Source organism: Oncorhynchus clarkii, chromosome 7, assembly GCF_045791955.1.
Source record: "Oncorhynchus clarkii lewisi isolate Uvic-CL-2024 chromosome 7, UVic_Ocla_1.0, whole genome shotgun sequence".
Lineage (NCBI taxonomy): Eukaryota > Metazoa > Chordata > Actinopteri > Salmoniformes > Salmonidae > Oncorhynchus > Oncorhynchus clarkii.
In genome coordinates this window covers 16195803-16321157 of record NC_092153.1, presented here as the reverse complement: position 1 = coordinate 16321157, position 125355 = coordinate 16195803, and the positions used below count along the sequence as shown (strand labels likewise).

General features: G+C 44.1%; 5 protein-coding genes across 8 annotated transcripts in view; 3 read left to right on the top strand and 2 right to left on the bottom strand.

Annotated features, from left to right (window-relative positions):
• Positions 1-26804, top strand: part of LOC139412958 (zinc finger protein 271-like) — a 35452-nt gene extending 8648 nt beyond the window's left edge. Inside the window, exons 2-3 of one of the 3 annotated variants that reach the window (XM_071159873.1) lie at positions 21471-22533; positions 25993-26804. In XM_071159873.1, coding sequence (XP_071015974.1) covers positions 21471-22533; positions 25993-26051 — 1122 coding nt within the window. In that variant the 3' untranslated portion in view covers positions 26052-26804. Of the gene's footprint in view, positions 1-7442; positions 9795-21470; positions 25816-25992 lie in introns of those variants that run through there. The other 2 variants (XM_071159872.1, XM_071159871.1) reach the window with 2 other exon arrangements.
• Positions 26805-36344: 9540 nt separating this feature from the next.
• On the top strand, positions 36345-41120 carry LOC139412960 (zinc finger protein 271-like). The gene is made up of 2 exons (XM_071159874.1): positions 36345-37131; positions 37438-41120. The coding sequence occupies exons 1-2, from the start codon at positions 36724-36726 to the stop codon at positions 38980-38982; spliced, it is 1953 nt and encodes a 650-aa protein (XP_071015975.1). The 5' UTR covers positions 36345-36723; the 3' UTR covers positions 38983-41120.
• Positions 41121-42093: 973 nt separating this feature from the next.
• LOC139412956 (zinc finger protein 420-like) lies at positions 42094-61457 on the top strand. Its single transcript, XM_071159869.1, has 2 exons — positions 42094-42931; positions 56309-61457. Exons 1-2 carry the CDS (start codon positions 42512-42514, stop codon positions 58919-58921), a joined length of 3033 nt encoding a protein of 1010 aa, XP_071015970.1. The 5' UTR covers positions 42094-42511; the 3' UTR covers positions 58922-61457.
• Positions 61458-62387: 930 nt separating this feature from the next.
• Positions 62388-76001, bottom strand: LOC139412955 (UDP-glucose:glycoprotein glucosyltransferase 1-like). 2 transcript variants are annotated; one of them, XM_071159867.1, is made up of 39 exons: positions 75928-76001; positions 74288-74426; positions 74084-74163; positions 73868-73998; positions 73673-73785; positions 73380-73554; positions 73117-73292; positions 72893-72993; positions 72674-72773; positions 72529-72589; positions 72343-72434; positions 72093-72243; positions 71027-71146; positions 70797-70882; positions 69526-69661; positions 69272-69403; positions 69019-69183; positions 68818-68938; positions 68649-68747; positions 68483-68506; positions 67866-67960; positions 67482-67688; positions 67240-67371; positions 66918-67144; positions 66722-66824; positions 66545-66624; positions 66222-66411; positions 65894-66052; positions 65702-65787; positions 65468-65552; positions 65235-65323; positions 65020-65124; positions 64854-64938; positions 64546-64728; positions 64295-64455; positions 64109-64223; positions 63861-63977; positions 63614-63764; positions 62388-63543 (listed from the first exon to the last, which is right to left on the bottom strand). In XM_071159867.1, exons 1-39 carry the CDS (start codon positions 75959-75961, stop codon positions 63521-63523), a joined length of 4629 nt encoding a protein of 1542 aa, XP_071015968.1. In that variant the 5' UTR covers positions 75962-76001; the 3' UTR covers positions 62388-63520. The 2 variants fall into 2 exon arrangements, with proteins under 2 accessions (XP_071015968.1, XP_071015969.1); XM_071159868.1 differs by lacking the exon at positions 68483-68506.
• Positions 76002-82658: 6657 nt separating this feature from the next.
• Positions 82659-111634, bottom strand: LOC139412957 (heparan-sulfate 6-O-sulfotransferase 1-A-like). Its single transcript, XM_071159870.1, has 4 exons — positions 110744-111634; positions 85444-85666; positions 85088-85336; positions 82659-84801 (listed from the first exon to the last, which is right to left on the bottom strand). The coding sequence occupies exons 1-4, from the start codon at positions 111244-111246 to the stop codon at positions 84490-84492; spliced, it is 1287 nt and encodes a 428-aa protein (XP_071015971.1). The 5' UTR covers positions 111247-111634; the 3' UTR covers positions 82659-84489.
• Positions 111635-125355: the final 13721 nt, after the last annotated feature.

Genomic DNA, 125355 nt, shown 5'->3' with positions numbered 1-125355 from the left:
ATACGGCTGTGATTATGATCGAAGAGAATTCTCTTGGTAGATAATGCGGTCTACATTTGATTGTGAGGAATTCTAAATCAGGTGAACAGAAGGATTTGAGTTCCTGTATGTTTCTTTCATCGCACCATGTCACGTTAGTCATAAGGCATACGCCCCCGCCCCTCTTTTTACCAGAAAGATGTTTTTTCCTGTCTGCGCGATGCGTGGAGAAACCTGTTGGCTGCACCGCTTCGGATTGCGTCTCTCCAGTAAGCCACGTTTCCGTGAAGCAAAGAACGTTACAGTCTCTGATGTCCCTCTGGAATGCTACCCTTGCTCGGATTTCATCAACCTTGTTGTCAAGAGACTGGACATTGGCAAGAAGAATGCTAGGGAGTGGTGCGCGCTGTGCCCGTCTCCGGAGTCTGACCAGTAGACCGCCTCGTTTCCCTCTCTTTCGGAGTCGTTTTTTTGGGTCGCTGCATAGGATCCACTCCTTTGTCCTGTTTGTAAGGCAGAACACAGGATCCGCGTCGCGAAAAACATATTCTTGGTCGTACTGATGGTGAGTTGATGCTGATCTTATATTCAGTAGTTCTTCTCGACTGTATGTAATGAAACCTAAGATGACCTGGGGTACTAATGTAAGAAATAACACGTAAAAAAACAAAAAACTGCATAGTTTCCTAGGAACGCGAAGCGAGGCGGCCATCTCTGTCGGCGCCGGAGTCATTCTTCCCCTCTTGCTCTTCCCGCTCATGTACAAAAATGTTAAGGTCATTTTAAGTTTGGTAACCCCAATGCTGGCGCTTGACACAATTGCTGCTTTAACTCAAACTGTGAGAGAGAAATGACATATTTACCTGATTTGTTTGATATTAATAGTTAGATATTTCTGTCCTGTCAATGCTACACCTGTTGTATTCGATCAGAGTGAAGGCCGTGAGGCCGATACGTAAAGCTTATTAAAGAGCAATGATGCTATCAAGAGCAGTGTGTGGGTTTCTTCTTTTTTCTCATTTTATTCTACTGTTACCATGCACCTGCAAAAAGGAGGGCTCAGATGTGTGAGTGCCTTTTGAATTTAGAATATGACGGAATAAAATGTCTAACTAAATTGAAAAGGCCTAGGGTTTTCCTGAGTGTGCGATGAGTGTTTGGTCGTGCCAGAGAACTCATTGTCTCTACTGGATTGTGTGTAATGTGCTTTGTGCCTTTTGAAATCGAAACCCCCAGATATGTTAACTCCTGTTTTGCCAATTGGGCTTTCTTATGTGATGCTTTGTGACCCTGCTCTGCCAAATAGTTTACTATTGTTGTAAGGTCTCGCATATGAGTTTGTCTTTTGACACCAACAACAAATCATCTATGTACTGTACCAGATGGAACCATCAAATGTAACGTCCATTTTTATAGTTTACTCTGCTACTTGAGTCATCCCTCTCCGCTCTCACTCTCCACACCACTTTCCACACAGACTTAGTCCCACCCACTGTCACTCAAGGAGTACATTTGTCGTTGCTAGACCACGAGCCACTTTTCATTCAGTCTGCATGGCCAATGCAGCACATGCAACAATGTTCATGACAAAAATGTTTCAAATCAAATGTTATTAGTCACATGCACCGAATACAACAGTGAAATGCTTACTTACCAGCCCCTAACAGACAGTGCAGTTAAAAAAAATATGGATACAAATAAGAGGAGGGCAATGCGCATAGTCTGGGTAGCCATTTGACTAGATGCTCAGGAGTCTTATGGCTTGGGGGTAGAAGCCGTTTAGAAGCCTCTTGGACCTAGACTTTGTGCTCCGGTACCGCTTACCGTGTGGTAGCAGAGAGAACAGTCAGAAGCACTTCATGGCTACAGACGTGAGTGCTACAGGTTGGTAGTTAGTTAGGCAGGGTTACCTTAGTGTTCATGGGCACAGCCATTATGATGGTCTGCTTGAAACATTCAATGCTATCTTGGTGCCAGCCTCTGACTGTGGGGGTATGTAAACAGCTACAAAGAATATAGACAAACTCTCTCAGTAGGTAATATGGTCTGCAGCTTATCATGAGAAACTCTACCTCAGGCGAGCAATGGCTCGAGACTTCCTTAGATATCGTGCACCAGCTGTTGTTTACAAAAATACGTTGACTGCCGCCCCTTGTCTTTACCAGACGCCACTGTTCTATCCTGCCGGGAAACATCATATAACCAGCCAGCTGTATGTTGATGTTGTTCAGCCACGACTCCGTGAAGCACAAGATGCTCGTTTTTAATGTCCCTTGGTAGTTTAATCTTCCCAATATCTCGTCCATTTTATTGTCCAAAGATTGCATGTTTGCGAGCAGAATTGAGGGGAGTGAGGGTTTATTCGATCGCCTCCTCCTCAGAAGGCAGCCCGACTTCGGGCCTCCCTCTCCGCCTCCTCTTCACGCAGATCACTGGGGTCGTGGTCTGTTCCCAAGGGAGCCGTATATCCTCCGTCTCGGGCTCGTCCGAGTCTTGAAAGAAGAAAAAGGATCCTGATAGTCCGTGGTGAGTTCTGATGTCTAGAAGTTTTTTTCGGTCATAAGAGACGGTAGCGGCAAAATCATGTGCAAAAATAGTTAATTAAGTTACAAACAACGCAGATAAACAAACAGAAAAACAATAGGTTGGGGACACGAAAAACATCTGCCTTCTGTTCCGGCACCATTTGACACAATTTGATCTTAATATAAATCCACAATTGTTCTATAATTACAATATTAGTTTGTTTCTTACTTTCTTAAGCTAAATCGTGTTAGCCAATAATGCTAATCTCTAGTTGGCTAACTATCTGGCTAACTGCTAGTTAGCTGGCTAACTAGCTAATAAAAGTACTGAGTCAGATTAAACGTAGCTAGCTAATACAGCCTGATACCAGTGCTAGTGGAGGCCTACATCAGCATGTTGTTTGTGCAACAGTATCTTATAAATCAAAGGGGAATAGGGGAATCATGAATATGTTGGCTATATGAATAAAGATTTAATGTAGCCAAAGATAATAGGCTCCCCTAGGAAACACGGAACATCACTTTTGTTCCTACACTGTCACAGTAACTCGTCCATGAAATTTTCAAAGTGCCCACTATTAGTTATATTCTAACTATAGAATTATAATAAACATTCTATTTCCATGATTCCAAAAGTTCACCCAAGTGTTTTAATCTAATCGCAATTGCAACATTTGGTTAAAAATGAGGCCTAGTATTTTTGCCCATATCGTGGCAGTGTGTAAATTATCTCAAATGAGTGCAGGAAATGCAGAAATTGATGGAAATGCGGGAAATGATTTTAGGTTGAAGTTGAATTGAACGGTGTAAGCCAATCAGAATGGAGAAAGACCCCTTGAAATCATTTAGAATATATGTGTTGCCATCCTAGGATCAGTCACTACTCATAAAGCAAATGTGGAACTTTTATTCATCAAAAACATAAAATACCGTAAAACCGTGAAAAATACCATGATATGATATTTTGGCCATATCGCCTAGCACTACGCTGTACCAGTCTGAGGGAATAGATGCCAATAGGTCTGCCAAATCCGCTACTACTGCTGTGATTTTCACTGCATGTTTGTTTATGCCGTGAACATTCACTTTAAAATGCCATTTTAGTCCTTCCTTTACTGGAAATAAAGGGCTGTTGCATCGGACTGGTCCTCGTACCGCAATTGTTTTTATCTAACTAGGCAAGTCAGTTAAGAACAAATTCTTATTTACTATGACGGCCTACCTATTTACAATGACGGCTATGCCTCCCTCTAGTAATATTGCCACTGATTTCTCAGCCTCCGGTTTAATAGGATATTGCTTTACCGTTTGCAGTGGGTGTACCTCCACCACAACAGGGTTGCAGCCTTCAATCAGACTGCAATCTAATGAGTCTTTTGCCTATAGGGTATGACCCTGAAACAACTATTGCTCGGCTTTCACCGTCTGTACTGCCCATGTTAATTTGTTACCTTTTGAGAATCCACTCCCCTGGCTTTTCGCAGAGATGATCCAACCCCACCATTGGTTCCACAACCGTCGCTATGTAAAATTAGCATGGTATTGTTACTGGTCCTATGATATAGGACAGGGATAATGGTTATTTGGCTTTCGATTCCCACCTGTTACTCCGCTGAATGTGTTACTTTTTTGTCCTGTCGCAAATGTAGCTAATTTCTCATCATAAGCAATTAGTGATATTTGAGTGCCGGTATCTACTCGGAAGCTGTGTTTGACGTAGCCTCCTACATCTCCTTCCACATGGAAACCATTATCTTGCTGAACCACAATCGACTGCACAGAGGCTAGATATACAGCACCAGTCAAAAGTTTGGACACACCTACTCATTTCAGGGTTTTTCTTACATTTTTACTATTTTCTACATTCTAGAATAATAGTGGTGAACTTTTGACTGGTACTTTATATAACAAAATATTCAACTGCTGTCAAGAATCCCTCAGTTTTGTCATTTGTTTGCTGGATCACTCATTCTACCCTGTTTCCTCCAGAAACTGATAGATTTGTGTCCCTCTTTTACTGGGTCTGGTGGTGCTTTCATAAAAATACGCATTTCGCTCACACTCAGTGGCTGATGGTGATGCTGAATTTGGGGCTGCTGGGATAGGCTCATCCTCCACTGGGACTTGTCTCGTATAATACATAACCGGTGTCTCATGCGTTCGTACTGGACGCACATCTCTGATAACCTGGATCATGCTGATCCACTATCCAGGACTACTATGTGCGGGCTCAATGTGCCCATCCGCCGCGTCTCGTAACCCATGTTACTATTTTTCCTCTTCAGAGAGGGGTATAACGGTGATACACTAGATGTACCTGTTTCACTTTGTAGCCTGGGGGGCGAACAGCGGAGGAGTGGCAATGGCATATACAAGTATTTTGATACTGTTGAAGCCAAACCATGACTTGTTTTATTTGCTTTTGTCTGTCCTCAAGGGCTCCCTCTAATTCCTGGTTTCCTTTTGACTCTTTTCTAACGCATTAGCCAATTCCTGCTTCTGTTCATCTCATCTGTGCGCCCGCCCTTCGGATACGCCTAGTTCTTTTTGTTTTTATTAGTCATTTTATTGCTCCATTTTACCTGGCAGGTTTTTATTTTTTCAACCTTTTTTCCATTTTGATCCTTTGCTGATAAAGTGGTTAGGATGCCGGTGTATTGTGGTCTGGGCCGTTCTTTGATTTCAGTGTTCCACAATACGATGGCATCCATACACTCTTGGCTGGATTTAAACTGTCCATCGGCGGGATGTGTACCAATTTTCACCACTTGTTTGATTCTTGGAGCTGTTCGTATGCCTTTTTTTCAGCGCTTCGAATGCTTTGGTAACATTCTACCTTTCCACCCCTCCCGGACGCCATATCAGGCATTATTGGCTTCGCTCCACCCCCAACGGTTATGTTTCTGTACCCACGGTTATAAAACTCACCTTCTATTAATGACTTTCCCATGGTACTGATACTACTCTCCGGGGGAGTGGGTAACAGTGTAGGCGCTTAATTATTTTGTCACTCATCCTAACAGTTTTGGTGCTTGACGACACTGTGTTGTATGCACAGACTATTGTGGATGACTCACCATGGAGGGGCCGCCCTCCAGAACTTACAGGCAACCTATCACCATCCACATTCCCACTCACTGACAATGTTTCATCTTTAAGCACAGATATCTGCTATTCTCCACCGTGTGCCTTTCTCCTTCTACATGGACTACTCCTCTACAACTGTAGTATACAAGAATGACAATTCATCCATACACACACCACGGTTTATGGCCACCACGGTTGGGGCTTTCACCCCCCTGGGACCTTCGTCCCACTTACGGATCTCTCAGGGAACCAACCCCACCGCCCGACACTTGTTCTGTTTTTATTCCTTTAATGTCCTTGTTTTTTGAGGTGGGAGTTGAGCAGGGTCTGTGTTTTGTTTACCTCTGAATCAGAAGACTGACTATACCGGCACACTTTACAGTGACAAAACAAGGGTTATGACACATTTTTTCACGGAATCTACACTTCACCGTGGGGCCACCCACGGATCTCGCAGGGACCCAACTCCACTCTGGACCTATCCTTGCAGAACCTACCCTACACCATATATCTACTGTTCGTAACACAAGGGGACTACTGAAGAAACTCAGGTTTCCTAGGTCCATATCCTATAATTTGTGTTCAGCCTATGACTCTTCTCCCAGAGATGTCAGAATGAGTGGTGACACTCATAGGAACTGTGCCTACCTTGTTTTTGGTGCCGGCTCCAGCTCAACTGATTTGGACTCTCCAGATCGACTGTAAATCGTGGTGAATCACTAGCAACACCAACTGTTAGGTTCTGAACAAACAGAGTAGAAACTCAAACGGACGACTAGAAAAGCTCAAACCAAGTTTATTCAACCCACTTGGGTGCTGTAGCTGCACACACAACATACAAGTCACACAAGCATATACTTATACCTTCTGACTAGGCAAGTCATCTCCTTGCATGTCCAAGATAAACAATCCTTCTCTGTTAGCCAGAAACACAGTAGGTTCCTCTTACTGGTATTGTCATGGCTTGCCTCAGTCTATGATCCTCATGGGTGTGGAAGTGTGTGTATGTGAGATAGGACTGTAATCAAATGGTATGGGTGAGCAGTGTCTTCTCTCTTCAACTGTTGACCTTACTGTTCCACATCCCTCATGGTCCTAGTTCCAAAGCAACTGGCCTGCCTTATCAGGAAATGAAACTAGACCGTTGCTCTTTGCCTCCTTGCTCAAGAATATTAATATTCAACAACAACATGTTTGAACAGAATATGAACTTTCTGCGCTGCCCCTTGTCACCTCTTGTAACTTTCTATACACAGCGTTCTTATTCACCATTCATTGACTCCCAACATATACATTTCTAATACATGCAAAGTAATAAATACATTCTAGTATGGTAATAAGGATATTTTAAGCTAGAATCCAACACCAAAAATGAAAACCTTATTCCTAATTTTTTTAGGATGGAAAATGGTTGAACATTTGATATGCCTTAATTTCTCAAAAATATAGGCTCTTAACTTTCATTTGACACTTCACATGCTAGTGCTCATGGGGCTTTTTACATGGAAATGCCCACAACTAATACTGTCAATGAACCTTCTCTAGCCTAGATCACAAGCCAATGCAATCAATATGCTATATCATGGTGATCTCTAAGCCTAATGACAAACAACAAATCAGCATTATCATGTTGATACTGCTAGGTATTTCAAATGATTAGAACTAGCTACTACTGTAAAGATGTATCGACCTAAGTAATTTGTTTAGCTATTTATTGTATATGCTATCTATTCTAATTTGCACTTGAACCATAATGAAAGTAGACTATATTTTATGTATTACAAAATGTTGTTTTAGAGAACAGAGACGATAGACCTATTAGTAATTATGTAATTTTAAATTTATTTCCAGGCAGAGGAGATGGACACCTCAGAAGACCTGCAAGATGACAACCTGATCGAGCGGGAACACTTCCACAGTTCTAATAATGAGCAGCAAGATGGACATTTGGTAGTTAGGAGGAATGTAATATTAGAACGAACAAAATTCAACCAAAGACAACAGGAAGCAGGAGAGACAGCTGATGATTTTATCACTGCACTTCATTGTTTGTCAGAACATTGTGGTTATGGAGCTCTGCTCAGTGAGATGATAAGAGACAGACTAGTCATGGGCTTACATGACAGAACACTGTCCGAGCAATTACAAATGGACCCAGAAATAACACTGGATAAAGCTGTCACACGCATTCGTCAAAATGAACTTGTGAAAAAGCAACAGGACCTGCCAGAGAATAACTTCAAAGCTGTCAGCAGTGCAGCAAATTTAGAGAGTGAGCTTTCACATAGCACACCGCAATGCCCAGCCAACACCCAGTGCCAATCTGAGAAAAATAATAAAAACTCAGACAGAACACAACAAACCCAAACAACACAGGAGAATGGAGAGGAGCCCCAACATACAGGTGGCACTGATGATTGGATTGAGGGTTTCAGTCCTGGAGGAGAGAAGCCTCACTACTGCTTTGATTGCGGTAAGAGCTTTAGAAAAGTGAGGGATCTTATAAGACACCAGCGAACGCATACTGGAGAGAAGCCTCACCACTGCCCTGATTGTGAACAAAGTTTTGCTCGGTTAGATCGTCTTAAGTCACACCAACTAACACATACAGGAATGAAGGCTCACCAATGCCCTGATTGTGACAAAAGTTATTCTCAATCGTATCATTTGAAAAGACATCACCTGCGAAAGCATATGAAAGATAAATACTTCCACTGCAATCATTGTGAGGAACTTTTCTCCAGAGCGAAAGATCTAAAAACACACATGCATGTACATGCTGGAGAAATGGCATACCTTCAGCAAGAAACTCATACAGGTAAGAAGCCTTACCACTGCTCCGAAATGAATCAGTGCTCCGACTGTGGGAAGAGCTTTCGACAAGTGGGGGATCTTAAAAGACACCAACGAACACATACTGGAGAGAAGCCTTACCACTGCCCTGATTGCGACAGAGCTTTCGGTCGATTAGATCGCCTTAAGTCACACCAGCTAACACATACAGGAGTGAAGGCTCACCAATGCCCTGATTGTGACAAAAGTTATTCTCAATCGTATCATTTGAAAAGACACCACCAGCGAAAGCATATGAAAGGGAAATACTTCCGCTGCAATCATTGTGAGGAACTTTTCTCCAAACCAGAAGATCTAAAAACACACATGCATGTACATACTGGAGAAAATGCATACCTTCCACAAGACACTCATACAGGAAAGAAACCTTACCACTGTTCAAGGTGTGATAAAAGATTTCCTGACATGGCAAAACTAAGATCACACCTTCCAGTACACACTGGAGACCTGGCACTCCACTGTTCTGACTGTGGAAAGTGTTTCTTAAACAAGTCAAAGTTTGAAAGACATCAAAGAACACACACTGAAAGTGTACTATACCTTTGCACTGACTGTGGGGAGGGTTTTTCAAATATGCAACGGTTGGAAAGGCACCAGCGAATGCACACTGGAGAGAAACCATACCACTGCACCGATTGTGGGAAGAGTTTTGCACTTGAAAAAACATTTAAGTGTCACAAGCAAGCACATAAGTTCAAACTTTCTGGAGAAAGAGCAGCCTATCCTTGCTCGGAATGTGGAAATACTTTTTCTCGTTCATGTGACGTGATGACTCATGTGAGAAGGGTGCATAATAAAGAGAGACCTTTCCAGTGCTCCTGCTGTGGAAAAAGGTTTTTCCAAAAGAACTCACTCACAATACACATGAGAATTCACACTGGAGAGAAACCATACCACTGCTCAGAATGTGGACAAAGCTTCTCCCAAATTAACGACAGAAAACGGCACCAGAAGAGGCAACACACTGGAGAGAAGACGACCTCTATTCTGCAGTCTGAAAGGCAAAGTCACAGAGACAGTCAATAAGAAAGGACTAACAGACACAAAAATGCATTATAGTAACAGTATCACTGTCTTAATGCATAATTTTTTACATTTTTACTAATAGTAAACTTTATTTTATAAACCACATTTTTTAAATATCTTATCACTCTTTTAGTTTCCACCCTGCATAAATGAATTCATCAATTCTCGCCTGCACCTAAATCATTGCGTAAGGCCAAACAACCAAATGAGTAATTATTTGCCCAGTTAAACTACCCAAAATACTATTTCAAAGATTACAGCAACTGTAGTAAACATGGGCTATTAGAACCAAGGTGTGAATATCCGTGATGTGATCATCAGAGTATAAATCATGTATGGATGTATGGAATAATTTGGGAAATCTCAGTATTCAAACTGGTGAACAGTTATTAGATGTCCATGTTATTTAGGTTGGCATGTACTCTCCTCACCTCTGAAAGAGCGGTCAGAAGATAACCGTAGCTACTGACAGTGTATTTTTAAAAATTTGAAGCGTCTTGAATTTTAAAAGCCCTTTTCCACATTTCTTGCATGAGTGTGGTCTGACTCCTGTGTGCACTTGCATGTTGGCTGCGACATGAATGACTTGGCTGAATCTTCTCCCACAGACGTCACAGCTGAAAGGCTTCTCCCATGGACTTGCCTTTTGAGATAACTGATTAGTAGAACGTCTCTCACAATCACTGCACTTGTGGAGTTTTCTCACCTGTATTGATCAGCACATGTATTTTAAGAGATTGTTTTGTAATAAATATCTTTCCACAACAGCCTTAAGCTTTGGTCTTCGCTCCAGTGTGAAATTTCTGGTTATATTCAAAGTAGCTTTATGGAGAAATTTTTACGCATGTGAAACAAATGTATACTGTGAAGTTTTCCATCTATTTACAGAGAACTGATGGGGCTGAAGCCCTTCAAACATATCTCACTGCTGAGAGGGGTTTGGTTGGTCAGTTTTGGTTGTCTTGCTCCTTGAGTGTTTTAACCATTACCCGTGTGTGATAGCTTGTGTATTCTCAGTTGGTTATTGTAATAAATTCTTTACACATACAGTGGAGTCTATAAATAACTATATCAAATAAATAACTCATACTGCGCAATATTTCAGGGGTGGCAGGTAGCCTAGTGGTTAGAGCGTTCGACTAGTAACTGAAAGGTTGCAAGATCGAATCCCCGAGCTGACAAGGTTAAAATCTGTCGCTCTGCCCCTGAACAAGGCAGTTCCGTCATTGAAAATAAGAATGTGTTCTTAACTGACTTGCCTAGTTAAATAAAGGTCAAATAAATAAGAATGTGTTCTTAACTGACTTGCCTAGTTAAATAAAGGTCAAATAAATAAAAATGTGTTCTTAACTGACTTGCCTAGTTAAATAAAGGTCAAATAAATAAAAATGTGTTCTTAACTGACTTGCCTGGTTAAATAAAGGTCAAATAAATAAAAATGTAATGCAAAAAAAATGGGTGAAATTATTTTATACTAATACAATTGCTCAGAGATGTTGTTTAACAAGAAATATTTTTTCTCAAAGGTAGCTGTCCACATTTTTTACATCCCTAAACATACTTATAAATAAAGTATTGAAAAGTTTTGTAATTTGGCCCCATATTCCTAGCACGCAATGACTACATCAAAGCTTGTGACTAAAACTTGTAGGATAGATTTGCAGTTCGTTTTATTTTTATTTAACTAGGCAAGTCAGTTAACAAATTATTATTTACAATGATGGCCTACCAAAAGGCCTCTTGCGGGGACGGGGCCTGGGATAAAATAACAAATATAGGACAAAACACACATCACGACAAGAGGCAACACTACATAAAGAGACCTAAGACGACAACTTGGCAAGGCAACAGCAATGTTTTAATTGTTTCAGATGATTTTGTGTCCACTAGAATTGAATTGTCATTACATTATTTACTATCATGGATGACAAAGGGAAAACCGGCCATGTTGCGGACACGATCTTGCTTCCGGAGAAGCAAAACACCCCCTTGACCGCTTTGAGGATAACACAGTGCCACCGATGCAGCCCGCTACCAAGGACTATGGGCACTCCTTCTCCGTGGCCAACATGAGTAAGACATTTAAGTGTGTTAACCCTCGCAAGGCTGCCGGCCCAGACGGCATCCCTAGCCGCGTCCTCGGAGCATGCGCAAACCAGCTGGCTGGAGTGTTTGCGGACGTATTCAATCTTCCTATCCCAGTCTGCTGTCCCCCATTGTTCCTGTACCCAAGAAAGCAAAGGTAACTGAACTAAATGACTATCGCCCCGTAGCACTCACTTCTGTCATCATGAAGTGCTTTGAGAGGCTAGTTAAGGATCATATCACCAGTGCAACTGGGTCCTGGACTTCCTGATGGGCCGCCCCCAGGTGGTGAAGGTAGGAAACAACACCAACTTTGCTGATCCTCAACACATGGGCCACACAAGGGTGTGTGCTCCGCCCCTTCCTGTACTCCCTGTTCACCCATAACTGCGTGACCATGCACGCTTCCAACTCAATCATCAAGTTTGCAGACAACACAACAATAGTAGACCTGATTACCAATATTGACGAGACAGCCTACAGGGAGGAGGTGAGGGCCCTGGCGGAGTGGTGCCTCTCACTCAACGTCAACAAAACAAAGGAGCTGATCGTGGACTTCAGGAAACAACAGATGGAGCACGCCCCTATCCACATCGATGGGACCGCAGTGGAGAAGGTGGAAAGCTTGACGTTCCTCGGTGTACACATCACTGACGATCTGAAATTATCCACACAGACAGTGTGGTGAAGAAGGCGCAGCAGTACCTCTTCAACCTCAGGAGGCTGAAGAAAGTTGGCTTGGCCGCTAAAACCCTCAAACATTTACAGATGCACAATCGAGAGCATCCTGTCGGGCTGTATCACCGCATGGTACGGCAACTGCACCGACCTCAACCACAGGGCTCTCCAGAGTGTGGTGTGGTCTGCCTAATGCATCACCGTGGGCAAACTGCGTACCCTCCAGGACACCTACAGCACCCGCTGTCACAGGAAGGCCAAAAAGATCATCAACCACCCGAGCCTTGGCCTGTTCACTCCGCTAACATCCAGAAAGGGAGGTCAGTAAAGGTGCATCAAAGCTGAGACTAAAAAACACCTATCTCAAGGCCGTCAGACTGTTAAATAACCATCACTAGTCAGCTTTGACCTGGTTACGCAACCCTGCACCTTAGAGGCTGCTGCCCCATATACATAGACTTGGAATCACTGGCCACTTTAATAATGGAACACTAGTCACTTTAATGTTTAAAATACTGCTTTACTCATATGTACACTACCATTCAAAAGCTTGGGGTCACTTAGAAATGTCCTTGTTTTTGAAAGAATAGCACATTTTTGTCCATTAAAATAACATAAAATTGATCAGAAATACAGTGTAGACATAGTTAATGTTGTAAATGACTATTGTAGCTGGAAACGGCTGATTTTAAATTTGTAAAAATTAATGGAATATCTACATAGACATAGAGGCCCATTATCAGCAACCATCACTCCTGTGTTCCAATGGCACGTTGTGTTAGCTAATCCAAGTTGATCATTTTAAAGGGCTAATTGATCATTATAAAACCCCTTTGCAATTATGTTAGCACAGCTGAAAATTGTTGTGCTGATTTTAAAGAAGCAATAAAACTGGCCTTCTTTAGACTAGTCGAGTATCTGGAGCATCATCATTTGTGGGTTCGATTACAGGCTCAAAATGGCTAGAAACAAAACTTTCATCTGAAACTCGTCAGTCTATTCTTGTTCTGAGAAATTAAGGCTATTCCATGTGAGAAATTGAAGATCTCGTACAACCCTGTGTACTCCTCCCTTCACATAACAGCGCAAACTGTCTCTAACCAGAATAGAAATAGGAGTGGGAGGCCCTGGTGCACAACTGAGCAAGAGGACAAGTACATGAGTGTCTAGTTTGAGAAACAAACGCCTCACAAGTCCTCAACTGGCAGCTTCATTAAATAGTACCCGCAAAACACCTGTCTCAACGTCAACAGTGGAGGCGACTCCGGGATGCTGGCCTTCTAGGCAGAGTTGCAAATAAAAAGCTGTATCTCAGACTGGCCAATACAAAGAAAAGATTTAAGATGGGCAAAAGAACACAGAAACTAGACAGGAATTCTGCCTAGAAGGCCAGCATCCCGGAGTCGCCTCTTCACTGTCGCAACCTCATGATGGGTACAGGGAATTTTTCGAGTATCATGTAGTAGCCTAAACCTATCGACCTTACATTGAAATATGAATGACTGTCATCCAATATGCTGTAATAGAAATGAGGCCATGCTCCTCCATTTTATCATCATCTTAAACGGCACTGACCGCCACTGGCACAGACTTCAGTTCAATGTCTAGTCGTGATTTACATTTGATTGAGTTGTCAACGAATGTGAATTCTATGTGAAATCAACAAAACATTTCACCATGTCATTGATTTAGGTTAAAAGTTGGATGAAAAATGACACTGCCCTTACGTTGATTTACTTTTTTCAGATGTAGTTTGACTCACCGTGGAAATCTGTCATCACATTTTTGGGGTTGAAATGATGTGGAAACAAAGTTGATTCAATCAGTTTGTGCCCAGTGGGATAGTATAGCAGGTACCTTGATAAGAAACCCTGTCCACAAGTGAGGCAGTTTCAGGGTTAATGGTTGACCCATTCTATTTTTATGGGTGGCTGACCCAGGTAAAAACCAAGGAGCAGCCTGGTGTAGGTTCCTTGGGAAAGTCAGACCCACACAGGCGTTAAACAGGTGTCCCATGGCGCTTTTCATAACAGTAGGTGTGTTAACCCCGATGTCCTGGCTAAATTCCTAATCTGGCCCTCATACCATCATGGCCACCTACTCATCCCCAGCTTCTAATTCCCCCTTTCTCTCCCCTGTAACTATTCCCTGTTTTTTTTATTTAACTTTTATTTAGACAGGTGGGTTCACCATTGAGACCAGGATCTCATTCTCAAGGGAGCCATGTGAACCTGAACACACAACTCAGTACAACATAAAGCAAAATATCAACATCAACACAATAAGATTAATCAAAACAAACACAATGAGCACATTACCTCACTCAAAATGGATCTAAACTCTCCAATGGTGACAAGCGAGTCCAGCTTCAAGGTGGCCTGGAGGCTATTCCACGAGCTGGGGGCATAAAACCTAAAAGTATTTACCCCAGCTCAGTGGAGACCCGCGGAACCTCCAGAACCAGCCAGTCCAGAGAACTGGTCTGAACATTTCCGGATCTCCAATTAATACGTGAGCTGAGGTGGTGGGGGAGTCTCTGAAGAACAGCTTTATGTACAAAAATGTAACCAATGCTGGGCCCTTCTGGTAGTCAGAGACTTCCAGCCAACAGAACTATACAAAATGCAGTGATGTGTATGAAAATCATCCCCAGTGATAAAACCCAGTGTTGAGTCATAGACTAAAGGTTTTAAAACAGAGGCTGCCACATGCATGTAGAATATATCACCATCATAAAGTACTGGGAGAAGTGTTGCTTGAACAATCTTCCTTCTTTCCAAAGAGAGGTGGGATGTATTACTATAAAATAAACCAATATTAATTATCTGCTTTTTTTCAATGTGTGTTTTTGAAAGAGAGCTTATCGTCAATCAAAATCCCATGTCCTTATAATGGGGAACTTGCTCAATTTGGACTCCCTTTAAATGAACCAGATTTGACCTTTCAGACACGTCACATGATTTGTATCTGATTTCAAACCACCTACAAAGGTGGCTTGAAATAGCCGATTCGAATTGGATATGCGAAAAAATAGGATTTGTGTCACTTCAAACTGCCAGTGTGAACAAGGCTTGAGTCGTTTGCGGAATGCTACCTGCATCCACATACATTAATTTGTAAAAGCCTAACGAATGATCAAATAAGCCTCACGTAATTCAACACTCTCTTAGTCCACCATACAAAAAAAGGCTTATTTCGCGGACATATTTTGGAAGGAGTAAATCCTCTCGCTTTGCCTCTTCCTCTCTGTCCATGCTCTGCATTTAGACGTAAAGTATGTATGATACTTCGATGTGCATGTGATTTGCATCCGGTCATGTAAAATTGTAATTATAGTGGCAATGACTGCAGAAAATAGTCATTAGCATTAGCAACAATGATCGTGTGAGATGGGCTTTAAAGAACATTATTTCACTTTGAATCAAATCTAAATGAAAGACAAGCAGACAAAACGGATGTGTATACAATAGCACAGCAGACTTCGGTTGGTTTTCGGCTTCTGGTTTTACCCGCACCCCTTTCGTTTGGTATACAAAACACAGAGAAAATGGCGGAATTTGAGGACTAAGCACTGCCAAAACAATGCAGGAGAATCGAGATGAAGAGGAGCCCCAAAATACTGATGACTAAGCCAATCAAGATGCAAGACAACGCAAGTTTTGAGGAAAAGCTAATTGAAGAGGTAAGAAGGTACAAAACAAGACGACTACTAGGAACGTCGAATGTTCAGGCTGCTGCACACTGGTAGTAGTGGGGAGCCGACTCAAATACTCGATTATTCGGCTCCAATGTCTGCGTGTCGAGCATCGATTCCGCTAGGTATCACTCCTAAGATTCAGTATTTTTGCAACCAGGAAACGATTTTACTTATTCTACTATGAGAACAAACTCTCGCATCTTTCACAGCAAATACATAAAGAGAGGGGCATAGGTCGGCATGTTGGCCAGTCAACTGTGTGTCCGCAATCAACAGATGTAGGCTATAGGTTATCGCAATACTGTATTTCACAATTTCTTCGCTTGCAATGTCTTGCGCAAGTTCACCAACGTAGAGGCTATTCATGAGTATGCTGAGCTATTCTACACGCTACAGACCGAAGACACAAACACACACTAGAGAGAGGATCCGGGCAGGCAGTTAGTCAGAACCGTGCATATAGGCTATATCTTGGTAATATGTATCTAGCAATGCCTCGTAAATTCACCAAAAGTATATTAAAGTATACATTAGGCTATCAATGAGTACGGCTAAGCTATTCTTCATAGTGCGAGTTAATTGAAGTTGAACATTGCCAAATGCATCAGTTTAATTTGGTCTAAATGTGCAATAAAAAGTATTGTATAAAGCTTATGTAATGAAACCCTGGCTGGTGGTTGATGCCCTAGGTCAACCCTGGAGAATCTATAAGTCTTTGCTAGGTAAAGCTCCGCCTTATCTCAGCTCACTGGTCACCATAGCAACACCCACCCGTAGCACGTGTTCCAGCAGGTATATCTCACTGTTCACCCCCAAAGCCAATTCTTCCTTTGGTCGCCTTTCCTTCCAATTCTCTGCTGCCAATGACTGGAATGAACTGCAAAAATGGCTGAAATTGGAGACTTATATTTCCCTCACAAACTTTAAGCATCAGCTATCTGAGCAGCTTATTGATAGCTGCAGCTGTACACAGCCCATCTGTAAATAGCCCATCCAATCTACCTACCTCATCCCCATATTGTTTTTATTTACTTTTTTGCTCATTTGCACACCGGTATTTCTACTTGCACATCATCGTCTGCACATCTATCACTCCAGTGTTAATTTGCTAAATTGTAATTACTTTGCTACTATGGCCTATTTACTGCCTTACCTCCTTACTTAATTTGCACACACTGTATATTGACTTTCTATTGTGTTATTGACTGTACGTTTGTTTATTCCATGTGTAACTGTTGTTGTTTGTGTCGCACTGCTTTGCTTCATCTTGGCCAGGTCGCAGTTGTAAATGAGAACTTGTTCTCAACTGGCCTACCTGGTTAAATAAAGGTAAAATAAAAGGTGAAGAAGCCGGATGTGGAGGTCCTGGGCTGGCGTGGTTCCACATGGTCTGCGGTTGTTAGATTACTTGTTAGATATTACTGCACTGTCGGAACTAGAAGCACAAGCATTTTGCGACACTCGCAATAACATCTGCTAACCATGTGTATGTGACCATTAACATCTGCTAACCATGTGTATGTGACCAATAACATTGGCTAACCATGTGTATGTGACCATTAACATCTGCTAACCATGTGTATGTGACCAATAAAATGTGATTTGATGCCGGTTGGACGGACTGCTACATTTTCTAAAATGACGTTGGAGGTGGCTTATGGTCGAGAAATGAACATTAAATTCTCTAAACGGCTCTGGTGGACATTCCTGCAGTCATTTTCTCTCTCTGTGGGTCTAACCTTAAGAAGTTCTGGAAACTGGTTAAAGACCTGAAGAATAAACCCTCCTCCTCACATCTGCCCATGTCCCTTAATGTTGATGATGTGGTTGTTACTGACAAGAAGCACATGGCTGAGCTCTTTAATCACCACTTCATTAAGTCAGGATTCCTGTTTGACTCAAAGTTTCTCCCTGCAGTCAGTCACTGAGTCTGAGGTGCTAAAAGAGCTCCTTAAACTTGACCACAGAAAAACATCTGGGTCAGACGCTTCTTTAAGGTTGCTGCCCCTATCATCGCCAAGCCTATCTCCGACCTTTTTAACCTGTCTCTCCTTTCTGGGGAGGTTCCCATTGCTTGGAATACAGCCACGGTTTGTCCTTTATTTAAAGGGGAGATCAAGCTGATCCTAACTGTTATAAGTCTATTTATATTTTGCCCTATTTATCAAAAGTGTTGGAAAAACTTCAATAATCAACTGACTGGTTTTCTTGATGTCTATAGTATTCTCTTTGGTATGCAATCTGGTTTCCACTCAGGTTATGAATGTGTCACTGCAACCTTAAAGGTCCTCAATGATGTCACCATTGCCCTTGATTCTAAGCAATGTTGTGCTGCTATTTTTATTGACTTGGCCAAAGCTTTTGACACGGTAAACCATTCCATTCTTGTGGGCCGGCTAAGTAGTATTGGTGTCTCTGAGTGGTCTTTGGCCCTTTTTGTTAACTACTTATCTCAGAGTACAGTGTATAAAGTCAGAACATCTGTCTCAACCACTGTTAGTCACCAAGGGAGTACCCCAAAGCTCGATCCTAGGCCCCATGATATTCTCAATTTACATCAACAACATCGCTCAGGCAGTAGGAAGCTCTCCCATAAATTTATATGCAGATGATAGTCTTATACTCAGCTGGCCCCTCCCCAGATGTTGTGTTAAATGCTCTACAACAAAGCTTTTTTAGTGTCCAACAAGCTTTCTCTACCCTTAACCTTGTTCTGAACACCTCCAAAACAAAGGTAATGTGGTTTGGTAAGAAGAATGCCCCTCTCCCCACAGGTGTGGTTACTACCTCTGAGGGTTTAGAGCTTGAGATAGTCACTGGAATGAGCTGAAACAAACACTCAAACTGGACAGTTTTCTCTCTTCATTCAAAGACTCAGTCATGGACACTCTTACTGACTGTTGTGGCTGCTTTGCGTGATGTATTGTTGTCTCTACCTTGTTGCCCTTTGTGCTGTTGTCTGTGCCCAATAATGTTTATACCATGTTTTGTGCTGCTACCATGTTGTTGCTACCATGCTGTGTTGTCATGTGTAGCTGCCTTGCTATGTTTTCTTATGTGTCTCTTTATGTAATGTTGTGTTGTCTCTTTTTTTCATGATGTGTGTTTTGTCCTAATATATATATTTAAAACATATTTGTATTTTTAATCCCAGCCCCAGGAGGCCTTTTGTTAGGTCATCATTGTAAATAATAATTTGTTCTTAGCTGACTTGCCTAGTTAAATAAAAAATGTAAATCATGACAATTGCACGCTCCCTCAATTTGAGACATCTGTGGAATTGTGTTGTGCTACAAAACTGCACATTTTAGTGGCCTTTTATTGTCCCCAGCACAAGGTAGTCAGACCTGTGTAATAATCATGCTGTTTAATCAGCTTCTTGATATGCCACACCTGTCAGGTTCTCCACCTGACAGGTTCTGCCCCGTCCTAGGCAACAGATCGCAAAGCTGCATCCCCGCTCAACTTTCTGGAAATGGCAAGTTCACTTTCTCATCCATAAACACAGTCAAGTGTGAATACGGTTCACCAGCTCAAATCAGCAGAATGTATGGCATTGTTATTGGGAAGGACGACATCTACCATGGATGGATCACTAAAAATATATTTATGATCACACTTCATCAATAAAAAATTGTATAGGGAGACCTATCGATCTGGCAGCCAAGCACGAGTTATCAGTGAGACATGACATTGAAATATTTTCACCCCTACGATGAAAACCTCCAGGCTTCCGTCATAAGTCAATTAAATTTGAAAAAAATAAGAATTAGAAGGGGCAGTTTGGAAAAACGAATCCTTTGTGATTCATCCTCTGGAATACTACACATGCTTGGATAATAATTACAAAACCAACATCTCTAATAATAACCGTCCAAATAGGGCTATAACACGGCGCACCGGTTTGAGTGTGTCAAGAACCGCAACACTGCTGGGTTTTTCACGCGCAACAGTTTCCTGTGTTTATAAAGAATGACTCCCCATCCAAAGGACATCCAGCCAATGACAGGCCAGTGGTCGAAAACGGGTAATTGATGTGAGGACAAAGGAGGCTAACACGGATTATGCAGAGCAACCGACAGGCTACAGTTAGTCAACTGGCAATCCAGTACAACATTGCCCAAAGACCCATCAAAGAATGCACAACTCGTTGTACTTTGACACGAATGGGGTATGGTAGCCGACAACCTTAGTTCCACTTCTTTCAGTAAAAAACATTGGGACCCTTGATAAAAAATAGGGCTATGTTTGAATGCCACAGGATATCTGAGCATCATTGCCAAATTAAGGTTCATGGCAGCATTGTATCCATCTGCGAATATATATATTTTTTGGTGAACAATGCCCCATGCCACAAGGCTAGGATTGTCCACGAATGGTTCCACCAACATGAGTGAATTCAGCTTACTGCAGTGGCCTGCCCAGTCATCAGATCTCAATCCAATTGAGCATCTGTGGGATGAGATGGAACGAGCTATTCAGAGTAGAGATCCACTACCAGCCAACTTGGCACAACTGCCGGAAGCATTGGAGTCAACACAGGCCAGCATACCTGTAGAAAGCTTTCGACAACTTGTAGAGTCCATGCCCCAATGAATTGAGGCTGTTCTGAGGGCAAAAGGGGGTGCAACTCAATATTAGGAAGGTGTTCCTAATGTTTTGTACCCTCAGTGTGTCTGTATACGATGGTGTAAAGACATAATGGAAAGTATATGAATAGATAAGGTGTTTACAGCAGTAGTTATAGAAGATGAGCCTTGGCTAGAATACGCATGCTATTGATTACAGTAGAACAAGCTAATCAATTCCAGTTTAGTTTGTTGTGTGCCGTTTTATAACGTATTCATTTATCAAAATATTAGCAACCAAGAGGGTGCACAATGTCAAAACTCTTGGTTGCATCGAAGCTAGCAAAATAAGTAATCTGAACACAAGTGTGACACGTATGTGGAGGGAGTAATTTTTATGTTTGGTCTTTCAAAATATCACAACTTATTTCTGCATGTATTGATGATGATTTTGGATGTTTATAACCGGTGTTTTGACACTGGGCTATAAATCTAAAACCGATGACAACCGGAAGCGGCAACCGTATCAATTTCAACTTATGTTTTAGGAATATAAATGATAATTTTAACATTATTTTCAATATGATTCTACTTAATGATGTAAAAACTACTGAATGAGCCCTACAACTTGCTTTGATTTATAGATTTCTATGATTTTTTTGTTGTGAAAATACATTTGTCAACTTATACTGTCAATGAACTTTCTCTAACCTAGATCACTAGCCTATGGTGATCTCTAGGCCTAATGACAAACAAATCATCATTATCATGTTGACACTGCTAGGTATTTCAAATGATTAGACCTAGCTACTACTGTAAAATAGCATAAGTTATTTGTTTAGCTATTTATTGTATATGCTATCTATTGGACTTTAACTGTATCAAAGTAGGCTATGTATTACAAAATGAATGTTTTAGAGAACAGAGACGATAGGCCTATTAGTAATTATGCAATTTTAAATGTATTTCCAGGCAGAGGAGATGGACACCTCAGAAGACCTGCAAGATGACAACCTGATCGAGCGGGACCACTTCCACAGTTCTAATAATGAGCAGCAAGATGGACATTTGGCAGTTAGGAGGAATGTTATATTAGAACGAACAAAATTCAGCCAAAGACAACAGGAAGCAGGAGAGACAGCTGATGATTTTATCTCTGCACTTCATTGTTTGTCAGAACATTGTGGTTATGGAGCTCTGCTCAGTGAGATGATAAGAGACAGACTAGTCATGGGCTTACATGACAGAAGATTGTCCGAGCAATTACAAATGGACCCAGAAATAACACTGGATAAAGCTGTCACACGCATTCGTCAAAATGAACTTGTGAAAAAGCCACAGGACCTGCCGGAGTATACCTTCAAAGTTGCCAGCAATGCAGCAAATGTAGAGAGTGTGCTTTCACATAGCAAACAGCAATTCCCAGCCATTACCCAGTGCCAATCAGAGAAGAATCAAAACTCAGAAGGACCACAGCAACCCCAAACAACACAGGAGAAAGAAGAGGAGCCCGTAGATACTGATGACTCTGATGATTGGATTGAGGGTTTCAGTCCTGGAGGAGAGAAGCCACACTACTGCTTTGACTGCAGTAAGAGCTTTAGAAAAGTGAGGGCTCTTATAAGACACCAGAGATCACATACTGGAGAGAAGCCTCACCACTGCCCTGTTTGCGACAGACGTTTTGCTCAATTAGATAAGCTTAAATTACACCAAAAAATGCATATGAAAGAGAAACATGTCACACAGACGGAAGAAACTAAACTGAAGGTAGACCGTGTGCACACACAGCAAAGAACCACCAGCAGAGGCAGGCAGAAGACTAAAATGCATGCAGAAACACCAAGAAAAATAGTCCAGTCACAGCCAGGAAAAGAATTGTCTTGCAAAAGTTCAATTAGAAAGAATCAACACTCAGAAAAACTGCGACAAACCCAAACAATGCAGGAGAATGAAGAGGATCCTGAAGATACTTCTGATGACTGGACCGAGAGTTTCAGTACTGTAGAGAAGCCATACATCTGCTCCGACTGTGGTAAGAGCTTCAAACAAGCGAATCGTCTTATAAGACATCAGCGAACACATACAGGAGAGAAGCCTTACAACTGCCCTGACTGTGACAAAAGTTTTGCTCGATTAGATAATCTTAAATTACACCAAAAAACACATATGAAGGAGGAATGTAATTTCCGCTGCTCTGACTGTGTGAAAAGCTTTGTCCGACGGAAGCAGCTTGAAAAACATCAGCTAACACACAAGAAAAGTTTTGAAAGACACAGGATACATTTAAGCAAAAGAAAACAATTTCTCTGCACAATTTGCGGGAAGGAGTGTCGCAGCATGAAAATACACATGCGAATACACACTGGAGAGACACCGTATCACTGCACTGAGTGTGGGAAGAGTTTTCCATATACAAAATCATACCAAAGACACATACTAACACACAATACCTCTGGAGTAAGAGCAACCTATCCTTGTTTGGAATGTGGAAAGTGTTTTACTCGCAGAGATGGCATGTTGAGACACGTGAGGAGGATTCATACTGGAGAGAGAAATCATCAGTGCAAAGACTGTGGAAAGCGATTCTTTCGAAAAGAGACACTGAAGAGACACATGCTAGTTCACACCGGAGAGAAACCATACCAATGCTCTGTCTGTGGACAACGCTTCTCCCAAGATGGAGACAGAAAACGCCATGAGAAGAGGCACTACTCTGGTGTCTCAAATTTCCTCGATTTATAATGCAGAAGTGGTGGAGGTACAGTAGCCTAGTGGTTAAGAGCATTGGGCCAGTAACCGAAAGGTTGCTGGTTCAAATCCCCAAACTTACTAGGTGAAGAATCTGTCGGTGCCCTTGAGTAAGGCACTTAATCCTAATGGTTCCTGTAAGTCGCCTTGAATAAGATGTCATGTAAATTGTGTTTGGCATTGCAGGAAGTGGGAACCTACCTAATCACTGTGACTTGATAATCTAATAATCTGTTAACTACAATGTTGGTGGCCTGGAATTGGCACCACAGACTGTTGAAGACACTCACAGACGGACTGTGTATTACTGTCTTCATAGCAGTATTTATTTTTTTCAAAAGTTGTTTATTTTAAATCAAGGGTTGTAACCAGTTCAGGGAACCGGACTTAAAACATGGAAAATAACTACATTATTTGAGTAACACTAACCGAAAACAAAAGTTCCGGAACATAACCATTATTTTAAAAGCATGGGAACCAGTTAATAACATTATTTTAAGTTTTCCAGTCCCACAAAAATCATAAACAAAGCCCATATGCAAAGCCCTCTGTCACTCAAACTTATTCCAGCGTCTGCCTTCCAGTTGGAAGTCTTTGCCAGTGAGTGTGTGTGTGTTTTGGAGACCTGCCCCTCCCCTCTGAAGCATAGGTTACTGTAGACTACTGATGACGTAACAAGTGTAATTAAAAAAAAATAGGCAGAGCTGTTTAATAAAATTATGGATTGACTTCTTCAATTGGTCCGAACAGTGGAGAGAAAAAAGTAATGTTCAGAACGAAATGATTGGAAAATAATTTCAGTTTCGACCCATGTTTTTAAATATATATATATATTAGTGTGTGTTCAAATACCAATTAAAACAATCTGTTCAAGGACATAACGTTAAGTCTGATATAATATAAGCAATTTTGGTGCCACGATTACCATTTTCCCATTCACTATAATGACTGATCCTGTTTTCTGGAAACAGCCTGCAGTAATGCTGTTGGCCTTGAACTTCGTGAGCAGGGTGCAATTGCGGCCTGCAATTCGGGGCGTTCGAACCCCTCTTTATACTTCTATTTGTACATTTTTAAGTTACGGGAGGCAGGGGCGCTCCAGTACATTAGATGGCATTAATGCACAAAAGCGTTGGATGCCAGCCGCCGATAAACCCCACAGAAGAAGGGAGGGGGCGACAAAGATAGCCAGCTAACAATACACCGGTAGTCAGTGTCCTTCGCCCTTCGCCAGTCGGGCACCTTTTTCTTCTAGTTCTGTTAACGACAGCGAGGGCAGATGTTCGGCAGGCTGGAGCAAAGGACACTGTGCTAGCATAGCCAGCTAGTCATAAGGGGGACTTCAGTATACAGCAGGTGGGAGGCAGGGGCGATGCCGTGTGCTAGCTAACTATCAAGCTAGTTAGTACACGTGTCGTCCCAGCCACCCACTTGTTGTGCTAGCGGGAGACGGGGACGACCGGTGGACAGTGTCCTTCGCCTCCACCTGTTCTGTTAACGATGGTACCAATCACATTTCTGTTGAGTTCTGTTAACGACGGCGAGGGCAGACGGGAGCGAAGGACACCGTCTACCGGTGTCGCTAGCTAGTAAGCAGGACTCCGGTATACAGCAGGCCGATAGCAAGCTAGCTGAGATGCATGGGCGACCGGGGCACTGTACTTCACCCCAGCCTGTTGGGCACAGTTTTCCGGCAATTCTGTTAACGGCAGTGAAGGCAGGCGGGAGCCAAGGACACTTTTGGACTTTCTATACTCGGCATTCAGACAAAGTGAAAATGTCTGCAAGCTCTTTACGACATTTAAACATGCATGTGATTCGCATATCCAATGTTTATTTTACCTTGGTCACCACCATATAGTTGCGCATACACACCATATCCAGTGGGGCAACAAAAATATTTAGTCAGCCACTTAAAAAGATGAGAGGCCTGTAATTTTCATCATAGGTACACTTCAACTATGACAGACAAAATGAGAAACAAAATTCCAGAAAATCACATTGTAGGATTTTTTATGAATTTATTTGCAAATTGGGTCGCTCCTCTTTTCAGTTCTCTGCAGCTAGCGACTGGAACGAGCTGCAACAAACACTCAAACTGGACACTTTCATCTCAATCTCTTCATTCAAAGACTCAATCATGGACACTTACTGATAATTGTGGCTGCTTTGAGTGATGTGTTGTTGTCTCTGCCTTGCCCTTTGTTGGGCACAGACAACAGCACAATGTTTGTACCCTGTTTTGTGCTGCTACCATGTTGTGTTGTTGTCATGTTGTGTTCCTACCGTCATGTGTTGCTGCATTGCTATGTTGTCATCTTAGGTCTCTTGTAGTGTTGTGTTGTCTCTTCTAGGGTTGCACATTTTGGGGAGTATTCAGAGGTGGAAACTTTCTGTGGGAATTAAGGGGAATGTATGCAAATTAATATCATTTAAATGTAGATGTTTTTTTGCATTGGATATATTTACCATATCATATGGAGACAAACATAAACCTTTTACCTTATCATAAGTAGACATAATCACAAATGATTAAATCCTTCCAATAGAAATAAAAACAACTATTTAGTTATGAATTTAACTTTAATTAAATGAGTTGAATCTTCACATGGGATGATTTCACTGAAGAACAAAAGGGAATATTGAATGATCCCCAATGATCCATCGCATCTCCCAAAAATGTTTTCAACATACGTCTGTAAAATGAAACTAGAAACTAAAGCTTTGGTTGTCTTCCTCTCAGGCTTCCATGTCTACTCCCTCGACCTCCTCAATGTCCACCTATTGAACATCAGACTCTGAAGCCTCATCTTCACTGTCACTTTCCAACCTTTTTGAGGATGTCAGGGTCAAAAAGCCTCAAATTTGCCCGGATGGCTACCAATTTTTCAACCCTTGTATTGGTCAGCCTGTTGGGTGCTTTGATGTGTGTGTTGTGTCTCATTAGTGTGCAAGATCTTGAGAATCAGCTCTACATGTGATGGAGGAATGCACTGTACCTGCAGAGGGTTGCAATTCCATTGAATTGGGGATAGTTTAAACAAAATATGCCACAATACCTAGAATTACCTTATGTATATCCCACAAAAAAAAGGTTCACTGTTGTAAGCATTTTTTTTGGATGAATTTATGCAAAATTCCCCAAATTCCCGGACTTAACTTCCCATTGGAAAATTACCGGAAAGTTTCCGACTCTACTCTCTTCTCATGATTAACAAACTATAGTTTTGTCCTAATATTTTAATTTATTTATACTTTTAATCCCAACCCCCGTCCCCACAGGAGGCCTTTTGCCTTTTTGGTAAGCCGTCATTGTAAATAAGAATTTGTTCTTAACTGACTTGCCTAGTTAAATGAAATAAAAATAGCCACTCCATAGACCGATATTTCACTGGATGTATAAATGTGAAGCATCTGCTTGGGTTTCCACTCCCTACCAAATATGGTAGTGAGAGGAAGCCCAGTAGCCGGCAGTGGGAGAAGATGGATTTTGGCCGACATAATGCAAATTTTCTAATCGATTAAACATTTGATCTCAATACAATTTTATGTTCCCAAAACTAAAATGTTACGTTTTGTAGACTTTACCCATTGCCAAAGTATTTTTTTAAATAGCTTTGCTTATGGGGGGCAAAGGCAAATTGAGTTATTGCATATGCACACTTTAGAGTAGACGTTCCCTAACAGAAATATGCACATGAATGCTAGAACGAATAGGATTGTGCTTGGTTTTGCCCATCTCCATGCCTGTTCTGCCCAATATGACTAATTTGTTCTGTTTGAAATGACGGACTGTCATCTATCTTGGTTTAGTTATAAACATCTTTGGCCACTCTGTTCTGGAGTGGGAGGGGTCAGAGTCCAAATGTGCATTTGGGCACTCTGATTGGTGGAAACCAGGAAGCCAAGAGAAATAATCCTAACCGGACTGTGGGGAAAGTCACAGGCATGGGCTTTTAAAAAATGTTCTTTCACTTCCATCAAATCTAACAAAAAGCTTTTAATTGCTACCAGCAAAAGCTGACAAACTGTTGTGTATAGAAGAGCACTGCAGACTTCTTTGGTTTGCAGCCTCTGGTTTTACCCGCACTCCTTCTGTTGGGATACAAAACACACAGAGAAAATGACAGAATTTGAGGGGGAAGGACTGCCCCCAAAATGCAGGAGAACCAAGGTGAAGAGGAGCTCAAAGAAGATATTGATGAATCCTAAGCCGAGCAGGATGCAAGATGTTGCAAGTTTAGGAGAAAAGCTAAATGAAGGTTCACAAATGTGTACAACACCTCATTGAAAGACTATAAAGACTTCACCATGACCAACAATAGATGAAAGGAGATTCTACTCTTAGAGTTTGGGCTAACACATTTGCTGGATGAAATAGAAGAATTTGAGAGATACGTTAGACTGAGAAAGAAAATGAAGGGGAAGAGTGGGGATGCATTAGGAATACAAACACAAATACTCACCACACTGTCCTGGCTGTCTGGCTTCATAAAATACAAGAGTCTGACTGTCCAAAGGTAAAGACCACTTCTACTGTAAATAAACCTTCTCTAGCCTAGATCACTACCCAGTGGGCAAAACCTGGTTGAAAATACTTATACAGTGCCTTGCGAAAGTATTCGGCCCCCTTGAACTTTGCGACCTTTTGCCACATTATTTGTGCTGGTCGAGGGCAGTCAGATCTGGAGTGAACCAGTTCTGTTCATTCTGACGGGATGAGGTCAATATCCTTCCAGGTAACCCGGGCCAGGTCGATTAGAAAGGCCTGCTCGCAGAAGTGTTTTAGGGAGCGTTTGACAGTGATGAGGGGTGGTCGTTTGACTGCGGACCCATAGCGGATACAGGCAGTGATCGCTGAGATCCTGATTGAAGACAGCGGAGGTATATTTGGAGGGCCAGTTGGTCAGGATAACGTCTATGAGGGTGCCCTTGTTTACAGATTTAGGGTTGTACCTGGTGGGTTCCTTGATGATTTGTGTGAGATTGAGGGCTAGCTTAGATTGTAGGATGGCCGGGGTGTTAAGCATGTCCCAGTAAGGGTCACCTAACAGTACAAGCTCTGAAGATAGATGGGGGGCAATCAATTCACTTACGGTGTCCAGGGCACAGCTGGGGGCAGAAGGTGGTCTATAACATGCGGCAACGGTGAGAGACTTGTTTCTGGAAAGGTGGATTTTTAGAAAAAGAAGCTCGAATTGTTTGGGCATAGACCTGGATAGTAAGACAGAACTCTGCAGGCTATTTTTGAAGTAGATTGCAACTCCGCCCCCTTTGGCAGTTCTATCTTGTCGGAAAATGTTATAGTTAGGGATGGAAATGCCAGGATTTTTGGTGGCCTTCCTAAGCCAGGATTCAGACACGGCTAGGACATCTGGGTTGGCAGAGTGTGCTAAAGCAGTGAGTAAAACAAACTTAGGGAGGAGGCTTCTAATGTTAACATGCATGAAACCAAGGCTTTTACGGTTACAGAAGTCAACAAATGAGAACGCCTGGGGAATGGGAGTGGAGCTATGTGCTGCAGGGCCTGGATTAACCTCTACATCACCAGAGGAACAGAGGAGGAGTAGGATAAGGGTACTGCTAAAGGCTATAAGAACTGGTCGCCTAGTGCGTTCGGAACAGAGAGTAAAAGGAGCAGGTTTCTGGGCGAGGAAGAATAGATTAGAGGTGAAACAAAATGACTAGCTGAGGCATATTGAGCAGGGCTGGAGGCTGGAGGAGTGAAATAAGACTATCACTAACCAAAACAGCAGTGGACAAGACATATTGACTTTAGGGAGAGGCATGCGTAGCCGAGTGATCATAGGGACCCGTGGGTAGCTAGGCGAGCTGGAGACATGGCGATTCAGACGGGCCGGGGTTAGCAGGCTAGCAGAAGGGTCTTAGGGGGACGTTGCGACGGAAGAAGTCTGTTGCAGCCCCCTCGGACGGTTACGTCGGCAGACCAGTCGTGTTGGATCGGCAGGGCTCAGTGTAGGCAGTAAAAGGGTCCAGGCCAATTGGCAAAATAGGTATTGTAGCCCAAGAAATTGGCTGATGGTCCTCCTCAGCTAACAGTCCGATATGCTCTAGACAGCTAGCGGGCCACGGCTAGCAGGCTAGGTGATGGGCCTTCAGGGGAAGTCGTGACGGTGAAGCCTATTGAAACCCCTCGGGCGGATTACGTCGGTAGACCAGTAATGATGGAATCGGCGGGGCTCCGAGTCGGCAGTAAAAGGGGTCCAGGCCAATTGGCAAAATATGTATTGTAGCCCAAGGAGTGGCTGATGGACCTCTTCAGCTAGCTGGGAGATGGGCCTAGCGCGAGGCTAGTTCCAGGCTCACTGGTGCTTGCTTTGGGACAGCGACGGTTGCCACTCGGATAGCAGCTAGCTAGCTGCGATGATCCAGGTGAAAAGGTTCAGAGCTTGCGGTAGGAAACCGGAGATGTGGAGAAAAAGCAGTCCGGATGCGCTGGGTTGAATCGTGCTGTGCAGACTGACAGGAGTTGAACGGGCTACGGTTAGCTAATGACCGCTAGCAGTGGCTAACTGACTACTAGCTAGTAGCTAGTTAGCTGGCTAGCTTCTGTTGGGGGTTCTGTTTCTAAAGTATAGAAAATAGCAGATCCATACCACATTGGGTGAGGCGGGTTGCAGGAGAGTATTTTGAAATTGAGGTTAAAAATATACAAAAATATATACGGAATATATACGAAAGAAAAAAAGATACGGGACACAACAAGACAAAGACATCTGAAATGCTACGCCATCTTGGATGAACTGCAGTTCAGTCACAGTGGGTACAACATCTCCAATGCACTTCTTTATAAATTCACTCACCGAGTCAGATTATAGGGCGATGTTGTTCTCTGATGCTGACCGGAACATATTCTAGGCCGCGTGATCAAAACAATCTTGAAACGTGGATTCCGATTGGTCAGACCAGATTTGAATGGTTCTAGTCACTGGTACATCCTGTTTGAGTTTCTGCCTATAAGATGGTAGGAGCAAGATGGCATCGTGGTTGGATTTGCTGAAGAGAGGGCGGAGGAGGGCTTTGTATGCATCGTGGAAGTTAGAGTAGCAGTGATAGAGTATATTACCCCTGCACGTAGTGCAATCAATATGCTGATATAATTTAGGTAGCCTTGTTCTCAAATTTGCTTTGTTTAAATTCCCAGCTAGAATAAATGCAGCCTCAGTTTACATAGAGTTCAGTGAAGTTCCTTGAGCACCGTCTTGGTGTCTGCTTGAGGGGGAATGTACACAGCTGTGACTATAACTGACGAGAATTCTCTTGGGATGTAAAATGGCCAGCATTTGATTGTAAGGAATTCTAGGTTGGGTGACCCGAAGGACTTGAGTCCCTGTATGTTGTTATGATTACACCACGAGTCGTTAATCATGAAGCATACACCCCCGCCCTTCCTCTTCCCAGAGGGGTGTTTATCTCTGTCGGCGCGATGCATGGAGAAGCCTGGTGGCTGAACAGATTCCGACAACATATCCCGAGAGAGACATGTTTCTGTGAAACAGAGAATGTTACAATCTCTGATGTCTCTCTGGAATGCGACCCTTGCTCAAATTTCTTATACCTTGTTGTCAAGAGACTGGACATTGACGAGTAGTATACCCGGGAGCGGTGGGCGAGATGTGCATGTCTATGGAGCCTGAACAAGAGGCCGCTCCGTCTGCCTCTTTTCAGCGGCGCCATTGTTTTAGGTCGGCTTCTGGGGTTAGATCCATTGTCCTGGGTGGTGGTTCGAACAGAGGATCCGCTTCGGGAAAGTCGTATTCCTGGTAGTAATGATGATAAGTTGACGTCACTTTTATATCCAATAGTTCTTCCCGGCTGTATGTAATAAGACTTCCTGGGGTAACAATGTAAGAAATAATACATTAAAAAAAATATATACAGCATAGTTTCCTAAGAACGCGAAGCAAGGCGACCATCTCTGTCGGCACCATCATACTGTGGTAATATGGTCATAACACAGTCATGGCACATTTAGACCTGTTGTGACATATATTGCGTTATTTTATGACACCTACATCAGAGTGCCAAAACCCACAAACCTACCAACAAGGAAAAACATTCCATTCCACCACAGCCTACGTGTCAACAGTTTGTTTATTATATACATTAAAAAAAAGTAAAATAGCATGTTAAATTATCATTCTAATTGTGCATACATTGATGTCAGACATGCACCTACCCCAATTCTCTGTTGCTGATGACTGGGATGAATGCTGGAGCAGTGTATTTTCTTAGTCCAAGTAAAGTGAGATAGGATGGTCATAATGCTTCATGACAGTGTCATAAAGTGTATTTTCTACAAGTTATTTAAAAAATGATGAAAAAACATGACTGTAAAGAATTCTTAACCACAAAAACAAAGGGTTTAAGAGACAAACTTTCAAATGAAAGGAAACGTCTTGGTAGGGAAAAAACTCATTTGAATAAATGTGGGTTTTGACACTCTTATGTAGGTGTCATAACCTGCCATAAAATAATGCAATATACTGTATGTCACAACAGGTTTAAATATACGGGTCATGACAGTGTTATGACCAAATTATGATGGATAATGTTCTATACACAGATCTTTACCAGATTTCCATTGTTCATAACAGTTTGTGGAGGGCTGAGAAACTGTTTGCCCCGACAGCCAATTCTGTCCAATCAAAAGAATTTGCAAAATAAATCTAATTTAGTCAGAAACATGGCTGAGATGCAAAGAAATTTCAAGGAAAGGGGGTACAAAAATGGTCAAATCAATACTGCAGTTGATAAAATCCAAAACAAATCGAGACGTGCTCTTTCAAGGACAATCTCGCCTAAATAATAATTATTGCGTTCTCACTACGCGCTATTCAAAGTGCTCTGAACAATGTTGGATTCTAGTTTGAAATATACGTATTCGGGTTACTGCGTTAGAACTTATTGATTATTGTACTGTATTATTGTTTAATGAATGTTTATGTTGGGGTCAATGGAGGGATAACAACTAGGTGTATGGGATGTTACTGAGTGAGGAAGGGACCTTACATTCTGTTAGAACATGTTATTGTTGAATCTCATGGATCCTTGAGAGAGAGGAAAGGGGTAACCGCCTGGTTTCAGTCACTGTTAAGGCAGCAGTGAATTAGGGAGGAGTGAGGAATTCAGGCCGAGGTCAGGTCAGATGAAATGAGAAGGAACAGTCACCACTTAAGTTCCTGCCTAGCAACAGAGATGTATTGGCTGTCTAGAGAAGCAAGGAGTGGACACCTTCTAAAAGGAGGGTATAAATATATGACCTGACTGCAGTTTGGGGTTGTAATCGACTTCAGTGGGAAAATGATCACCTTCGACGACCACTGGCACGCTGGAGAAGTGTGTTCTTTACGGATAAATCTCAGTTTCAACTTTACCGGGCAGATGGCGTCATGTGGGCGGGCGATTTGCTGAGGTCAACTTTGTGAACAGAGTGCCCCATGGTGGCGGTGGGGTTATGGTATGAGCAGGCATAAGCCTCGAACAACAAACACAATTACATTTTATCGATGGCAATTTGAATGCACAGAGATACCGTGCCAAGATCCTGAGGCCCATTGACGTGCGATTCATCCGCCACCATCACCTCATGTTTCAGCATGATAATGCACGGCCCCATGGGATGCTCTGGATCGACCTGTATGACAGCATGTTCCAGTTCCCGACCACATCCAGCAACTTCGCACAGCCATTGAAGAGGAGTGGGACAACATTCCACAATCAACAGCCTGATCAACTTTATGTGAAGGAGATGCGTCACACCCAGTGACGATTTTAGCATGTAAATCTTGGTGGGGAAACAAAACAAAAAATGTGGGATGCATACCAGCAAAGCCACTACACTACACAACACTAAACAATACATTAATTGCACTATAACGGTGACAAACGGTGCCCACAAACTGTTAGAGCCTACATAAAGCTGTCCCAACAGCAGAGTCCCAACACCTTACCACTGCTGCACCTGGCTATCAGCAAAGCCTTGTCTGGCAGCGAAACAGTTCATTCAGCCTAATTTACTGCCTTTATAAAAACATAGGTGATATGGCTGACTTGCTTGAACAAATGTGGTTTCTACTGACAATTGAGATGTACAAACTATGGCATAAGGGGATGACAAGTGGATAAGAGGTCCTTAATTTCGACTAAGACATTAATGAGCGAGCTAGGATGGACGTGGTCAATATAACTATTTGTTCAGCACTTTTGAAATGTACAGCAACAGAATTCCGAACATGGGCCATTCTTACAGTGTATACCAAGTCAGAACTGTTGGATAAATAAAGGGGCTATATAAGCAGACAATGAAAGCTCTTACAATATTCAATGATTACATTTCTCAAAAACAGGTTATAGGCTACATGTGCACCACCAAGTCAGAACAGTAGGTGAATTTAAGAGGTGAAAATAGACCAAATTATTAGAGTGAGGCACATGGGCTACTAACAGCTTACTACACAACATAAATGTAGTATTACTTTCTAATCTACAGTACACATATCTCCCTGGCATATTACATAATTTATGCAGCAGCATACAATACATTTTTGGACTCACCTTGTTGTGCTGTGCTCACTTGAACAGGAAGGTGGTGCAGCTGTCCATCGTGGGAAAATGTTGTCATCAAACTTTGTCATCAAAGTCTGCTATTCTCTGGATTCATTGTGCTTTCAAGACAACTGTAAACTCAAAAGAAAGAAAAAAGATTGAATCATAATGACGTCAGTGATCTTCAGGTTGTAGCTCTAGAAAGAGGTCCGAATTCCAGATTTACAATTCCAAGTTGGATGAAAGTTTTTTCCCAGTCGTAGCTCGTTTTCTCTGATTTCCCAGTTGCCTCCTTGGATGGGCACTTCTAATGTAACTCTATGACAGCACCCAAGGGGCTTGCATTTTTGAGCTCTACCCTTAGACTTGGCGGTGACGCAGTGTACCCATGAGTGACAGAACACTAAGCCAATCACAGCACAACGCTCCGTATTTTCTGCTAGCTTGCCCCACCACCACAGAAAGCACTGAGCTAGGCTGAAACACCTGCATCTTGGAGCTGCCTTACTCAAGAAAACAAAAAAGAGACCATGTTTGTACACGGCTTTATTAACTCAATTATTAATTTTTTCACATTGTTTGCAAACTGATATGTGACACGTATTAATGTCAAAATAAAATGCAAAAACAGGCAACCCCCCCACTCCCCCCAAAATAAATGATTTTATTTTTTGCAAAAATGTGGTGCACAAAACAGGGTCGCCACTGGTCACACCAGATACTGACTAGTTTTCTTGATCCATGCCGCTACCTTTTTTTTAAAGGTATCTGTGACCAACAGTCATGTGAAATCCATAAATTAGGGCCTAATCAATTGACTGATTTCCTTATATAACTGTAACTCAGAAAAATCTTTGAAATTGTTGCATGTTGCGTTTCTATTTTTGTTCAGTATACAATCAAGCCGTTAAAACCGGTATATAACCCAACTCTTGTTTTGCATTGTTAATGTTGATGATAATCTAATTTCTATTCTCGGTGGATTAATAATCTGGAGACAGTCGGCAGGTACGGCTCATGGTTTTACAACGTCCAGGAGCTAAATGCATTATTACCTCCAACTTCGCCCAATATACATTTCTAATTGACCACCCTGACATACCAAGCTTGAACGGGCCCTGCGTTTCAACCGATAGCCAATGTAGGCTATAATACCCTAGCAGGGCTATCTGAATTTTTCGAGTGGGTCGAACTCCTTTTAGCCTTGCTGTGGCCACTCTGGTTTGGCTGTCCTCGGCATAACCAAGTGTTCACATATCGTTCTGGGTTCCACTGCGGAAGAGTAGAGAGTGGGTCCATGGAGTTTTATAAGCATCAAGGCAGACACACGTTGAATAGATTTTTTTCAACATTCTGATTGGCGAAAGTGGTCAAGCCTCAGGCAGGCCTCCGCCGCGCATACACGTAGCCTATAGTTCTTCATAATTTTTGACACAGGCAGAAAGACACGGAAGAAACAACCATTTCCTTCCTCCCGGCTGCTATACATATTTATTTTGTTTGTCATTTTATCGTTTTTCATGGAATTTTAGATGTAATTAAATATTATTTGGAATTTATCAGAATACATTTTCCAGAAATAGTTTTACCAGCTTCTTGTATCCTCAGATTGGAAAAAAGTGAGTGAGCCCCTCTCCTCCGCGCTCAGGCACCACGACACCCCTGCACTATGTTTCCTTACCTTAAGTGTCCACAGCAGCACAGGCAATAATATAAATACATCATTTGAAGAACATACTCGGTTGGGGTAGATGTTCACATTGAAATTAGACTAACTAATTATGGTATTGGGTATGCGATGAAGTTTCGAAATTTAACATACTATAAAACTTAATCTTTTCGCATACTCAAAATGCTTACTATTTAAAACGCAAGTACGGTATTCGGACGCAACCAGTATTTCAAGATGATGGCCGACGGGATACTGCAAGCTGGTGGAGCAACTAAATTATCTTTAGAATTTATTCTGTGTGCGATATTAAATCAATCGGTTCAATGACATAACGTTGCATTTTGTGTAATAAAAGCAATTGTTGGTACCATGTTAATCTTTTTTTTATTTTTAATTGCGCGAATATTGACCATTTCCCCATTCACTATAATGGGGATCCTGAGAGGATTCCTGTGAGTGGGCAGAGACTAATAGAGAGTGACGGAAATAATATGTGCTTCAGTAAGGTAGGTTTATTGGCATTCATGCAGTAGCTATGGTTGTCAATTGTACTGCAAAAATTGATCTTAAGTCCCAGAAAAGAGAGGTTGTGGTGGCAGCAGCAGATAAATACTTGGGATTGCGAGGTTTTACTGTGGAACAGTTGCAGGGGGTGTTGAGTGGTAGTGTTCTGTCCTCTCAGGCCGTTGGTAGGGCAATACAACAACAACAACAATATTTTTTACTCTCCCCAAATTGTATAGGACCATATCACAAATAATTTAATGTAGGTAGGCCGTGAATGGCCTCAAACTCCAGTACAGTAGGTGGCGGTGTATGCATCTTAAATTGGATGCGATTCACCAACACAATCCCGAAGAAGTGGCATTTTGACGTTTCAACATGCATGTGATTTGTATATCCGATCTAGTCGTCTAGATTCGTTTTCAATCGGTAGTTTAGCTTTCTGTGTGTGTCTTGTTCTTTCTAAACCTCATCACGCTGCGTCTGGTGTGGAGAGAGGACTACCTAACCAGCCAGTGGGATAGATAAGCAGTAGCAACATCAAGGATCGTGTGAAATGATGGGCTTTTTATTTTTGTTTCACTACGAATCAAATCTAACCAAAAGCTTAAATTGTTACAAGAAAAAATAGACAGCTGTTGTGTATAGAATAGCACAGCAGACTTCGTTTGCAGCTTGTGGTTTTACCCACACCCCCTCTGATCAGATACAAAACGCACATCAGGGAAAATGGCGGACTTTGAGAAGGACGAAGGACTGCCCCAAACAATGCAGGAAAACCAAGATGACGAGGAGCCTCAATATACTGATGACGCTAAGCCAAGCAAGACGCAAGACGACGCAAGTTTGGAGGAAAGGGTAATTGAAGAGGTCAGAAGGTACAACAATTTGTACAACACCTCATTGAAAGACTATAAAGACTTCACCATGACCAACAACAGCTGGAAGGAGATAGCCAAAACTCTGAGAGTAGAAGAACAGATTTGCAGGACGAAATGGAAGAACTTGAGAGACCGATATGTTCGACTGAGGAGGAAAATGAAGGGGAAGAGTGGGGATGCAGCGTCAGAAATACAACCACAAATACTCACCACGCTGTCCTGGCTGTCTGGCTTCATTAAACACAAGGAGACGAAGGTAAAGACTACTACTTTCAATTAACCTTCTCTTGCCTAGAACACTAGCCTATGGTGATCTCTAGGCCTAATGACAAACAAATCATCATTATCATGTTGATACTGTTAGGTATTTCAAAAGATTAGACCTAGCTACTACTGTACAAATGTAAGTTATTTGTTCAGGTATTTATTGTATGCTATCTATTCTAATTTGGACTTTAAATGTATCGAAAAGTAGACTATATTATGTATTACAAAACAAATGTTTTAGAGAACAGAGACGGTAGGCCCACTAGTAATTATGCTATTTTAAATGTATTTCCAGGTAGAGGAGATGGACACCCCAGAAGACCTGCAAGATGACAACCTGATCGAGCGGGAACACTTCCACAGTTCTAATAATGAGCAGCAAGATGGACATTTTGTAGTTCGGAGTAAAATACGAGCTAGAGCTCCCGGAAAGAGAACACCATCACATAGCAAAACAATACAGGAGAAGGAAGAGGAGCCCTTAGATACTGATGACTCTGATGATTGGATTGAGGGTTTCAGTCCTGGAGGAGAGAAGCCACACTACTGCTTTGACTGCAGTAAGAGCTATAGAAAAGTGAGGGATCTTATAAGACACCAGAGATCACATACTGGAGAGAAGCATCACCACTGCCCTGTTTGTGACAAAAGTTTTGCTCAATTAGATAAGCTTAAATTACACGCAAAAAGACATATGAAAGAGGAACATGTCACACGGCTCGAACAGGCTGGACTGAATGTAGACCGTGTGAACACACCGCAGAGAACAGCCAGCAGAGGCAGGCAGAAGAGTCAAATTCGAGCTAGTGCACCAGGGGGGGAAATGGTCCAGTCACAGCTAGGCAAAGGCTCGCCTTGCAAAAGTTCTGTTAGAAAGAATCAACACGTAGAAAAAGGACAACAACCCCAAACATCACAGGAGAATGAAGAGGATCCTGAAGATACTCCTGAAGACTGGACCGAGAGTTTCAGAACTGTAGAGAAGCCCTACGTCTGCTCCGACTGTGGTAAGAGCTTCAAACAAGAGAATCGTCTTATAAGACATCAGAGAACACATACAGGAGAGAAGCCTTACGACTGCCCTGACTGTGACAAAAGTTTTGCTCGATTAGATAATCTTAAATTACACCAAAAAACACACATGAAGGAGGAACGTAATTTCCACTGCTCTGACTGTGTGAAAAGCTTTGTCCTATTGGAACAGCTTGAAAAACATCAGCTAACACACAAGAAAAGTTACAGCTGTTCAAAGTGTGAGGAAAGGTTTTCAGACCTGGTTGACTGGAAAGCACACTTTTTAGTACACAGAGAGATCCTCCACTGTCCTGACTGTGACAAGCAGTTCTTGTACAAGGGCCTTTTTGAAAGACACAGGAGAACACATTTGAGAAAAATAGAAACATTTCTCTGCACAATATGTGGGAAGGAGTATCGCAACATCAAAATACACATGCGAGTACACACTGGAGAGACACCGTATCACTGCACTGAGTGCGGGAAGAGTTTTCCATACATAAAATCGTACCAAAGACACATACTAACACATACCTCTGGAGAAAGAGCAACCTATCCTTGTTTGGAATGCGGAAAGACATTTACTCGCAAAGATGGCATGGTCATGCATGTGAGGAGGGTTCATACTGGAGAGAGAAATCATCAGTGCAGATACTGTGGAAAACGATTCTTTCGAAAAGAGAAACTTAAGGTACACATGCTAGTTCACACCGGAGAGAAACCATACCAATGCGCTGTCTGTGGGCAACGCTTCTCCCAAGATGGTGACAGAAAACACCACGAGAAGAGGCACTACTCTGGTGTCTCAGATTTCCTCGATCTATAATGCAGAAGTGGGGTTGCAGGAAGTGGGAACCAACCTAATCACTGACAATCTAATAATCTGTTAGCTAAAATGTTAACAGATTATTAGGATTTACAAATCCCTATTGTTTTTCCTTCCGACCTATTCAATGACCTTTTCCTCCAAACTTGCGTCATCGTGTGTAAGATTTACAAAACCCTATTGTAATGGGAATTTTAATGTTTGTGCTTTTCTTATAACTAATTTCTGTGTTCTATTCATGTGCTGTTCTATAAACCAATTTCTGTGTTCAACAGATTTCAAGTGGTATTTGGCAGTATACCCAGACCTTGTTTTGAGAACAAACAAAAGATATCTCAGTTTTAAGGTCTCAGTTTAGAGAGAAGCCTTGTGAGGTGTTAGTCTGTCACATGTTATGAACCAGTATTGGTCGGTCACATGAATGAAACAAAACAGTAATGATGAATTAATTATGCTAAATCATGCAAATATAACTTGTCTGTGTAGAGCCATGTGTAAGACAACTGCTGGGACTGCCCAAAAATAGCTCCTGATTAACATGTGTACTATGGTGCATTGAGTTAGTTGGAACCTCTCCAGTGCGCTGACAAATGAACAATGATTAATTTAAGATTGACTGAGTGTTCTTGTGTAAGAATTTCCACAAATAATTAGTTCCACCTGAAATTGACCCTGAAAATATTACTATTATATATTTTCCCATTAAGCTTTTCAGCAATTAACAATGTGTGCAGTAATTTAGATTGGAGTCTGTGCCTCGCTAGTAGTAATAAATATGTGCATGCAGGCAGCCTGCTTGCTGGAGTGCATCGGTCAACTTTCCATACAGCAGTTGGGACAGCACAGGTAGTCTGCACAACAACACTGCTGGAAAACAGACAGTTTCTCAAAATGTACACAAAAAACTACGAAAAGATTTGACTGCTGTGGTAGTCCATGTTCTCCTGCAATCTTGTTTTATTTACATTTGTAAGTAAAGCAGTGGCATGTTGGGGAGAAGAACATCAAGGAAAGATGTTCTAAACAGATATCAAAATGGATTATGGTCATTGTAGTTATTTACCACGTTTGAGTTAAACTAGGTTGAATATTTTTTAAATAAAAACTCTGCGTCCCAACTCTGTGGCAGGGTAGCCTAGTGGTTAGAGTATTGGACTAGTACCTGAAAGGTTGAAAGTTCAAATCCCCGAGCTGAACAAGGCAGTTAACCCACTGTTCCTAGGCGTCATTGAAAATAAGAATTTGTTCTTAACTGACTTGCCTAGTTAAATAAAGGTAATAAAAATGGATCCTGACTTGATTTCTGACTTGAATGATTAGAGAAACAGTGCGTTAGGCTCACATACACAAAACAAACGAAATGCAAATTAGTTGTTTAATAACAAAACGAAATGTGGTTAATCGCTCAGCACTAGTAGATTCTGACTTAAATATTTTACCGTGAGTTATTGTTCTGTTGTGTCCGGCATGCCCACATTATGCCAATCGTTAATTTATTTTATATGCTGACAGTAATTGTCATGAAAACTCAGGAGGTTGGTGTGTTGCGGGCCCTCTGGAAAGTCCTAAAATATGCCCCTGCCGTAGTGGTGGAAAAGGATGCAAAGTATGAGCAAGTTGCTCTTTTTTGAAGACATCTCTATAGGTGGTTACACGGTTTACGTGCGTGCATGTTCGTGTGCGTGCATGTTCGTGGGTGGAGTCATTTTTGGGGGCAGCGGACTCTTGCGTTACGCCCACAGAGGAAGTCCGCCTTGTGTAGTGTATATCCATTAGGTGGCTTGAGGAGCCAGATTAGTTTACCAAGCAAAATGGGACGAAGCACTATTTTCTTTACTCTAGCTAGCGACGAAATTTGAACTTCCGGATCCGGTGTTAGATGCCCTTTTTTTTAATACAACGGGTGGTTCTAATCCAACATGCTGATTGGTTAAAACCGCATTCCAGCCAGTGTCTATTCCACAAAATGATTATCTTCACTGCAGATCTGACCCATCACATGATTCTTCAAGAGGGCCACTACACTCCAGATCGCATTCTGTGCTCAGAGGTCCTTGATGACGATCTACCCCATCACACCACTCATATGTGATGTGTCATTATGTGATATGTCATTAATCAAATAAAACAAATAAAAATATATTGTGTTCCAGTATTTCTATGCATGTAATGTCTGTGGGTGAATTATGAAACAATTACTGTATGCAGATGTGCAAAAAACTGAAGTAGATTTGTTTTTGCCATTGCTTTATCTATTTTAAATGTAAGAATATGTTTCAGATTATGGTGTCTATGGAAACAAATAGAAATTTAATTAACAATGTTTTCAATATCCAACTTTATCCTCTGCAGTACTTTTTACAGTACACTCTTAGAAAAAAAAGGTGTCCTCTAGAACCTAAAGGGGTTATTCGACTGTCCCCATAGGATAAACCTTTGAAGAACACTTTTTGGTTCCAGGTAGATCCCGTTCCACAGAAGGTTCTATATGTAACACAAAAGGGTTGTATGGGGAACCAAAAAGGCTTCACCCTGGAACCAAAAAGGGGTCTCTAAATGGGGACAGCCAAAGAACCCTTTTGGAACCCTTTTTTCTAAGAATGCTGATAATCAGCTGTAGTCAGGTGGTCATTACCAGGTTATGATGAGGTCTTAACTATGACCAGTAGGCTGCACAATATAGCACATAATATAGTGGTCAGAAATATGACCAGCTGGTAAGATAGGTCACTATTATCACCAACTGGTGGTCGTAAAAAAAACGTACTTTTCAACCAGTTTGCGACCAGAATAAAACTTCATAAAAATACGTCTTTTCAATCAGGTTTACCCACTGGGGTCGTTCTCCCCAGTTGTCTTTTCTCCACACCTTTTGGGGTTGCCACTAATTACCACAGCCACAAAGTCAGAAGTGTCGAGTAAAAAAATTATATCAAATTTTTTAAAACATTTTTTAAGGTTAGGTTTAAAATCAGATTTAAAAAATATAAACGTTTTAAATAGGCAGGGTTTAGACATTTCTACTTTGTGGCTGTGGTAACTAGTGATGACCCACTTATTGGCCCTTTGGACTTTCCATACTCGGCATTGAGAAGTAAAGTGAAACGTCTGCCTGCATTTTACGACATTTCGCCGTGCATGTGATTTGCATATCGGATAAGTAAAATGCCAACTCTAAAGTGCCAATGATTGCAGAAAATAGTCAGCTAGAGTCGTTATCAATCGGTAGTTTATGTTGCTGTGTTTGTCTTGTTCTTTCTAAACCTGACCACACTGCGCCTGGTGTGGAGAGAGGAATAGCATACCGTAGAAAGTAGAATAGATATGCAGTAGCAACAACAAGCCTTGGCTCGTGTGAGATGATGGGATTTTTATTTTCTTTGAATCAAATCTAACCAAAAGCTTCAATTGCTACCTGCAGAAGCAGACAAAAATGTTGTTTATAGAATAGCACACCAGACTTCGTTGGTTTGCAGCCTCTGGTTTTACCCACACCCCTTCTGTTCGGATATATAACACATCAGAGAAAATGGCGGAACTTGAGAAGGAAGGACTGAACCAAACAATGCAGGAGAACCAAGATGAAGATGAGCCCCATTATACTGATGACGCTAAGACAAGCAAGATGCAAGACGACGCAAGTTTCGAGGAAAAGCTCATTGAAGAGGTCAGAAGGTACAACAATTTGTACAACACCTCATTGAAAGACTATAAAGACTTCACAATAACCAGCAACAGCTGGAAGGAGATAGCCCAAACTCTGAGAGTAGAAGAACAGATTTGCAGGACGAAATGGAAGAAATTGAGAGACCGATATGTCAGACTGAGGAGGAAAATTAAGGGGAAGAGTGGGGATGCAGCATCAGGAATACAAACACAAATACTCACCACGCTGTCCTGGCTGTCTGGCTTCATTAAACACAAGGAGACGAAGTCAGACTATCCACAGGTAAAGATACTACTTCTACTGTCAATTAACCTTCTCTAACCCAGATCACTACCCAGTGGGCAAAACCTGGTTTTGACAAACAGATGTGTTTTGTTTTTGTTACGCCTTTTTACTGACCACCATATGACCAGTTGGTCATAATTCTGGCCACTATATTATGTACTGGTCATAGACCATCAACCTGGTAATGACCACTTGACTACAGTTTATTACATACTGTAAAAAGTATTTCAGTGGAGTAAGTTGGATAGTGAAAGTTGGATTGTTCATTATATTTATATTTGTTTCCATAGGCACCAATGAAAGTTTAATTCTGCAACATATTCTTACATTTAAAATAGATCAATAAATTGTTTTTTTTTTTTTTTTTTTTTTTTGCATATCTGCATACAGTAATTGTTTCATAATTCTGCTACAGACTAATATATATCCTACCCTGCCTTCCAAGGTCTTAGAAAGCCAAGTTAACAAACAGATTACCAACCATTTCGAATCCCACCGTACCTTCTCCGCTATGCAATCTGGTTCCAGAGCTGGTCATGGGTGCACCTCAGCCACGCTCAAGGTCCTAAACGATATCATAACCGCCATTGATAAGAGACATTACTGTGCAGCCGTATTCATTGACCTGGCCAAGGCTTTCGACTCTGTCAATCACCACATTCTTATTGGTAGATTCAACAGCCTTGGTTTCTCAAATGATTGCCTCACCTGGTTCACCAACTACTTCTCTGATAGAGTTCAGTGTGTCAAATCAAGCCTGTTGTCCGGATCTCTGGCAGTCTCTATGGGGGTGCCACAGGGTTCAATTCTCGGGCCGACTCTCTTTTCTGTATTCATCAATGATGTCCCTCTCGCTGCTGGTGCGTCTCTGATTTACCTCTACGCAGACTAGAGGTCGACCGATTAATCGGAATGGCCGATTAATTAGGGCCGATTTCAAGTTTTCATAACAATCGGAAATCTGTATTTTTGGACGCCGATTTATGATAAAAAAAAATAAGTTTTTTTGATTTTCTTACACCTTTATTTAACTAGGCAAGTCAGACACATTCTTATTTTCAATGACGGCCTAGGGACGGTGGGTTAACTGCCTTGTTCAGGGGCAGAACTACAGATTTTTACCTTGTCAGCTCAGGGATTCAATCTTGCAACCTTACGGTTAACTAGTCCAACGCTCTAACCACCTGCCACTCATTGCACTCCACGAGGAGCCTGCCTGTTACGCGAATGCAGTAGAAGCCAAGGTAAGTTGCTAGCTAGCATTAAACTTATCTTATAAAAACAATCAATCAATCATAATCACTAGTTAACTGCACATGGTTGATGATATTGCTAGTTTATCTAGCGTGTCCTGCATATAATCGATACAACGCTGGGGGATGATTTAGCAAAAGCGCATTTGCGAAAAAAGCACAATCGTTGCACTACTGTACCTAACCATAAACATCAATGCCTTTCTTAAAATCAATACACAGAAGTATATATTTTTAAACCTGCACATTTAGCTAAAAGAAATCCAGGTTAGCAAGCAATATTAACCAGGTGAAATTGTGTCACTTCTCTTGCGTTCATTGCATGCAGAGTCAGGGTATATGCAACAGTTTGGGCAGCCTGGCTCATTGCGAACTAATTTGCAAGAATCTTATGTAATTATGACATAACATTGAAGATTGTACAATGTAACAAGAAACAAGTATTTGCTAGGTTAAGCCCCGCCTTATTTCAGCTCACTGGTCACCATAACAGCACCCACCCGTAGCACGCGCTCCAGCAGGTATACAGTGGGGCAAAAAAGTATTTAGTCAGCCACCAATTGTGCAAGTTCTCCCACTTAAAAAGATGAGAGGCCTGTAATTTTCACCATAGGTACACTTCTACTATGACAGACAAAATGAGAAAAAAAAATCCAGAAAATCACATTGTAGGATTTTTAATGAATTTATTTGCTAATTATGGTGGAAAATAAGTATTTGGTCACCTACAAACAAGCTAAATGTCTGGCTCTCACAGACCTGTAACTTCTTCTTTAAGAGGCTCCTCTGTCCTTCACTCGTTACCTGTATTAATGGCACCTGTTTGAACTTGTTATCAGTATAAAAGACACCTGTCCACAACCTCAGTCACATTCCAAACTCCACTATGGCCAAGACCAAAGAGCTGTCAAAGGACACCAGAAACAAAATTGTAGACCTGCACCAGGCTGGGAACATTTATTTACAGGTGAAAGCGCCATATCATACAAAATATACAAGTAGATTTATCAAATATACACAGGCAATTTCCCAAAAGAAATAGCCTCAGGCAGGTTAAGATTGATACAATCTGAACGGACACAGGTAGAGAGCAAGACTGCACAGCTTCCCCTTGAGAAACCAAATGGAATCTTTCTAACAAGCTCAGAGGTACATACAGTGCATTCGGAAAGTATTCATACCCCTTACCTTTCTCCACATTTTCTTACGTCACAGCCTTATTCTAAAATGGATTAAATCATTTTTTCCCCTCATCAATCTACACACAATACCCCATAATGACAAAGCAAAAACAGTTCATTTTTATTAACTGATATCACATTTACATAAATATTCAGACCCTTTACTCAGTACTTTGTTGCGCCTTTGGGAGCGATTTACAGCCTCGAGTCTTCTTGGGTATGACGCTAAAAGCTTGGCATACTTGGCTTGTCCATCTGGAAGGTTCTCTCATCTCCACAGAGGAACTCTGAAGCTCCGTCAGAGTGACAATCGGGTTCTTGGCCACCTCCCTGACCAAGGCCCTTCTACCCCACGATTGCCCAGCCAGCTCTAGGAAGAGTCTTGGTGGTTCCGAACATCTTCCATTTAAGAGTGATGGAGGCCACTGTGTTCTTGGGGACCTTCAATCCTGCATACATTTTTTTGGTACCCTTCTCCCGATCTGTGCCTCAGCAAAATCCTGTCTCGGAGCTCAACGTACAATTCCTTCAACCTCATGGTTTGGTTTTTGCCCTGACATGCACTGTCAACTGTGGGACCTTATATAGACAGGTGTGTGTCTTTCCAATTCATGTCCAATCAATTGAATTTACCCCAGGTGGTCTCCAAGTTGTAGAAACACCTCAAGGGGGACCATTGGAAACAAGATGCACCTGAGCTCAATTTTGAGTCTCATAGCAAAGGGTCTGAATACTGTTTTATTTAATACATTTGCAAACATTTCTAAAAATCTGTTTTTCGCTTTGTGTGGGCTATTGTGTGTAGATTGAATAAGGCTGTAATGTGGGAAAAGTCTAAGGGTCTGAATACTTTCTGAATGCACTGTATATGCACTTCCCAGCAAACATGACCCCATTCGGTGGGCACTGGCTAGCCCACACAAAGCCCACACGACACAGGCTAGCCCACAACAAGCCCAACTCTGACTAGCCCACACTAATCCCACAACAGCCCGACGTGGGCCGAGTTGGGCTTGGTGCGGGCCGTCCCGCTCCACTGCCAAAAGGGGCTGGCCCACACCAAACCCAGCATGGGCTAAAGGCGTCCGCATGCTTCCTGGACGATACAGATCGGTGGAGTCTGTATTATTTTGTGATGTTTTTGTTAGTTTTGGACTTCAGTGAGGTTTTTTTTGTCTGGGCCACACAAATGTTTTTCTAGAGGCAAGCTGAAGTTCGGAGCCGACGTCGACGCCCTTTTGTCTGGGATTGATCAACTGTAGTGATTCATAAATAAAGTCTTTGTCATTCAACGAGAGACAGTGAAAACAAATATTAAATTTTAACTTTTAAACTTGAACTGAGTAAAAACTCTAAATATGTGATTGCACAGTAATGTTCACTTGTTTGAGGTTGAGGGTGATACTTGGTGGTGTCCCATCTTTTCCACAAGTTCATCAATGTTCGGGGTAAGGCTCTGAGCTGAAGAAATCCTCAGAATTGAGTGGAGGTGTTCAGCAGTAAGTCGACTTCTGTGTGATGTTTTGTTCAGGTTCATCAAAGAAAAAAGTTGTTCACACAGGTATGTGCTGCCAAACATAGACAACGTTTGAGCAGCCTGGATGCGCAGCTGGGGCATTGTGCCGGGGAGGAAACGGGCGAACTCCGCAGCACCCACTGCCGCATATTTTGCCCTCAGTGCATCATTGCATTGGAGGTCAATCAACTCCATTTGGAGGTTTGGTGGTGAGCTTTCCACGTCAACAGCAAATGGGTTACCGAGCAGTTCCAACCTGCTTTTTTGTGCTTCAAAGTCAGCAAATCGGCGTCGAAAGTCAGCGGCAAGCATACCTATTTTATCAGCCAACTGTGTGCTCGGGAACGCACTGGTAGAGAGCTTCTCTTTCATGGTCTGGCAGCTGGGAAAGTGGCTCAAATTTTCTTTCCGCATCTGCGTCTCCCACAGAGTCAGTTTGGTTTTAAATGCCTTCACTGTACTGTACATATCAGAGATGACACGATCCCGACCCTGCAGCTGCAAGTTTATTGCATTCAGATGACTCGTAATGTCACACAGAAAAGCCATTTCACACAGAAACATTTCGTCTCGGAGTTGTGTTGTGTCTTTCCCTTTGCTGTCCAAGAACAGACAAATCTCCTCACGAAGCTCGAAACATCTTTGAAGCACCTTTCCCTGGCTTAGCCATCGCACCTCTGTGTGATAAGGCAAATCACCATGCTCCGTTTCTAACTCCGTCAGAAATGCCTTGAACTGGCGGTTGCTCCATTTTCAAGGCTTTACCGCACAACGCTTCCTGGTGTATGATACAATGATAAGCTGTCAGCTCACCTGTCGCGTTTTCCTCTTGCATCTTTTCCCGTATCTTCGCCACCAGTCCGCTCCTGTGTCCACACATCGCAGGTGCTCCGTCGGTTGTCAAACCCACGAGTTTTTCCCAAGGCAGCTCCATCTCATTTACACATCTTGACACCTCTTCATACAAATCATGCCCCGTAGTTGTGCCATGCATAGGACGTAAAGCCAAAAACTCCTCTGTCACGCTTAGGTTGGAGTCCACTCCGCGGATGAAAATTGACAACTGGGCAATGTCAGAAATGTCGGTGCTCTCATCCACAGCCAAGGAATATGCAATAAAATCTTTTCCCTTTTTCACAAGCTGCTCTTTTAGATTGATGGACAACTGGTCTACTCTCTCGGCAATGGTGTTTCTGCTCAGACTCACATTTAAAAAGAGTTGCCTTTTTTCTGGGCAAACTTCGTCACACTTTAATCATGCAGTTTTTGATGAAATCCCCCTGTAAATGGCCGGGCTGAATACTGCAAAATAAAACTGGCCAAACATCTTAAGTGTAAAATTGCGCAACTAAGGTCTCTTTGGCAAAAATGTCAAAATTAGTGACAGATTTTTTTGAGTTATCTTAGATTAATTTGGACTATTTTGAGGTCTCTCAAAATGGACAAACAGTACTATTGCTGCTTTTTTCTTGTTTTTCAAGCAAAGGTATTTTATGGGAGTATGCAAGCACACTGGTTCAGTTCGACTAACCGAGTCCGGCTAGGTGCCAGTCGAACTGAAGCATGCTGACGCCTTGGCCCACACCAAGCCCAGCTAGAGGCGGGGGCTCATTATAATATTTGGGGGCATGGTTTGCACAACTGTTACTGAGGGTCAGTCCAGTTTAAATATTATGTTGTGTGATACCCAATTTTTGGATCTTGTACACTGCAAATTATGAAGTTTTAAAAAATACTTAAATAAGTGCATGTGACACCTGAAACCTAACAGTTTCTCACTTTAAAAATATATGTAAGATAGTAACAACATGGTTGTCTTTCTGATGCAATGTATCATGTTCCCTAAATACCTATAAGGCTTTTATGCATTTAATTCAATTGTAATAAATACATTCCTATAAAGAAAAACCCCTGAATGAGTAGGTGTGTCCAAACTTTCTACTGGTACTGTGTGTGTGTGTGTGTGTGTGTATGTATATATATTATAACAAAACAGGTGGGGTTCACAACGGAAGCATGGAAATGGTGCACATAGAACATATCTACCTCTTCTGAGACTTGCTTTGAATGAGAGTGACGGGTCTATAACTCACATTTCTATGTGAATTTGGTTGGGTCGACCAAAAAGTTACATATTGCAGCTTTAACAAAAAATATAAATGCAAGCTTCATAAGTAAATAATACATTTCAAGGAATTTTGATATACCATGCTAGTAGGCCTAACTGTTGCCCCATTGCTTGCAAAGTAAACGGTTAATATTCTTGATCACCGAACCATTTTTGGAGCTGCATATTTATTTGTTATGGCAATTCTCTCTTCCTACAAATTGACGTTTGCACTGCACCCAATCCAATAGCTGTACAGCAAGTCAGCAATCTGTTCGCTAGCTCACCGGACCTGTGCTGGGTTTGCTGGTCCAATCAGAGGACCGAGTGTGTTTCAATAGCCAATCTGTTGCACATTTTGTTGCTAGGGTAATCCACTGAGACTCTGCCACAAAATTTGTTACAAAACCTGGCCAGATAATTTCAAGTCAAAGTCCCAGGTCTTGAGGCTCCAAGTCAAGTCTGGAGTGATTTTATATCAAGTCGAGTCTCAAGTCATGTCACTAGAGTCCACAACTCTGGCTAGTACAAACCTAGCTCTTACCAAGCTGGTTAGTAGGAATCATTCGTAATTGAAGGTCTGAGTATCAAATAGAGGGGTGGTTCTGTTCTCTCCTCTTGCTGGGATGTGGCTGAAAAGTCACTGGTAACCGAGTGGGTGGCCAAGCACTGTTGGAGAGGCCATGCATCAGGTCATTGACATGTTTCAGGAATTGTAAAGACTGAGATGAATCATGATGAACTATTACCTAAGGTATTCACTAAGTTAGACTTAGCCTAGCATGTACATGGATTATGTTGCCCCTCAGCAATCTGGCAGTCAGGCAGACCGAGAGTGAGAGCAAAACATATCTACATTTCTTAGTCAGCAGGCTTGATAAATTCTCTTCTCCTTCCCATGGTTCTTTCCTCCATTCTTTTATCCAAGTTAGCAGACTCCTGCAAAAACAGAGAATCAAGAATTGCTAAGGGCATTTGAGGTAACATAAGAATGAGTGTTGAGGGGGAGCAGGGATAGGCTTATTGTATTGTCAAATACAAAATACACAAGGATCTCTGATGAATGAAGAAACACTTAACATCCATATTGGGGGGTACACATTTCAAGAACTAGGCGAGCTCACTGTCACACAATCAATGTTTCTTATGTATATTAATCAACCATCTCTCTCTCTCACACACACACACACACACACACACACACACACACACAGCTAGCATGACACAATGTTGACATGATGACAATATTTTCTATAAGTTATTGTGATCATCTCTAGACCAGACCTGACTGCTCTTAACCAGCACAAAAACATCCTGCGGCATTCTGCATTCGCATCGAACAGCCTCCGTGATATGCAACTTTTCAGGGAAGTTAGAAACCAATATACACATGCAGTTAGAAAAGCCAAGGCTAGCTTCTTCAAGCAGAAATTTGCTTCCTGCAACAAAACCTCAAAGTTCTGGGACACTGTAAAGTCCATGGAGAATAAGAGCACCTCCTCCCAGCTGCCCACTGCACTGAGGATAGGAAACTCTGTCACCGCTGATAAATTCACTATAATTGAGAATTTCAATAAGCGTTTTTCTACGGCTGGCCATGCTTTCCACCTGGCTACCCCTACCCCGGTCAACAGCACTGCACCCCCCCTGCACCTTCCAGACTCACATCAAACATCTCCAATCCAAAGTTAAATCTAGAATTGGCTTCCTATTTCGCAACAAAGCATCCTTCACTCACGCTACCAAGCATACCCTCGTAAAACTGACCATCATATCGATCCTCGACTTCGGCGATGTCATTTACAAAATAGCCTCCTATACCCTACTCAATAAATTGGATGCAGTCTATCACAGTGCCATCCGTTTTGTCACCAAAGCCCCATATACTACCCACCATTGCGACCTGTACGCTCTCGTTGGCTGGCCCTTGCTTCATACTCGTCGCCAAACCCACTGGCTCCAGGTCATCTACACGATCCTGCTAGGTAAAGTCCCCCCTTATCTCAGCTCGCTGGTCACCATAGCAGCACCCACCTGTAGTACGCGTTCCAGCAGGTATATCTCTCTGGTCACCCCTAAAGCCAATTCTGCCTTTGGCCGCCTCTCCTTCCAGTTCTCTGCTGCCAATGACTGGAACAAACTACACAATCTCTGAAACTGGAAACACTTATCTCCCTCACTAGCTTTAAGCACCAGCTGTCAGAGCAGCTCACAGATTACTGCACCTGTACATAGCCCATCTATAATTTAGCCCAAACAACTACCCCTTCCCCTAGTGTATTTATTTATTTTGCTCCTTTGCACCCCATTATTTATATCTCTACTTTGCACAGTCTTCCACTGCAAATCTACCATTCCAGTGTTTTACTTGCTATATTGTATTTACTTCGCCACCATGGCCTTTTTTTGCCTTTACCTCCCTTATCTCCCCTCATTTGCTCATATTGTATATATACTTATTTTTCGACTGTATTATTGACTGTATGTTTGTTTTACTCCATGTGAAACTCTGTATGTGTCGAACTGCTTTGCTTCATCTTGGCCGATGTCGCAATTGTAAATGAGCACTTGTTCTCAACTTGCCTACCTGGTTAAATAAAGGTGAAAGAATTTTTATCTCTCTCACACAGAAAACACACATGCATACACACAGCTAGCATGACAACTTTGACAATGTTTTCTAAAGTTATTGTGATCCTCTCTCTCACACACACACAGAGAACATACACATTTACTGTCATTAACTAAACATGTGTCAATGTTAACAAGCTACAAGCAATGGCAACAACAGGTAAAAATGTCATTAGCCAGTTAAGTTAGCTAACTCTAGCTAGCCAATATTTTATTGATGTTCTTCTCCCCAACAAACCGCCACTTTACTTACAAAAGTAAAACAAGAATGCAGGAGAGCACGGGCTACCACTTATTAGCAGTCAAGTCTTTTTGAAGATGTTTGTGTGTAAATTTCTAAAACTGTTGTTTTCTAGCTCTGTTGTGTAGCCTACCAGGCGCTCTGTCCCAACAGCCATATGGAATGTTGACACTTGAACAATGCAGGCTACCTGCGTGCAGTGATTCCAATCCAAGTTTTAGCTGGTACTGATATGCCTATCTCCTTACTTGTCTACTAAAATACAATTACTGCATGTGTTATTTGCTTAAAAGCTTTACGGGAAAGTATAAAAGTCATATTTTCAGGGTAAAATTCCGGTGCAATTTATTTATTAATGGAAATAAATGCGCTAAAAATAGGGTTTTGTAAATCCTGGTGGATTGAAGTAGGATATTGAAATAAAAGACCTAGGCCTATTAATCGGGCCGGATTTGTTGAAGTGGACTCTCCCCGAGTACCATTAGACGGAGCACTGAGTAATATGATTCTGCCGGACTCGGGAAGAGTGAGTCCATGCAGAGTCCCCTGAGTCTCAAACGAAATATGCCTGAGCCCAGAGTGTTGACTGGGTACAGAATGCCATGAGACCCTAATCCGCTTTGGTGCGCTCTGCCAGCTGTGGTTTGCCAACTGGGCTAAGCTGAATCATGTAAACCCTGCTGAAAAAGAACATTACTCCAATTTTTATAATTGTAATGGTTCTAGTGTCTTATATCCAATGGGTGGGCCCAGAAACACTATGCACTTGTTTATATATACTGAACAAAAATATATAAACGCAACATGCACCAATTTCAAATATTTTACTGAGTTAGTCAGTCAATTGAAATAAATTAATTGGGCCCTAATCTATGGATTTGGCATGACTGGTAATATAGGTATGCATCTGTTAGTCACAGATACCAGGGGAAAAAAATTAGGGGCGTGGATCAGAAGACCAGTCAGTTTCTGGGGTGACCACCATTTGCCCAGCAACTCCAATCCCACTCGTCTCCAATTCCACAACCCAACCTTCAGCTTCCCTCAGCCCATCCCACCTATCTCTACTCACCATACAGTGGGGCAATGAAAGTATTTAGTCAGCCACCAATTGTGCAAGTTCTCCCACTTAAAAAGATGAGAGAGCTGTAATTTTCATCATAGGTACACTTCAACTATGACAGAAAAAATGAAAAGAAAAATCCAGAAAATCACATTGTAGGACTTTTTAATGAATTTATTTGCAAATTATGGTGGAAAATAAGTATTTGGTCACCTACAAACAAGCAAGATTTCTGGCTCTCACAGACCTGTAACTTCTTCTTTAAGAGGCTCCTCTGTCCTCCACTCGTTACCTGTATTAATGTCACCTGTTTGAACTTGTTATCAGTATAAAATACACCTGTCCACAATCTCAAACAGTCACACTCCAAACTCCACTATGGCCAAGACCAAAGAGCTGTCAAAGGACACCAGAAACAAAATTGTAGACCTGCACCAGGCTGGGAAGACTGAATCTGCAATAGGTAAGCAGCTTGGTTTGAAGAAATCAACTGTGGGAGCAATTATTAGAAAATGGAAGACATACAAGACCACTGATAATCTCCCTCTCCCTCCCTGGATCTGGGGCTCCACGCAAGATCTCACCCTGTGGGGTCAAAATGATCACAAGAACGGTGAGCAAAAATCCCAGAACCACACGGTGGGACCTAGTGAATGACCTGCAGAGAGCTGGGACCAAAGTAACAAAGCCTACCATCAGCAAGGGCATTGAAGATGAAATGTGGCTGGTTCTTTCAGCATGACAACAATCCCAAACACACCGCCCGGGCAACGAAGGAGTGGCTTCGTAAGAAGCATTTCAAGGTCCTGGAGTGGCCTAGCCAGGCTCCAGATCTCAACCCCATAGAAAATCTTTGGAGGGAGTTGAAAGTCCGTGTTGCCCAGCAACAGCCCCAAAACATCACTGGAGATCTGCATGGAGAAATGGGCAAAAATACCAGCAACAGTGTGTGAAAACCTTGTGAAGACTTACAGAAAACATTTGACCTCTGTCATTGCCTACAAAGGGTATATTACAAAGTATTGAGATAAACTTTTGTTATTTACCAAATACTTATTTTCCACCATAATTTGCAAATGAATTCATAAAAAATCCTACAATGTGATTTTCTGGATTTTTTTTCTCATTTTGTCTGTCATAGTTGAAGTGTACCTGTGATACATTCCAGGCATCTCTTTTTTAAGTGGGAGAACTTGCACAATTTGTGGCTGACTAAATACTTTTTTGCCCCACTGTCTAGCTAATTTTTCCAAAAACAAGCCTGAAACTCTTTCTAAAGACTGTTGACATCTAGTGGAAGCCCTGGGAACTGCAATATGGGAGGATTTCGCCTCATAATTAACATGACAGCCATTAGAAACAGTGGTAGGCTGACATTTTTGGGGGGGGGGGTGGTTTGTCCTCTGGGTTTTGCCTGCCTGTTGGGAAAATTATGATTAAATGACTGAACAAATCATTTTAAATGGAACTGTAACTAAGTAAACTTATACTCTTTTATTATGTCTGATTAACAATATGAGTTCATAAGAAGGGATTGTGTGACACAGACAAGGAGTAATTACATTTTAATAGCTAGCATTTCGATGGCCATAGCGAATAGATATGATGACAGCGGACACCCTTATTTAACTCCTCTTGACAATTCAAAACTCTCTGAGAAGTAGCCGTTATTTACTATTTTACACCTGGGGTTGCTATACGTTACTTTTACCCATTTTATAAGAAAATTACCGAAATTGAAAAAATCCAGGAATTTATAAATAAAATGCAGTCTTACTTTGTCAAATACAGTGTAGACATAGTTAATGTTGTAAATGACTATTTTAGCTGGAAACTGCAGATTTCTTAAATGGAATATTGACATAGGTGTACAGAGGCCCATTATCAGCAACCATCACTCCTGTGTTCCAATGGCATGTTTTGTTAGCTAATCCAAGTTTAGAATTTTAAAAGGCTAATTGATAATTCGAAAATCCTTTTGCAATAATATTAGCACAGCTGAAAACTGTTGTTCTGATTAAAGAAGCAATACAGCTGGCCTTCTTTAGACTAGTTGAGTATCTGGAGCATCAGCATTTCTGGGTTCGATTACAGGCTCAAAATGGCTAGAAACAAAACTTTCTTCTGAAACTCGTCAGTCTTGTTCTGAGAAATGAAGGTTATTCCATGTGAGAAATTCCCAAGGAACTGAAGATCTCATACAACGCTGTGTACTACTCCCTTCGCAGAACAGCGCAAACTGGCTCTAACCAGAATAGAAAAAGGAGTGGGAGGCCATGGTGCACAACTGAGCAAGAGGACAAGTACATTAGTGTCTAGTTTGAGACAGACGCCTCACAAGTCCTCAACTGGCAGCTTCATTAAGTAGTACCCGCAAAACACCCATCTCAACGTCAACAGTGAAGAGGCAACTCCAGGATGCTGACCTTCTGGGCAGAGTTTGTGAGGTAGCTGGATCTTTCTACGATGGAGTATGTTGTTCCTCCATAGCATAAAGCTGTTGATACTTGTAGATTTCCTTCAGGATCTCCTTTAGTATCCAGGTTGGCTCTGAATTGCAACCAGTTGTTTACCAATGTTTTTAATGATGCGCCTTTCCCACGAAGACCGGGCTTTCGCTGTTTTGTTTGTAATAAACAGGCTGCTCTGTGAACTCTCGTGTCAACAAAGGCTTTGGTTTTCTATAGTATGTAAAGTTGGCTAGCTAGTTGATAAGCAGCTCATTCTACTCAGCACCTACTGGACTGCTGCATCAGAGAGTCAGATGATGATGACTCTATTTCAAACACACTGTTCTTTCTAAACAAGTCTGCTCTGGGCTTCAGATACTGACCACGAATAGGAGATTTGATGTGTAATGTAATAACCAGTAAGTATTCAGTGGTGTCTGTGCACTTAGCTAGCTACCATCCCATAGCATACATTGCACTTGAAGTGTGACTGGCTCATCCGTGGATGTACGGAGACAATTTCCTATTTTCCTTCCCCTCCTGTTGGTCCCCCAAGTGGGGGTTCATGCTGTCTGATTGGGTTAAAGTCAAGTTGTTGGCCACTGACAAGTATTGCGATTCTACGAGTAGAAACGATAGGTTTGTCACTACCGGGTTGGCACGCAGCAGGTACTGCTTTTGTTCTTGCAAGAGAAGGCCTCCCTCAGTGATAAATATATATGGCAGTGAGTATTTCAAATGATTAGAACTAGCTACTACTGTAAAAATGTATAGACCCAAGTTATTTGTTTAGCTAATTATTGAATGCTCTCTATTCTAATTTGGACTTTAACTGTATCGAAAAGTAGACCATTATCTATTACAAAATGAAGTTTTAGAGAACAGAGACGATAGGCCTATTAGTAATTATGCTATTTTAAATGTATTTCCAGGCAGAGGAGATGGACACCTCAGAAGAGCTGCAAGATGACAACCTGATCGAGCGGGAACACTTCCACAGTTCTAATAATGAGCAGCAAGATGGACATTTGGCAGTTAGGAGGAATGTAATATTAGAACGAACAAAATTCAACCAAAGACAACAGGAAGCAGGAGAGACAGCTGATGATTTTATCTCTGCACTTCATTGTTTGTCAGAACATTGCGGTTATGGAGCTCTGCTCAGTGAGATAAGAGACCGACTAGTCGCAGGCTTACATGACAGAAGATTGTCCAATCAATTACAAATGGACCCAGAACTCACACTGGATAAAGCTGTCACACGCATTCATCAAACTGAAATTGTGGAAAAGCAACAGTACCTGCCGGAGAATAACTTCAAAGCTGCCAGCAGAAGAGAAAATGAAGGCTGTGTGCTTTCATATAGAAAGCATCAATTCCCATCCAATGTCCAGTGCCAATCAGAGAAGAAGAATCAAAACTCAGAAAGGCTACAACAACCCCAAACAACACAGGAGAAGGAAGAGGAGCCCCTAGATACTGATGACACGGATGGCTTCAGTCCTGGAGGAGAAAAGCCACACTACTGCGCCTACTGCAGTAGGAGCTTTCAAAAAGTGAGGGATCTTATAAGACACCGACGAACACATACTGGAGAGAAGCCTCACCACTGCCCTGATTGCGGCAGAAGTTTTGCTCGATTAGATAAGCTTAAATTACACCAGCAAACACATACTGGAGAGAAGCCTCACCACTGCCCTGATTGCGGCAGAAGTTTTGCTCGATTAGATAAGCTAAAGATCCACAAAGAAATACACATAGGAGTGAAGTCTCACCACTGCCCTGATTGCAACAGAGGTTTTGCTCGTTTAGATAAGCTTAAGTCACACCAAAAAAAACATGTAAAAGACAAACATATTTGTCACTCTTTTGACTGTGTGAAAAGTTTTGTCCTATTGGAGAAGCTTGAAAAACACCAGCTGGAGAATACCTTCAAAGCTACCAGCAGTGCATCCAATGTAGACTGGGTGCTCACACGGCAGAGAACATTCAGCAAAGTCAGAGAGAGTAAAATGCAGCAGAGTAAAGTACGAGCTAGAGCTCCAGGAAAGAGAACACCAACACATAGCAAAACAGTACAGGAGAAGGAAGAGGAGCCTGTAGATACTGATGACTCTGATGATTGGATCGAGGGTTTCAGTCCTGGAGGAGAGAAGCCACACTACTGCTTTGACTGCGGTAAGAACTTTAGAAAAGTGAGGGATCTTATAAGACACCAGCGAACACATACGGGAGAGAAACCTCACCACTGCCCTGTTTGTGACAGAACTTTCGCTAGATTAGATAAACTTAAATTACACCAAGAAATACATACAGGAGTGAAGCCTCACCACTGCCCTGATTGTGAGAAAAGTTTTGCTCGATTAGATAATCTTAAATTACACCAAAAAATACATATTAAAGAGGAACATAATGTCACACTGAACCATCAAACTGAAATGAATGTAGACTGTGTGCACACACAGCAGAGAACAGCCAGCAGAGGCAGGCAGAAGAGTAAAATGCGAGCTAGTGCACCAGGGAAAAGAATGGTCCAGTCACAGCCAGGCAAAGACTCCCCTTACAAAAGTTCAGTTCGAAAGAATCAACACTCAGAAAAATTGCAACAACCCCAAACAACGCAGGAGAATGAAGAGGATCCTGAAGGTACTTCTGATAACTGGACCGATAGTTTCAGTACTGTAGAGAAGCCATACATCTGCTCCGACTGTGGTAAGAGCTTCAGACTAGAGAATTGTCTTATAAGACATCAGCGAACACATACAGGAGAGAAGCCTTACGACTGCCCTGACTGTGACAAAAGTTTTGCGCGATTAGATCATGTTAAGTCACACCAAAAAACACACATGAAGGAGGAACGTAATTTCCGCTGCTCTGACTGTGTGAAAAGCTTTGTCCGATTGGAACAGCTTGAAAAACATCAGCTAACACACAAGAAAAGTTATAGCTGTTCAAAGTGTGAGGAAAGGTTTTCAGACCTGGTTGACTGGAAAGCACACTTTTTAGTACACAGAGAGATCCTCCACTGTCCTGACTGTAACAAGCAGTTCTTGTACAAGGGACTTTTTGAAAGACACAGGAGAACACATTTGAGAAAAAGAGAGAAATTTCTCTGCACAATATGTGGGAAGGAGATTCACAACTTTAAAATACACATGCGAGTACACACTGGAGAGAAACCATATCACTGCACTGAGTGTGGGAAGAGTTTTGCATATACAAAATCGTACAAAACACATTTATTAACTCATACCTCTGGAGAAAGAGCAACCTATCCTTGTTTGGAATGTGGAAAGACATTTACTCGCATAGATGGCATGGTGAGACACGTGAGGAGGGTTCATACTGGAGAGAGAAATCATCAGTGCGGAGACTGTGGAAAACGATTCTTTCGAAAAGAGTCACTGAAGAGACACAGTCTTGTTCACACTGGAGAGAAACCATACCAATGCTCTATCTGTGGGCAACGCTTCTCCCAAGATGGCGACAGAAAACGCCACGAGAAGAGGCACTACTCTGGTGTCTCAGATTTCCTCGATCTATAATGCAGAAGTGGTGTTTGGCATTGCAGGAACCCACCCAATGTGATTTCTAACCAGTTGTTATTTTGCCTCCAGGTGGCCTGGAATTGCCACCACAGACTGTAAAAAAGACACAGACAGACTGTTGCTGATACACAACAAGTCTGAGTATTACTGTTTTCATAGCAGTATATTTTTTACAATTATTTAAAATGTGTTTTAATATTTTGTTTCAAAAAGGCATAGTATACTATCAAAAGCAGTCATTGTTAAATGATGGGCCTTCCCCATAAGTGGTTTGCAGTCAGCTATATTGTATTAAAGATGAGAATTACAGATCTATAACACACATTTATGTGAATTTGGTCAGGTCGCCTAAGAAGTTACATACTGCAGCTTTAATGTTGATATTTTGATTATCAGGTGGGCCACAGGCTACTTTAAAATAGTGCCTATGAAAGGTTCCCAACTACAACCTTCAGCGAGTGTATACGTTTGTCTGAAATGTGCTCTTAAGCTGCCGAGGTCAAACAAATTCTCGAGCTGGCTGCCACCTGTGAGGTATCAGCGACCCAGAGTTAGGGCAGGGTGGGCATCTACAGATCAGATGCAGCACTGAACGCTACAGACAAAACCCAATACCTTGCCTGACTACCCATTTACATCGATCCAGCCAACTGACGTTTCTTCTCCACTATGAGTCTGCATTTGCCTTAGATTTCTAGAATACAAACACCATTCTGACCGTTCTGATTGGTCCCAGAAATCGATGGGTTGGCCCAGCGCCAGCCTCCATGATGATGTTATCACTTTTGATACTTTGCATGGATAAGATTTGTTAGACTATCTAATCGCTGATTAATTTGTTTTGTAGAATGCTCCTCATTTTGAAGTCGCACAAACGACTTCTAGGATGGCAACGCCTTCAGAAAGTATTCATACCCCTTGACTTATGCCACAGTCTGTTGTGTTACAGCCTGAATTCTAAATATATTTTTTTCCTCACCCATCTACACACATTACCCCATAATGAGTGTGAAAACATGTTTTTTGAAATGTTAGCAAATGTATAGAAAATGAAATACAGAATTTACACCCCTTTCATATGACACTCCAAATTGAGTTCATGTGGATCCAATTCCCTTCGATCATCCTTGAGATGTCACTACAACTTAATTGGAGTCCACCTGTGGCTTTATATAGACAGGTGTGTTTCTTTCTAAAGGTCCCACAGTTGTCAGAGCAGAAACTATACCCTGAAGTCCAAGGAACCGTCCATAGATCTCAGAGAGAATTGTGATGATGCATATATCCAGGAAAGGATATCGTATAAAACCATTTCTAGAGTGTTGAAAGTTTCCAAGAGCACAGTGGTCTCCATCATTGGAAAAGTGAAAAAATGCGGAACTACCCAGACTGCCTAGAGCTGGCCGTCCGACTAAACTGAGCAACCGGGTAAAAAGGACCTTGGTCAGGGAGGTGACCAAGAATCCAATGACCATTCTGAAAGAACTAGAGTTCCTTGACTGAGATGAAAAACCTGTCAGAAGGACGACAGTCTCTACAGCACTTCACCAATCTGGGATTTACGGGAGAGGGACCAGACAGAAGCCACTCCTTGAGAAAAAGGCACATGACAGCACCCATGGAGTTGCAGAAAAGTATGAAGGACTGAAAGAATAAGGCAAATGATTCTGTGGTATAAGATCACTTTTACTCTTTGGCCTGAATGCAAAGCGCTATGTCTGGAGAAAACCAGGCACAAATCATCACCCGTCTTTTCAGTGGCATGGACTGGGAGACTGGTAAGGATGGCGGGAACAATGAATGGAGCCAGATACAGGCAGATCCTTGATGAGTTCCTGCTTCAGAGTGTAAACGACCTTAGACTGGGGCGAAGATTTACATTTCAACAGGACAATGACCCCAAGCATACAGCCAAAGCAACGCTGGAATGGCTTCAGAACAAGACTGTGAAAGTCCTTGAGTGGCCCAGACTTGAATCCCATTGAAAATCTGTGGAAAGACTAAGATTGCTATTCACCACCGCTCCCCATCTAATTTAAGAGGTTGAGAAAATCTGCAAGGAAGAATGGGAGAAAACCCAGATGTGCCACGCTGATACAGACATACACGACTAAAAGATGGAATCGCTGCCAAAGGTGCTTCTACAAAGCATTGCCTCAGGGGTGTGAATTATGTAAATTAGAGATTTAATTTTCAATACATTTTTAAAAACATGTTATCACTTTTGTCATTTTGGGTAGATGGGTGTGATTTTTTTAAATTGTTGAATTCAGGCTGTAATACAACGTGGTCAAGTGGTATCAATACTTTCTGAAGCCAATGTATGTAGTGATGAATAGAGCAGCAGGATTAGGTTCAGGGTGTCGTCAGGCAACCCAATACCTTCATTAGTTAGGCTTTTAAACGTCACTCGATGGGGAAGAGGTTCACATTTAAGAGGTTTCTGCTTTTAATCATGTTCTTATTTGTATATTGTTATTCCCACTATGTAATACAATCTGCATTGCAAACTAGAATTTTGAATAAAAGATAAGTAGGGGAGACTCTTTGGATGTGTTTACACAGGCTTCCCAATTCTGGGGTGCATTCAGTTATTTCAAAGGTTGCTACGTTGTGTGACGGTTTGTTCTAAATGACACGTTTTCCCCAAACTGTACACACCGTTCTTCAGCCATTCATTACAGTACTGTTTGTTTAATTAAACCACAGATTATCAGTTATATTGTCAAGATACTCAAGTGGCCACTCTAACAATGAAAATAAATGTCTTCAAAAGTAGAAGGTATTCCGGAGGAGGCAAGATCAGGTGGGGGACCATTCTAGCCAATGAGAGGACAGATGGGGTGGCAGCGTAGCCTAGTGATTAGAGCATTGGACTAGTAACCAAAAGGTTGCAAGATTGAATCCCTGTGCTGACAAGGTAAAAATCTGTCATTCTGCCCCTGAACAAGGCAGTTAACCCACTGTTCCTAGGCAGTCATTGTAAATAAGAATTTGTTCTTAATGGACTTGCCTAGTTAAAGGTAAAAAAATGTAAACAAAAATAAGCATGTGAACAACAGGCACAGCCGATCGTTTAAAAAAAAAAATTGCCTGGATGTCACGTGTCCTACTTATAACAGTACACTCGTAACAACCAAGGACCTAAGCATTTCAACTGTTATTAGATCAAATAAGCCATTACATTTTGTGTTAACAAAATTCGACACTCATTGCTGGAGAACACAAATTTTGGGCCCAGTTATCCCTCTCGCTTTGCCTCTTCCTCTCTATATTGAGCGCACCCCAGAATTGGGCTGCCTGTGTAAGCCCAGCTTTTTAGTAGTACATCTGTAGTCATTCTTACTCCAGCCATTACTGTATTTTTATAGATGGCACGGTATATAAGAGTATAATCAAAATGTCTTACCAGTCGAGAAAGGAAACACCAACACACGTAAGAGGGATCACTAAACGACCAGTGTTGGGCTCCTTGATTTTTATTACAAAATATTGATTTCCCACAATTAACCGTACATATTTAGCCAAAACAAAGGACGGAAACAGCCAGCGGTTGGTAATGGATGACCAAGTGTTTACTCCAGAACAGACCACAGCGGAGAAAACAGGAGTTAACTACAGCAGGGGTGGCCAATCTAACCCTAGGCTTTGTTCCAGTCAAGCAGTCTGATTCAACAAGCCCATTAATCATCATCTTCATTAGACCGACTAGATGAAATTGGTGTGTTGCTAGAACAAAACCCTGCACCCACAGACCTTTTGTGGATAAGATTGGCCACCCTGAACTACAACATTCTAGTCATATGCCTGCTGCCTTAAAAGGCACTGTTACAATCAATTTGAGTGATCATGGAACTCCCAGTGCCGTCTGTCGCTGATACGTCCCCACCAGTCCTCACCCACACATCCCTTAACTCCACATCACGCTCACAAGGATGCAACGTTCTGAATGTTGCAGGTAAATTGTAGAGATATGAATCCCTATTTTACTACATGACAGAACTAATGTCTGTTTCACATTAAAGAAAATGTCACTCCAGTCCTCTTTGTATTGTCATTAGGAGATTGAATCGGGTCGATTGGCCAAAACCATCTTTCCCTGAGTTTGACACAGGCCATGGACAACTGAAGTCTAAAGCACAGAAACAGAAGGCATAGAACAGGACAAAAACTAATCTCATAATGAGATGAGCTGCTATTTATCAGTGTGGTTTAACTAAGCCCAAACCTCTAACCACAGACCCACAGACAGTTGTTTAAGAAGGTGTCCTAATCAGTGCAAACACAGATGGATAAAACATATTAGGGGGGGGGGGGACTGTTGGAAATGTCAGATTTTTTACAGACCCACACACAAACACACACCCCTATCATCCACTAACAGTCACCCCATATCATCCCCACCCAGCACCCCTTCCCTATCCCGTATCCTCGCCACTCTCAACAGAGAAAATACAAATAAATGGAAAATGAATGATTGAATGGTTATTGGTTTGCAGTCCGTCTATCATTGCTGTTCCAAAGGAGAACAGCATTGTCTATTAACATGGTTCCATCTTTTGTTGCTGCTCCAGCCACATCTTCCATCCACTGGTCTCACAACTCTATACGTGTATCATCTGGGAGAGACAGAGAGCGGGATTAGTCAACTGTATAGGTTTGCCAATCAGTGTTATGTTATGTATGTACCTGGCTTGTCCTTCTGTGTGGTATGGTTCTCTGCTCCTCTCTCCTGGACTCTGTTCTGCAGGCGTTTGATCTCCTGGTCGTAGTCGCTCCACTCTGCTACGATACGAACAGCTGCCTGCAACTTGGGCTCCTTGGTCTGGGGGTTGTTACACTGGAGGAAGGGTGAAACATTTTAGTTTCACCGTTTAAATAAACACAGTGGAGTGTAACAACACAGAAGTGACTAGAATCTGCACACACTTCGTACCAGATCGATAGTCTTGGCCTTTTTCTTCGAGTTGTCGTCACACCAAGTCTCACACCAGAGCCACTCCTGAGGCAGAGACTTGATAGGCACCTGGTGGATCATATTATTAGGCAGATCCTGGAGACAGAGAATAGGACAATATTAGAAATATAAATACAGAGTTGGAGGATATTTAACTTCACAAAGGTTGTTTGGGAATATCAAAAATCTGAATGTTATACACCCATATTCACTTTTAATACACACACCTGGTCGAGGTTGGACAGGCTGTTGGGGTCTTGACTCAGGCCTTGGTATTGTCCTCTCAGTCTGTCTCCTGCTGCTATCTTACGGAACTTCTTCAGATCGACCACATACAGAGCACTGGAGAGACAGAGGGTTACACACACATATCCCTCTACCACACCCCCCCCCCCACACACACACTCAGTTACCTGATGTGATATTTGCGTCCAGCAAGGTGACTCGCCCAGTAGCCGGACTTCCAGAAGCGGAAGCCGTCCATCTCTCTCCGGCTCTCACAGAACGGTGTGTAGCCATACGGCGCTCCTTCAAGGTCAAAGTCACGGAGCTCCTTCAGGTCGGTACGCACTATCTGTAAGAGGAGAGAGGAAAGACAGTTCTCAGCTTTACGCAAATCAGAGACAAGGACATTCAGAGTGTGTGTGTGTGTGTGTGTGTGTACCTGATCTGCGTCCACAAATAAGAACTTGTCGACAGACAGAGGGAACAGGACATCCAGGAAGAGGATCTTGTAACCCCAGATAATCCTCTGTTTCTCGGTCTGCTGGTGTAACCACCGCGGCCACTTATACTGGACGAGTTCATACTGGAAACCATACTGCTCTGCCATGTACGGGATAAACTCCTGTGGGAATAACATTTATTCTGGAGTAAACTCAATGAAAACTCAATATTGGAAACCCTATTCATACCGCCACACTCAAAGTAAACTCCTAGAGTAGTATATATTTATATTTTATACTTAACTACCTTAAATGCCGGGGACAAGTAGTTTTTGAGGAACCAGAACTTGACTGGTGTTTTGGTGTTCTTTAGAACAGACAACATCATGATCCTAAAAGAGAGAACAAATTGTGGGATTACAACAGACAAACACTTGGAAAAACCACACACACACACACACACAGGTGTGTACCTGAGGAAACGTTCGTAGAGGTGTCCAGAAGCCACAGAGAAGATGTTGATGACATCATCCTTCTCCTGTTTACTCTCCTCTGTCTTCACACCTCCTGTAAACCCTCTGGGGAGAGAAAGACAGGGAGAGAATGAACACCATCAGATTCAGCAGAGATCAAATAGGTATGAAACAGTAGATGTAAAGGGTGGAGCTTGATGCTTAGTGAGAGATACCTGGTGAGTGACTCCCAGAAGCCCGAGTCGTTCTCCTGGGTTCCATCACTCAACAGCTCCTCACTGAACTTCTCTGGCCTCTTCTGGACCTGATCCACAACAACAACACACGACCAATACATTACTTAGCAATGGACTTATTGATCAATTCGAATACAACCTAAGCTTTATTGGGACCTGACAGCAGCCAACAATATGAAAGCTGTACTCTACAGCTGGGGTCAGAGCAGCACCTTGACTTTGATGATCCGGCTCTTGAAATTGTTCAGCACCACGATGAGGTCATCAGCGTCTGCTGGAGAGTCTGTTCCATCATGACTGGAAGAGAGAATGTGACGTCAGAGAGAGGAACAAGAGGGTGTGCATTGTGCAGGCTTTCGTTCCAGCCCAGCGCTAACACGCCTGGTTCCACTAGTCATGTGCTAAACTGAAGACGGCGTGATATGTCGAGATGTGATCTTCCGTACCTGTAGATCTTGTAGATTTCGTCAGACCGTCCTTTCCTCAGCTTCAGGATCCAGGCTCCTGGGTTAGCCTTCAACTGGAAATAACCCTGAGGACGACGACAACACAACGCCCTCGTTCAACCACAACAACGGAGAATAGAAAGGTGTCTGCCTATCAACAGAGGTTAGGGTTAGAGGTCAGGGGTGACTCACCAGGTTGGCCATGACGATGGTGTCGACGATGACAGGGTCGGAGGGGGTTCCCAGGGTGAACTGGAGTCCTCTGGGGGGCTGACCTGTACTCACGTCAAAACAGTGACCCTCCAGCAGCAGATGTTCCAACTCGTATTCTGCTGCTACTATACTGTCCACCTAGAGAACCATTATTAAACCTTTAAAAAAAAGAAACTTAGACAAATACCAGAATACTCCGTCCACAGTCACTACACTCTCCAGGGGAAGAGGTGCAGGACAACATTAGCCAAGGCAACCGTGCTATAAATAACACAATCCTAAAAACAAAACAGCACAGAAAACACACCTCTTCCAGGTAGATATTGTCCAGGTCATATCTAGTGCGTATAGACTCCACCATCCAGCTCTCAGGGGTGTTGAGGTTGAGTGTGAAGAGGGGAGTTTGAGGCATGTCCAGGAACTTAGCCAGGGGACCAGGGGAGAAACTACCGTCAGTCTGGAACAACACCTCAGGCTCCAACACATACCGGTAGAAACTGGGAGAAGAGAGGAAGGTTTAGAGAAACACAGGAAAAACCCTCAGGTACTACCAGGGACCTCTAAGGGTAAGGAAAGGTAGGTCCCAGCAGTTAAAACAGGATGACCTGCATGTAGCTGGGGTCTGCTCACCTTTTGAGAGGCAGGTCTGAGAGTTTGGACTGGCAGTTCATATACACGCGCAGGTTCACATTGACCAGCTTCTTCAACACCTGGTAGAGAGAGAAACATGGAGAGACAGATGGCCGTGAGACAGGAGTTCTGTCACTCCAAATACTCTAAGTGACAATTATTTGAAGCAGTACGAACCAATAGGAGCGGAGCTAGTTTCTGGGCGTCCCTGGTTACTGGGTCTATCACGGCAACCATGTCAAAGTAGACATCTCCCTCTGTGGGCCGGATCTTTACAGCACTGTGGACCAATCATAGACCAGACAGAGGTAAGCAGAAAGTATATAGGCGATGAATAAAAACATGAAGTAAAACGTTTGATTAGTTCCAGTACCTGTATCGGTCATCAGCAAAGGCATGTTCTATCCTGGCCTCTCCTTTGGGCTGAGAGGAGAGCAGAGAGTCAATCTTCATCACCAGGTCACTGGCCCGGTCCTCCTCCACCCCTAACTGCTGGACCTTGCTTTTGATTCGCTCTCCCGAGGTCTTCAAAATGATACTTTCCAATAGGAGGAAGTCATCTTGGTTAAAGACCTCCCCATCCTCTAGCGGACCGATGATCTGTCGGCAGAGAGACAAACCCCATTGTGACACTTTGATCACAGTAGGAAGCGTGCTAGTGTGTGTGTGTGTGTGTGTGTGTGTAGCCCACTCACCCGTCCGTTGCTGATGACTGCTCTCTGTCCTTTCCCCAGCTTGAGAACGTCTCGGCAGTAGACAGTGTGAGACAGCAGGAAGTCAAACTTAGGACCTTCAAACGCACTCTTAAACAAGGCAACGTCCATACCCTGGAGAGATGGAGAAAGAAATGATTGTTTTTAGTGTAGGACAGTATAGGAAAGGGTGAGACAGAACGGTGTATAACGTGTGTGTATGCGAGTGTGTGTAAACTCTTTACCCCGACAGTGAACTGTGTGACGTCGGCCCCAGTCTCCAGTGCCTTAGCGGTCTCTTCTTTAGCCAGCTTGGTGATGTAGTTTTTAGCGTTGTTAGCTGTCTGGGTCTGCATGGCGGCCCATATCGCCCTAGCAACACGACTGTTCTCCTCGGATGGGCTGTCGCTAGGGTTGTTGATCAGGCCCAATCGCACGTTGTTACTGGTTTTCTGTTGAAGGCAGATTTAGGAGAATCTGTCAGATGGTAGGTTTTTTGTGTTACTGGTTTTCTGTTGAAGGCAGATTTAGGAGAATCTGTCAGATGGTAGGTTTTTTTTGTGTGTGGATTTTTTGGATCGTGTTACAGTGACATCATGTGTGCTCGTATCAGTGTGACATCATCATACCATGTGTCTGATGGCATCGTATAGTAGCTGGCGCCCGGAAGGTTGGTCAAAATCTCCCACAACCCAGAACGTGACTGGACGGATGTAGCCATCATCTAGAGGAGAGAGAGGGAGTTGAAGAGGAGGAGATGAGAGTAAAAGGGTCACAGAACTTAATCCTGAAATGTACGAGGTTTGATGTTGCAGTGCCATCTCAATTCTTAGTCTATGAGCAAGACTCTCTCTCTCTCTCTCAGTCTATGAGCAAGACTCTCTCTCTCTCTCTCTCTTAGTCTATGAGCAAGACTCTCTCTCTCAGTCTATGAGCAAGACTCTCTCTCTCTCTTAGTCTATGAGCAAGACTCTCTCTCTCTCTCTCTTAGTCTATGAGCAAGACTCTCTCTCTCTCTCTCTTAGTCTATGAGCAAGACTCTCTCTCTCTCTCTCTCTCTCTCTCTCTCTCTCTCAAAGGCAGTTGGCAGAAACAAACACATCCAAGCATGTCATCTCACAGAGATGCAAGATGGTGAGATAATGTTGATGAGAAGTGAGATATGGTGAATTCACAGAACTATGAATCGTAATACTGTCTGTTGAGAGAGAAAGAGAGGAAGTGCAGGAAACGAAATAAGGGTTACCATGGTGGTCTTTGGGGGCCATCCCTGACGAACAAAAACACAGAGGAGAAAGAACAGAATAGATAGACAAGAGATTTAGGGCTGAAATGTTTAGCTCAATAAGATGAAGCTCTGCATGTGTGTGTGTGTGTGTGTGTGTGTGTGTGTATATATATATATATCTTACCCTTCTTGGTCATGTAGTTCATGCTGTTAGCCACAGCAGTGCTCTTCTCTCTGCTGTCCAGGAACAGAAAGCGAGCATACTGGTCTATGAAATGGTTATCTGTCAGGAAAGAGAGAGGTGGTTAAGATGGTTCCGTATGTGTGTATGTGTGTGTGTGTGTAAAACTCACTAGTATTAGATAGGTCCAGGTACGTCCTGGCAGTCGACAGGATTCGAGGGTTGATACGAGGGACAACGTTGGGTTGGGTCATGATGAAATCCACCACATCTTGATCAGTGGCCAGCTCACCCTAGGAAGACACAACAAGAGAAGGTAGGTAGGTAGGTCGGTAGGTCTCTGTCTGTCTGTCTGTCTGTCTGTCTGACTCACCATGTAGACAGCCCGTTGGTAGAAGCTGGTAGTCTCCAGTATTTTGTTCATGGTGACAGTTTCTAGCTCCTCTGGGTCTAGCTGTTCTCGCTGGTACGGCATTCCGTTGTACATCACCACTGGCAACGGACCTACACCCGTCTGCAAGTAGTAACCACGCCCTTCCTGGAGGTGAAGATAGATAGGAAGACGGTACATGAAAAACATACCGTTCTGTCAAGAAACATCACGGCACATAAAAGCAGAACCATACCTTCCGGTTGTCGTCGTAAGTGGAGTCTGGTCCAAGAATGCTGCCGACCTCCACATAGGGAAACTTCTTCTCCAACACCTTGACGACGTCACCTACACTTAGCTTACCACCGCTAGGCACACGGTTAAACATCTAGAGAGGGCGAGAGGAGATTCAAATATAGCATTTCCATCTGATTGGTCAGGCTGATGTTCCAGATTGCTGGGATTGGTCAAAAGACTCATCAATGATTCTCGTTGGTCAGACCGACTCACTGAGATGATGGTGTCGAAGGCGGCGGGAGCGTCCAGCTCTTCTGTGATGTAGTTAAAGGCCCGGAGCAGAGCCACACCTGCATCCTCCATACCATCGATCTCATCAACATCAGACACCACAAACACCAGCCCAATCCTACAACACACACAGCAGGGTTATTAGGGATGGACCTCACAATACTCTCACGACAGCTAGGTGCCGATACGCTATGTATTGTGATTCTCACGATTCTACATGTATTGTGATTCTCACGATTCTACATGTATTGTGATTCTCACGATTCTACATGTATTGTGATTCTCACGATTCTACATGTATTGTGATTCTCACGATTCTACATGTATTGTGATTCTCACGATTCTACATGTATTGTGATTCTCACGATTCTACATGTATTGTGATTCTCAAGATTCTACATGTATTGTGATTCTCACGATTCTACATGTATTGTGATTCTCAAGATTCTACATGTATTGTGATTCTCACGATTCTACATGTATTGTGATTCTCAAGATTCTACATGTATTGTGATTCTCAAGATTCTACATGTATTGTGATTCTCAAGATTCTACATGTATTGTGATTCTCAAGATTCTACATGTATTGTGATTCTCACGATTCTACATGTATTGTGATTCTCAAGATTCTACATGTATTGCGATTCTCACGATTCTACATGTATTGTGATTTGATACTGTGATTTTATTGCGATTCGATGTTCCAGACATATTGCTCACCATGTCTGCTGCAGGGAGACGAGAGACAAGAGCCATGAGAACACCAAATAAAAGTCATGGAAATAAAAGAGCCGAAAACAAATGGGCCCCCAATGTAAAAAGATTGAGAACGAGCTATGAAGGAAAAACACAGGAGTTATAATATTGTGATATTGTCAAAAAGATGTAATACGTCAAAGATTATATCCCGATATTTAACTGTATCGACCCCCCCCCCCCCCCAGTAAGGGTTATACACAGGTACTCACATCCACATAGACTATACAGTATAATTGGAACCAACATGGCCTACGGTGGCAGCAGGTAGCCTAGTGTTGGGCCAGTAACTGAAAGGTTGCTAGATCGAATCACTGAGCTGACAAGGTAAAAATCTGTCATCCTGTCCCTGAACAAGGCGGTTAGCCCACTGTTCCTAGGCCGTCATTGTAAATAAGAATTTGTTCTTAATTGACTTGCCTTGTTAAATAAAAGGTTAATTAATTATTATTATTATTATTATTTTTTTTTATCCACCAGAAACACACACCCCCTACCTGAGTGGGATGTTATTGCTGTAGAACATCTCAGCAACATTCAACAGCTCAGCAGAACTCTCATGGGTCGGGTCCAGAATCACCACCTAAAACACAAGACATCATTGGTTTTTGCTGTCCAAAAATGTACGCGATACACTTCGTGTAGCTGCACGACACTGCAGACTCGTCACACGAGTTCATGCCAATACGTTTGGTGTCGCGGTCTGACACACGTATCATTTACTCACGAGGTTGTGAAAGTTTTTCCGGATCTGTCGTACGACTCCGGGGAAGGTTGGTCTGAGGAGCTCCTGGACGCTGTAGGGCCATGAGCCGTACCTGCTGTCTGTCTCCAGGTTATTAATCCACTGAGAAGAGAGAGATTAGATTATCATCAAAATTATCAATGCAAAAAAAGAGTTGGATTATATACGTTTTTTAACAGCTTGACTGTTTTATACTGAACAAAAATATAAAAAGCAACATGCAACAATTTCAACAATTTTACTGAGTTACAGTTCATATGAGGAAATCAGTCAATTGAAATTAATGAATTAGGCCCTAATTTATGGATTTCACATGAGTGGGCAGGAGACCAGCTATGGGTGAGCCTGGGAGGGCATAGGGGGAGCCTGGCCCAGCCAATCAGAATGAGTTTTTCCACACAAAAGGGCTTTTTTTACAGACAGAAATACTTGTCAGTTTCACCAGCTGTCTGGGTGGCTGGTCTCAGACGATCCCGCAGGTGAAGGCGGCGGATGTGGAGGTCCTGGGCTGGCGTGGTTACACGTGGTCTGCGGTTGTGAGGCAGGTTGGACGTACTGCCAAATTCTCTAAAACAATGTTGGAGGCGGCGTATGGTAGAGAAACTAACATTCAATTTTCTGGCAACAGCTCTGGTGGAAATTCCTGCAGTCAGCGTGCCAGTTGCCTGCTCCCTCAAAACTTGAGACATCTGTGGCATTGTGTTGTAGGACAAAACTGCACATTTTAGTGGCCTATTGTCTCCAGCACAAGGTGCACCTGTGTAATGATCATGATGTTTAATCCGCTTCTTGACATGTCACACCTGTCAAGGTGGATGGATTATCTTGGCAAAGGAAAAATGCTCACTAACAGGGATGTAAACAGATTTGTGCACAACATTTGAGAGAAATAAACTTTGTGGGTATGGAACATTTCTGGGATCTTTTATTTCAGCTCATGAAACAGGACACCAACACTTTACATGTGGCGTTTATATTTTTGTTCAGTATATATACGGATGACATAGTTGGATGGTCAGGGTTAAATAAAGGGGTAGGTGTGTCTTACGTTGACAGCAGGATTGCGGATGTCCACAGCGTAGTCCGAGTCAGAAGGCTGTACGTTGAGTTTGAGGATGTCGTGGATGAAGGGAGTCTCGATAAGGAGAGAACGCAGACCTTCCATCACCCTGGCCTCACTACGGAGAACCTCAAACACACTGGAAACACACACACACACACACACACAGTCAATGTGTGTCCCTGAAGATGTATGTATGTATGTATGTGTGTGTGTGTGTGTGTGTGTGTGTGTGTACCTGAAGATGTCCTGTGTGTCCAGGTCTATGTGTAGTCCGTTGATGAAGAGAGCAGAGTCTCCAGGCTGCAATCCCAGAGTTCCCTTAAAGAACTGGAGAGAGAGAAGAAGAGCGGTACGGTCATTACATGTTAATGGGTAGTAGAGTGAGACAGGGACGGAGAGCTATGGATGACTGAGCTCTTACCTTCTGGTTCTCTTCCATCTCTTTACGTATCTCAGAGCTGACCACTGTTTGAGTGATCGACCTGAGAAGGGGAGAGAAACCACCAGAATCACACACTACACAGAGATATCAAAAAATATGTTTGTGTTCGTGTGTGTGTGTGTACCTAGCCTTGGTAGGGAAGTTCTGACTGAGGTCTCTCATAACGTTCAGGGCATCTGAAGATGGAGCAGCCAGGATCCGAGCTGCAGTCTGGAAACTCAGATCTGACACACGAAGAGATAAAAAATGAAATATAGTGGGGGAAAAAAGGAGATGATTACTGTAGTTACAGTTGTCTTGATACAGGAGAAGAGAGGCAAAGAAAAAATAAAGTCCCGCCCACCTTGCATCTGCCAGACTTTAAGGGGAGCCATCTCATTGGTGCTCTCCACCAGGTGTTTCCTTAGCTCCTTCAGCTGCTCCTTCAACTCAGGGTACAGAGTCCTGGAGAGAGGAAAGGAAAATGAGAGGGAAGAAGAGAGGGAAAGATGACACGTTTCTCCACCCATAACGCTCCAAAGCAGAGTGGGTTTGTGGAATAGCATTTCATTTTGGTAGGTTGGTTACTTCAGTTTTCCAAAGAGGAATCCCTGGACCTCATCCACTGGGTCATTCTCCCCCATCAGTGTAGCATTCACTTCCGCTCCCTGGACCTGTGTATCGTCCTTAGCCTTGTATTCCTGGTTCTTGATGGCCAGCTCCACTCCATAACCAGACAAATACACTCTACGACTGCTGGGAGACTGGCAACGAGAGAAAGAGGAAAAGATGAACACGACATGCTGTCGGAATTATGTTTCCCATCATGTGTATTCCTGTGTTTTTCTTACAGCCAGGTAGTGACGAAGCACATAGGTGGCCAATCCCTTGTTGGCTTTGGACAGCATCAGCTGATGGAACATTGTGAATTCCGAACTTCCAATCTCGGCATACAGGATAACAACCGGAATGTCGGGATTTGATCCTGGGAACCTGTGATCGCTTTTGAATAGGTAGGGCTTAGGCCTGGGACAAATAGGGATGAGATAAGGACTATTTAATAAATTATTATCACTTCAACAGGTCTTTATCAATCAAAGTGGATATTCACAGTTTGTGTGTGTGTCTCCCAGTGTGTTTGTACCGTTCTGCTGCGGTCTCCATCAGTGCAGTCAGTTTCTCCGTGTCACATGACTTCTCCCCGTGGACATTGAAGAAGGCTGAGCAGCCGGATGGAGGGGGCTCGTTGGACGCTATCTACAGGAGAGAGAGGCGAGAAACAGTGATGACACACACAGAGGGAGAGGGTAGTCATCTAGTAGTATTGTAGTAATATTACTTGTTGGAAGGATTGTACAGTAGCGGAGTAGGCCCTGAGAGAGAGGGCGAACTTGAGCATGTTGAGTTGGACTGTGCTGAGCAGAGCACTGGCTCTCTTCACGATCAGGTCGTAGTACGCCTGGTCTGTATCTGTAACAGAACAACACCTAAATAGATCTTCCAGAGACCAAGTGCTACATGAATCTATATCAGTGGAATAAAACATTAAGGCTACCATCATGTTCCCCTTTGATGTTCTGATTTGCTTCGACGAAATCCCAGAACATCTCCTGACTCTCTTCTGCCAGGAACTCACTGAGAAAAAGAGGGGGTGGGGGGTGGGGGGGATGAAGAGAAAGAGGGTATGAAGAGAAAGAGGGGTGAAGAGAAAGAAAGGATGTTTTTTTTAATCTTGTGTATGTGTTGAGCATATTGTTACCTGGCCTCCAGCAGCAGAGGGGTAGAGGCCCACTTGGTGGTAAGACTGGTGGTGACACCCTTGGAGTCAGCGCCTCCAGATACCACTGGTAGCAAGGACAGGGACAGGAGCAGGGCACAGTGCTGCCACATCCTGGGGCCTGGAGAGGAGAGGGAGAGTTTAGTTTGGGGAGAGGAGGAAAGAAGAGAAGGATGAGGGAGAGTTTAGTTTGGAGAGAGGAGGAAAGGAGAGAAGGATGAGGGAGAGTTTAATTTGGGGAGAGGAGGAAAGGAGAGAAGGATGAGAGAGAGTAGTTTGGGGAGAGGAGGAAAGGAGAGAAGGATGAGGGAGAGTAGTTTGGGGAGAGGAGGAAAGGAGAGAAGGATGGTTTAGTTTGGAGAGAGGAGGAAAGGAGAGAAGGATGAGGGAGAGAAGTAGGAGGAAAGAGAACAGGGTCAATGGAGATCAGTCTCAGCACTGATACAATACAGAAAGACTGGCAACCATGCAAGTAATGCTGTTGCCTTCCCTGTTTTGTGTGTTTGAGATAGTATAGCTGTATATTTTCTATTAAAAACTGGGTGGTTCAAGCCCTGAATGCTGATTGGCTGACAGTCGTAGTATATTTAAGCAATAAGGCCTGAGGAGGTGTGGTATATGGCCATATATCACAAGCCCCCGAGGTGCCTTATTACTATTATAAAACGGGTTACCAACGTAATTAGAGCAGTAAAGATAAATGTTTTGTCATACCCGTAGTATACGGTCTGATATACCATGGCTGTCAGACAATTAGCATTCAGGGCTGAACAGAACCACCCAGTTTGTACCTTTAAAAAAAAAAGAAGCTGATTGGCTGACAGTCGGTATATTTAAGCAATAAGACACGAGAGGGTGTGGTATATTGCCAATATACCACAGCTAAGGGCTGTTCTTACACACGACACAGTCCTTAGCACAGTCCTTAGCCGTGGTATATTGGTCATATATCACAAACCATGACGGGCCTTATTGGTATTATAAACTGGCTACCAACGTAATGAGAGCAGTAAAGATACATGTCATATCCATGGTATACGGTCTGATATACCATGTCTGTCAGCATTCAGGGCTAAAACCACACAGTTTATAATGGCCATATAACACAACCGCTCGGGCGTTATTGCTTAATTCTAATCAGCCCAAAATTAGCTGTGCAGTTAGTACACTTGTCGTGATTGTAAACCCTGCGCCACTAATTCTAACCAATTAGAGCGCTCAGCGTGGCTGTTCGAAGGAGGAATATCCAATGAGCATCTTGACAGGACTTCCGGATTGTTTCAATAAAATCCGATATGGTCAGCTAGCTGGCAACTTAAACCCGAATGGTTAGCTATTATTTAGCTATTTAAATTACGTGTCAGAAGTTGACACCCTACGTGTTGGTCTTGCTCTGTTTGATGTTTAAGTTAACTTGCTGTCGCTTGCTAGCTATTCGTTAGAATAACTGCAGACTTCATTGGTTAGCTTGCTAAGCACACAGGATAACCTAGCTAGTTAGTTCGCGTCAGAATACGTGCAAACTTACAAACAATTTGTGGTGCAACCTCTGACCAATAGTAGCTAGCGGTGACACCTTACAGAATGTTTTGCTAACATTAAATGAATGTAAACGTACATACCGAAACCGGCTTGGTAACTTCCCGCATCTGCCATGATCAGAGGGGAGTGGGTGGGGTCCTGGCAACTTCATTGTAGGTAGACTGCTTTTTTTGCCTGTTAAAAATCTAAGAAAAAGTATTGTCTAAGTTTACGTTTAATTTTATTGGATATATGACTACACCTTGTTGTATGTAATGGAATTATGTTTTATCACTTAAATTAATCAAAGCAGTAAAAAATAACATATTTGCTACATTTATCCACGCTTCAAGTTGGCAACTTAGGCGCCATGTTGGCTCAAAAGGGCCAAGATTTCCCGTAGTTTCATCAGCTTATAGAGGTTTTGATTGCATTTTGTGGCACTGCAATACTGTTCAATGTATCAACAGAGATGTTAGAAATAGTTCCTTCTCCGCATCTAATGTACCAAAACCAAGTCAACTCAACACTCCACGTATTCAGATAACTTCCAATGAATTGCTAGAGTTTCCACTTGTATTTTATCATCAGAATCGTTGATTTGTGATTGAATGCCCTTATAGGGTAGGCCGTCATTGTAAATAATAATTTGTTCCTAACTGACTTGCCTAGTTAAATAAATAAAACTAAAGCAATATTATTCCCATGTTCCTATACACCATCTTCTCTCTGGACCATAATTAAATGAATCAGGTGGGTTTACTGCAGGGCTGGAATGAAACCCTGCACACCCAGTAGTTCTCCAGAACCAAAGTTGTTGGAGAACCCTGGTCTATAGAGGAAGTTTCCACCACGAGGGGAAGTGATTGAGCCAAGTGCACATCATATAGTTACAGAGGACTCAACATTGTGTCTGTGAGAGAATGGGTAGCGCCATTGAAGCCATCTCCATTTAGAAGTAGTCCATTTTCTTCTACTACTGCTTATATGAGTTGGTTAACAAACTGAAAAGGTATATACTGCCACCTGGAGTGTGTTGTTTGAACAGGCATAAAGCCAAGGCTGGTGATTTACTGCCACCTTCAGTTATGGAATGTTTGCTCAAGAGTACAATTCATTGGCTGATCCTTCCTGATGACCTTGTTGGAATTATGTGGAATCATTCCTTAACCTATAGTAAGTTGACTACTTCAAAATGGTGAAAGTAATCAAATTAAATCCATTTGTATTTTTCACATGCACCGAATACAACAGGTGTAGACTTTACCATGAAATGCTTTGTTTTCAAGTCCTTCAGTTAAAAAGTTAAACAGTAAGACAAATGATCAAAAAAGGAAATAGTAACACAATCAAATAACAATAATGAGACTATATACAAGGAGTACCAGTACTGAGTCACTGTGCAGGAGTACCAGTACTGAGTCACTGTGCAGGAGTACCAGTACTGAGTCAATGTGCAGGAGTACCAGTACTGAGTACCAGTACCAGTACTGAGTCAATGTGCAGGAGTACCAGTACTGAGTCAATGTGCAGGAGTACCAGTACTGAGTCAATGTGCAGGAGTACCAGTACACTGTGCAGGGGTATGAGATAGTTGAGGTGATTGATGTAATATGTACATGTAGGTAGGGGTGAAAGTGACAAGGCAATCAGGAAAGATAATAAACAGAGTAGCAGCAGCATATGTGAAGAGTGTTAAAGTTTGGTTGTGTGTGTGGCGTCAACATGCATGTGTGTGTGTATGTTTTGTGTGCGTGAGCGTATGTAGTTGTATGTAGTCTTGTGTGTGTTGGAGTGTCAGTGTAGTATGTGTGAGTGTGTGGGTCCAGTGAGTGTGCATAGAGTCAGCGCAAATAAAAAGGGGGTCAATGTAGATTGTCAGGGTAGTCATTTGATTAACTGGTTCAGCAGTCTTATGGCTTGGAGGTAGAAGCTGTTCAGGAGCCTTCTGGTCCCAGACTTGCAACACACACACACACACACACACACACACACACACACACACACACACACACACACACACTCACTCACTCACTCACTCACTCACTCACTCACTCACTCACTCACTCACTCACTCACTCACTCACTCACTCACTCACTCACTCACTCACTCACTCACTCACTCACTCACTCACTCACTCACTCACTCACTCACTCACTCACTCACTCACTCACACACACACTCACTCACTCACTCACTCACTCACTCACTCACTCACTCACTCACTCACTCCCCATGCTAAAACAGGCTTTTGGGCTCTACAGTGCATCTCTATGGTGCACACATCAGAATCACCTTCATTTGCCAAGTCCATTTTCACATACCAGAATTTGACTTAGTAAAGTGCTGCTGCTAGCAATAGACAAAATATACAGACAGAATATAGACAAAGACATTTACATAATCTACAGGTTATTGCGACTGCACCAGGCCACCAGCTGTAGGAAGGGTAGGCAACCGGACTGCAGTCTGCACCCCGTCTGTTTTAGAAATTACAGAGGAGAGAGGGTCAGTTCCTGAGGGACTGTACTAGCTCAATGGTTTGATTCAATATTAATACAACAAAGAGCTGGTCCATTAATTATCCTGTCAGACCTGACCTTCACACACACCAATACACACACCACACATGCCCTCCTCCCCCACAAACACACACCTGCACAAATGCACGCACACACACACCCCCCACAGGGGCTGTTTGTCTGTCAGAAAGGTGATGTCACCAGATGAATTATGGGAGGTGGCTGTCATCTTTGGGGTCAAATACAACATGGCATCCCTGGGGTGGGAGGTCAGCGTTCTCCCTGGCTGCTGTCACACTTCGCAGGACTGCCATTTTATAGGTTACACACAGGACCAGCCCTGTGCAAACAACCCCAATTAAACTCACTCACATTAATATTAACACACTCTACTGTGTGTCTGTGAGTCTTTGGTTTCATGTGAGTCCTCGCTAATTAAAGTCTCCATGTCAGTATAATGGGGGTGAGGAGAGGTCCCCAACATGAAGCTAATTTACCACTAGTGAAGCGGGGAACACTATCATTAACATGAACCTGTAGAGAGGAGTAGGAGGCAGTTGTATTTGGTATTAATACTGACTAGTCCCAGTTATTGATGATATATTGGCATATCATTTTAATATTATTCAACATATTAAATCACATATAAGAGAAACACGTTACGGCCCATCTCTAACTTGTAATCCATATAGCTTCCATTGACTCAGCCGAACCCACATCTGCTTTCCCGTTAGGTGTGTGTGTGTGTGTCCATAAATGTCTGATTAATGGTAATTCAACCGAGGGTCCAAGAGGGCAAGCCATGGGTCATGGCCAGATAGACTGGACAGTATACATCTCTGGGTGTCAGTGGGGCTCTACTGTATATTTATTTGACGTTAACGAGCAATACAGACACAGACTCTGGGCTATGTTCTTTATAAGGACCCTCTATAAACTCGCTGTCACAGGGGTACGATTTAGCCTCGACCTCGTAGGATGGCTGGGGCCCTGATGAGATGGTAAGTCACGGTATGGCCCGTCTTTCACTGTCCTTTAGAAGAATCCACACGTGATAGATAGGAGAGTTGCTCCTAAGCCGTTATCTCTTGTATTCCAGCCTGCTGCATCTCTTGTATTATCTCTTGTATTATCTCTTGTATTATCTCTTGTATTATCTCTTGTATTATCTCTTGTATTATCTCTTGTATTATCTCTTGTATTATCTCTTGTATTATCTCTTGTATTATCTCTTGTATTCCAGTCCGCTGCATCTCACCCATTACTGCTGGTTTTACTTGTCTGCTCTTGGAATGACAGCGAGCCAGGGTCTGTGTGTACTGACACAAAGGGCCAATCAGAGATCATAGACATGGAGTTTAGTATAGTCCACCATGTACTCTCTATCCAGGGAAATATTGTTCAGCCCTGTGTTGTCAGAGGTCCGTGCACTTTTGGGGCTACAATGGAAATAAGTCTCTGACTTCTCCTTTATTGTTTTTAAAATGTACGTATTCTTGTGTTTTTTTAAACTGGCAAATAAAATCAATCAATCAAAGATCACTAGGTTGCTATATTGGGCTCCTGAGTGGCACAGTGGTCTAAGGCACTGGATCTCAGTGCATAGTACCTGGTTCGAATCCAGGCTTTATCACATCTGGCTGTGATTGGTAGTCCCATAGGGTGGCACACAATTGGCCCAGTGTTGTCTGTGTTAGGCTGTCATTGTAAATAAGAATTTGTTCTTAACTGACTTGCCTCGTTAAATAAAGGTTAAATAAAAAATGGTTAAAAAAAATATGAATCATGAAGCTGCTTATAACTGCTCTTCCCTGGTTCCTTCTCCTGTCCTTATAACTGCTCTTCCCTGGTTCCTTCTCCTGTCCTTATAACTTCTGTCCTGTCCTTATAACTGCTCTTCCCTGGTTCCTTCTCCTGTTCCTTCTCCTGTCCTTATAACTGCTCTTCCCTGGTTCCTTCTGTCCTGTCCTTATAACTGCTCTTCCCTGTCCTTATAACTGCTCTTCCCTGGTTCCTTCTCCTGTCCTTATAACTGCTCTTCCCTGGTTCCCTCTCCTGTCCTTATTACTGCTCTTCCCTGGTTCCCTGTCCTGTCCTTATAACTGCTCTTCCCTGGTTCCTTCTCCTGTCCTTATAACTGCTCTTCCCTGGTTCCTTCTCCTGTCCTTATAACTGCTCTTCCCTGGTGTCCCTGTCCTGTCCTTATAACTGCTCTGTCCTTATAACTGCTCTTCCCTTCTCCTGTCCTTATAACTGCTCTTCCCTGGCTCCCTCTCCTGTCCTTACAACTGCTCTTCTCCTGTCCTTATAACTGCTCTTCCTTATAACTGCTCCCTGTCCTGTCCTTATAACTGCTCCCTGTCCTGTCCTTATAACTGCTCTTCCCTGGCTCCCTGTCCTGTCCTTATAACTGCTCTTCCCTGGCTCCCTCTCCTGTCCTTATAACTGCTCTTCCCTCGTTCCCTGTCCTGTCCTTATAACTGCTCTTCCCTGGCTCCCTCTCCTGTCCTTATAACTGCTCTTCCCTGGTTCCCTCTCCTGTCCTTATAACTGCTCTTCCCTGGTTCCCTCTCCTGTCCTTATAACTGCTCTTCCCTGGTTCCCTGTCCTGTTCTTATAACTGCTCTTCCCTGGCTCTCTCTCCTGTCCTTATAACTGCTCCCTGTCCTGTCCTTATAACTGCTCTTCCCTGGTTCCCTGTCCTGTCCTTATAACTGCTCCCTGTCCTGTCCTTATAACTGCTCTTCCCTGGCTCCCTGTCCTGTCCTTATAACTGCTCTTCCCTGGCTCCCTCTCCTGTCCTTATAACTGCTCTTCCCTCGTTCCCTGTCCTGTCCTTATAACTGCTCTTCCCTGGCTCCCTCTCCTGTCCTTATAACTGCTCTTCCCTGGTTCCCTCTCCTGTCCTTATAACTGCTCTTCCCTGGTTCCCTCTCCTGTCCTTATAACTGCTCTTCCCTGGCTCCCTGTCCTGTCCTTATAACTGCTCTTCCCTGGCTCCCTCTCCTGTCCTTATAACTGCTCTTCCCTGGTTCCCTCTCCTGTCCTTATAACTGCTCTTCCCTGGTTCCCTCTCCTGTCCTTATAACTGCTCTTCCCTGGCTCCCTGTCCTGTCCTTATAACTGCTCTTCCCTGGTTCCCTCTCCTGTCCTTATAACTGCTCTTCCCTGGCTCCCTGTCCTGTCCTTATAACTGCTCTTCCCTGGTTCCCTCTCCTGTCCTTATAACTGCTCTTCCCTGGTTCCCTCTCCTGTCCTTGCTCCATGAAGGGTATCAAGTGTTGTTATTTACACCTCACCTCTAACAACCTGACTCTACTTGATCCCTTACCCACTCTGCCTCATCCTGGCTCCTTCTACCTCACCTCTAATGACCTGACTCTACTTTATCCCTTACCCACTCTGCCTCATCCTGGCTCCTTCTACCTCACCTCTAACAACCTGACTCTACTTTATCCCTTACCCACTCTGCCTCATCCTGGCTCCTTCTACCTCACCTCTAACAACCTGACTCTACTTGATCCCTTACCCACTCTGCCTCATCCTGGCTCCCTCTACCTCACCTCTAACGACCTGACTCTACTTGATCCCTTACCCACTCTGCCTCATCCTGGCTCCTTCTACCTCACCTCTAACAACCTGACTCTACTTGATCCCTTACCCACTCTGCCTCATCCTGGCTCCCTCTACCTCACCTCTAACGACCTGACTCTACTTTATCCCTTACCCACTCTGCCTCATCCTGGCTCCTTCTACCTCACCTCTAACGACCTGACTCTACTTTATCCCTTACCCACTCTGCCTCATCCTGGCTCCTTCTACCTCACCTCTAACGACCTGACTCTACTTTATCCCTTACCCACTCTGCCTCATCCTGGCTCCTTCTACCTCACCTCTAACGACCTGACTCTACTTTATCCCTTACCCACTCTGCCTCATCCTGGCTCCTTCTACCTCACCTCTAACGACCTGACTCTACTTTATCCCTTACCCACTCTTCCTCCTCCTCTCCTCAATCCACCAAGGACATGAAGTGTAATTTACTCCCCTCCACTCAAGCCACAGGCTGTTCCGGCTGGCCTTGGATGGAGGTGTGTGTTCACGTGTGTGTCGATTGAATTAGACAGTAGATCAGTGTTGACAGGACCAAGGCTGTCATTAAGAGGGAACCGGCTGTTTTCTGAGGTCACGGTTCTGCAGTTGTACTGTGTGTGTGTGTGAGAGAATGGGAAAAAGAACTAGAGAGAGAAACTATAACATATACAGTATATGAGTGCACCAATGTTGGAAATAACACAAAAACAAGGGGTAGTTTTTCAAAAATTGAATATTTTAATTAGTGGTTTGATGATCCGTTATTGCAATCATAAGATCATTTCCTGAATGACGCTGATAGTGGGAACGGGACACCATCGGCAGAACATTCAAAAAACGAGTTGAGACACACAGGAAGTAAACGTTTGTGATGGGAAATATTCAATTTCATTCAACGGAAATATTTAAGACACTAGTGAAGAAAGTTTATAGCAGTATGGCCTGGTATAATTTGATTTTGAGGGACTCCAAAAGTGTTACCATCGCTGAGTAGTGCTGTAGTTGACATAATGGTGTGTGTGTGTTATTTTGCACATGGGAGTGGGAGTGACACAGAGTCAGATATCAAGGTGACCTAGAGTTAAGGGAAACGTCTACCTCAAGCATTCGTCTCTGTGTGAGTGTGTCTCTCCCTCCATGTTAAGAATACATGAAAAGGGTTCCCCTTCAGGCCTCTAACACTATGGTAAGAGATTGGTCATATAGCAAGTCAATCACACAGCAATGCTACTGCAATTCTCTCTATCTCACACACAATCACACAGGATATTTACAAATGCATACACACTATTTACACTATTTACATGTGTATGTGCACACAGAGAGACACACACAGAAACACAGTGGAAAAGTAGTCAAAAAAGTGGTGTGAGCCTGAAATATCAGGTAGGTCTAATAGTCATCATGCCTGTCCTGAGAGGCACTAACTACCAATCAGAAGTAGGGTTGGGCTCAGTTCCATTTACACTGCATCAGATCAGCTCTAACATTCATCACGTCCATGGCCACGTCTCAAACCACACCCTATTCCTTATAGGGCCACATAGGGCTCTGATGAAAAGTAGTGCACTATATAGGGAATATGGCGCCAGAAGTAGCACACTACATAAGGAATAATAAGGTGTTGGAATGGAAGTAGTGCCCCACAAAGGGAATAGGATGTCATTTGGATGGATTTCTACCCAGTTGTCTACACACATATATGCATAACGTCCCCATCATTTTAAAATAATGGCTATGGTCCATGGTACGTCCATCTATCGGTTACATTTCCTTTAAAAAACATACCAATAAAATAATCACTTTCTTTAGGCAGTAACATTGGTCTCAGTGTCATCACAATGCTGCTTTTAAAAAAACACATAAAAACGATATAATAATAAACATAGTAGTTCTAAACTGAGAATTGCGTCATTAAGACACATGTTCATTTATTTAACTAGGCAAGTCAGTTAAGAACAAATTGTTATTTTCAATGACGGCCTAGGAACAGTGGGATAACTGCCTGTTCAGGGGCAGAACGACAGAATTTTACCTTGTCAGCTCAGGGATTCGATCTTGCAACCAATTGGTTACTAGTCCCAACACACTCTAACCATTAGGCGACCCTGCCGCCCCAATTTTCATGTCTGAAATGGTGGCTGATTTCCAAGCAAAAAGCTTTTTATACATAGTCCAACTTGCTTTATGTAGACTTTTTTCTGTAAATGTTACATTTTCATTTTCTTGGTTCAGCTCAGCCAAAGGAAAACTTTCTGTCCAATAGTTCAAAGCTCTGCTCTCTGATTGGAGCTATACATCCAGGAAGTAAAGAGGTCCTTTTCAAGGGATTTCTGGGAGTTTCACCACTATCGTTTCTTTCACTGCGCACTTTACGTGGGGTACCAGAGAGACAAAGAGGGAGAGAGGAGGCAAGGGAGAGCGAGAGAGAGGGAACGATGAAAGTCAGTTATCAGCGACATTCAATCCATTCCTCTACCTCAGTCTCCATAACTACCCTATACACTTTCACCCCTGACCTCTAACCTCCGATGAGTGTGTGTGCGTTACCAACGCTTAATTATCTGGTTCATATAGTCTTCCGTCGGTAACCTCCCTCCCACCTCCCCATCCTCTGGGTCCTCCACTTCTCCCTCTCCTGGTCCAGGGGTTAGTTTGGATCTAGAAGGCCACAGGCCCACTCCCAGGCCTTGACCCTCGACCCCTAGCCCCTGACCGTTGTGGTTCTGGCTGTGGGTCCTGAGTCGTTGCAGCCGTCGTTCCTGCTGCCTGGTGTACTGGTATCTCTGCTGGAACAGGTCTCTGGCGTAATCATACAGCCTCATGTCCAGCTCATTCAGCTCCTCGATGCGCTGCACCTGGAGTACAGAGAGGGAGGGAGGGTGTCAGCTGACAGTCCTGATGCAAACATATGTGGGTGGTGGAGAATTGTCTGTTCAACTTGGTTCAACAATTTAACAACCAAGTACAGCCAATATATGGTGGAAAACTCTGAAAACAGCACAGTATCCTGGTGTGATAACATGTTCCAAATGGCAACACACACACACACACACACACGCATACACACACACACACACACACACACACACACACACACACACACACACACACACACACACACACACACACACACACACACACCGTAGTGTTGTCCAAATCCACTCCGGCCGCTCTGGTGCTGTTGTATTGCATAAAGGGTCGTATGAACCTCAGTCTGAAGGTACGTTCAAACAGGAACTGGGTTTTCCTCTGGTACTCTGTCAGGCCGAAGAAGGCCATGTCCCTCAGGTTCTTCTTAGCGGAGTCTAATAACAGCTGAGAACGCCTCTGCTCTGGGACTGTAGACATGTTGTAGCAGCCTACCAGGCTCAGGTCTGCTAGCATACGAACCTATAGGAAAAGGGAAGGGGAGGTTAGTACATTTCAACATTGTGTGGACCATAAAATTAGTCTATTCTATCCAAACGTGTGTGTGTGTCCATTTATTAGTCTCTCACCTGTCTGTTATTGGCCAGGTTATAAGGACAGTCCATGAACTGCTGCAAGGTACATCCTGACCAATCAGAACCCTCGTAGCAGGCTGGTAGTTCCTCCGGCGTAGGGGTTCGTCCATCACACATGTGTAATGAGGTCTTCCACGTCGCGCCCCTCTGGACGTGTCTCCATTCGCTGAGGTACCGAGACACTGGGTCCCTTAAGAGGGTTATGTAGTAGAATTTCCTAAAAGAGGAGAGAGAAGAGGGATGAGGGAGAGAGAGAGGTTAGACATACTGGATGAACTGATATAACATACTGTGTAGTTCCACAAATAGCCAAAGGGTGGCAGTGTTTGTAATGGTTTGTTACTATGGTTTAGATCCCTGGGAAATAAAACTCATTGGAACCAGGGGGAAGAGAGAGAGAGGAGGGTAGAGAGAGAGGGGAGAGAGGGGGGGAGAGAGGAGGGGAGAGAGGAGGAGGAGAGAGAGAGAGGGAAGAGAAAGAGAGAGGGGGAGAGAGAAAGAGGGGGTAGAGAGAGAGGGGGAGAGAGAGAGGAGGGGAGAGATAGAGGAGGGGAGGGAGAGAGAGAGAGGGAGGAGGGGAGAGAGAGAGGGGTGGAGAGAGAGAGAGGAGGGAAGAGAGAGGAGAGGGGGAAGAGCGAGAGGGGGGAGAAAGAGAGAGGGGGAGAGAGAGGGGGAAGAGAGAGAGGGGGAGAGAGAGAGGGAAGAGAGAGAGAGGGGAGGGAGAGAGGGGGGGAGAGTGAGCGGAGAGAGAGGGGGGAGAGGGGGAAGAGAGAGAGAGGGGTTGGAGGGGGAAGAGTGAGAGAGAGGGGGGAGAGAGAGAGAGAGAGAGGAGAGAGACAGACAGATTGGCTAGGGTCAGTGTTCAGGCTACGGTGCAGGAATCTGCTGGCACAGGCACATCACAGTACAAATACCCTCACACACAATCTCTCTCTCTCTCTCTCTCTCTCTCTCTCTCTCTCTCTCTCTCTCTCTCTCTCTCTCTCTCTCTCTCTCTCTCTCTCTCTCTCTCTCTCTCTCTCTCTCTCTCTCTCTCTCTCTCTCTCTCTCTCTCTCTCTCTCTCTCTCTCTCTCTCTCTCTCTCTCTCACACACACACTCACACACACACCATCCCCCGATGCAGTATGAGTCATCTCTCAACAGCAGGGTTGATACTCTAGAGGAAGACGAACCCCACTGAGCCACCTGACAGACCTGTGTGTGTGTGTGTGTGTGTGCCCATGAGAGAGAGGATGTTTTTCCTGTGATGTGTTATTGTGTTTACCCCATCGTGGTGTAGAGACACTCCTCATCCTGTCCTACTGGTTGTACCACATCATCAATGTATACACATAACTCAGAGCTCCCGACAGGAATCTATGGAATGGGCTACACACACACACACACACACACACACACACACGCACACGTACACACGTACACACACACACACACACACACACACACACACACACACACACACACACACACACACACACACACACATGGGCAGTGATAGGGCATCACAACATGGGGAATGGAGTCTGATCTTTGAAGAATCTCACAGACACGCATGCACACCAACTCCCCATCCCCTCACTAGAAGAAGCCAGTATTACTCACAGAAAAGTCCCCCTTACAGTACAGTCCTTGATTACCGGACATGTTTCTCCCTCTCTCTCTCTCTCACACACACACACACACACACACACACACACACACACACACACACACACACACACACACACACACACACACACACACACACACACACACACACACACACACACACACACTGTATATTGACTGAGAAAGTGAGAGAACGTGAGCTAGAGAATGTAGCAAAGAAAGAGAAGGAGAAAGAGAGAGAAATATGAGGAGAGAAAGAGTGGGCGAAGTTGAAGAATGTTCAATTAGTTTTGTAATTCAGTGAGAGCAGCGGAGGCCAGGAGCCAGTGTGATTTATCAAAGTTATGGCTTCTGTTCTAATGAGAAAAGCCGTCAGAAGGCTCAGCCATATCACCAGCTACAAAAGAAACGCAACGAAATAAAGAAATGCATACATGCAACGTTGTTGTCTTTGTTGTATAATAATATAAAGGAACAAATATCTGGCAAGGAATTCAATCTGCTTTCAACCCTGGCTTGAAGCCGCCTGTAGTGGGATCAGCTACTGGAGTGTGTGTGTATGTGTGTGTGTATTCTACCAGTGCAGGTCTCCATGTTATCTTAAGGAAACACACAGGCCTTGTCTCCTGTGGAAATCTCAGCTTCCTGCTCCAGAACACAAATCTCTGGCTTCTCTCTTGCTCTCCTCCCTCCTCTCCCTGTCTCCCTTTCTTTCTCTCTCACTTTATTCTCCATCCCTCTTCATCCTTCTCCTCACCCTCAATCCCCACTCTCTTATCTCTCCATCCCCCTTCCTTTTCCTTTCTCTCTATCCTCCCTCCTTCTTTATCCGTCTCTCCCTCCATCCTCTCATCTCACTCTCTATCCTACCTCCCTGTCTTCTTCCTGTTTATCTCTCTATCCTACCTCCCTGTCTTCTTCCTGTTTATCTCTCTATCCTACCTCCCTGTCTTCTTCCTGTTTATCTCTCTATCCTACCTCCCTGTCTTCTTCCTGTTTATCTCTCTATCCTACCTCCCTGTCTTCTTCCTGTTTATCTCTCTATCCTACCTCCCTGTCTTCTTCCTGTTTATCTCTCTATCCTACCTCCCTGTCTTCTTCCTGTTTCTCTCTCTATCCTACCTCCCTGTCTTCTTCCTGTAATATCTCTCTATCCTACCTCCCGGTCTTCTTCCTGTTTATCTCTCTATCCTACCTCCCTGTCTTCTTCCTGTTTATCTCTCTATCCTACCTCCCTGTCTTCTTCCTGTTTTCTCTCTCCTATCCTACCTCCCTGTCTTCTTCCTGTAATATCTCTCTATCCTACCTCCCGGTCTTCTTCCTGTTTATCTCTCTATCCTCGTTATCTTACTCAAATCACTGCAGCATTCTGCATTAAAAAAATGAAATATGGGGCCTCCCGGGTGGCGCAGTGGTTAAGGGCGCTGTACTGCAGCGCCAGCTGTGCCATCACCTCCTGGGTTCGCGCCCAGGCTCTGTCGTAACCGGCCGCCCGGGAGGTCCGTGGGGCGACGCACAATTGGCCTAGCGTCGCCCGGGTTAGGGAGGGCTTGGTCGGTAGGGGTTTCCCTCCATCGCGCACCAGCGACTCCTGTGGCGGGCTGGGCGCAGTGTACGCTTCCAAGGTGGCCAGGTGCACGGTGTTTCCTACCGGCGCATTGGTGCGGCTGGCTTCCGGGTTGGATGTGCGCTGTGTTAGAAGCAGCGGCTTGGTTGGTTGTGTATCGGAGGACGCATACCTCAACCTTCGTCTCTCCTCCCGTACGGGAGTTGTAGCGATGAGACAAGATAGGATACTACAACAATTGGATACTATGAAATCCTCGTTATCTTACGGGTCAAATCACTGCAACAAAAAAATTTAAAAAAATGAAATATGTAGAGAAAACATTTCTCCCAAATGTTTTTGTCCTCACCTACCGTCAAAAGACATTTCCCTCTAAGCAAGGAAAGGGAAACATCCGCACACCGTCTGTCTGGCTGGAGTTGTATTAAGCTGCTTATTTCTTTGGCGGCAGAGATAAGTCAATCCAAACTCATATTTACACATGAAGAGAGAGAGAGAGAGAGAGGGGGAGAGCAAGAGTGAACTGCCAACATTTATTCCTGTAACCATAACCAAATATGTGTGTATGGGAAAAGTATCCAAGTGTGTGTGTGTGTGTGTGTAGTTCTTTCTAGGGAAAGCCCTTGGCCTGTCTCCTCTCCTCAGGCCTCTCAGACTGTGGGATTCGGAGCCAGTGGAATGTACTAGCTGTACATTCTGATGATATCAGCCCTTGTCATCAGGGTGTGTGTAAACTGATTCCCTTGACCTCAGTATCTGGGGCAGGCAAGCAGCAAGAAACAGCTTGTTTTAGGTATTTTCCCCAGCAAACACACACGCACACACACACACACACACACACACACACATACACACACACACACACACACACACACACACACACACACACACACACACACACACACACACACACACACACACACACACACACACACACACACACACACACACACACACACACACAGCGTTAGGGATGAGAGGGAGTTAAAGACAGGAGGGGAGAGGTGAGTGACTGACTGGCTTTAAGGTAGGTTGGGGTAATCAAGGACTGCTTAATGAGGTTACCAGAGTGACAGATGGCGTTAGTGACACACAGACACACACCCCTCCCCTCAGGCCAGGATTAGTGTGTGTCATATCGTGGCTGGAGACGGGAGTGTGAAATTGGAGTGATAAGGTATTTAACATTTAAACACTCTAGACCTCCCCTCCTCTTCCTCTACTCCCCTCCCCTCGTCCTTTCTTTCTTTCTTTCCTTCCTTCCTTCCTTCCTTCCTTCCTTCCTTCCTTCCTTCCTTCCTTCCTTCCTTCCTTCCTTCCTTCTGTAGTATTACCACTAGTCTGTCCGTGGCGTGGAACAGGTAGGACATGGCGAGTGTGTTTAAACACTGTTCTATAATAAACTACATACTTACTTAACAAGGGGATGATCCCCTAAACCAATCCGATAAGACAGTCTGTCTGCCCCCTCGCCAGCACACAACTAACCTTATTACCGAAATAACCTCAAGAGGTAATAGTCAAGTCTAGTCCAAACAAAGAAGAGGCGGAGAGAGTGGCAGAAAGAGAGAAGAGCCCTACAGGCATAAATACCATTTAGACACAATGCATTTCTGCTTGTTACAGGCAGACAGATGAGTCAACAGCCATCCGGCCTTGTGCTTCCTGGGCCCGGAGAGAAGCTTGGGGCTGGATAAGAGATTCGGTCAGGGGACTGAGGGTTTTCCCTGGGGAGAGGGAGGGGAAGGATGAGTGATGTGAGCGTGTGTGTGTCGGGGGTCTCTGCCAAACATGGCCCACCTGTTTAAAGAATGGGCTAATGAGCCACGCCTGGGGGAGTGTGAGTGTCTGTGTAGAGGGAGGGGGGAAACCACAGATTCCTAGGAAAAAGGGAAAGACAGGAGAGGAAAGGGGGGTATAATGAAATACTGTGCAACAGGGGCAACAGTCTTGTACAGAGCGGTGTGTGTGTTTCCTCACATAAAGGGCAGGGTGAAAGAGGCCTTTTGTCTGGGAGTGTAACTTGAGCTCCAGGCTTCACACAGGCGTGCATACGAACACGTACACACACACAAAGGTGAGCAACATAATGACTGAATTGGACAGATTTGTCCCAACTCATATGTATGCCCACATGCGCGCGCGCGCGCGCGCGCACACACACACACACACACACACACACACACACACAAACCCACCGTTGGCAGCTGCGAACTCAGAGATTAAGGCCAGTGTGACGGACATGCTTATGGCTCCAGCTCAGAAAGAGAGAGGGAGGAAATAGAGAGAGAGAAAACTAAAAGATAATATGAAGTGAAAATGTGCTCATTAAAGCCACACTCTGTAAGCAGGCCAACATCAAATCGAAGGATAAACTTCATTCATTGAAATAGCTGGAGAACTCAGACTGTGGCTTTACATTGTAAAGGAAGACAATTGCATGTTGAGGCTTTCTGTTGGTGTTCCAACCCGACTTTACTTTATAGATCTGAACACTGCTAGGGGTCATTTCAGCCCCCCCCCCCTCTCTCTGCCTATCGCTTTCTATTCCTGCTCTCCTTATGATGCTATCAAAAAAGAAGAGGAATGAGAAAAAGGGAGGGAAGAGGAGACAGAAAGAGATGGGCTGAGTGTCTCTGTGTTGTCGTTCATTGATGACATGTTGATTCTCTCTGCTCAGACTAGAGGCTGCATCTCTCCATTCTCCCCCTTTAAACCCTGTGACATCTCACCCCCCTAATCAACCCTTCACCTCTCCTCTCATCCCTCCCCTGATCCAGACAGATGCTCCCCTGCGATGCCCTCCTCTCTGTGTGTGTGTGTGTGTGTGTGTCCATCCTAGGCAGACGCTCCCCTGCGATCCCAATCCCAGCTCAGATGCACCGGAATTCCGAGCCAGCCCAGCTGTCGTCTTGGCAATGCTCCGTGATTGTCTGATCACCATGGCCAATCGACACACACACACACACACACACACACACACACACACACACACACACACACACACACACACACACACACACACACAAAGCGTTTATTTTCCCTAACCCTAATCTCCAAAACCCTAAACCTTAAGCTTAAAATAACATTTGAACAAATTCAGGACCTGAAAAAAGTCCTGACTTTTCAAAACAGTTCTTGTTTCCCTACCTTGTCAGGACATTCAGGTGAATTATTAGGACACTGGTGTCATGATAAGAAACACAAACACAGATCTGCCAACCAGACAAACAAGTCCTCAGAGCAGAAATACAGACTGCTGAGGGAAAAGAGAGAGAGATCCCCAACTCCCTCATTTCATGTACCTCTGGTCCTAAGACCCAGACTCAACCATGGTGTGTGTGTGTGTGTGTCTGTGTGTGTGTGTGTGTGTGTGTGTGTGTGTGTGTGTGTGTGTGTGTGAAGCTCTCCAGACCCGACCAGCCCCAGAGAACAGATTTCCACTAATGAGGGAGGAATCAGAGAGAATCGAAGGAATCTTAAACAAATCCCAGATAAGACCCTGGGTGTGTGTGTGTGTGTGTGTGGCTGCAAACCTCCCACACTGAGTCAAGGCCTGCAGTCTCAACTAGCCTTCTACTATACTGTGTGTGTGTGTGTGTGTGTGTGTGTGTGTGTGTGTGTGTGTGTGTGTGTGTGTGTGTGTGTGTGTGTGTGTGTGCCGAGACGTTAAACATTAACGCAGCAGAATACTCAGACTTCAGACCCGCCAGCAGATGCTCATCTCACCTACACTGTCTGTCTGTCTGTCTGTCTGTCTGTCTGTCTGTCTGTCTGAGAGAGAGAGACTTGCTGGGCATGGATTCTATAATGACTTGCTGGGCATGGATTCTATAATGATAGATCTTACACTCACTGTCATTGACTGCAGACAACTAGATCCGGGTTGCCAGTGGATACCAACGTTGTCCCAGAGCAGCAGAAGGATGATGTCACACAAACCCAGTCCTTATTGTCGACGTGGTCCAGCTGTCATCAAGCTCTCATATCCTCCCTCCTTCAGCAAGTTATTGTATGTGCACACACACACACACACACACACACACACACACACACACACACACACACACACACACACACACACACACACACACACACACACACACACACACACACACACACACACACACACACACACACACACACACACACACACATTCTACAGCTAATTTCTGTCCATGAGGCATCAAGGTTAAAACAACTTTGCATGTTTGACTAACAAGCAGTGCTGCAAAATAAACCTCAGTCAACAGAACACACACACACACACACACACACACACACACACACACACACACACACACACACACACACACACACACCTGATATGGAGGTCAACAAATGACCAACAGGATGCCAGAGAGAGAGAAGTTAGACAAAAATATTGATGCGATGGTTTCAAAACTGCGATCCCATCTTGTCCAACATCTCGTTTCTACACTTGTAACATGAAGCCAGGATAGTAGGCTGCAGAATAACCATTTGAGTGTGTGTACGTTTCAATTAAATAACATTTTTTTTTATCGTCAATTGCACACAAGGTCCAACCAACCGAAACGTAGACATCCGCTTGTGACCCAACCCCTCTATAACGGGGGGTGTGAGGGGCTGCCACAGTGGATGTTCGGGGAGCTGCTGTTGTCGGGGTTAAAGGAAGAACGTCAGATTTTTCACTTTGTCGGTTTGAACTGGTAACCTTTCGGTTACTGGCCCAACGCTGTAACCATTAGGCCAGCTGCTGTGTTCAATTCTAGATGTGTGTCTATTGTCAGAGCCTTTCTGTGATCATCAGTCACACACAGGGGTTACCCTCGTTGTGGCGATTAACATTCCACACTGGGGGAGGTGATGAAACATTCCTTTTCCTAGTGACTTTCTCTCTCTTTATCCCCTCCTTCCCTCTCCCCCTCCTTCCCTCTCGCCCTTCCTCCCTCCCACTCCTTCCCTCTCGCCCTCCCTCCCTCCCCCTCCTTCCCTCTCACCCTTCCTCCCTCCCCCTCCTTCCCTCTCCCCCTCCTTCCCTCTCCCCCTCCTTCCCTCTCCCCCTCCTTCCCTCTCCCCCTCCTTCCCTCTCGCCCTTCCTCCCTCCACCTCCTTCTCTCTCGCCCTCCCTCCCTCCCCCTCCTTCCCTCTCGCCCTTCCTCCCTCCCACTCCCACTCCTTCCCTCTCGCCCTCCCTCCCTCTCACTCCTTCCCTCTCGCCCTCCCTCCCTCACCCTCCTTCCCTCTCGCCCTCCCTCCCTCCCCCTCCTTCCCTCTCCCTCCCTCCCTCCCTCCCTCCCTCCCCCTCCTTCCCTCTCTTCCCTCTCTCCCTCCCTCCCTCCCTCCCTCCCACTCCTTCCCTCTCTGCCTCCCTCCCTCCATCCCCCTCCTTCCCTCTCGCCCTCCCTCCCTCCCCCTCCTTCCCTCTCGCCCTCCCTCCCTCCCACTCCTTCCCTCTCTGCCTCCCTCCCAGAGTTCTGATGAGTGCAGTATTGGGGACACGTAGTTGTGTCTGTAGTAAGGCTTGTCATTCTGGTTAGCTGTGTCTAGGCGTGATGAGACTGGCCCTGGGCTTATATCAACATCACTGACTGACTCCTCAAACAAATCAACACACACACACACACACACACACACACACACACACACACACACACACACACACACACACACACACACACACACACACACACACACACACACACACACAGACACACACACACATACACAACATTTAACATGCACCAGTCAGGACACAGGCTTATTAATGAGAAGAGGTCAAATCAAACACACAATAAACAATTATTTATAAAAACACACACACCCTCAAACGAACTATAGGCAAAAGGCATTGTGGGTGACTGAGTTTAGAAAGCTCTCTTCAGGCACTGTTGACTGACATTTACATGAAAAAAATAGGGTGAAGGAGAAAAACACAGGAATGAAGGAGAGACCAAAGAGCTCATGACAGGGAGGAGACAACGGGCCATGTGAGAGACCAAACGCAAGCAACACATAACACAGTGACATCACCACATCAATCACACACACATTTTCGTATGACTCACGCACACAAAAACATCATACTAGTCAAAAACTGCCAGCCTTTTTAATTATAGAGTCTCTGTGTGTGTGTGTGTGTGTGTGTGTGTGTGTGTGTGTGTGTGGGGGGGGGGGTCTCAGAAAGTGCGGATTGTTAAAAGAGTCAGATGTTATGGAGAAGAGAGGAGAGACTGATTCTAATGTAGCATCTCTCTCTGCCTTCTTCTCTCCTCCCCCCCCCCCCCCCCCCCCCCCTGTCTTTGGTGGCTGGGAAGCTGCTATTTTTCAGGTCACTGGGTATTGCTACTCAGCAGGAGTCCACACACACACACACACACACACCATCCGGGTGGGGCGAGGGATTATTGAGACAGCCCTTTGTGTCATCTGATGAGGAGAAAAGAAAGAGAGAGTAGATGAAGAGAGAAGAGGAGGAGGAACAGACGAGGGTGGGTGTGGAGGAGATCATTAGTTAGTGTGTGTGAGTGTTTGAGAAGCACAAACACAATCATCAGGTAAGGGCACGTGTGTGAGTGTGAGTGTACACGTACGGGGATAGGTTCAGACTACATTATGTGTGGTTGAGTGTGTTTATCAGCTCTGCTTTGTGACTCAGCGGTCCCCTGCGGTCAAGAAGTGGATCTTCTCTCTTGTGCACTCACTTTTCTTCTCCTCGCTCTCTTTTCATCAACTCCCACTCTCTCTTTTCATACACCCTCCCTCTCTTCCCCCCTCTCTCTTTTCAGACACTCCCCCTCTCTTCCCCCTCTCTCTTTTCAGACACTCCCCCTCTCTTCCCCCCTCTCTCTTTTCATACACTCCCCCTCTCTTCCCCCTCTCTCTTTTCAGACACTCCCCCTCTCTCCCCCCCTCTCTCTTTTCATACACTCCCCCTGTCTTCCCCCTCTCTCTTTTCAGACACTCCCCCTCTCTTCCCCCCTCTCTCTTTTCAGACACTCCCCCTCTCTTCCCCCCTCTCTCTTTTCATACACTCCCCCTCTCTTCCCCCCTCTCTCTTTTCAGACACTCCCCCTCTCTTCCCCCCTCTCTCTTTTCAGACACTCCCCCTCTCTTCCCCCCTCTCTCTTTTCATACACTCCCCCTCTCTTCCCCCCTCTCTCTTTTCAGACACTCCCCCTCTCTTCCCCCCTCTCTCTTTTCATACACTCCCCCTCTCTTCCCCCCTCTCTCTTTTCATACACTCCCCCTCTCTCCCCCCCTCTCTCTTTTCATACACTCCCCCTGTCTTCCCTCTCTCTCTTTTCATACACTCCCCCTCTCTTCCCCCCTCTCTATTTTCATACACTCCCCCTCTCTTCCCCCCTCTCTCTTTTCATACACTCCCCCTCTCTTCCCCCCTCTCTCTTTTCATACACTCCCCCTCTCTCTTTTCAGACACTCCCCCTCTCTCCCCCTCTCTCTTTTCATACACTCCCCCTGTCTTCCCCCTCTCTCTTTTCATACACTGCCCCTCTCTTCCCCCCTCTCTCTTTTCATACACTCCCCCTCTCTTCCCCCCTCTCTTTTAGTCTAGTCTGAATAGGCTGTGTCAGTGATGAGTGACTGGTGAATGGAGCTTGTGTGTGTCTGTGTGTCTTTGAAGTCAAGAGTCAAGAGTAGAAGCAGTGAAGCGAGAGAGAGAGAAAGGAGTGGTGGGGGAAACACACAGACATGCATGCACACACACGTACCCACATTCAGTGTCCTTCCTTGCTTCTACCCATGATGAAAATCTCCAATGCTCTGTGATGCAGAGCTAGGTGTGTGTGTGTATATACACTACATGACCAAAGGTATGTGGACATCTGCTCATCGAACATCTCATTCCAAAATCATGGGCATTAATATGGAGTTGGTCCCCCCTGTGCTGCTATAATAGCCTCCACTCATCTGGGAAGTCTCTCCACTAGATGTTGGGACATTGCTGCTATAACAGACTCCACTCATCTGGGAAGTCTCTCCACTAGATGTTGGGACATTGCTGCTATAACAGCTGGGAAGTGAACATTGCTGCTATAACAGACTACACTCTTCTGGGAAGTGAACATTGCTGCTATAACAGACTCCACTCTTCTGGGAAGTGAACATTGCTGCTATAACAGACTACACTCTTCTGGGAAGTGTTTCCACTAGATGTTGGGACATTGCTGCTATAACAGCCTCCACTCATCTGGGAAGTGTTTCCACTAGATGTTGGGACATTGCTGCTATAACAGACTACACTCTTCTGGGAAGTGAACATTGCTGCCATAACAGACTACACTCTTCTGGGAAGTGAACATTGCTGCTATAACAGACTACACTCTTCTGGGAAGTGAACATTGCTGCAGGGACACACGATTTTTACGCTTCAGCACTTGGCGGTCCCGTTCTGTGAGATTGTGTGGCCTACCACTTTGCGGCTGAGCCATTGTTGCTCCTAGACATTTCCACTTCACAATACCAACACTTAGAGTTGACCGAGGCAGTTCTAGTAGGGCAGATATTTGATGAACTGACTTGTTGGAATCCTCTGTGAGTGCCACATTTAAAGTCATTGAGGTCTTCAGTAAGGCTCCCGAGTGGCGCAGTGGTCTAAAGCACTGCATCTCAGTGCAAGAGGCATCACTGCAGTACCTGGTTTGAATCCAGGCTGTATCACATACGGCCGTGATTGGGAGTCCCATAGTGCGGCGCACAATTGGCCCAGCGTTGTCCGGGTTTGGCTGTCATTATCAATAAGAATTTGCTCTTTTAACTGACTTGCCTAGTTAAAAGGTAAACACAAAGGCCATTCTACTGCCAATGTTTGTCTATGGAGATTGCATGGTGGTGTGCTTGATTTTATACACCTGTCAGCAACGGGTGTGGCTGATATAGTCAAATCTACTCATTTGAAGGGGTGTCCAATACATGTGTGTATATTGTGTATCTATCTCAAACTCAGATCATTTGGAGTTAAGCACTTCCTGAGCCTGAAGCATCCTTTGACCTCTGTGAAGGAAACTGCCACACAGGGAACAGACAACAGGATGACAAAAGAAACAACACCCTTCACAGAGAGACAGACGGATGTGAAAGAGAGTGGATAGGAAATGTAGGGAAGGAGAGAGAGCGGGAAGGAGGGAGAGAGAGAGACGGGCGAGACAACATTGTCTTAATGAATCCTTTTTGCGGAGTTCAGTAGGTCCGTCTGTGTGTGTCACAGTCTAGAATTTGCGTCTTCCCACAATTCAATTAGCATGGCTGTCAGATCATGGGCTCGGTTCACATTCTTCCCCGCCACACGGCACACACCAAATAAATGCCTTCTTCTTGCTAATCAGTCACTGGCCAGCAGCGGCGGTCTGTGCCTTTTAAGATGTGGGAGGATGATTATTTTATTGTATGGGCATGGCCTTATTTCTATTAGAGCATATTGGATGACTGTCATTCATATTCCATTCACCCAGTTCAACGTAACATGGATAGGTTTAGGCTACTACCTGATACTCACATTTTCCCTGTACCCATGAGATTGCTACAACCTAGCCTATGAAAGACAGTTCACAATGTAGGTGCACAGGTCGAGAGAATCTTGAGTAATTAAAGTGACAGACAGTGACACATTCAATAACTCCTTGCACACACTTGCCTGCATCTAGCTGAGTGTAATCATTAGTCCAACAGTTGCAAAACGAGAACTTCTATTGGACAAATTCAGGTATGTTTATCCCCATTTCATTCCATTTGCTTCCATTTAAGAAACATTTTTCAACAGAATCGGCGCAATGAACACCTCTGATCACACGCAAACACAGTGCACTTTCATTGCAGCCACATACAAACAGTGTCACGTGCCTCTTCCTGTTCGGGCGGTGCTCGGCGGTCGTCGTCGCCGGCCTATTAGCTGCCATCGATTCCCTTTCCGTTTGTTTTGGGTTATTGGGTAATTGGGTACACCTGTTTAGTATTAGGTTTTGTTTGTAGGGTATTTAAGGGCACTAGGCCCGCTGGGTATTTGTGCGGGCTTGTCATTGTTACTCTGTGTTCGATGGTGTGATTTATTTTCGTGTATTTATTCTCCGGACTAGTTTGTCCTGTTTTGAACTGGCAACATATGTTGGCGTGACTGTTTTGTTGTGCTGGGGAATAAATTGGAAGAAACGACTGAACCTTGCTCTCTGCGCCTGATTCCACCCACCACACCTAGTTGTCCGTAACAAACAGCTCGTTGTATATACAGTACCAGTCAAACGTTTGGACACACCTACTCATTTATTAGTTTTGACTATTTTCCACATTGTAGAATAAAAGTGAAGACATCAAATCGATTAAATCATCAGACCAAAGGACAGATTTTCACAGGTCTAATGTCCATTGCTCATGTTTTTTGGCCCAAACAAGTCTCTTCTTCTTCTTATTGGTGTCCTTTAATAGTGGTTTCTTTGCAGCAATTCGACCATGAAGGCCTGATTCACGCATCCTCCTCTGAACAGATGATGTTGAGATGTGTCTGTTACTTGAACTCTGTGAAGCATTTATTTGGGCTGCAATCTGAGGTGTAGTTAACTCTAAGGAACTTATCCTCTGCAGCAGAGGTAACTCTGGGTCTTCCTTTCCTGTGGCAGTTCTCCTGAGAGCCAGTTTCATAATTTCTCTTTGCTTATTTGAGCTGTTCTTGCCATAATATGAACTTGGTCTTAGACCAAATTGGGCTATCTTCTGTATACCACCCCTACCTTGTCACAACACAACTGATTGACTTAAGCACATTAAGAATGAATGAAATTCTTCAAATTAACAAGGCACACCTGTTAACTGAAAAGCATTCCCGGTGACTCATGAAGCTGGTTGAGAGAATGCCAAGAGTGTGCAACACTAACAATTTATTTATTTATTTTTTCCATTGCAAAGCTGACATCAAGGCCAAGGGTAACTACTTTGAATAATGTAAAATACATCTTTATTTGTTTAACACTTTTTTGGTTACTACATGATTCCATTGGTGTGATTTCATAGTTTTGATGTCTTCACTATCATTCTACAACGTAGAAAATTGTCAAAATAAAGAAAAACCCTTGAATGAGTAGGTGTCCAAACTTTTGACTGGTACTGTGTGTAATTCCTTTTCGCATCTATTTACACGCTCTCCTCCTCTCACCTTTTCCCTTCGCTTGTGGACTTCAGTGCACAACACATCAGGTGTCTGTGACCAGGCAAAAAAAACCTTTCCAAGCCAAACCTTCATATCATGACCGCTAACCGCATACAACATACATCACTGTCATGTCATAGTCAACATAGTTACTAGGACTAACGCACTAGTAAACCCACTATAATCATGCAGTACAGTGTACAGTCAGTAGCAAGCAGTTTCATCGGCAGGCCCCGGTGGCAATAAATGAATAATTGACTTGGAAGACTTCCAGTGTTGGATAGCCATAGCCAGCTAGCTAACATAGCATCCCTCTCTGTTGGATAGCCATAGCCAGCTAGCTAACATAGCATCCCTCTCTGTTGGATAGCCATAGCCAGCTAGCTAACATAGCATCCCTCTCTGTTGGATAGCCATAGCCAGCTAACATAGCATCACTCTCTGTTTGAGCCGGGTGTTTGAATATGCTAAACTAGTTACCTGCATTCAATGTTAGTATGTGAAACAAAAAAATGACTAAGAAATATAGCTCTCTCGCTCTTGCTTTTCTGTTCAACTATTTTCTTTCTCTTTGAGTCAACTACTCACCACATCATATGCACTGCAGTGCTAGCTAGCTGTAGCTTATGCTTTCAGTACTAGATTCATTCTCTGATCCTTTGATTGGGTGAACAGCATGTCAGTTGATTGTTGAAAGAGCTCCGATACTGTAGGTTGGAGGACGTCCTCTGGAAGCTGTCATAATTACTGTGTAAGTCTATAGAAGGGGGTGATAACCATTAATGTACCCAGAGGAGGACCGAAGCTAGCTGTCCTCCGGCTGCACCATGGTGCTACCCAACAGAGTGCTACTGAGGCTACTGTAGACCTTCATTGCAAAACAGTGAGGTTTAATCAATTATTTGCTGACTTGAATATATTTAGCATAATTAACTAAAAAGGATAACTTTTGTAATGTTTCAATATTTTTATGAATTTCACTGAGGAGGATGGTCCTCCCCTTCCTCCTCTGAGGAGCCTCCCCTGCTGCCCAGCTAACGTTATGCTAGATGCTAGGCTAATTAATAGGCTGTAATCATGTTCCCACTGCAAGCATAGCTTAGCGTAGCGGCCCTTATTAACAACCATAGAAATATTGGCTAATTGTTCATCAGTGAGTGCACGGCTAAGTGTTCTGTGGGCTGAGAAATCCCTTCGGAGAGAAAGAGCAGGGTTGCGTTCAGTATGGCAGAACATTGTGGAATGTTCAGATCAAAATATCTTGAGTAGAACAAGCCTAGATGGAGCCCAGTGGCGCAGTATGTAACATGTCTTTCAATCCCCTTGGTGGGTTGTGAACTCGAGCTCAACTCTAGTAGTAGTCCTGTCATCACTATCGTCAACTTGTTGTGTGAGATAACACCACAGAGAAAACCTCACACCTCACAGTGTGTGTGTGTGTTTAACCAAAAGTCCCCACAAGAATAGCAAACAAACAAACATTTTGTTAGTCCCCACAAGGACACATGGTATTTCTAGGGGGTTTAGGGTTAAGGTTCAAATTATTGTTAGAATTAGCTTAAGGAGCTAGGGTTAGGGTTAGGAGCTAGGGTTAGGTTTAAGGCTACTCCTAACCCTAGGGTTAGGTTAAGGTTAGATTTTGGGGTTAAGGTTAGGGAAAATAGGATTTTGAATGGGACTGAACTATGTATCCCCACAAGGTTAGTTAAACAAGACTGTGTTTGTTTGTGTGTTGATACTCTAGAGGAAGACGAACCCCACTGAGCCACCTGACAGACCTCAGTGTGTGTGTGTGTGTGTGTGTGTGTGTGTGTGTGTGTGTGTGTGTGTGTGTGTGTGTGTGTGTGTGTGTGTGTGTGTGTGTGTGTGTGTGTGTGCCCATGAGAGAGAGGATGTTTTTCCTGTGATGTGTTATTGTGTTTACCCCATCGTGGTGTAGAGACACTCCTCATCCTGTCCTACTGGTTGTATCACATCATCAATGTCTATACATAACTCAGAGCTCCCGACAGGAATCTATGGAATGGGCCACACACACACACACACACACACACACACACACACACACACACACACACACACACACACACACACACACACACACACACACACACACACACACACACACACACACACACACACACACACACACACACACACACACTTAGTGCCATGACACCAAAAACACAGTGAGAATGAAGCAAACTGTGACAATTTCCACAGTGAAGGCTCTCCCTTTCTAACCCAATCTCTCCTGCTCCCCATCCTCTCGCCCCCGCCATCCCTCTCCCTCGCCCCGTCCATCCCTCTCCCCCGCCCCGCCCATCCCTCTCCCCCGCCCCGCCCCGCCATCCCTCTCCCCCGCCATCTCTCTCCCTCTCCCCCACCATCTCTCTCCCTCTCCCCCTCCATCCCTCTCCCTCTCCCCCGCCATCTCTCTCCCTGTACCCCGCCATCTCTCTCCCTCTACCCCACCATCTCTCTCCCTCTCCCCGCCATCTCTCTCCCTCTACCTCACCATCTCTCTCCCTCTCCCCCACCATCTCTCTCCCTCTACCCCACCATCTCTCTCCCTCTACCTCACCATCTCTCTCCCTCTCCCCCGCCATCTCGCTCCCTCTACCCCACCATCTCTCTCCCTCTACCTCACTATATCTCTCCCTCTACCTCACCATCTCCTACCCCACCATCTCTCTCCCTCTCCCCCGCCATCTCTCCCCCTCTACCCCACCATCTCTCTCCCTCTACCTCACCATCTCTCTCCCTCTCCCCCGCCATCTCTCTCCCTCTACCCCACCATCTCTCTCCCTCTACCTCACCATCTCTCTCCCTCTACCTCACCATCTCTCTCCCTCTACCTCACCATCTCTCTCCCTCTCCCCCGCCATCTCTCTCCCTCTCCCCCACCATCTCTCTCCCTCTACCCCACCATCTCTCTCCCTCTACCCCACCATCTCTCTCCCTCTCCCCCGCCATCTCTCTCCCTTTACCTCACCATCTCTCTCCCTCTACCTCACCATCTCTCTCCCTCTACCTCACCATCTCTCACCCTCTACCTCACCATCTCCTACCTCACCATCTCTCTCCCTATTCCCCGCCATCTCGCTCCCTCTACCCCACCATCTCTCTCCCTCTACCCCACCATCTCTCTCCCTCTACCCCACCATCTCTCTCCCTCTACCCCACCATCTCTCTCCCTCTACCCCACCATCTCTCTCCCTCTACCCCACCATCTCTCTCCCTCTACCTCACCATCTCCTACCTCACCATCTCTCTCCTTCTCCCCCGCCATCTCTCTCCCTCTACCCCACCATCTCTCTCCCTCTACCCCCCCATCTCTCTCCCTCTACCTCACCATCTCCTACCTCACCATCTCTCTCCCTCTCCCCCGCCATCTCAATCCCTCTACCCCACCATCTCTCTCCCTCTACCCCACCATCTCTCTCCCTCTACCCCACCATCTCTCTCCCTCTACCTCACCATCTCTCTCCCTCTCCCCCGCCATCTCTCTCCCTCTACCCCACCATCTCTCTACCTCTACCCCACCATCTCTCTACCTCTACCTCACCATCTCTCTCCCTCTCCCCCGCCATCTTTCTCCCTCTACCCCTCCATCTCTCTCCCTCTACCCCACCATCTCTCTCCCTCTACCCCACCATCTCTCTCCCTCTACCTCACCATCTCCTACCTCACCATCTCTCTCCCTCTCCCCGCCATCTCTCTCCCTCTACCCCACCATCTCTCTCCCTCTACCCCACCATCTCTCTCCCTCTCCCCTGCCATCTCTCTCCCTCTACCCCACCATCTCTCTCCCTCTACCCCACCATCTCTCTCCCTCTACCCCACCATCTCTCTCCCTCTACCCCACCATCTCTCTCCCTCTCCCCCGCCATCTCTCTCCCTCTACCCCGCCATCTCTCTCCCTCTACCCCACCATCTCTCTCCCTCTACCTCACCATCTCTCTCCCTCTACCCCACCATCTCTCTCCCTCTCCCCCGCCATCTCTCTCCCTCTACCTCGCCATCTCTCTCCCTCTCCCCCGCCATCTCTCTCCCTCTACCCCACCATCTCTCTCCATCTACCCCACCATCTCTCTCCCTCTACCTCACCATCTCTCTCCCTCTCCCCCACCATCTCTCTCCCCCTACCCCACCATCTCTCTCCCTCTACCTCACCATCTCTCTCCCTCTACCTCACCATCTCCTACCCCACCATCTCTCTCCCTCTCCCCCGCCATCTCTCTCCCTCTCCCCCACCATCTCTCTCCCTCTACCCCACCATCTCTCTCCCTCTACCCCACCATCTCTCTCCCTCTACCCCACCATCTATCTCCCTCTCCCCCGCCATCTCTCTCCCTCTACCCCACCATCTCTCTCCCTCTACCCCACCATCTCTCTCCCTCTCCCCCGCCATCTCTCTCCCTCTACCCCGCCATCTCTCTCCCTCTACCTCACCATCTCTCTCCCTCTCCCCCACCATCTCTCTCCCTCTCCCCGCCATCTCTCTCCCTCTACCCCACCATCTCTCTCCCTCTACCTCACCATCTCTCTCCCTCTACCTCACCATCTCTCTCCCTCTACCCCACCATCTCTCTCCCTCTACCTCACCATCTCCTACCTCACCATCTCTCTCCCTCTCCCCCACCATCTCTCTCCCTCTACCCCACCATCTCTCTCCCTCTACCTCACCATCTCCTACCTCACCATCTCTCTCCCTCTCCCCCACCATCTCTCTCCCTCTCCCCCGCCATCTCTCTCCCTCTACCCCACCATCCAAGACCTTGCCAAGGCTTTCGACTCTGTCAATCACCGTATTCTTATTGGCAGACTCAGTAGCCTCGGTTTTTCGGATGACTGCCTTGCCTGGTTCACCAATTACTTTGCAGACAGAGTTCAGTGTGTCAAATCGGAGGGCATGCTGTCCGGTCCTCTGGCAGTCTCTATGGGGGTGCCACAGGGTTCAATTCTCGGGCCGACTCTTTTCTCTGTATATATCAATGATGTTTCTCATGCTGCGGGCGATTCCCTGATCCACCTCTACGCAGACGACACCATTCTATATACTTCCGGCCCGTCCTTGGACACTGTGCTATCTAACCTCCAAACGAGCTTCAATGCCATACAGCACTCCTTCCGTGGCCTCCAACTGCTCTTAAACGCTAGTAAAACCAAATGCATGCTTTTCAACCGTTCGCTGCCTGCACCCGCACGCCTGACCAGCATCACCACCCTGGATGGTTCCGACCTTGAATATGTGGACATCTATAAGTACCTAGGTGTCTGGCTAGACTCTAAACTCTCCTTCCAGACCCATATCAAACATCTCCAATCGAAAATCAAATCAAGAGTCGGCTTTCTATTCCGCAACAAAGCCTCCTTCACTCACGCCGCCAAACTTACCCTAGTAAAACTGACTATCCTACCGATCCTCGACTTCGGCGATGTCATCTACAAAATTGCTTCCAACACTCTACTCAGCAAACTGGATGCAGTTTATCACAGTGCCATCCGTTTTGTCACTAAAGCACCTTATACCACCCACCACTGCGACTTGTATGCTCTAATCGGCTGGCCCTCGCTACATATTCGTCGCCAGACCCACTGGCTCCAGCTCATCTACAAGTCCATGCTAGGTAAAGCTCCGCCTTATCTCAGTTCACTGGTTACGATGGCAACACCCATCCGTAGCACGCGCTCCAGCAGGTGTATCTCACTGATCATCCCTAAAGCCAACACCTCATTTGGCCGCCTTTCGTTCCAGTTCTCTGCTGCCTGTGATTGGAACGAATTGCAAAAATCGCTGAAGTTGGAGACTTTTATCTCCCTCACCAACTTCAAACATCTGCTATCTGAGCAGCTAACCGATCGCTGCAGCTGTACATAGTCTATTGGTAAATAGCCCACCCATTTGCACCTACCTCATCCCCATACTGTTTTTATTTATTTATTTTTCTGCTCTTTTGCACACCAATATCTCTACCTTTACATAACCATCTGATCATTTATCACTCCAGCGTTAATCTGCATAATTGTAATTATTTGCCTACCTTCTCATGCCTTTTGCACACAATGTATATATAGACTCCCCTTTTTTCTACTGTGTTATTGACTTGTTAATTGTTTACTCCATGTGTAACTCTGTGTTGTCTGTTCACACTGCTATGCCTTATCTTGGCCAGGTCGCAGTTGCAAATGAGAACTTGTTCTCAACTAGCCTACCTGGTTAAATAAAGGTGAAATAAAATAAAAAAATAAATAAAAAAATCTCTCTCCCTCTACCTCACCATCTCTCTCCCTCTCCCCCACCATCTCTCTCCCACGCCATCCCTCTCCCTTTACCCCACCATCTCTCTCCCTCTATCCCACCATCTCTCTCCCTCTACCTCACCATCTCTCTCCCTCTCCCCGCCATCTCTCTCCCTCTACCCCACCATCTCTCTCCCTCTACCCCACCATCTCTCTCCCTCTCCCCTGCCATCTCTCTCCCTCTACCCCACCATCTCTCTCCCTCTCCCCCACCATCTCTCTCCCTCTACCTCACCATCTCTCTCCCTCTACCCCACCATCTCTCTCCCTCTATCCCACCATCTCTCTCCCTCTCCCCCGCCATCTCTCTCCCTCTACCCCACCATCTCTCTCCCTCTACCCCACCATCTCTCTCCCTCTACCCCACCATCTCTCTCCCTCTACCCCACCATCTCTCTCCCTCTACCCCACCATCTCTCTCCCTCTACCCCACCATCGCTCTCCCTCTACCCCACCATCTCTCTCCCTCTACCTCACCATCTCTCTCCCTCTACCCCACCATCTCTCTCCCTCTGTTTCAGCAGAAGTGACAGAAGCACATTCCCAGCCATACAGTCTCTTCACAATGTTTGCCCTATTCCGAACATACACTGTATACACAAAACATTAGGAACATCTTCCTAATATTGAGTTGCACCCTCTTTTGTCCTCAGAACAGCCTCAATTAATCAGGGCATGGACTCTACAAGGTGTGGAAAGTGTTCCACAGGGATGATGGCCCATGTGGACTCCAATGCTTCCTACAGTTGTGTCAAGTTGGCTGGATGTCTTTTGGGTGGTGGACCATTCTTGATACACACGGGAAACTGTTGAGTGTGAAAAACCCAGGAGCGTTACAGTTCTTGACACAAACCGGTACACCTGACACCTACTACCGTACCCCATTCAAAGGCACTTAAATCTTTTGTCTTCCCCACTCACCCTCTGAATGGCACACATACACAATCCATGTCTGAATTGTCTTAATTAAGGCTTAATTAAAAATCCTTCTTTAACCTGTCTCCTCCCCTTCATCTACACTGACTGAAGTGGATTTAACAAGTGACATCAATAAGGGATCATAACTTGTCTATGTCATGGAAAGAGCATGTGTTTTTATGTGTTGTACACTCAGTGTAGATTTTGTGTGTGTGTGTGTGTGTGCACCCGTGCGTGTTTGTCACCTGTTTGCAAACATCCAATTACTGCCTAAAAGCTTGCCTTGTATTCCACATAGAGAAAGAGAGAGAGAGAGAGAGAGTAAACTGTAGAATGCTGGAATTTTTTAAAGACTATTAATCTGGGAAAATGTGCAGACACACTGGTATAGGGAAAGTGAGATTCCCGGTGTGGGAATGTGGTGTTGGGATTGTAGGGATGAAGGAGTAACCATCTTTGGAATGTTGAGCAGCCCGAGATTAATCCCTGATAATCTGATTGGATTAAAACACAACGACCTGTCTGGTCAGTCACGCACCCACACACAGTTCACCCTGCAGTGATCTACGCTGTGAAGCTTAAACAGCGAGTGATCCAGGCAGATTGACAGGCATGCTAATTGAATCCTCCCCCTCCACACTCTCTGCCTTCACTCTCACCATCCTCTTCTGTCCCTCGTTCCCATCTTCCTATGCCCTCCCCTTCTCTTACACTACCATCCTCTTCTACTCTCTTCCTCCTCTACCCTTTCCATCCCCTCATCATCCTCCACCCCCCATCCGCTCCACTCCTCTTTCCCCTCCTCCCATATATAGCCATTCATTAGGACAGACAGTTGTCCATTAGGTAAAACAGACATTTTAGAAATTGCAGTAAATCTTCCATGAAAAAAGACATTTGGCCTAATGTAGAAACCACGCTCTGACAAATAGAGAGAAATAGGGGGACAAGAGAGAGAGAGATGGAGAGGGGTAAGAGAGAGAGAGATGGAGAGGGGGAAGAGAGAGAGAGAGATGGAGAGGGGGAAGATAGAGATGGAGAGGGGGAAGAGAGAGAGAGAGATGGAGAGGGGGAAAAGAGAGAGAGAGAGAGATGGAGAGGGGGAAGATAGAGATGGAGAGGGGGAGAGGGGGAGAGAGAGAGAGATGGAGAGGGGGAAAGAGAGAGAGATGGAGAGGGGGAAGATAGAGATGGAGAGGGGGAAGAGAGAGAGAGAGATGGAGAGGGGGAAGAGAGAGAGAGAGAGAGAGATGGAGAGAGGGGAGAGAGAGAGAGAGAGAGAGATGGAGAGGGGATGGAGAGGGGGAAGAGAGAGAGATGGAGAGAGAGAGAGATGGAGAGGGGGATGTAGAGAGAGAGAGAGATGGAGAGAGGGGAGAAGAGAGAGAGAGATGGAGAGGGGGAAGAGAGAGATGGAGCGGGGGAAGAGAGAGAGAGATGGAGAGGAGGAAGAGAGAGAGAGATGGAGAGGGGGAAAGAGAGAGATATTGACAGGGGAAAGACAGAGAGAGATGGAGAGGAGGAAGAGAGAGAGAGAGATGGAGAGGGGGAAAGAGAGAGAGAGATGGAGAGGAGGAAGAGAGAGAGAGAGAGGGGGAAGAGAGAGAGCGATGGAGAGGGGGAAAGAGAGAGATGGAGAGGGGGAAAGAGAGAGAGATGGAGAGGGGAAGAGAGAGAGAGATGGAGAGGAGGAAGAGAGAGAGAGATGGAGAGGGGGAAAGAGAGAGAGAGATGGAGAGGAGGAAGAGAGAGAGAGATGGAGAGGGGGAAATATAGAGAGAGATGGAGAGGGGGAAAGAGAGAGAGAGAGATGGAGAGGAGGAAGAAAGAGAGAGATGGAGAGGGGAAAGAGAGAGAGAGATGGAGAGGAGGAAGAGAGAGAGAGATGGAGAGGACGAAGAGAGAGAGAGATGGAGAGGAGGAAGAGAGAGAGAGATGGAGAGGGGGAAAGAGAGAGAGAGATGGAGAGGAGGAAGAGAGAGAGAGATGGAGAGGGGGAAATATAGAGAGAGATGGAGAGGGGGAAAGAGAGAGAGAGAGATGGAGAGGAGGAAGAAAGAGAGAGATGGAGAGGGGAAAGAGAGAGAGAGATGGAGAGGAAGAGAGAGAGAGATGGAGAGGACGAAGAGAGAGAGAGAGATGGAGAGGGGGAAGAGAGAGAGAGATGGAGAGGGGGAAAAGAGAGAGAGATGGAGAGGGGGAAGAGAGAGAGAGATGGAAAGGGGGAAATATAGAGAGAGATGGAGAGGGGGAAAGAGAGAGAGATGGAGAGGAGGAAGAGAGAGAGAGATGGAGAGTAGGAAGAGAGAGAGAGATAGAGAGGAGGAAGAGAGAGAGATGGAGAGGGGGAAGAGAGAGAGAGATGGAGAGGAGGAAGAGAGAGAGAGATGGAGAGGGGGAAGAGAGAGTGAGAGATGGAGGAGGAAGAGAGAGAGAGATGGAGAGGGGGAAAGAGAGAGAGATGGAGAGGGGGAAGAGAGAGAGAGAGATGGGGAAGAGAGAGAGAGATGGAGATGGGGAAGAGAGAGAGAGAGATGGAGAGGAGGAAGAGAGAGAGAGATGGAGAGGGGGACGAGAGAGAGAGAGATGGAGAGGGGGAAGAGAGAGAGAGATGGATAGGGGGAAGAGAGAGAGAGATGGATGGGGGAAGAGAGAGAGAGAGAGAGAGAGAGAGGACCAACAGCTATAAATCCACCAAGCAGAAAGCATGTCTGCTGTTTGATTAGAAAATGACACCATCACAGAGGGAGATCGAGAGAGGAGGGTAAGAGAGAGAGAGATGGCGAAAGAAAGAGGGAGAGAGAGAGAAAATTAGTGTTGAGGACACAAAGACACACACACAAAGCACATTGTGGAGAAACTGATGTGAGCAGATAAACTTCCTCCCTCCAGCCTCTGGAGTAGCTAGACGCATCATCACCTCTGACCATCACAGAGCCTTGTGCCAGGAATACCAGCAGTACAGTGTATGTGTGTAACCAGCGGAAGTAATCACCTGGTTTAGAGTGGAGTCAACCCCCGCAGGGGTCCTCTTACATCAACAAAAGTCTACACAGACAGACAGACGAAACAGAGAGAGGGACAGGAGCCAAATCTTCTCTGACTTAAAGTGATGGTAGTTTCCTCTGCCAATCTGTCTAACAGTCTGTCTGCGTAGAGATCCCTGAAGATAAAGGAGTAAGCTATGTAGCAATGCATGTCTGCAAGCTAAGATCTGCTTTTCCAAAAGAAACGTTTTCTTTCAGTAGAATCATCAATTCAATTTTGTCGTTGCAACATTTCTGATCCAATGTTGATTCAGTGGTTTACAGTAATCAATATTCAACACGTTTCAAGCGTTTTACAAGCCACTAAAACGATGCATCACTGTTCGATATGCAACAATGTTGAAGAAGGATCAAGACCTACTATTTTAATACTGCTTAGTTTGACAGCATGATTCTCTTATAGCTAATTCGAGTTGACAGTTAGGTTACCCTATAAATCTATCCCTTCGGATATGGTAAAAATTCACATGACAGTCTGTCATTAAAACACAGTCAAAACAAACTGCGGCGGATCTGCTGCCACAGTAAGTCCACATACAGAGTGAGAGAGAATCGCCCAGGCACGCTCCCTAATGACGTGATCATACCACCCGATTATTAATGATCTTCAACAATTGTCAAGTGTCGGAGACCCACAGGCTGTGCACGCTTTTGATCCAGCCCAACACTCCTGAAACAACAAGTCAACTAGCCTATTTTATCTCACCTTTCATTTTTCATCCTGGTCTCCTTTTTATCTAGAACTCCAGGAACACAATTTTTTAGCTCGGTCCAGTCCGCGTGTAAGCCACAACTCCAACCGGTGGAGAACCGGGAGAATAACCAGGTCTCTTTTCGGTTGGGTCGATAACAGGTACACTTCTTCTGACCCGGTCTACAGTCACACGGAACCTCCAACCTCACATTCTGAACCAGGTGTCTCCCGAACGTTGTCCCTCCTGTCTTCTGAATGTGTAAAAACACGATCACGTCTTCTCCTTTGATTTCAAATTCCACCGTTCGCTCCAAATCCCGGACTGGGAAGTAGTATTTCTTGACGTAGTGCGGGTCTGGGGAAGGGAAAATGTCCCCACCATCGTCCTCCTCAGTGAAATATCCGTGTGGTGAGCCGAAATTGATAACCCCAGGCGCGACGTATTGATATAAGATCAGCATAAAACAGACGGAGCCGACTACAATTAGGAGAAATTTGCTGCTCGCCTCAACCATGGTCCTTCCAATGCTGTGTAAACGTTACCATTTCCCGGTAAACCGACTCGAAGGGATCAGAACAGCGTAACTAGAATTAATTCCTGTTGTTGTACTCTCTCTCCCCAAGCAAGCGGAACAGGACGCGGTCATATCAATGGGGTAGAAGCGATTATGTGAATATAATGTAACTAAACTAAGCGTATTTACAGAGTACAGAGAGACCCGTAAAATCCAGAGCAACAATGTGTGCTCTCCGTTTGCTCTCGTCCCTGTGTTGTTGCATGTGTGTTTAAAGTCCTCGTCGCTGCATTATTATTGAGCTATGTACCCAGGATCCTCAGCGAAATAACCTACCTTCTTTCAGCACAACACACACATTCCCAGTCTCTCTCTCTCTCTTTCTCTCTCACACACACACACACACACACACACACACGCACGCACGCACGCACGCACGCACGCACACACACACACACACACACACACACAACAGGACAAATTAAAATTTTGAGGAACAAGATCCGCATTGCATTCTACAAGTAGTCTAGTTCTACTATAGTTTATTAACTTGTAGTTTATATACAATTAAATGAAATCTATTTAAGGTTCTAAAGAATGGTGCTGCTTTATTTAATACCCAAAGAAAACACAATTATAATAGGTACTAATTATGTAATTACCATTTTACAATGTCATTTCTTCGTGGTTTATCAGGTAGAAAACAGACTGTCAAATAAAGTTTTACCTATCCCACCAGACGTTGTTTTATGGTAAAACCAGCCGCAAACCACTTAGCAAACAGCAATGTACGGTTAGAGTATTCAAGTGTCCAGCAGAAATGAGAAGTCAACTAAATGATCAAACAAAAACAGAAGTGTCAGAGAGCAAACGCAGAACATTTTCTTTTAAAATATGTTTTCATTCATTAACCCAAACTCAGCAAAAAAATAAATGCCCCTTTTTCAGGACCCTGTCTTTCAAGGATAATTCGTAAAAATCCAAATAACTTCACAGATCTTCATTGTGAAGGGTTTAAACACTGTTTCCCATGCTTGTTCAATGAACCATAAACAATTCATGAACATGCACCTGTGGATCGGTCGTTAAGACACTAACAGCTTACAGACTGTATGCAATTAAGGTCACAGTTATGAAAACTTAGGACACTAAAGAGGCCTTTCTACTGACTCTGAAGAAAAACACCAAAAGAAAGATTCCCAGGGTCCCTGCTTATCTGCGTGAACTTGCCTTAGGCATGCTGCAAGGAGACATGAGGACTGCAGATGTGGCCAGGGCAATAAATTGCAATGTCCGTACTGTGAGACGCCTAAGACAGCACTACAGAGAGACAGGATGTACAGCTGATCGTCATCGCAGTGGCAGACCACGTGTAACAACACCTGCACAGGATCAGTACATCCGAACATCACACCTGCGGGACAGGTACAGGATGGCAACAACAACTGGCCATGTTACACCAGGAATGCACAATCCCTCCATCAGTGCTCAGACTGTCTGCAATAGGCTGAGAGAAGCTGGATTAAGGGCTTGTAGGCCTGTTGTAGGCAGGTCCTCACCAGACATCACCGACAACAACTTCGCCTATGGGCACAAGCCCACCGACGCTGGACCAGACAGGACTGGCAAAAAAGTGCTCTTCAGCGACGAGTTGCGGTTTGGTTGGATTTGCGTTTATTGTCGAAGAAATTAGCGTTACACCGAGGCCTGTACTCTGCAGTGGAATCGATTTGGAGGTGGAGGGTCCGTCATGGTCTAGGGCGGTGTGTCACAGCATCATTGGACTGAGCTTGTTGTCATTGCAGGCAATCTCAGCATTGTGCGTTACAAGGAAGACATCCTCATGTGGTACCCTTCCTGCAGGCTCATCCTGACATGACCCTCCAGCATGACAATTCCACCAGCCATACTGCTCGTTCTGTGCATGATTTCCTACAGGACAGGAATGTCAGTGTTCTGCCATGGCCCGCGAAGAGCCCAGTGTGGGGTAACATCTCACAGCAAGAACTGACAAATCTGGTGCAGTCGATGAGGAGGAGATGCATTGCAATGGTTAATGCAGCTGGTGGCCACACCAGATACTGACTGTTACTTTTGATTTTGACCCCCCTCCTTTGTTCAGGGACACAATATTCAATTTCTGTTAGTCACATGTCTGTGTCACATGTCACATGTCAGTTTATGTCTCAGTTGTTGAATCTTGCTATGTTCATACAAATATTTACACATGTTAAGTTTGCTGAAAATATATGCAGTTGACAGTGAGAGGACGTTTCTTTTTTTGCTGAGTTCATATTCCTGGTCAGGTCATATGGTCAGGCAAATCCCTGGTCACAAAACACGAATATGGAAACAAGGCTTCTGAACTAATCCTTTACATCAAAAATATCAAAATACCATGACCTCTACAAAATAGGTATTTGTCAAGGCTTGTTTTCTTTTTTTGCTGAGTTTAGATTAGGCCTATTATAAATAGGCTGAACAATTACCACATAGGTAATACTAGGCTACCTATTGATTAATTTAACCATGTGGTATTGTATTTTATATATATATAGCCTACCACTGAAGAAGGCTGGGGTGTTCCTGGATTCCTGGATTGCCATTATTAATAGAAATTTTTTTTTTTTTAAAGAACCCACAAGATCACAAAAAGACTAACAAAATTTCCCGGAAACATAGAACCAACCTCTCTGTGTAATATTTGGTATATATACTGCGCTGTTCGCGTTCTACTGTTCTACTGCTAGAGGGAAGCGCTGAGCAACGCTGGTCTTTTTCCCCCAGACCGAACAAGTTGTCAGGCGCATATTTAGGCCAAAATACTTCCCCCAGGCTATTTTTGTGAACAAGTTTTGACTTATCAGATGTTAGATTGGGAAAAATACTTGTTTCAAGCTCTAGATGTGGAGATAAATATTGTGTTACAGCTGAGCTGACACTAGTTTTCTGTAGGCCCATCTTTCCCTTTCTGTCTGTGTGGTTGGAGGTTAGAAACAATTAACCTAACCTTGATTAAGCTGAATTAATGTCTGGCTTTAAAGGCACAGTTGTATGATTTTGATTGTCATTGTAATGTTCTGATTCTTTCTTTCTTTCTTTCTTTCTTTCTTTCTTTTTTTCTGTCTCAGAAAGTATTCAGACCCCTTGACTTTTTTCACATGTTGATACGTTACAGCCTTATTCTAAAATGGATTTAAAAAATAAATGTCTCATCAATCTACACACAATACCCCATAATAACAAAGCAATTTATTTATTTACATTTTTTTTTAGCAAATGTCTTAAAAAAGAGGAAATATGACATTTACATAAGTATTCTTGAGTACCCTCTTGAGTACCCTTTACTCAGTACTTTATTGAAGGATCTTTGGAAGCGATTACAGCCTAGAGTCTTCTTGGGTATGACCCTACAAGCTTGGCACACCTGTGTGTAGGGAGTTTCTCCCATTCTTCTCTGCAGATCCTCTCAATCTCTGTTAAGATGGATGGGGAGCATCGCTGCACAGCTATTTTCAGGTCTCTCCAGAGAAGTTCGATCAGGTTCAAGTCCGGGCTCTGGCTGGGCCACTCAAGGACATTCAGAGACTTGTCCCAAAGCCACTCCTGCTTTGTCTTGGCTGTGTGCTTAGGGTCATTGTCCTGTTGGAAGGTGAACCTTCGCGCCAGTCTGAGGTCCTGATTGTTCTGGAGCAGGTTTTCATCAAGGATCTCTCCATACTTTGCTCCATTCATCTTTCCCTTGATTCTGATCAGTCTCCTAATCCCTGCCGCTGAAAAACATCCCCACAGCATGATGCTCTCAACCAGCCTCATGAGGCAGTCACCTGGAATGCCTTTCAATTAACAGGTGTGCCTTGGTAAAAGTTAAATAGTGGAATATCTTTCCTTCTTTGAGCAAATCAGCTGTGTTGTGAAACAGTAGGGGTGGTATACAGAACATAGACTTATTTGGTAAAAAGCCATGTCCATATTATGGCAAGAACAGCTAAAATATGTAAAGATAAATGACAGTCCATCATTAGTTTAAGATTTGAAGGTCAGTCAAGCCGGAACATTTTAAGAACTTTGAACGTTTCTTCAAGTTCATTTGCAAAAACCATCAAGCGCTATGATGAAACTGGCTCTCATGAGGACCGCCACAGGAAAGGAAGACCCAGAGTTACCTCTGCTGAGTTACCAGCCTCAGTAATTGCATTCTAAATCAATGCTTCCGAGAGCTCAAGAAACAGACACATCTCAACATCAACTGTTCAGAGGAGACTGCTTGAATCAGGCCTTCATGGTTGAATTGCTGCAAAGAAACCACTACTAAAGGACACCAATAATAAGAAGAGACTTGCTTTGACCAAAACACATGAGCAATGGACATTAGACCAGTGGAAATATGTCCTTTGGTCTGATGAGTACAAATTTGAGATTTTTGGTTCCGACAGCCATGTGTTTGTGAGACGCAGAGTAGTTGAACAGATGATCTCCGCATGTGTGGTTCCCACCGTGAAACATGGAGGAGGAGGTGTGATGGTGTGGGGGTGCTCTGCTGGTGACACTGTCAGTGATTATTTTTTTTTTATTCAAGGCACACTTAACCAGCATGGCTACCACAGCATTCTGCAGCGATACGCCATCCCATCTGGTTTGTGCTTAGTGGGACTATCATTTGTTTTTCAACAGGACAATGACCCAAAACACACCTCCAGGCTGTGTAAGGGCTATTTGACCAAAAAGGACAGTGATGGAGTGATGTATCAGATGACCTGGCCTCCACAATCACCCGACCTCAACCCAATTGAGATAGTTTGGGATGATTGGACTGCAGAGTGAAGATAAAGCAGCCAACAAGTGCTCAGCATATGTGGGAACTCCTTCAAGACTGTTGGAAAAGCATTCCAGGTGAAGCTGGTTGAGAGAATGCCAAGAAAAGCTGTCATCAAGGCAAAGGGTGGCTACTTTGAAGAATCTCAAATATAAAATATATTTTTATTTGTTTAACACTTTTTTGGTTACTACATGATTCCATATGTGTTATTTCATAGTTTGATGTCTTCACTATTATTCTACAATGTAGATAATAGTACAAGTAAAATAAAAGGAAAACCCTGGAATGAGTAGATGTGTCCAAACATTTGACCGGTACTGTATGTAAATAAGGTATTTCTGTTTTTCATATGTAATGAAAAAAATGTAATCTAAAAACTGTTTTTGCTTTGTCGTTATGGGCTATTGTGTTTAGATTGATGAGGACATATTTTTATTGAATCCATTTTAGAATAAGGCTGTAAGGTAACAAAATGTGGATAACGTCAAGGGGTCTGAATACTTCCTGAAAGCACTGTATGCTAACAATGTGTGAGTGTGTGTTGAATAATTCAAAGTGCGTATTTAAATGTATTCTTTATCTTCCAGTGGAACACTGTCATAGTGATGTTATTGTATTTCATCTCCTCTCAGCATTACTGTACTGTCATTATGAGCAGAGTCACTTATGGTTGCCGTGCTGTGTCGTGCCCCCTGGCTTAGTAATACAGCCATGACAGTCTCTTTATCCCCGCAACGACTTTATTGTGTGTGTGTGTGTGTGTGTGTGTGTGTGTGTGTGTGTGTGTATGTAGGCCTATGCATAACCAGTAATAACGTTGTATACAGATCATGTTTTTTTTCTGAAGGGAGTGACCCATGATAACAATAAAAAAGTGTTATTGTAATTTTCCTTCGTCAACACTAACCATGGTTAACCTAGTCTGTTTGATGGTAGGAGACTCATATGGGAAACCTGGCCTGTATCACAAACACATGCTCTGTTCCAGCTATTATTGTGAGCCGTCCTCCCCTCAGCAGCCTCCACTGGTCTGTATAATGGTGGGAGACTCATATGGGAAACCTGGTCTGTATAATGGTGGGAGACTCTTATGACCACAGCTCGTTGTTTGAGTGGAGCGACATCTGATATCATTGCTGCCCTGTTTTAAAGGGAGAGAGAGAGAGAGAGAGATAGAGAGAGATGGAGAGAGAGAGAGAGAGAGAGAGAGAGAGATAGAGAGAGAGAGAGAGATGGAGAGAGAGAGAGAGATAGAGAGCGATAGAGAGAGAGATGGAGAGAGAGCGAGAGAGAGAGAGAGAGAGAGAGAGAGAGAGAGAGAGATGGAGAGAGAGAGAGAACATACATACAGAAAGGCTAATGGCACCCACTCATGTTTCCTTCCATTCTCTCTTTGTAACCCCACACCTCATCTGATACACACAGGGGATTCAAATCGGAGTTCAACATTCAACCCATGTGTAATAACTCTCTCTCCCTCTCACCCAAATGTCAGTGAGGTGACTCTGCACGCTTCTCTCTGCACTTGCCTTGTTTTCCTCCTCTCCCCTCTCTCTCTCTCTGTCTCTCTCTCTGTCTCTCTCTCTGTCTCTCTCTCTCTCTCTCTCTCTCTCTTTCTCTCTTCCCTTGTTCCTTTCTCCTTTACATGACCTTCTCTCCCTCTCCTGGTGGGGGGTTGATGCAACCTCTCCTTCCATCATCATCATCATCATCATCACCTCCATCCATCCCTCTCTCCATTCATCTCTCTCTCCCTTCCTCCATCTCTCCATGGGGCATGCTGCTGTCTAATGTGTTCACTCTGACTCTGTCAGACTTCACTGTAAATAAGATTTCCTAAGGTTTTATGTTGACACAGAGAGAAGGGGAGATGGGCAAAGAGAGAACTAGGGATAGAGAAAGTAGGAGCTAATGTTTGGTAACAGTAAAGCCCTGTTTGTATAGATACATTACTATAAAGGATCCTATGCCGGGCCTTGTGACTGGAACAGAGCTGCATACACACATATAATAGAGTCGCAGTCATTGCTCAGAACTCCTGTGAACACGCACACGCACACATGCACACACACACATGCACACACACACACACACACACACACACACACACACACACACACACACACACACACACACACACACACACACACACACACACACACACACACACATGCACACACACACACACACACACACACACACACACACACACACACACACACACACACACACACACACACACACACACACACACACACACACACACACACACACACACACACACACAACACCCCCCACAGGTACATCTGCCATATTTGTATAAATATGACATTATCCAGCCGGCAGGATACACAGAGGACAGATAACAGAAAATAAAAAGGAAGGTTGTTTAGGAGAAAACTAGTCAAGATAAATACAATATTTTACTTTTATATTTTAAAGTCAAACTTTTTATCAAGTTCCATTTCTTTCTATTACTCCTTCTTTCACTCTTTGCATTTATCTTGTTCTGTCTGTATTTCTCTCTCTCTCTTTCTCTCTCGTTCTTTAACCTTCTCTCCCCGTGGGATCAGCGTTTTCCTTCCGTCCCCACCTTTTTTAAATGATCCCCGTTTCCATCTTTCAATAAATAATTACAGTTTAGGTGATCAATCAAAATGGAGACATTGATAACAGAGAGAAAATACCAATAGTCCCCTGGCACACTGCTCTAATGTCCTAAATACAAGTAGTGGGAGTGTGTGTGCGTATCCGTCTGTGTGTGTGTGTGAGGTGTAAATATGGTCTGTTTTGGTGTGACAGCAGTTTTCAGTGATTGTGAAAGGCATCTGAAAGGAACCAGACAACTGTTTTGGTGTGACAGCAGTTTTCAGTGATTGTGAAAGGCATCTGAAAGGAACCAGAAAACTGTTTTGGTGTGACAGCAGTTTTCAGTGATTGTGAAAGGCATCTGAAAGGAACCAGAAAACTGTTTTGGTGTGACAGCAGTTTTCAGTGATTGTGAAAGGCATCTGAAAGGAACCAGACAACTGTTTTGGTGTGACAGCAGTTTTCAGTGATTGTGAAAGGCATCTGAAAGGAACCAGACAACTGTTTTGGTGTGACAGCAGTTTTCAGTGATTGTGAAAGGCATCTGAAAGGAACCAGACAACTGTTTTGGTGTGACAGCAGTTTTCAGTGATTGTGAAAGGCATCTGAAAGGAACCAGACAACTGACAGCAGTTTTCAGTGATTGTGAAAGGTGACAGACAACTGTTTTGGTGTGACAGCAGTTTTCAGTGATTGTGAAAGGCATCTGAAAGGAACCAGACAACTGTTTTGGTGTGACAGCAGTTTTCAGTGATTGTGAAAGGCATCTGAAAGGAACCAGAAAACTGTTTTGGTGTGACAGCAGTTTTCAGTGATTGTGAAAGGCATCTGAAAGGAACCAGACAACTGTTTTGGTGTGACAGCAGTTTTCAGTGATTGTGAAAGGCATCTGAAAGGAACCAGACAACTGTTTTGGTGTGACAGCAGTTTTCAGTGATTGTGAAAGGCATCTGCAGTTTTCAATTGGAACCAGAAAACTGTTTTGGTGTGACAGCAGTTTTCAGTGATTGTGAAAGGCATCTGAAAGGAACCAGACAACTGTTTTGGTGTGACAGCAGTTTTCAGTGATTGTGAAAGGCATCTGAAAGGAACCAGACAACTGTTTTGGTGTGACAGCAGTTTTCAGTGATTGTGAAAGGCATCTGAAAGGAACCAGACAACTGTTTTGGTGTGACAGCAGTTTTCAGTGATTGTGAAAGGCATCTGAAAGGAACCAGACAACTGTTTTGGTGTGACAGCAGTTTTCAGTGATTGTGAAAGGCATCTGAAAGGAACCAGACAACTGTTTTGGTGTGACAGCAGTTTTCAGTGATTGTGAAAGGCATCTGAAAGGAACCAGACAACTGTTTTGGTGTGACAGCAGTTTTCAGTGATTGTGAAAGGCATCTGAAAGGAACCAGACAACTGTTTTGGTGTGACAGCAGTTTTCAGTGATTGTGAAAGGCATCTGAAAGGAACCAGAAAACTGTTTTGGTGTGACAGCAGTTTTCAGTGATTGTGAAAGGCATCTGAAAGGAACCAGACAACTGTTTTGGTGTGACAGCAGTTTTCAGTGATTGTGAAAGGCATCTGAAAGGAACCAGACAACTGTTTTGGTGTGACAGCAGTTTTCAGTGATTGTGAAAGGCATCTGAAAGGAACCAGACAACTGTTTTGGTGTGACAGCAGTTTTCAGTGATTGTGAAAGGCATCTGAAAGGAACCAGACAACTGTTTTGGTGTGACAGCAGTTTTCAGTGATTGTGAAAGGCATCTGAAAGGAACCAGAAAACTGTTTTGGTGTGACAGCAGTTTTCAGTGATTGTGAAAGGCATCTGAAAGGAACCAGAAAACTGTTTTGGTGTGACAGCAGTTTTCAGTGATTGTGAAAGGCATCTGAAAGGAACCAGACAACTGTTTTGGTGTGACAGCAGTTTTCAGTGATTGTGAAAGGCATCTGAAAGGAACCAGACAACTGTTTTGGTGTGACAGCAGTTTTCAGTGATTGTGAAAGGCATCTGAAAGGAACCAGACAACTGTTTTGGTGTGACAGCTGTTTTCAGTGATTGTGAAAGGCATCTGAAAGGAACCAGACAACTGTTTTGGTGTGACAGCAGTTTTCAGTGATTGTGAAAGGCATCTGAAAGGAACCAGAAAACTGTTTTGGTGTGACAGCAGTTTTCAGTGATTGTGAAAGGCATCTGAAAGGAACCAGAAAACTGTTTTGGTGTGACAGCAGTTTTCAGTGATTGTGAAAGGCATCTGAAAGGAACCAGACAACTGTTTTGGTGTGACAGCAGTTTTCAGTGATTGTGAAAGGCATCTGAAAGGAACCAGAAAACTGTTTTGGTGTGACAGCAGTTTTCAGTGATTGTGAAAGGCATGAAAGGAACCAGACAACTGTTTTGGTGTGACAGCAGTTTTCAGTGAGGAACCAGAAAACTGTTTTGGTGTGACAGCAGTTTTCAGTGATTGTGAAAGGCATCTGAAAGGAACCAGACAACTGTTTTGGTGTGACAGCAGTTTTCAGTGATTGTGAAAGGCATCTGAAAGGAACCAGACAACTGTTTTGGTGTGACAGCAGTTTTCAGTGATTGTGAAAGGCATCTGAAAGGAACCAGACAACTGTTTTGGTGTGACAGCAGTTTTCAGTGATTGTGAAAGGCATCTGAAAGGAACCAGACAACTGTTGCGTGACATATTTTGAAGTTGCTGACGTTGAGTATTATATTACCGTCAATATATGGTCTGTTGGGGGCAAAGTGGCCCATATTACACTGATGTTTTTAAGCATTTTACACTCTATGTACAGTGCCTTCAGTATTCATGCCCCTTTGACTTATTCCACATTTTGATGTGTTACAGCCTGAATTCAAACCAGGTACTGTAGTGACGCCTCTTGCACTGAGATGCAGTGCCTTAGATTGCCGCGCCACTCTGGAGCCACTCTGGATTCGCCCCAACGATAACACTTTGTATTCAGGACAAAAAGTGAATTGCTTTGCTCCATTTTTTGCAGAATTACTTTAGTGACGTGTTGCAAACAGGATGCATGTTTTGGAATATTTGTTTTCTGTACAGACTTCCTTCTTTACACTCTGTCATTTAGGTTAGTATTGTGGAGTAACTACAATGTTGTTGATCCATCCTCAGTTTTCTCCTATCACAGCCATTCAACTCTGTGACTGTTTTAAAGTCACCATTGGCCTCACGGTGAAATCCCTTCGAGGTTTCCATTCAAAGTGTAATTAATAACTTCACCATCCTCAAAGGCATGTTCAATGTCCGTTTCGTTTTTTCACCCATCTACCAATCAGTGCCCTTCTCTTCGGGGCATTGAAAATCTTCCCTGGTCTTTGTGGTTGAATTTGTGTTTGAAATTCACTGCTCTACTGAGGGACCTTACAGATAATTGAATGTGTGTGATACAGGGATGAGAGAGTTATTCAAAAATCATGTTAAACACTCTATTTGCGCGGAGAGTGAGTCCATGCAACTTATTACGCAACTCACCCCTGAACTTATTTAGGCCTGGCATAACAAAAGGGTTGAATTGCTCAAGACATTTCAGCTTTTAATATTTAATGAATTTGGGGGTATGAATACTTTCTGAAGGCACTATATGTGTGTGTGTGTATAACAGTATATATTAGTATACTGTATATCATTAATATTCTCATTTGTTTACTTCAAGCATTATCTGTCCCCTGCACTTTGTTGGATGTTTTTACTTCAGAACCTTCAGCTGTGAACCAGAACGTACGCAACGTTCTTAATCTGAGGAATGACGTTGAGGTTGTTGGTTTCACAATCAACATTGCTGCAGCAAAGCAATATCAGTTAATTTAGATAATCCAAGCCCCCCACACACACACACACACACACACACACACACACACACACACACACACACACACACACACACACACACACACACACACACACACACACACACACACACACACACACACACCTGGTTATGTTGATTTGCTAGTACCTATCTGCATTGGGAGCCCCTGGGCAGCTCTTTTGGTGTGAGTGATTGGTTCCTATCTGCCTTGCCTGGAGGTACAGTGTGGTGCCCAGGCCTCCTGCCAGTCCAAGCCCAGAGAAGAGCGATGATAAGCAGGGAGAAATGGAAGCACTACCCCCCACCCCCCTTTCACTGATGTACCAGCCAAAATGAGTTTCTGTTGCTTGGATGCTACGGAATTTAACACCTTCACACACATCCACACTTGCACAAAGATAGAAATGTGTGTGTGTCTGTGCGTCACTAAGCAGAACCTCATCTAAGCAGTGTGGCTTCCTCAATTAACAAGGTTGCTGATCATCATTAATGACACATACACACACATGGACACATGCACAGACACACCACACTCATCAAAATTCAGTGCTGATCCATTCTATTTCTGTGCTTTTCCAGGAAACCTGAAAGATGAGCTTCCTCCTGTCTCTCCTCCTGTCTCTCCTCCTGTCTCTCCTCCTGTGATCCAGGCTGTATCACGTCTGTCCATGATTGGGAGTCCCATAGGGCGGTGCACAATTGGCCCAGCATCGTCCAGGTTTGGCCAGGATAGACCGTCATTGTAAATAAGAATTTGTTCTTAACTGACTTGCCTAGTTAAATAAAGGTTCAATTAAAAAATGTAAACAATCCTGTCTACATGTTGATGTGTTTCTCCTTTACTTATGTTTCTGATTAATATTGACTAACCTGTTCTACTTGAAGCCGCTGGGACCCAGCAGACTTGAATAACCTCTAATTACATATGCACACGCTCACACACACACACACACACACACACATCAACACAGCCTTCAATATTTCAAATTACTCCCCCAGTTAAAACACCCCTCGCCGTCAGATCACAAATGACAGCAGCAAAACTGACAACTTCAATAAATATGGATGTTATTTGTGTATGTCTCTGTGTGTGTGTGTGTGTGTGTGTGTGTGTGTATATGTCTGTATGTGTATGTCTGTGTGTGTGTGTGTGTGTGTATGTCTGTGTGTGTATGTCTGTGTGTGTGTGTGTCTGTGTGAGTCTGTGTGTGTATGTCTGTGTGCGTCTGTCTGTGTGTGAATATCTCTGTGTGTATTCCTGTGTGTGTCTGTCTGTGTCTGTGTGTGTGTGTGTATCTGTGTGTGTGTCTGAAGTTGCAAATGAACATTGCCATAAATGTCAATGTCATTGTGTTGCCATGTCTCTCTTTCTCTCTCTTTCTCTCTCCTTCTCTTTCTTTCTCTCTCTTTCTCTTTCTTTATCTCTCTTTCTCTTTCTTTCTTTCTTTCTGTGTCTTTCTGTGTCTTTCTCTCTCTTTCTTCCTTCCTTTCTTTCTTACTGTGCGTATGTAACACCATGTGATCTTTCAATGTAAACCATTATTTTTTACACATACCCACTCACCCACACACAGCATTGTAATGTGCTGGGTGGAAAAAACTTTCTGTCTGAAAACATTCCTACTGATTAGTGGAGAATGTGACTGCTAGCTGAACTGGTTTTAGTAATGTGTGTGTGTGTGTGTGTGTGTGGGTGCAATGTATGTGACAGCCAGTGAAATTAGCATGCCCCTTTCTCACATAGATAACACATCGATGTTGCTTTGCATGCAAGAGGGGAGGCTGTGTTATGGTTCATGGGTATACTACCAGCGCAGTCTTAAATACAAAGATATGCTAGTTGGCAGACATCAAACACAGATCTGTGCCCTGTGAATCTCCATCTCTCTTTTCCTCCGTCTCTCTCTTTTTCTCTTTCCCTCTCACGTCCCTTACTTCTTCTCTCTATCCTCACCACCAATCAAAGGAAAATGATACTGATTTGACCAAACATGAAACTAACAGGTGCTCAATCTCTCTCTGCTGTCCAAAGTGCAGAGGAGAGGGAGAGAGAGAGAGAGAGATAAAGAGGGGGAGAGAGAGGGGAGGGAGAGAGAGAGAGAGGAGGAGGAAGAAAGAGAGAGAGAGGTGGAGGGAGAAAGAGGGGGAGGGAGAAAGAGAGCAAGAAAGAGGGGGGGTTTGAGGGAGAGTGAAGGGGGTGAGAGTGTGGGAGAGAGAGAGAAAGAGGGGGAGAGAGAGGGGAGTGAGTGAGTGAGAGAGGGGAAGGGAACAAGAGGGAGGGAGAGAGAGAGGGGGAGGGAGAGAGAGAAGGGGAGGGAGAAAGAGAGCAAGAGAGAGAGAGGGGGGGGTGAGAGGGAGGGGGGTTTGAGGGAGGGATAGGGAGCTAACAGGCTCTCTCTCCATCTAATATTACCCAGTCAGTAAATTAGATGTTAGATAAGGCAACAGAGGAGTTTTGAAGTTGATAAAACAGACTTTACACTTTGAAGAGGAACAGATCAGAAAACAACATTAGAGAAGGAGAGAGCGAGGAGGCTTTGTGGAACAAAGGGGGGCCTTTCACTTTCACTCCCACTCATCCCTTCATCTCTATCCCTCCCTCATCCATCATCCCTTGTTCCTGCTCTCTTTCTATCAAACCGGTCTGTCATTCTGTCACTCTGTCTAATATCATACAGCCTCAGAGCAGAGTATGACTTACCTACTACAGGAGGGCAATCAGTATGTGTGTGTGTGTGTGTGTGTGTGTGTGTGTGTGTGTGTGTGTGTGTGTGTGTGTGTGTGTGTGTGTGTGTGTGTGTGTGTGTGTGTGTGTGTGTGTGTGTGTGCGTGCGTGCGTGCGTGCATGCGCGTGCGCGTGTGTGTGTGTGTGT

What these genes read in the sequence shown, in the direction of transcription:
- LOC139412955 (XM_071159867.1), bottom strand. Translation starts at nt 75,961, where the DNA reads ATGGCAGATGCGGGAAGTTACCAAGCCGGTTTCG. An exon ending in GGAAAAACTTTCACAACCTC is followed by an intron (nt 70,883 to 71,026) that starts GTGAGTAAATGA and finishes CTTGTGTTTTAG; the next exon opens with GTGGTGATTCTGGACCCGAC. An exon ending in GGACGCAAATATCACATCAG is followed by an intron (nt 64,224 to 64,294) that starts GTAACTGAGTGT and finishes CTGTCTCTCCAG; the next exon opens with TGCTCTGTATGTGGTCGATC.
- LOC139412957 (XM_071159870.1), bottom strand. Translation starts at nt 111,246, where the DNA reads ATGGTTGAGGCGAGCAGCAAATTTCTCCTAATTGTAGTCGGCTCCGTC. An exon ending in ACCAGGATGAAAAATGAAAG is followed by an intron (nt 85,667 to 110,743) that starts GTGAGATAAAAT and finishes CTCCTCTTTTAG; the next exon opens with GAAATTCTACTACATAACCC. An exon ending in ACCTGGCCAATAACAGACAG is followed by an intron (nt 85,337 to 85,443) that starts GTGAGAGACTAA and finishes CTTTTCCTATAG; the next exon opens with GTTCGTATGCTAGCAGACCT.
- LOC139412960 (XM_071159874.1), top strand. Translation starts at nt 36,724, where the DNA reads ATGGCGGACTTTGAGAAGGACGAAGGACTGCCCCAAACAATGCAGGAA. An exon ending in TTAAACACAAGGAGACGAAG is followed by an intron (nt 37,132 to 37,437) that starts GTAAAGACTACT and finishes ATGTATTTCCAG; the next exon opens with GTAGAGGAGATGGACACCCC.
- LOC139412956 (XM_071159869.1), top strand. Translation starts at nt 42,512, where the DNA reads ATGGCGGAACTTGAGAAGGAAGGACTGAACCAAACAATGCAGGAGAAC. An exon ending in CGAAGTCAGACTATCCACAG is followed by an intron (nt 42,932 to 56,308) that starts GTAAAGATACTA and finishes ATGTATTTCCAG; the next exon opens with GCAGAGGAGATGGACACCTC.